Genomic DNA, 144,179 nt, shown 5'->3' on the forward strand with positions numbered 1-144,179 from the left:
GAACAGTATATCTTAATTTCCTGAAAAATTGAAGACCTCCCACTGCCAGAGTCCTAAATCAGACTGAAGGAGAAGTCACAGTATGTGTCTGTCTGCCAAATGAGTTAAATCTTTCCACTTTTGGGGTGATGTGCACTGGAGAGACTATAATATGAGATCATTTAGAATCTTAAGTTAACTTTTCTTAAAGGAATATATATTCATAGAATGGTCTGGATAGGATGGGACCTCAAAGATCACCTAGTTCCAAGCTCCTGCCATGGACAGGGATGACACCTACTAGACTGGGTTGCTCAAGGCCCCAGCCAACCTGGATTTGAACACTTCCAGTTTTGCAGCATTCACAGCTTCTCTGGTCAACCTGCTCCAGTGCCTCACCACCCTTGTGGGGAAGAATTTCTTCCTTATGTCTAATCTCAGTCTAGCTTCTTCCAGTCTGAAGCCATTACCCCTTGTCCTATCGCTACATGCCTTTGTAAAAAGTCCCCCTCCAACTGTCCTGTAGGCTCCCTTCAAATGCTGGAGGGCTGCTATAGGGTGTCCCTGGGGCCTTGTCTTCTTCAGGCTGACCAACCCAAACTATCTCTACCTGTCCTCATAGGACAGGTGTTCCAGCTCTCTGATCATACTTGTGGCCCTCCTCTGTCCCTGCTTTAACAGTTCTCTGTCTGTCTTCTGTTGGGAGCTCCAGAACTGGACACAGGGCTCCAGGTAGGGGTCTCATGAGAGTAGAGTAGAAAGGGATCCTCCCTTGATCAGTAGCTGCACTGCCTTTGATGCAGCCCAGGATTTAGGGTTTTTTTGGGCTGCAAATGCATGCTGCCCACTCATACTGAGCTTCTCATCAACCAGCATTCTCAAGTCCTCTTAAGGTCTGCTCTCTCTCCATTCTCTGTGCAACTCGTATATATGTTTGGGAGTGCCCTGACTCGGGTGCAGGAGCTTGCAGTTGACTCTGTTGAACTTCATGAGGGACGTGTCAAGGTCCCTCTGGATGGCACCCCTTCCTTCCAGCATGTCTTCCATGTGACCCAGCTTAGTGTTGTCAGCAAATTTGCTGAGAGTGCCTTGATCCCACTGTCTGTGTCACAGACAAAGATGTTAAACAGCACTGGTCCCAGTAGTGACCTCTGAAAACCACCACTCGTCCCTTGTCTCAGACATCGAGCCACTGAACATCACTCTTTTATATTGCCTATACCATGCTCAAGATATTAAGCAATATTACTTTCAGTGGAATAAATGAGAATCTAATAGTTGAATTATTGAAAAACGAACCATTTCCCTTTAATGTTAGAGTTTTGGACAGTGCTTACTTGTGATGTTCCCTGAGAGTTTTGCAGTTGGAGCTCTGCTGAGTTCTGGGGAAGGAAGTGAGGATCTATCTGCTTGTGTGTCTTAGTGCTGAAGAGCTTTGTAACTCAAAATTAATTTTATCACCTTCATTGTTTCAGCCAGGTAAAGTGTTGAATTATCTAAATGGCTTAAGATCATGAGAGTTTTGGGATTAAGGAGTACTAGGTAAATTAGGTAAACTTTTTTTTTTTTTCTCCCTTCTGCTTCCACAGCAGCTGAGTCTTGGCTGCTCTGAATAGTTTTGTAGATCAGAGTTATTAATGACTTTTATTGTAGTTTCAAAGAAGGTAGCATTGCCAGAGTTCCTGGAAACTTGCCTGATATACCATTTACAGAATACTCTTAAAGTATCCCTACCTCTTAGATAGAATTAGTAAGTGGTCAGTCTTTGTCAAATGATTTTGACTGTATATGTAATTTGGTCTTTTTAAGATGGAGCTGAAATAAAGTCTCGCCCTTCACTTTCCTCTGCCTAGTGAATGTTGTCCTCTTTTCTTGCTGGTATGAGCTGAATCTTCCAAAACTTCTCTTCATGGATTAGCTTTCAGCCAGACTGGCTCTCGAGAAACTGAGACTAAGGTCGTGGCTGCAAAAATAGTGACTGGAAGCAGAACAATGCTACTTACAGTGGTGTACCCAGCACATTTGTGAAAGTTGTTGGCAAGCTGTGCCTGATAGAAATTGTCTTCCAGTTTTAGCTCTTTAGTTATGGATCTACTGGAAACATACCAGTTTACCTTAATTTTGCGTAGGTACTTTTTATTTTTTCATTTCATTATGCATTGTTTCTTTGTGGTTGGACTTGATGATCTTAAAAGTTTTTTTCCAACTGAAATGATTCTATGATTAAATTTTTAGGAAAAATACAAAAGCAGAACATAAAGCAAACTTGTCAGAGTGTTTCAAGTTTTTTCCACTGTGCCTCTATGTGGCTGCAAGAAGTCTCTGTCTTTGCTGCTTGAAAAAATTAAATTGCTAGTTTCACTCTAGTAAAGGAGAATCAGATCATTTAACTCTGAACTTGAGTTATGAAAGGATTTGTTTTAAGGCTGCTTTGCATATAATCTCTCTCCTCCTGAAGTCATCCTATGGGGGCAGTTTCACACTGTGCTTCAGCAGAGATAACTTTAGGCTGCTGCCAAAAAAGTCCAGAGCTTTACAATGCCTTTTTTTTTACCCCCACAGACTTGCTGTGGCTCTAGTGGTTGTAAGTCTGTGCTGTGAAGAAGAGGAGAAGACTAAGAGAGGATCTTATCAATGCTTATCAATATCTAAAGGGCAGGCCAAACTCTGCAGTAGCCAGTGACAGGACGGGGCAACAGGCACAAACTGAAACACAGGAGGTTCCACCTGAACATGATTTTTTTTGTTTTCCTTTTGGAGGTGACAGAGCACTGCGATAGGCTGCCCTGAGAGGTTCTGGAGTCTCCTTCTGGAGATACTCGAAACTTGCCTGATCCTGTGCAACCTACTCTAGGTTACCCTGCTTTAGCAGAGAGGTGGGACTAGATGATCTGCAGAGGTCCTCTCCAACCCACACCATTCTGTGATTCTGTGTGAGCTGGCAAGTTGGCTAGTATGGAGCAAACTCCAGTGCTAGGTTTGTGATCATGCTGGCAAGGTGAATGGCCTTGAACTGCACAGTCACTAGCTCCTCTGCAAGAGAGTAGATGTGACTGTATTTCAGGAGATGGATAAGAGAGAGCATTTCTCCTTTTCATTTTAGCCTGTGGTTTCTCTGCGTTAGGTCCAGGTAGAAATTTCTTATTTTTTTCTGAGTGTCTGTATTAATTGCACTCCCTAGGTGTTCATGATCTAGCAAACTGATTGTTTCACAACTTTCTTGTTCTGGATCTTTAAAATCCTCCCCCAGCCAAGAGTCCTTTTTAAACTTCCTCTAACTTACATTACTTTAAAATTTGTTTTAATAATACCTTTAAAGAGAAAATAGTTACCCATAGACACAACACATAAAAATGTGCCTTTATCCTTCTGTATCATGATTTCCTGCACTTGGGCTGGACTTTAATGTTTCTATCACTTAATGCTTTTATGGAGTTGATCTTATTTAGTGTTGTCATAAGTCAGTAAAATGCAAGATTAACTAGAATAAGCCTGCCTAAAACTTAAGGTAAATTATGCTGCTGTTAGCACCATCTGGATGTTTCTTTCAGGAACGTGATTAGCTACTAGAGCAAATTGCCAAGGGAAGTGCTAGATCTGTCATATCTTGATATGGTCAGTCACCTGGATGATCCCCCATTCAGTGCATTCTTTAATCTTCCCTTTTGGCAGATTTAGTAATCATGTGTCCATTGGATGATTTAGTTCAAGACACTGGCCAGAGCTGAGTCCAACTGGAAGAGAACCAGCTGGCTTATTTGGCAGCAAAGTAAACCGACACACCCTGCAGCAGCAAAACTGTTGAGACCAGCAGAAGGGAAGAGGCAGGAGGATGGGAATGAGTGGGGAAAGAGTATGCAGGGTAATTCCTTTATCCTCAGGTTGTTGGAATCACCATAAGAAACTCTATTCTCTGTAAATTATTTGGGCAACTGTTACTGAAAAGCAGGGCCTATGTGTTTGGTTCCTAAGTGGTCAAGTGAAGAATATATCTTTGTTCAGAATTTTTAGTGCAGGACTTTACAAATTTAGCTAGATTTGCAAGCTGCCTGGGAGTGTCAGTAGAGTTTCAGATGACTGAAGGGTGGGCCGTGGGCTGTTTGAAACCTTATTGTCCCAAACAACACTTCTTTTGGTGTTCAACTTAGTGTTGTTCCGAAGTCAGGTAAAAGGAGATACAGTTTTGAAATCAGGGCAGTGGAAGTGCTGAGGGAGTAAGTCTTTTGTAGACACAGGGACAAAAGCAAATACATTAATCCCATATTATCATGGGTATGTTAGATAAGGAGACGGCAGGTATTTCAGAGAAGTGCAGACAGCAAAATAGAGTTCTTTTATTAAACATAAATTATAAACTGTACTGGTTTGCTCTTGAAAATCGTCTAGAATGCTTTGTCTGCCTGACTCAAACTGAACGTGGTACTGAAACTATACCTTGTCCTTCAGAATAAGGAGATCTTGTCCATGAGGTGGAATATGATAGTTAAAACATTACATTAACATTTTCACATTATGAGTAGCCTAAGTGTAACAGGATCTGCTTTTGCTGCATACCAGTATCTGTGTAAGGATGTGGTGCAGGAAAGTGAGGAGATTGGAAACTGTCTTGGATGAAGCCCATTGAAGCTTGAGGAGAGGTTGATGGCATTTCTTATAGATAGATATATGTGCTATAGTGCTGTATGTGAATTAACAGTGTCATTACCAAATAAAAGCACAAATGAGAGTGCATAAAATTGCTACTTCTAATTTTCATGTGCTTATCTTACTAGATGCATATTTTGTGGGAAGAGGGCTTGCTGTTTCAGTCTTAATGCTGCATACTTACTGAGAGAGAATCCTAAAATACATATGGGTTGTAATGTCAGTGGCTTCTGATGTGTAGGTGGTATTAAAAACCTGCTCTGATAGATAACTAGTAACAGTAGTCCTCAGTCTTGATGAATAGCAGATGATATAAAGGTGTTTATGAATCAAGAGATGCATGGTCAGTAGAGTAAGAGCCTGCCATCTCTGTGCAGCAGGAAGATCATACTGATTTCTGATCAGGGCAGTAGCTGAATCTTGCCATATCCTGCTGTACCATGCTTTTGCCCTTCTGAGCAGCCATTGAAGTGGCAAGTCCTGACCCTTTTTTAAAAAACAAACAAACAACCTCCCCCCCTCCCCTCCAAACAAAACAAAAACCCAAGCAAACAACCTCCCCCCCAAAAAAGCCAACCCCAACCCCCCTGAGGTTATATTGCTTATTTTTATCCCACCCTGATCTTACTTTTTCTTTGTGTGTGTGTATAGTCAGGTCACCAGGATTGTACCTGGTAGTTGTAAAATGTGGGGACAGTCAAAAGGATTTCCTTTGTGTTTCTGAAATACAGACTGATTCAAGTGACTACGATGAGATTTGTGAAGGTAAAGATTAGCTTTCTAAGAACTTGTGTTTGGGTGCTTTGTGTCCTAACCACAGGGGCTGGCATCCCTTGCTCCAGACAGCTTTTCATAACCCCCTGTAGTGTCTCTGCTCCCTCCTGAAATTCTTCAAATACCGATCGTTCTGTGTTGCTATCAATTAACTCTGCAAGACACAGCACACGCTGTAACTGCTTCCAAGATGCATATTTGGTGATCAGCCAATCTTCAGGTTAAAAGAGAAAGAGTGATGGAGCAGTCCTGAAGTCTCTTCTTCAGGGATAACTGTGATTTCAGTGCTGAGTCTGGGGTAAAAAACAACTAACAAAACCCAAACCAAAACAAGCCAAAACTCCAAACCGACAAAACTCCCCACGAACAAAATAAATGAAATCAAACAAAACAGCCAGCTCATGTTTTTGAGATGCTACTCTTCTGGCATGTTTCAGCCAAATGAGGGTACAGGAGAAGTTTTGGAAGCAAAGCAGGACAGGCTGACAGGGATGCTCATGTGAGCCTGGTTTCTTCACATGCTCAAAATTCTCTACAGGCACCTAAATAAACACCAACAGTGAATGAGGAGGGGATGGTTGATGTCCTGCGGCAGTACTGGGGCAGTGGTCCATCAGGAACCTGTGGTTATGAAAAGACAAATGCATAACCTTGCATCTAGGACAGAAATAACTCACTGGCTGCCAGGTGGCACAAGCAGGATAGTAGCTAGCAGGTCACAGGGAATGGTTGCTCCCCACTACCTGGCATTCACAAGGCTGTCTCTATAATGTTGTGTGCAGTTTTGTTCCTATTTTCTCTCAAATGCAAGGAGGATACCAACAAACCAGAATGGAGTGTGGCTGGGAGGCTAGTGCATGCAGTAGGCAAGAAGTTGGTCTAGCCTGGAGAAGAAAGTGCCATGCTCTTCTTGGAAGCACAGTGCAAATACATAAATCAGCATGTGCAAGTTAGAGCAATGGCAATTCCTGTTGAATGTAATGGGGGAAAATTACTGAGACTTGAGTACCAAAAAAGGTGCCTGAGGTTTGTGTGTTTTTGTTTGTTTGTTTGTTTGTTTTTTGGTTGGTTTGGTCTGTTTGTTTGTTTGGTTGTTTTTTATCCCCATCCTTTGAAGACTTTTAAAATGTAGTTGGACAATGACTTGAGTGACCTGATTGACTTTGAAGTTAGCCTTCTGGTGACCAGTTTGGCCTAATAGATCTCCACAGGTCTTTTCAAACCTTGTTTTTCTATGATTGGAAGTATTGCAAACCACGCAGGTTTAAATGATGGTTTTAATACAATATGCTTTAAATCCTTCTAAATTCAACACTATTCGGGGAGGGAATGTTGATCTGCTAGAGGGTAGAAGGGCTCTACAGTGACACCTGGGAAGGCTGGATCAATGGGCTGAGGCTGATCGTATGAAGGTTCAACAAGGTCAAGTGCCAGGTCCTGCTCTCGGGTCACAGCAAACCCATGCAATACTACAGGCTTGCGGAAGAGTGCATAATAGAGAAAGGATGCCTATCTAAAGGGTCTGCACTATAAAGTAAATTAGCTTCATTAATGTCATAAATACTATGGAGCATCTTGACAGCCTGAGGGCAGGTAAGAATGCTTGTCTCTGTTTTAATGCTAAGCACATTTTGTGTTATTTTGTGAGATCCTGATCTGGGATCATTCAGACTATTGCATCAAGCCTGTTTTTAAAGATGAAGGGAACATTTTGTACATACTGTGAAAGATGCTTTTAAATTTCCATAAATTTATTTCAAAGCCATATTCTTGCCATGTTTGCATTCTGAATTAATTGCCATTCTGAATTAAGCGTATGCCAAATTGTAGGCTGCCGATCAAAGCATTTTTGCTTCTTTTTTTTTGTAGAGCGTGAAGGAAGCTTTCTTTTGGTTTAAACCCAAAAGGCTTTCAGACATTATAGTCTGAATTTGTAATCTGGATCTATGATCATGTCATCCTTTTTGGCTAGAAGACTCCTGAAAAAAAGTCTGCAGGAGGAGTTGAAGCTTTTGTAGTAACATGGGATCCTGATATTGAAGGAAAGAAACTTTCATAAAATTCAAATACAGATTTTACTTTGTTTTGTTAGGGAGGAAAGGGGATGACTGTAGAAAGAACTGTAGCTCAGATAAGCTAGAAAGTCTTCAGATTAAAATTGATTTTTGTGAGCTAGTTATCTGGTGCAAGTTTTAAGAAAAAAAGCTATAAATACAATGTTGACCCTTTGGTACTTTTACTGCCTATTTGTTTTGTAAATCTGAATGAGGTATGATCCTTTTGTTCTTCAGAGCTTTCTGACGTGATTTCATTTTAGCAGCTGTTGTAACTTTGTTACTTTGTGACTCACCTTGAAGGGTTTACCAAATAGATGTTACAAAATTAGCTTAAGGAGAGGAACAGAGGAAGAGCCGTAAATCTATATATGGGACAGTATCTGAGTCATGAATTAAGAAAACAAGGCATGCTTTTCTAAAGTACATTCTGCTATGCCTTCTAAGCTTTCTGTTGTCTGAATGTTAAATTAATAGCAGTTTTTCACCTTTTGCTTGTGAAGACATTTGCTACCTTTCAGGGTGATGTCACCTCTCATTTCCAGGCTGTTTTCTTTTCAGTGAGCTTTACTCAGACTAAAGGAAATAGCAAGCAGCACAAACTATCACTTTTTGCTTCACATAAAACACTTAGACATTCTGTCCTTACAAGGTAGTACCAAATACCTGTAGTTAGTAGAAATTTTACTCTAATACTGGCTATTTCTTGCCTTCTCTTGCTGTAGAGTCTGGCAATTCCTGTTCATGGAAGTGAGGGAGTAAATCAAACCGACAATATTAACATTTATTAAGTTTGCAGAGAAGTTTAAGACAAACTTTTGATAATATCAGAGAAGACATGATCAGGTGCTTCTTCCAGAGCAGAATTAACGTACTTGCAGTGAGCAATGTATCCCTAAACCTCTTTTTTTTTTTCCCCAGCTGGCTCTTAGTGATGACTTATCTTCAGGATACAGTTGTAAAATTCTTATGTGGTAATTATTTACTTTAGGGAAATGAAAATTGTCAAACTTTTATGTTTCTAAACGTGTGTCAGTCAGAACTTTGTCTAGAAAATTACAGGAGCCTGGAGTAGGAAAATGAGGCATGCACTGCTTGCATCTTTAATACTTCAGGGCAGGCTGCTGGGCAGGATTTCTGCTATACTGCTTATTTTCCATTACAAAGTGTTTTGCTAATTGTTCTGCAGCCAGCTTGAGAAGTTGGTATTTGAGATGGTTGCTATGCAAATGCAGTGAGTTTCTCATTACTTGAAATAGTTTGGGAGGAAAAGTGTACACTTTTTTCAAGTTTTCAATTGTTCATTTTCCTAATTAGTTAAGCCATTCTTACTGGGCTGAGAAATTAGTCATCTTTTTATTACAAATGTGCAGTGAGTCATTTTTTGGAGAATGCACCATTGACTTGTACGATCTAAAAATGCCAGGCAGATCCAGGGCAGCTTCCAGACAGACCAGTTCTGTGCTGACAGAACCGAGGCTCCTGGCCTTAGACTGTCTCATGGGTAGACTGCTATTTTTGGTTTTATTTTCCTTTTATTTTTAGGCAAGCTCTTGATGTAGAAAAGTTGTGGCTCTAAGTGGAAAATGTTTGTGCTAGAATGGGGTGATGCAGCATGCAGCAGCTTGCAAAAGGACCAAGGGGAAACAGCAGATGCTGCAGGGTGGAAAGAAATTAAAAAAAAGTGTAAAGCTAAATTTTGCTCAAATCACCTTATCACTAACTTTGACAGTGATGGAGCTTGCTGAGGATTGTACTGCCTGAGAGATCATGATTGGGATGTCAGCAGCATAGCAGTGAGAAGGTACTTCTGAGAGAAATGTTCAGTGGCTGAAATCAGTTTCAGTTTTGCCAGCTTTTGCATAATTACCTGCCAGCTGTTGATATAAAATCAAAAGTGTGAGAAATTTTAATGAGGGATCTGACAGATCTTGTGGATCACAAGAAGTCTGTGAAAGTCACAGGATGTCTCTGAAAGAGAACATGCTAAAACCAGTTACTGATATGTTCTTTTACCTTTATGGTATATTTAACACCTACTCAATCTCATTGAAAGATTTTTTTTTTGTGTCTGAATCGCATAATGGTTTAGGTTGGAAAGGACCTTAAGGATTGTTCAGTCCAATGGCTCTGCCATAAGCAGGCACATCTTTCACTAGATAAGGTTGATCAAAGCCCTATCCGACCTGGCCTTAAACATGCCCGGGAAAGGGGCAACAACAACAAATGAGCAACCTGTTCCAGTGTCTCACCACTCTCATCATGTTAATTTTATACTTTTAGAATAAAATATGCATGGAATATATCAAAATCTTTCGATTCTAATGCTGTTTTCTTTTATTGTGAGATAATTGAAGGATCGTGATGGCTCAAGGTGCTTTGCTTAAAACAAGACCTTAAGGCAGTATTTCAATATTTGAGGTCAGCATTATCTTAGACTGCAGAGTATCTCTTCCAGTAGATGTTATTTCCTTTCCCCAGTTCCTGTTTTTACCCTCTGTAACTTGGGCCATGTGGTTAGACCCTTTCTCAGTGAAAACCAAGGCAAAAAAGTTGTTGAGTACCTCAGCCTTCTCCCTTCCCTGGGTGACCAGGTCCCCTTTTTCTTTCCTAAGAGATCCAACCTCTTCCCTAGTCTTTCTTTCATCACTGACATACATAAATAAGCTTTTCTTGCTTCCCCTGATGTCCCTGGGCAGCATTAATTCTATCTGGGCTTTAGCTTTCCTGACCTGGTCTCTGGCTACTTGGACAGCTTCTGTCCAGGGTAATTGTCCTTGCTTCCACCCTCTGGTGGCCTCTCTCTTGGGTCTGAGAGTGTCCAGGAGCACCTAGGAGTTTTTGGCTGCTGCTTTCTGGAACACATCATTCCTGGGCTTCGAGAACATAATCCTTGAATATTAACCACCTTTCTTGGGCCCTTCTACTCTCCAGGGTTTTATCCCATGGTATTTGCCCTAGCAGATCTCTGAAGAGGCCAAAGTTTGCTCTTGAAAGTCCAGGGTGTAGAGCTTGCTGCACACCCTCCTTGTTTCCCTAGGGATCCTGAACTCCACCAGTTTGTGGTCACATCTGCAACACAGAAGGGATGTGGCAGAGAAGTTTGCTTGGCTGGCATATAAGGGATCAAAGCTTCAGGAGCAGGAAGCAGTATAACTGGTTTGGTACAAAACTGTTTATCAGGACTAGAGCTGGCATGACTGGTATGGCTCACTTGGGAGTAGGCACAAGGAGAAATGGTTCTGCTATGTGTCACTGCCATTTCCAAGGTGTACAGGGGGCACCCAACCTCATTTTGAGTTACTGTGAAGCACCTGTGATGCTTAATGCTTTCAGTATTCCTCATGATGCAACTGTTTTTGCAAGTTCTCCATGTGGGGCATGAAGGTGACAGCTCTGCATGGCTCAGCTGAGTTAAATGCAGTTCTGTATAGTATGACTTAAAACTGTCTTACTGGGGGCTGTGGTGAACTGCACTGCAAAATATGTCTAGACTGCATGATCTCTGTTAGTCAATATACTCTTTCCTTGTTCAGTTTCTTAATGGCTTGGAACCACATCCTTACATCAAAACTAATAGGAATCCAGTGGCCTCATTTGCTTATGTATTATGTTAGGATGTGGTTTCATGGCAGATTTTGGCTATGTGCAAAGCAGCAAGTGGTGAGAGGTGAGATGAGTGTATCCACAAGGAGAACTGCTGGTGTTAGGGACCTGACTTCATATTGCATATTAGTATCATTGTAGTTCTAGTCTCATCCTATGGCCTTGATGCTTATTAAAGATTAGAATCATGGAATCAGTTCAGTTGGAAAAGTCCTTTTATGTCCAGGCCATTATCGAACTCCACCAGGTCTGGTGCTAAACCATGTCCTGTGGCACCACATCTCTGTGTCTTTTAAACAGCTCCAGGAATGAGGATTCAACCACCTGCCTGGGAAGCCTATTCAAGTGGTTAAGAACCCTTTCAAGTCAAGAAGTTTCTTCTGATTTCTAATCTAAACATTCTCTGGTACAACTAGAGGAGATTTCCTCTCATCCTGTTGCTTGTCACTAGGGAGAAGAGACCAACATCCACCTGACTCCAACCTCCTTCAGGTTGTTGAAGAGAGTGAGAAGGTCTCCCCTGAGCCTTCTTTTCTCCATACTAAACAATGCCAGGTCCCTCAGCCTCACAAAAGTTGCTTTCCAGACCCTTCACCAGTTTTGTTGCCCTTCTCTGCATTCACTCCAGCACCTTAGTATCTTTCTTGTAGTGAGGATCTTGTGCAACAGATGCATAAATATTTAAATACATGGCTGTGCTTCTCTGAGTAAAATTAATTAAAGCTTGCTTTCTTATTCTTCTTCATACAAACCCAGATGAATCTGAAAGAAGGTGCTTTTCATGTATCTGTGCAATTTAAGTTGTATGATAATGTCACTGTCAGTTGTACACTTTCTGGCCGTATTTCTGCAGTCAAACATGCAAAAAATACTGTATTGTGCAGCAATCAGTTTTGTGCAGATACAGTAGCAAATGTGAGGACGAGAGTTTAAATGCCATACATGCACAGTTTTGAACCTTTCTCCCTCCTTGGCCCCAAATATGCATTGAGTAATAAAAGCTTGCCCTGTGGGCAGTGATTCATCATTGGTAAATCTTGGGCTGGAACTTGGCAGGGTGAAAAAAACAAACCCCTGCCAACAATTTGTTCCACCATGTGCACACAACCTACCCACCAAAACATCACCAGTGTCATAATTCTAACTTTGCTTTGTTCTAGTAAGTGACTGTCCTGTGCTTTTCACCTCTCCTGAATGACCGAGAACATGACAGGTCACCAATGAGTGTTGCTGCAAGGCAAAAGTGCTTGTTCTTAGCTTTTGCTGTTAGCTCTTTTTGGACATGCACAGCTTTCAAGTTGCACTTCCATGTCCAAGTTGCATTCACTGTGTTGTGTTTTTTTTCTTTTCTTTTCTTTTTTTAAACTCTTTTTAGTGGACTATATTGTGGAATATGACTATGATGCAGTGCATGATGATGAGTTAACGATCCGAGTTGGGGAAGTCATCAGGAATGTGAAAAAACTTGAAGAAGAAGGATGGTTAGAAGGGGAGCTAAATGGCAAGAGGGGCATGTTCCCTGACAATTTTGTGAAGGTGAGTTGGTGAGTTTTCCCAATTGGCTTCATTTTACTGTGATTGTGCAGAAGACAAGTTATTATAGACATGGTTAGAATATGTATCAGTTGCATTTGTAACAGGATGATTTTTTTTTTTTTTGACTGGAAGCTCTTTTAGGTGATTACTTATTTTAGTACACTTTTGAAGGCCTTTTTTTGTTTAAATTCTGCTCTCTTATTCACATTAGTTTTTCTTTTGGTCTGTACCCTTGCACTATGTGTTTTGTCTCCTTCCTGCTGCTGCTACAATTCTCTAGTAACTACCTGATTTAGTGTGATGAACTGATTAAAAAAAAATAAAATCACAGAAAACCCTCAGACCTGCCTCTGCACTAGCTGTCAAATAATGAGTTGGGATCCAGAGGAGAACTATGATGGTGATCAGAAGTCTGGAGCATATCTCCAATGGAGACAGGCAGAATGAGTTGGGGTTGGTCAGCCTAGAGAAGCAAGGGCTTCAGGGATATCTTTGAGCAGCCTTCCAGTGTTTGAAGGGGGTCTTCAGGATAGCTCAGAATGTCAGGGGCTGGAAGGGACCTCGAGAAGTCATCTAGTCCAACCCCCCCGACAAAGCAGGATCACCTATACCAGGCCACACAGGAACTCATCCAGATGGATCTTGAATCTCCAGAGAGGAAGACTCAACAACCCCTCTAGGCAGCCCATTCCAGTGTTCTGTCACCCTCACAGTGAAATAATTCTTCCTCCTGTTTCCAGGAGAGGAATTTTGGACAAAGACATGTAGTGATAGGATGAGGGTTAATTGCTTCAAACTGGAAGAAACTCTTCCCATGAGGGTGGTGAGGCATTGGAACAGGTTGCCCAGAGAAGTTGTGGAGGCTGCAACCCTGGAAATGTTCATAGCTGGGTTTACTGGGGCCTTGAGCAACCTGGCCTAGTAGGAGATATCCCTGTCCATGACAGGGAGGTTGGACATAGATGATATTTAAGGTCCCTTCCAAAGCAAACCATTTTGTGGTTCTGTGAAAGTGGGGTCGCAGCTCAGCCATCCTCAGGCACTGGTTGCGGTCATGCTTTGGCTTGGATTTAACTGCTTTGTTTGAAGGAGGAATTCTGTCCTGTCCCGAGCTCCCCACTGCTGGCACTGCCTTTCTTGGCTGTGCAAAGGGACAGGGCAGGGAATGTCTCTGTCAGGTTGGCTTTTGGCTTAATCAGTTTCCTGACTTGACCCTCCATTTTTCAGCAGTGAGTATCTCACACCCTTCCCATTTCAGCAAAGTGCTCCACTCTGCTGTACCACTGTCACGTCATCTTCCTACATATGATCTCTGCTTTGGGATCTCAGTCTTGATCAACGCTGTGCAACTGACTAGTCATACTTATGTTCTATTGCAAGATACTCCTTCTCAAACCCTTCATTTAACCTTTTCATTTGTTCTGTGTTTGTGTCTTAATTTTAATTGAGGTTCTTGTTTTCACCTGTCCTGTTTTTTCTGTAGATTTTCTAAATGTAATGTTGAGGGTACACCTATTTATTAGTTGCTTATGGTGAAGAAGCCTGCAAAGCAGCTAGATGTGGTGTTCCACCTGTAACTTCTGAAATTCAGAGCTTGCTGAGCTGCAGATATTTTTTCATTTAAACTATGTAAGTCTTATAGATATGTTATGCTTTGCTTATTTATACTTTCTAACATTTTTAGTGGCTTTTCAAGGATTCCTTAGCATAACTCTTGCAGATACAGAGAGATATCTATTCCTGTCTCATTTGAAGTGAAATGAATTATTTGCAAAACAGAATTACCTAGAATTATAGAATGGTTTGTTGTTTTTTTCTGGACATCTTACTGAAAAAAAAATGGTGCATTTTTGGTTTACTGTGGAGGAACTCCCACCTTTTAAAACTGGTGGGAATAATCCCATTGTCCTCAGAAAGGGTCATTTACCAAGGAAAAGTTTGTATAAATGCCTTTCACTTGTCTAATATTTTAAAGTTGTTTCTAGTTTAGTTGAAATTCATTTTGGGTTTTTAGTCCTGTATAAAGAGTAATTTTATCTTAAGTGGTTTTGAGTACTGTGTTGATGATGCACTTAAATAGCACTCAAGTGCCATATAGGAAGAAAGCATCAGACATAACTCCTTGGTTCTTGTGCCATCAAGACTGTGTTTCTATTGAACTGCAAAGGGATGTGGCTTGTTTCCATGTTAAATACTAAACTTGCTGAGTGTTTTCTTGCTGTGGATTTTATAAAATTAATTTTATTTTATTTCCATCCTGAACAATCTTTATGCATCTCAGCTTCACTTACTTTTGACTAGACAGCTGTTCAGTATGTGCATGGCACAGCTGGAAATCCTAAATTACAGGGGACAGACAGTTTTCTAGAAGGTGTGGGAATTTGGAGGAGTGGAAAGGAAGTTGTGTAGGAGGAAATTATCTCTTTGGTTTCATGATAACTTGCCTTCTTGGTGTTGGTGTTGAGTGCAGTTGTGAGACCGATCTCTGGAACTTTTAAGATAGTATGCATCGCCTAAAAGGCAGTGGTGCAGTGATGAGACGATGGGAAAGTGTTAATTGTTGAGGAAGTGATTGTGGCCAATTTGATTATAGTTTCTTCTTGAAAGTTAATTTACATGTAGTGATAGTTTGAGAGACTATTTCTGGGAACGCTGTTGCAGAAAAGTGTGGGTTATTTCTCTCTCTTTTTTTTTTTCTTGCCTCCCCCCCTCAACTCTTCTCATTTACTGCTGCAACAGCAGATTGTTGATAGTGCAGGATCTACAAAAGCTTCTATGACTGGTGGACTGCTTCAAATACTAACTCTCAGCAACTAAAATGCTCCTGCTTGGTCTGGTGTAATGGTAACACCTGGAAGGCGTGGGTGAACTGCAGGAGGGAGGTGGAAACAACCTGAAGCAGGGTTGTACTTTGGCCTTGAGAACAAGGAAGGTCCCTTAAAAAATGGATTTAATCATTTGCTGCCTCGCCCAGTAGCATGACCAACAGGTCATGGTGACTTAGAATCATAGAATTGTTTCAGTTGGAAAAGATCTTTAAGATTATTGAGTCCAACCATTATCTAACTCTGCCAAGTCTGGTGCTAAACCATGTCCCTTAGTACCACATCTCTGTCTTTTAAAGACCTCCAGGGATGATGATTCAACCACTTCCCTGGGGAGCCTATTCCAGTGTTTGAGAATGCTTTCAATGAAGAAGCTTCTTCTAGTCTCCAATCTAATCCTCCCCTGTGCAACTTGAGGACAGGTCCAACCCCCTCTTTGCTACAACCTCCTTTCAGGTAGTTGTGGAGATCAAGGTGTCTCCTCAGCTTCCTTTTCTCCAGACTAAACAATGCCAGTTCTCTTACCTGCTCCTCACAAGAGCTGTTCTCCAGAGCCTTCAACAGCTTTGTTGTCCTTCTCTGGACCCAGTCCAGCACCTCAATGTCTTTATTGTAGCAAGGGCCCCAAAAATGAACACAGTACTCAATGTGTGGTCTCACCAGTGCTGAGTAAAGGGGAGACAATCACTTCCCCTGTTTTGCTTGTCACACATTGCTGACAGAGGCCAGGATGCTGTTGGCCTTCTTGGTGACCTTGGGCACACTGCTGGCTCATATTGAGCTGGGTGTCAGTCAACATTTCCAGATCTTTCTCTACTGGGCAGCTTTCCAGCCATTCTTCCCCAAGCCTGTAGTGTTCCTTGAGATTGTTGTGAACTAAGTGCAGAACCTGGCACTGTATCCTGTACAAATGGCCTTGGCCCATTGATTCAGCCTGTCCAGGTTCCTCTGTAGAGCTTTCCTACCCTCAAGGAAACACTCCTGCCCAATATAATGTCATCTGCAAATTTAAGGAGGTTGCATTCAATCCCCTTGTCCAGGTTATTGACAGAGATATTAAAAAGAAGTAGCCCCAGTGTTGAGCCCTGAGGTACACCACTTGTAAGCAGCTTCAGTATCCACTGAGCTTTTTATGGGAAGGGATGTCTTGGTGCTTTAAGCAGGAACCTGCTTACAGCTACTGCAAAGTGTTTGAGAAGTGTAGCAAATTGATTGGGAGGGGTAATGACAGGAAGGATGTTGAAGAGGGACAAATACTGTGAACTTCTCATGACCCTCATGAAAGGGAAAGGCTGGAGGCCTGAATTGTGCAGTGGGGAGGAAACAGCTGGGAGGACACCAGGCTGAAAGGACTGGGGGACCTCAGGTGCATGGGGTAGATCTCCTAGGCCAGAAGGGAGCAAATCTATGTGGATGGGACCGAGGGTTGCACCAGATTTGAGAAGTTTGGCTGCAAATTTTGGACTGTATTTAAATACTTATTCCTTCTTAAAAAGTTTTTATTCTCCTATTGAGTGCAATTTCATGCATTTGATGGAGATCTGGCCTGAATTCATTACGTGGGAGAAATGTGAGGGGTGTTTTGGTGATGTATAAGCTGGTTTGTTAAGAATGGAACTTAGGCCAGGATATAAACTCTTCATGCAGAATTTGGATGGTAAATTATAATCTGTTCTGCTCAGAGAAAGGATTAGCATTTGAAACTGTGCACATGTTATCTACTGGATTTACTCTGCCTCTTCTTGTCTAAAATGTTTAAAAACATAATAAATACACGACAGTGAAAACTGAAGATATATGCTTTCTTTTTTCAAAAGTTAGAGAAGATTTTAAAGATAAATGATTTATTTTAAAAGAAGCAGGAGAATTGAGTGGGGGGAGGGATCCTAACTCCAGGTAGTTTGGGTTTTGCTCATTTTATTGGTTTGTCTCTGTGTTGTTGTGTCGGTGTGAGCTGAAATTCCCCCCCCACCAACAATAACCAGGCTAGCTCAGTCTGGAAGCAAATGAAAAGCTGTATTTACAAGCAGAGTCTAAAATCTACAATGAAATGCAATGAATATGTACAAATATACAAAATTCACAACACTTACAAATATATACAATCAACAGAAAAGCACAACCAAGCTCCCTTTGCTTCCCCCCAAGGGGACCCTCCCAAAGGGGCCTCCCTCTCCCAGGAGCTTCCCCCCCAGACCCCCCTGGACAGGGAAGCAGAGTTTAGTTAGAGCAGAAAGTTGTTAACTTAGCTGCCAAGGTCAGTGTGTGTTATCTTCAGCCAGAAGAGAAGAAGAAACAGCAGCCAGACAGCCCAGCAACTGCCCCCACAGCCGAACGCAGAATGTGCAGAGTGCCCACTTTGTTTTGGGTAATAGTTCTTAAACATTTCTATCTATCCAATGGAAGTGTTTAGAACAATCGTTATTTTGCTTTCCTACACCCAATAGTGACTTATTTACATTCTTTCACTTTCTCTGTTCTGAACTTTGCAAGGAAAAATTAAAAAGACAGTTTCAAACCATCACAGTCCACCCCTTCTAAACAATTCCATTGGCTGCTACTATCATTTATCTAATCTAAAATAATATCTACAACAATAGGTGAATAAAGACCATAGTCCATTCCGGCTATCTCAGATGTAGATGATTCAAAAGAGTCAAATCACAGGAAAAACAGCAAACAGTTTGTTTCCTCGCAGATGGAGCGAAGAAAGGAACAGGGACTCTCAGGTGACTCAGGGCTCTCAGGGTTCGTGCACCGTAGATCTCATGAACTCTCCTCTTGGGCGCGATGCTGTATCTGTGCAACACTCTGAATTTAACCTCTCTCAGCCAAAGTTAGATTTCTTTGTGGAATACACTGAATTTCACCATTTTCTTGCATCACCCAATAGGTGTGACCAGGACCTTCAGCAGAAACCACCCCTCGGACAGGTTTGGCCTCTCCTGAAGGAGAAAATACCCAAACAGTTTTGCCTAACAGATTCTTTTCTCTGATAACAGGAACTCTATCACCTTCTTCCTTTCGCAACAAATCTGATTGGGCAGGTCCAGCTCGATTCACTGAACCTCTACTATTCACCAACCAGGTTGCTTGTGCTAAATGTTTCTCCCATTTTTTCAAAGATCCACCCCCCATGGCTTTGAGAGTGGTTTTCAGCAAACCGTTGTAGTGTTCGATCTTCCCTGCAGCTGGTGCATAGTAGGGAATGTGGAATATCCACTCGATGCCGTGCTCTTTGGCCCAGTTTTTTACAAGATTGTTCTTGAAATGAGTTCCGTTGTCTGACTCAATCCTCTCTGGAGTTCCGTGTCTCCACAGGATTTGTCTCTCCAGACCAAGAATGGTGTTACGTGCAGTTGCATGAGGAACTGGATAAGTTTCCAGCCATCCAGTGCTTGCCTCTACCATAGTCAGCACATACTGCTTACCAGATCGAGAACGAGGTAGAGTGATGTAGTCAATCTGCCAGGCTTCACCATACTTGTACTTGGACCATCGGTCACCGTACCACAAGGGCTTGATCCGCTTTGCCTGCTTAATAGCAGCACAAATGTCACAGTCATGGATGACTTGTGTGATAGCATCCATGGAAATGTCAATGGATCTGTCACGAGCCCATCGGTAGGTTGCATCTCTGCCTTGATGTCCTGACGAGTCATGGGCCCACCGAGCTAAGAACAGCTCACCTCGGTGTTTCCAGTCAAGATCAGGATCAGGATCAGAGTTTGTGTCCACCTGGGAAACTCTTGCAGCTAGATCTGCCTGATGGTTGTGTTGTTGTTCTTCAGTAGCTTTGCTCTTAGGAATGTGAGCATCGATGTGTCTCACTTTCACTGGGATTCTCTCAATGCGAGCAGCAATGTCTTGCCACAGATCTGCAGCCCAGATTGGCTTTCCTTTCCTCTGCCAGCCATTCTTCTTCCAGTCTTTCAGCCAACCCCACAAGGCATTGGCTACCATCCACGAGTCGGTGTAGAGATAAAGCTTTGGCCATCTCTCACGTTCAGCTATGTTAAGAGCTAGCTGGACAGCTTTTACCTCTGCAAATTGACTGGATTCTCCTTCTCCATCTCTCGCTTCTGCAACTCTGCGCGTTGGACTCCACACTGCAGATTTCCATCTCCGCTTGTTCCCAACCAGACGACAGGAACCGTCTGTGAACAAAGCATATCTCTTTTCATCATCAGACAGATCACTGTAAGGAGGAGCTTCCTCTGCACGAGTTACTCTCTCCTCTGGAGGTTTAGCACAGCTTGTGCCTTCTGGCCAGTTTGTGATCACCTCCACCAAACCAGCCCTTTCGAGATTTCCCATTCGAGCTCTCTGTGTTATCAGAGCCATCCACTTAGACCAGGTAGCATCTGTTGCATGATGTGGTGAAGAACCTTTGCCTTTGAACATCCAATTCAGAACTGGCAATCTAGGAGCTAGAAGAAGTTGTGACTCAGTTCCAATCACTTCAGAAGCAGCTTTCACTCCTTCATAAGCAGCTAAAATCTCTTTCTCTGTTGGAGTGTAGTTTGCCTCTGAGCCTCTGTAGCCACGACCCCAGAAACCAAGAGGACGTCCTCGTGTCTCCCCTGGAGCTCTTTGCCATAAGCACCAGGTTGGACCATTGTCACTCGCGGCCGTGTACAGAATGTTCTTAATGTCTGGACCAGTTCGGACAGGTCCCAGACCCATCGCTTGGACTACCTCTCGCTTGATCTGGTCAAAGGCTGCTTGTTGCTCAGGACCCCATTGGAAACTGTTTCTCTTTCGAGTCACATCATATAGAGGTTTCACAATCTGACTGTATCCAGGAATGTGCAGTCTCCAAAATCCCACTATGCCTAAGAAACGCAGAGTTTCTTTCTTGTTGATGGGATTTGCCATGGTGGAGACTCTGTTTATCACATCCATTGGGATGTGACGGCGACCGTCTTGCCACCGCACTCCCAGAAACTGGATTTCTCTGGCAGGTCCTTTCACCTTGTCTCGCTTGATAGCGAAACCGGCTTGCAAGAGAATGTCAAGGATTTTATTACCTTTCTCGAAGACTTCTTCAGCAGTCTCACCCCAGACGATGATGTCATCGATGAACTGAATGTGTTCTGGAGCTCCACCTTTCTCCAAAGCATCATGGATCACTGCATGGCAGATGGTTGAACTGTGAATCCACCCCTGGGGCAAACGATTGAATGTGTACTGAATGCCTCTCCAGGTGAAAGCAAACTGAGGCCTGCATTCCTCTGCTATGGGAATAGAGAAGAAAGCATTAGCAATGTCTATGGTAGCATACCATTTGGCCTGCTTGGATTCCAGCTCATATTGGAGTTCCATCATGTCTGGTACAGCTGCACTCATGGGTGGAGTTACTTCATTCAAGGCACGGAAATCAACTGTCAGACGCCACTCTCCATTCTGCTTTCGCACAGGCCAGACTGGACTGTTGAAAGGTGAATGAGTTTTGCTGATGACCTTCTGACTCTCCAACTGACGAATCAAGTTTTGAATGGGCACCAAAGAGTCACGGTTGGTTCTGTATTGTCTGTGATGCACAGTTTGAGAAGCAACCGGCAGCTTTACATCCTCTATCTCATGTTGTCCCACAACTGCAGATTCATCTGAAAGCTCAGGTCTAATGGACAACTTCAATTTTCCTCCATCAATTTCTACAGTTGCTATTCCAAAAGCCCATTTGTAACCCTTAGGGTCTTTAAAACGCCCTTCTCTCAGAAAGTCAATTCCCAAAATACAAGGTGCATTAGGACCTGTTACAATAGTATGTTTCTTCCACTGCTTCCCAGTTAAACTTATATCAACCTCTATCTTAAACAACTCTTGAGATCCACCAGTGACTCCCTGAATAGTTATAGATTCTCCCCCTTGATAATTTGATGGTATGATGGTGCACTGAGCTCCTGTGTCAACCAGGGCCCTGTACTTCTGAAATTTTGAAGTGCCAGGCCACTGGATGTACACATCCCAATAGATTCTGCTATCTCCATTATCCCTTACCTCCCCCTGGCGGAAGGCAGGGCACCCCTAATGGTGGGGATTACATCCACATGTACAGCTGGCACAATGTCCAGCACCAGAATTAGGATCACTGTTGGAGCTATCAGAGTTGTTCTGGGAAACTGAGGAAGCGACAGCTACCCTCCTGGTATTGCTACCTCGGGATCTGCCCCTCTGCAGCTCCCGTAACCTCTTGAAAAGATCAGAAGTTGGTTGACCATCCCATCTGTTCATGTTCTCACCAAACTGATCACGCAGAGTTATCCAGATACTGCCACGTGATTGCCTCTGCTGTCTGTTTTGGTTTGACCTATTCTGGAATGGCCTTCTTGGAGCACGTCTGTTCCTAACAGCTGAAACTTGTATCCATCTGGAGGAAGAGGAATCAGAATCATCCCCCTTCATCAAGTTGGATATGGAGGTTTTAAGTTCCTCCTTCAGCTCTTTCATGCAATTCTTCATTTCTCCAGACAAAGTTTCAATGGCTGAAACCAAAGAAGTATGTGCAAGACTATCCTCCAATTGCCTCATTTGGTCAGTGAAATGGCCAACAGTGGGAGGCACTCTACCATAATTTCTTGCCACAATCCTGCTTGCCAGAATAGTGGCATAATTAGGAGGAGCAAGCTTAATGAGCTTTTTGGCAAGGCCTGTTCCAACAGGAATTTCATCAGGATTCAGAGTCTTATGATCTCCATACATTACTTCTCTCACAGCAAACTCTCTCAGACGCTTGATTCCCTCAGCTATTGTGGTCCAAGGCTTAGGGTTCCATGGTAAATCATCTCTGCTGGGGTACCTCAGCGAGACTGCCAGTAGGAGGCGTGCCCACAGAGAAACTTTACCAATGCACTTGCCTAGGTGCCTGTCTATACCTGTATCCTTTGAGAGCATCCCCAACTGAGAGGCCGACTTGTCGCCTACCACCAATGCTGGGGCTCCCATATCAAAACACCTGGCTAGCCAAGACAGGACTGGCTCATTATCTCCTCTGATGTAATCCTTCCTCACATGTCTAATTTCCTGTCTGGGTGCATTAGCTGACTGTATGTCATCCTCATCATCATCATCATCATCATCCTGAGGTCGCTGTCCCCATAATCCTATTTTAATCCTCCGTTGAATTTCTTTGAGTTCAGAGGCACTACCAGCAGTTGCTAATCTACTAGGGTCTACATCCTGACCTACATCTCCATCATCCATGTGGGGTCTCAAGAGGTCTACCAGAGTTTTAAGGCTAACCCTCTCTTCCTCATCAGAAGGATCTTTCTTAACAGAGGGACCCTGAATAGAAGGACCCTCATCTCCATCTGCACCATCTCCTGCAGCATCTGCATCTCCTTTACGCTTTCTGGTTACAGTGGCCACCAAATTTACTGGCTTGGTTTTCACATTCACAGCAGAGTTGGAAGAGCAAGTAGCCTTATGTCTTTCTTGACACAGTGCTATCAGTAGCCATATGATTATTCCAAGAAGCAACAAAATTAAGGCAAGCACAAGATATCTAGGGTACCACTGGTTCCAAAGACCCTCTGTAGTTGTAAGAGGAGTAACAAACTCATATGTGTCTGCTAGCACATCCATAGTTGAGTTACCATAGCTTCTTAGCCCAGTAAGACCACAACAGAATTCACCAACATTCAGTAACTTGTTCTTAACCCAAAGAAACGACTTATATGCCACATATCTCACAATCTTGTCTATCATGCAAGAAATGGCCCATCTCTAAACAATCACTCTGATAATAGATGAAATAGAATGACTCAGAATCCAAAACAGCTTCATTTTGCTTCCTAATCTGAGCAGAAATAAATCACAAGCAATCGAGCCCCACGTTGGGCGCCAAAAATAAAAAGTGTGTCGGTGTGAGCTGAAATTCCCCCCCCACCAACAATAACCAGGCTAGCTCAGTCTGGAAGCAAATGAAAAGCTGTATTTACAAGCAGAGTCTAAAATCTACAATGAAATGCAATGAATATGTACAAATATACAAAATTCACAACACTTACAAATATATACAATCAACAGAAAAGCACAACCAAGCTCCCTTTGCTTCCCCCCAAGGGGACCCTCCCAAAGGGGCCTCCCTCTCCCAGGAGCTTCCCCCCCAGACCCCCCTGGACAGGGAAGCAGAGTTTAGTTAGAGCAGAAAGTTGTTAACTTAGCTGCCAAGGTCAGTGTGTGTTATCTTCAGCCAGAAGAGAAGAAGAAGAAAACAGCAGCCAGACAGCCCAGCAACTGCCCCCACTGCCGAACGCAGAATGTGCAGAGTGCCTACTTTGTTTTGGGTAATAGTTCTTAAACATTTCTATCTATCCAATGGAAGTGTTTAGAACAATCGTTATTTTGCTTTCTTACACCCAATAGTGACTTATTTACATTCTTTCACTTTCTCTGTTCTGAACTTTGCAAGGAAAAATTAAAAAGATAGTTTCAAACCATCACAGTTGTCTTGTCCGAGGGCAGGAAAAGAGCTTGTTGCTGTGGTGGCAGCAGCAAACTGTCCTTGGCTGCCAGGAAGTGTGGCTGCTTCTTGCCTAATGGAAGGACAAGCAAGATGTCAACAAGAGGATTATGGCTGCATGCCACCTGGATGTGGTGCATGCCCCAGTGTCCTTGTTTGAGTTAAAGCAAAGCTGGTTCCATTCATTGATTGTACTTTTCAGCTCAGTCTCTTTTAAGTAACTGCACTTTCTGAAGTTAGCAGCGTGTTTTTGCAGACTGTCTGCTTCCAGCAGTGATAACGCTCAGTGGCTTTGGTTAGTACCAAGGACTGGTGTGCAGACCAAGGTCACTGCTAAATCATGTGTACTCTGTTGGGGATGGAGAGTAAAAGGCCATACCTGCAGAGAGGTACAGACAGTTCAGGTGACCCTAAACTGACCAGTGAAGTATTCCATTCCATATACTTCATAGCTGGTATAAAGCTGAGGGACTGTGAGGGTCAAATTCTTCATGTTTTTTTATTTTTTTCCAATGGCTGGCATACAAGGAGGACTCTCTTCATTCTGCTTTTGATCAATGAGTTCCTGAATCCAGCTCCTGAATATGATGACCATCTGCTCCTGAGTCCAGTCTGGGGCTCCTGCCATAGCATTAGGGGATTTGGTGACTAATTGCCCTCAGGGGCTTGGGTTCGGTATTGGTTTTGTATATATTTGTATCTAGTTGACTTTACTGTTCTAATTTTCATTGTTTTAGTTTCCAAGTTCGCAAGTCTCTGTCCCTTACTCCCTTTCTCATACCTTGGGGAAGGGAAAAGGGCTGGTAGAGAGTGTCTGTTACTCGTTTGGTGACCAACCAAGCCCTTGACATCCAGGTTTGAACTGCATCATCACTGGTGATCATCACAAAGCTGATCAGCCCCCTTCTGCTCTCTCCTAATACATAGGATTTACTGACATCTTACACCACTCCTCATACTTTGACTTTTGTATGCTTTGCCACATGCATCTTTTCTGTTTGAGGTATGACCAAGTGCTGTCAACTTCATTTTGAGCTGTTAAAAGTCATGCAGGAAATAACGTTTTGATTATGACTTTTTTCCTCAAGTCTTCTAAATATTGCAAAATAGTTTTACCTAGTGATAGTGGGCTTATTTTTCATGTGGGTCTTTGCTGTCAGAAGTGCAGCTGACCTTGTGGTTTCAAATAGGGATAATTTGTTGTATAGACAAGCAGGCAAGCTAAGCACTATGCGATTGAAATGCTCATGTAAAAGGGAATGTACAGAAGCTTCCTTGGATACTGATGTAGTGCTGATGCTTGATCCCTTATATCCACTGGCAAGTTTTTGGTTTGGATTTTTTGGCTTCTACCCAAGCATTTTCCCCATTGACAGTGAGATACTGAAGAAGGATTGGAACTTGGTGGTGCCAGGTTCCTAGTGCTAGCTGGGATCTTGGCTTTCTGTGGGCTCTTCACTTGAATTAACCATCAGTTTGAGACAGTCTGTCCCAAAAGGTGTAGTTCTCAGTGCTGGGTTCCAGTCTCCAGTGCTGAGGTAGGGTAGTAAGGTAGTTGGGAGGGAAGTAAGGGGGTGGGATGTCCAAAGCAGTCCTGAAACCCAAGCTCAGAGGTGGTGGAACATCTTGAGATGAACATCTTGTATAGTTAAAAACATCTAGGTTAGAAAAACACAACAACAGCATGTGCAAGCAATTACATTGCCCACTTGTGAAACTCATTTCCTTGAATTCACTTTTCAGTACTAGGCCTTTTAAAAGATATTCTGCCTGTATTGCAGTGTTGGATTTTGGTGTGCATGAACTTCCAGGTCATTGACAAAACCTGCTTTGAAATTTTTATTCAAACTGGATATGCATATCCTTTTAATAGAGTAGAAATATTTGAATTAGAGTTCTTGTTCCTGACATTGTGATTGCCATTTTTCTCCCTCTTCCTGTATGGGCAATTTAAAATAAACAACTTCATAAATTCCTGAAGGGAATTAGTATTGGAAGCCTATCAGACTTTCATTGTTTTCTTTGAGAGTGGCTTTTCCTTCCTAAAATTCCTTGCAGTGCAGAAGGTGCGTGCAGACATTCATCTCCAGTATGGGTTAGAGCAGTGCAGTAATGTTGTTAGATAGAACATGTGAGAGGGTTTTATAAGGTATGTGGAAGGCTTTACGGTTTTCAGTTTTGCTGTGGTGTGGTTTGTGGTGGTTTTTTTTTTATTGTTTTTGTTTGTTCAGGGTTTTTTGGTTTTGTTTGGTTTTTTCCTGGCTGTTTATTTTGGTAGTGGTGGTTTGTTAATTTTGTTTGAGTAGCTCTGTTCACTTTCTCACAAATACTGTGTTGATAAGCTGGAAGTGATGATTTGGTGATCGTCCTTCTGCTCACTTCTGAAGGTTTTGTCTGTGCATAGCTAAGAAGATTTTTGAAAAATTAAGTTCCTTGTTTTATATAATTTATTGCTATCTTTCATAACTTGCCATAGTCATAGTAATGATGGGGATCATTACATAGGGATGATGATTCAACCACCTCCCCAGGGGAGCCTATTCCAGTATTTCATAGCCCTTCCAGTGAAGGTGTTACTTCTAATATCCAACCTAAATCTTCCCTCGTGGAACTTGAGGCCACCTCCTCTTGCCCTATCACTTGTTATTGGGGAGGAGACCAACCTCCACCTGGCTCCAACCTCCTTCCAGGTAGCTGTAGAGAGCAGGAAGGTCTCCCCTAAGCCTCCTTTTCTCCAGACTAAACAACCACAGTTCCCCAGCTGCTCTTTACAAGAGCTATTCTCCAGACCCTTCACCAGCTTTGTTGCCCTTCTCCGGATCTGCTCCAGCACCCCAATGTCTGCCTCATAATGGAGGCCCCAAAACTGAATACTGGTATTACAGGTGTGATGTCACCGATGCTGACTACAGGGGCACAGTTCCTTCCCTGTCACACTCTTCCTTGTGCAGACCAGGATGCTGTTGACCTTCTTGGCCACCTGAGCACACTGCTGGCTCCCATTCAGCCAGCTGTCGATCAAGTTGAATGAGGGAGGAGCAGCAGATAGATTAATTAGTAGCTTTCATCAGTTAAGGTAGAAAAAATTGTCAGTAGGCTTGAGGGCCATTCTGGTGAACAAGCTGGACATTTCTGCAAGCATTTTTGGGCTATGCAGCACTTCAGCCACCTGCTCAGCGGAGGACGCGTCCGCGATCATGCTGGCTCAGGGAAAAGTTTTAGCCTGTGCAGGTGTGTGCAGCTGCTCCTGCTTAGCTGAGCACCCAGCCTGCATCCTTCTCAGGTTAACACATGAACTTTGCTCACTGTGACATTTTTCTTCCTCCCCCTAAATAAAAAAACCCAGCAGCACTGGGTGTGTTCGAGCAAATATGTCCTTGGAAGTGGTAAGTTTGCTTTGTTTTCCATATGTTCTTAACATCAAGTGCTGTATAAGGGCTTTGTGATCCAGAGCAATAAATGCAAACAGCAGCAGGAGTTTAAAAGTTGTGATTGCAGTATAATTTTTAAGATTTTCTGTAATGTACAATGTAAAATCTTGACCTCGTTTGTGCAATAAAATCACTTGGTTTTGGTTTAGCTTGTCTACTATTATGTAGTGTGTAGAGGCTCTTCGGAACTTCAGACAGGTATGGTGCTTGCCTGAGAAACTTACTCTGAAAAGAATGATTTGTTTTCAGAGGTTATGTTCTTGTTCAGCTTCCTTGGTCTATGTATTTTTCTTTGTAAACAAAACCCAAGCTCCTTTCCTTCCTGTAAAAGCTCCCTCCCCAGCCAAAACTTCAGAGTATTAGCACTTCTGACCTGCCCTGTTAAAACTGTTTTTGCTGCCTCCTTGCCATGTTCTCGGTGATAGGATATTGTTAAGCACCAAGAGTGCTGTCAAGGAGCGAGAGAAGTTTTGGCTGAAGACTCTGTCAAGCGAAGTGCCTCCCGTAATTCCTTTTCAAAATCAGAAAATTGACCTCGCCCAGAACTTTAAAACGGGAATCATGAATTCAGGAGGGTTAGGGGCAAGGCACTGTCACACTCTTCTAGGTAATTCTTAATTCTAATGTTGGCATGATTAGGTAGTGTATTAATTAAAAACATAACTGAGGCTTTAAACAATGTATATAGGGTAAGCCGTATGCATCTAGGTTGAAGTAATTAGGGTGCCTTTATAGAATGGAATAAAACATGTATCTATTTACAGAATTACTATTTTTTTTCTCTGTTAGGTGTTCTGTCCAAATTATTTTCCTCTAAGTAAGGCTTAGAGAAAATGAGATAGGATCGATAGATTAGTGCATATCAGGCAAGCGATATATACAGCTTTCTCTCTTGCTTTTTTGTTGTTTTGAGGAACAGGCTGCCCAGAGAGGTTGTAGAGTTCCTTCACTGGAGACAATCAAAACCCACCTGGATGTGTTCCTGTATGACCTGTTCTAGGTGGTCCTGCTCTGGCAGGGGCATTGGACTTTCAAGGTCCCTTCCAACCCCTACTATGAGCTCTTGTTTTTCAGAAACCAAGATAAAATGCAAGATTGAAAGCCATATTAAGGCACTTTGGTTTCAGTGATGAGTATTTGAGAGAAACACTGGATGTAAAGTGGCTCTTGTCTCCTGGCAAGGAGGGAAGCTGAGCATTCAGGAGGGTGCTTTAAGACCTGTTGCCAATTTGATGGTGCCATCCATTGTTCCTGCTGATCTTTCTTCTGACTTTGGGAGAAAATAGTGTCATTGGATAGTGTGTTACTGGGCTGGGTTTGCCTAAAGGGGTCCTGCTAATGCCATCCTATGTGTCTGGGATTTGTGAGAATGGTGATAATGATTTCTGTGCTTTTTAGGTGAACTATTTTGGCCTGAATAAACAAGGGAATGGGTGTCTTTCAACTGAAATGTTAAGATAAATGGCTTGGGTGAGCCTTACTTATGATGGGTAAACCACTGTTTCTAAAATAATACTAAATAAAATGAACCAACTGAAAACACTGGCAGATAGAGCCAAGGGCACATAGACGTAGAGTCAAATAATTTTTCACTAGGATTTGAAGTTCATCATGAATTATTCTTTTTCCTGTGACTTATGCAGTCAAGATACTGGATTGACTGCATGGATTTATACCTATCAGGCCCCAGTTCTGTGTTCCCTCTGTAAACTGACTGTTAGTGGCACGAAGAGGAGAGAAGAAAGGTCCTGAGGCTGATTTCCATTTACAGATGGTCTGAGACTTTGCATCATAATGCTACTGCTACTTATTCAGCAATACCAGAACAGTCCCTGGTGGGCACCTGCATGCCAGGTTGTCTTTTGTTGTTGCCACTAAGTCCATACTAGGATTTTATTGCCTTAGCTGTTGGTTGGGGATCTGGGAATTGTTTCATATTCCATGGCAGCATAAGTATGTTGATTAGAAAGACATGGCTTTACTCACGGTTTTACTCATTTATTGCCTTGTTTAGTAGCTCAACACCACCAGGTGGTAGTGGCTTAGGATCATAGATTCATAGAATAATTTGGATGGGAAAAGCCCTTTAAGATCATGGAGTCCAGCCATTATCTAACTCTACTAAACCTGATGTTAAATCGTGTTCTTTAGCACTACATCTATGAGTCTTTTAATCACCTCTAGGGATGAGGACTCAATCACCTCCCTGGGGGAACCTATTCCAGTGTTTGATAGCCCTTTCAATGAAAAAGTTTCTAATATCCAACCTAAACTTCCCCCAGTGCAACCTGAGGCCATTTCCTCTTGTTCTGTCATTCTTAGGGAGAAGAGACCAACATCCACCTCACTACAGGAAGCTGTAGAGAACAGGAAGTCTCCCCTGAGTCTCCTTTTCTCCAGACTGAACAACCCCAGTTCCCTCAGTCACTCCACATAAAACCCATTCTCCAGACCCTTCACCAGTTTTGTTGCCCTCCTCTAGATCTGTTCCAGCACTCCAATGTCTGTCATGTAGTGAGAGTCCCAAAACTAAATACAGTACTCCAGGTGTGGTATCTCCAGTGCTGAGGTGAACGATGACTTCCACAGTCCTGCTTGTCACACTCTTCCTTATGCAGGCCAGGATGCTCTTGAATTTGGTGAAATGATGTGGCCCTTTTTGTGTTCTACATGAGCATTTAAGTACTTTAAAATATTAAGAAAACTCCCACTTCTCAGGAAGGCTTCAGTTTGTGTCTGAAAGTTATTGTTTGACTGTAAGAGTAACATCTGTAGCATGACAAAATCATCTGTGTCTGAATGTGTACATGGAATGAAGACAACAGTGGTGCTTTTTTTTAATATTTAGTATTTTAAAACTTATTTTTGTATTCTGTATTTTAAAATGCTTTGTTGCCAAGAGCATGGGAGAAATGGATAGAGCTAATTTTAACTCAGTGACACTACTGGTATGGAAGGGAACTTGAGGCACTGTTCTGAAAGACAGCAGGATAAAAGATGGAGAAATTCTTCACCATGAGAGTGGTGGGAGACTGAAACAAATTTCCCAGAGAAGTTGTGAAGGCTTCAACCCTGGAAGTGTTCAAAGCTAGGCTAGATGGGACCTCAAGCAACCTGTTCTAGTAGGAGGTGTCTCTGCTCATGGCAGGAGGTTTGGCACAAGATGATCTTTAAGGTCCCTTCCAGCCCAAATCATTCTATGATTCTGCAATTAATGGCTTCTGTGAATCTTGTCTAAATTTTCTAATTATTCTCTCTGACTTCAGTTATCAAAGTTTCTTGATTTTACATATGCCTCTTCGTTTCCTAAAAGGTGAATCAGCTTGTAATACTACTTGTGATTGGATATTCTTGGCTACTAATCGTGCTGCTCAGGTTGGCTGTATAGGTTTGCTGCACAAGCTAGTTAGTCCTCAAAGGGCAGCAGGTATATATGAGTAGTTGCTCCTTTAACCAGATGAAACAATCTGCTCTTTTGCCCTTTCTTATTTAGTTTTCACACTTGATTTGTGCATAATTTCCTCATTTCCTCTTTGTGCACTGGTGAAATGTAACCCTTATTTAGCTGGATGCTTGCAAACAGGGTGTGGAATTCAGATGGTGTTTGCAACCATCACTAAGTAAACTCCACAAAGCATCACCAGCAGAATTGCCTGAACATGCACCAAAAACTTACTCGTAAGTTTAGGCTTCTGCTGTATACAGAAATCTGAAATCCAGCCATGAATGTGTACTCTGGAATTACCTAGCAGTACCAAAAAGGTCAGTTACCCAGGTGCTGCACTGTGTAATGTTTGTTGTATCCTGGGAGGCTCTGGGCATGCATTCCAGTGTTGTGTTTTTAGTACTCTGCCATTTGTCTAATATATCAATGTATGTGTCCACCCAACACAGTTAATATTAAACCCATTCTTTTTTTTTTTCCCCCATGAGGTTGAATGAAGTAATCTACTTGTGAACTTGAAACTTGTGTGAGGCTAGTTTTTCTGGCCTGTAATTATTACAATGTTTCCACTACTTGTGAATTTTGTTTTTTTTTTTGATAGGGTATGGCTTTGGAGGGGAGAAATTCGCTCTCTTATACTGCAGAGTTTTCAATATTAAGTTTATTTTTTAATGTATATTTTCCTTCATTGAACACTGGGTTCTGTCTAATATCATGACCTGATCTCATGGAGTTGGATGTGGTGAATATTCTTCCATGCTTACCAAGCTTTTCACTTCCTAAAAATACTATGTGTGTGAGTTTATTAGCTTTGGGCTTGGTGTAATAAAGCTTTCAAACTAATAGAAACTGATGATGATGAGCAGTTGCCCTGTTGCCTAGCTGTATACAAAACAAGAGCATGTTTTCAATCAAAATTATTAGTTAATGAGCAAATCTTTGATGAAACTTTAATCTTTAAAGCTCTTTTAATCTCTACTAAGATTCTGAGGTTTTTCTGTCCTAGGCAAGAGTAGTGATGTGGCAGTGTTTAACTTGCTTTGAGTTTTGTGCAGAGGTCGTCACAAGTGAAGTGCTGGAGGTTTCACAGGGAATGGAAAGAGATGGGTGCCCTAGGAGAGGCATGTGGATTCAGGGAAGAAGAGCATGACAATGCATGCAGGAAGTAGGAAGCTGGGATGATGTCGAGAAGGAACAAGGGCTATCCTGAGTTAAATATTAAAGCAGACCTGTAGTGGTTAATAGATGACACATTTGTCTGGACCAGCAATTGAGACACTTAACTGGGAGAAAGTTCCTTGTAGAGGAAGCTTGGAAAACACCATGTGCTGCGGGAACTGGATCTGCGTCTTATCCACTGCTACATGTGATTCTTGGTTTCTTTGATCTAAGGCATTATTTTGCGGCTGCTGGTTGACAGGACATTAGCTGTAGGTCTATAAAACAAATACAAGAAATAAAATTTAAATTTTCATATGTATAAGCAAATAGAATGGAAAAGAAATGCAATTAGCATTTTAAGATGTGTTCAGACTGTGCTGTTCTGCATCTGAGCTTTTATCCTTGTTGAAATCAGGTGGAAAGAGTCATCTTAACATCCACATAAGCTTCTTAATGCCTGCTATGACACTATGTGTTTTTAGTTTTCTTATATTTTGGAAATACTAACAAGTCCGCACATCAGAATCTGCTTTGACACTTGCATGGCACAAGCTTTATAGGTATCCAGCTCTCCACAATAAAAAATATTTTTGTATATATGTTTATGATTTACATCAAAATCTGAAATCCCAAGCCTGCTTCTATGTTTCTGTCTTAGCGGTGAATTTGCCTTATTTAGGAAAGTCCAGTTGTTTGCCTGATCTTCACTTTAAAACACACATTTATTCAGTGGCTCAAGCTTTGGTCTCTAAGTCTGAAGTGACTCAGTAATTTTTCTGTGCTTCCCAGCAATCTTGCTTATTCCATATGCCATGTATTGTGAAAAAGAAGAGAAACCTTGCTGAATTGATGATGCCTTTCTTCCTACCAGGGAGACAGTGGTCTAATTTAGCATTAGATTAACAGATTACTTGAATTTTTACGTATTTGATAAACTTCATGCTGAGTGATGTGGGATGTGTGTGATTTAATAGACAAAAATGCTGTGGTTCTGTTTGCAGACTACAGAAGTGTGACCCTGGCTTTTATTCTTGTAGGGAAAAAGACAGAAATTGTGATTTGAGCCTGTGGCAGACACAAATATTAGTAATTCAGATATACAAAATTATTTCTCTAGCCATTTATGAAACTCTGCTGTGCACATAGAGTCCACAGATGCCTTCTGGTATTGCAGGATGTTGGAGAAGTTTACCTACTGGGATTCTGTATCCTTGATTTCTGTACTCTAGTATTTAAAGCATGTGAAAACTTTAGATGTAAATGGATAACTCCACATGAAACTTTCAGAAAAAGGCAGGATTAGCCATAGAGGGATTTTTTTTTCCTCTTTTTACAAAGGCATATAATTATAGGACAATGGCTTCAGACTGGAAGAAGCTAGATTGAGATTAGATTAGGTCAGATTCTTTCCTACAAGGGTGATGAGGCACTGGAACAGGTTACACAGAGAAGTTGTGGAGGCTGCAACCCTGGAAATGTTCAAAGTCAAGTTGGGTGGGGCTCTGAGCAAGCTGGTCTGGTAGGAAGTGCCAGGGGGATTTGAACTAGATCATCTTTAACGTGCTTTCCAACCAAAGCCATTCTGTGATCTTCAGTTTTAGAGACTGGAGCTGTTAAAGCTGCCTTGTGCCAGTTTGTCTGTTACTATAAGCTGGACTATAACTATGGGAAGTAATGGGTGCTCTGTGAAGATTTTTGTGTTTTAGCAGACGTGGTGTCTTATTACACTTAAACAGATTATGGCTAATAATCTTATCTGTATGCAGCTGTATGGGGTTTTGTATGTATTATAGAGTGACACACATATGCATGTGTTATTTTTCAGTGATGTGAGGGGAAGAGTTAAACCTGTATAAACAGAGCTGTTGACTGTAGGTTTATCACAAGCTTCCAATTCTTCCCTCTCCCTTTAAATATGTGACAGGCTCAATACTTACTGACTAGTAAAATACGAATCATAAACTTGATTTGCCAGTCCATGGGTTCTTTATTGCTGTTCTGATAGGGAAGGAAAGAGACTAGAAAAGGAGAATAAAAGAAAAGAGATAATTGCATGTGGAGGCTCAGACATTTACCTTTTGCGTATTCTTCATCTCAGCTTCTTAAGAGATTGAGATCATTTTCTGCAGCTAGAGATCTTGCTTTAAAGTGTACTTGGCCAGTAACGGAAATGCACATTGCTTTTGTACAGGCTGATGTTTTACAATTCACTGTGAAAAGAACATAAACAGCCTAAATATGATTGTTCTTGGAATAATGACATGTAGAAGGAGATGGGCAGCTCAAGTTTTAATATTTGTGCTTGGAGAATCTAGTTAAGGATTTAGGTTTGCTGGATAATGAACTTCTACCTCATAATTCAGGAACGAACTGCATATTTATAACCCTCCATTCCTCATGTCATTTCAGACGATCTGACCTGCTTTCTCTGTCTCCAGTGCCCCACTAATTTTAGAGCTCATTGCTTCTGGCGAGGGAAGTGGGGAGGGTCCTGCTGTCCCTGGTGGAGCAATGCATGGGCAAGCTTGCTTAAAAAGTAGGTCAGGACCGCCTGCTTATTTATTTTAATAGGCATCATGAGGCTATAGAAGGATTTAGATGTGCTGGGGTTTTATCTGTGTATAAAGAAGAATAATTCTTCTTTCACATGTTGCTGTGCATCCCTGGGGAGTCCATTACAGTGTTTGATAACCCTTTCAGTGAAGAAGCTTTCTCTAACGCTAGACCTCCCCTCGTGCGACCTGAGGTTATTTCCTCTTGCCCTGTCACTTGTTACTAGGGAGAAGAGACCAACTAACACCCACCTTGTTCCAACATCCTCTCAGGTAGTTGTAGGGAGTTTGGACTGTTTGACTCCAGGTGCATAATATGTTTCAAAGCATCAGTAGATTTCCAGACTAGCTGAGTTTTCCAGCTGCACAGCTGCAGTAAGTAACCAGGGTTCTAATGTATGAAAGCATCAAGTAGGTCTTGATGAATATATTTCTCATATTTTTGGCTTTGCATCAATGCATGATGTTGTATTAAAGCTCATGTTTGAGTTCACACAACATTATTATGTATGTGCATTGCTGTTGTTTCCAAATATCATTAAATATTTTATTGCTGCTACAGCTGCATTAACTAGTGAAGTTGCTTATGAGTAGCTATTGATGATGGATGCAAGAATTGTTCTGAAGTGGATCACAAAAAGCTGCAAAATACGTGTGTCTGTTTTCCTCAAAACACAATGCTGCAGTGCTGAGAAAGCTGATGTGCTTTGAGGGCCTTGCTGGGCACACAGGCACATGAGATTCAGTGGATATTTCACAGCTGGGTTTTCCCCAAGTTACTGAAGGCATGAAGTTGCTGTGCGATTAAAGGAAAAGTTCTGTTGTAGTGTGGAAGTTCTGTTATAGTGTGGAAGTTTTTAATGAATAAGAAGCAAAAGGCTTATCACTACAGAGGAGGAGAGTTGGTGATGGGATGCCCCAGGAACTGGATGTGGTACTGGCTTTGTTCGGCAGTCATGTGGAGAGGGCATTTAATTCACAGCACACACTTCCATTTTGGGAGTGCTGTTAAACTTGCAGGTAGATCAATGCCACACTGATGGCAATGAGCTGAGCAAGCAAAGAGGATGGTGGATGAGCTTGGAGGCAGGTAAACACCATGTAATGTGTGCAAGAAAAATCCATGTCATGCCTATGTGGAACTGCCAGTTGCGAGTTAAGCATCAGCTTATGAATATCTGGTCTGTTGCTTTCAGTTCTCCAAACTCCTCAGCTCTGAATGCAGTGAGTGCACTGGAAGGGTGCCAAGTGTCATCAGATCTCTTGAGACCAAGATGGAGACAGGTGTCCAAATAGATGGTTAAAGGGGTGGAGCCACTATATTTTGAGAATAGTGGCTGAGATTCTTCAGTTGAGAGGATAAAATCAAGCGGTGAAATGATCAAGTTTTACATAGCTGTGGAGACAGTGGTAAACTAAATGCAGTGATGGGAAGTCCACACTAGGACTAGTAAAGAGCTTCTTCACCTAGCAGAAAGCAAGTATCTGGTATCTGCCCTAAGGAAGCAGTGGAGGAAGATGGCATCATGGGTGCAGAAACGGTTTAGACAGCTTAATCTGTACACATGATAGGGAGAGGGGACGGGATCTGTTTCCTTAGTGAAACCCTGATGGGTGCTCAGGGAATCTGAGAGGATCTGGAGTGTAAGATAGCTCTTTAAAGAGCATCTGGGCTTGTGGCTGCTAGGAGCTGTGTTTTGCACTTGATAGGTCATTGATCTGACCTAATGGATTTCTTCACGTGCAAAGTGATGATTTCCTTCTTTCAGAGTATCTGTTCTCTCATCAAGTCTCATTTAATGAGTTGCTGCAGTAGAGTAACTGCTTCATAGATGGCCTTTTCTGTCAAGAACAATGCTTTCTTGTTTATGGGCTGCTTAGTCTTGATTGGTACATTCAATTCCAATGCTAACAGCTTCATTTAAAAAGATAGAAAGGTGGGAGACAATTATAAAAAAAAAAATCTCTGTTACTTTCTTCCTACACCTTTCCTCTCACTTTCTCACACTGTTTCTTGTATCTCACTTTTTTTTTCACTTGTCTTTCAACAGTATGATTGCATCATGTCTGTAATTAACCTTTGAGCATTCTGAGGCAGACATGATCATTTAATACAGTTTTATATATGAAAATATATTTAGTGCTGAAGTAACATTTCTGTTTTAAAGACTGTCTTCAAATATGAGCTGTAATTTATGAGTTGTAATATAGGACTTCTGTGATCATAGATCTTTTTCTCAGGGCTGGAGTAGATGGCTAAGATACTGCCTCTGTTTTGGAATTTTCTCAGCACATCATCTTACCTGTTTGCTAGCATGATTATGTGGAAGGGTCAAGTTTATTAAGACCTTTAGTATGTTTAGTTGCAGAATGCTATGATTTTTGAGTATAATACATACCTAAACGGTAAGTACCTGAAGTCTGTTAGTCTGTAGAGCACCTGTCTAAAAATACTGCCCTCTTGGGTAATTGGAACAACCTCTAAGTCTTAAAAAAAATCTCTTGTTTCAGGAAGTTAAGAAGGATGTAGAGCCCAAGGATGATGCTGTACCGATCAGAAGGGAGAAATCTGGCAATGTAGCCAGCCTTGTGCAGCGTATGAGCAGCTGTGGGCTTCCAGCAGGAGGATTTCAACCTCATCCCCCATCCAAAAACTTCAAGAAGAGTATGTAGTCTTTCCAAGTCCTTCAGTTGTGTAAGATGCTGATGTGGGATTTTTTAATAAACATGTATTATTTAATGTAAGATTTAGTTTTAATGTTGTCTGGAAAACTAGATGTGGAAGGAAACACTTTGGTTCAAAGCCAAGTTCTGTTCCTGATGTGTGGGCAGAAAGCTTATATGTAACTCTTGACAGTGGTAATAGGAGTGAATGTTCCTGGGAACAGGATTTGGACCTGTTCCAGATTCTAGAAGGTTGCTCTATAACTTCATAAAATCTTTTTGGTTGGAAAAGACCTTCAAGGTCATTGAGACCAACCATTATTTGACTCTACCAAGTCTGATGCTAAGCCATGTCCCTTGACACCGCATCTCTGTGTCTCTTAAACTCTGAGGGATGGTGAATCAGCCACCTCCCTGGGAAGCCTGTTCCAGTGTTTAATAACCCTTTCAGTCAAGGAATTTCTTCTAATATCCAACAGAAAACAGCCTCCCTTGATGCAACCTGAGGCCATTTTCTCTTGTCCTATCACTTGTTACTAGAGAAAAGTGACCAGTTGGTTGTTGATCAACACCCCCAGGTCTTTGTCTACTGGTTAGTTTTCCAGCCACTCTTCCCTAAGCCTGCAGTGTTCTCTGGGGTAGTTGTGACCCTAGCACAGGACCTGGCACTTGACCTTGTTGAATATCATGAAAATGGCCTTAGGCCATTGATCCAGCCTGTTCAGGTCCTTCTGCAGTCTTCCTACCCTCGAGCATATCAACCCTCCCTCCCAGCATAGTGTTATCTGCAAGCTTATTGAGGGTGCATGTGAGGACTTGTGTGACCTCTGATTGTATTGATAGGTACTGGAATGAGAATTGCAGGCTTGTTCATGATAATCAGAAATCTTCCTGTGATCCTTTCTTTTAACATAATTTTTACTAGAAATTCAGGGCTTTATGACAAGGAAATGCTATGTAGTTCAGGTTCCTCTTGTTTGGTAGATATTTTGCTTGTGTAAAATAAGATCAAGTTGGTAATCTCTAAGTAGTGGTCTTCTTGTGATTGCAACTGCAGCCATTAGGATGATCAGGAGCGCAGACTTCATGCCTTTGTATCTGTTTTAATGACAGTATTTCATTAAAGTGAAAGAAACCTAAAGCAGAAAGCACAGTGTTCCCTGCATCCAGAAAATTGACTTGTGATTTGTGTTTGGACACCTCAGTCCTTACATGAGACTAAAATACTGTGACTTCCTCTCTCTTAAGGGCTTGCAGGTGTTTACAATTTGTTTGCTTTTTTTTTTAAAAGAAAGAATTCAGAATTTACCATTTTTGGCATGTTTGTGCTTTGAGTTTCTTCCCATAAAAGGAGAAGAGCCAATAGTTGTCTTCTAAAACACCAAAATGGGACCACCAGATCTACAAATTTGTTGAGATCTCAGAGATGACTAAGGTTGTTACCTTCAAAATTACTTTCTAGTGAATCTAATCTGTATGTGCATATTGACAACAGCACATACGTGCCTGCTAGATGTTTTCAGCAGCAGCCTTTTGAAAACCTAGTCTGAGAAATGAGTGTTTGTCCTAAATTAGTGCAACCAGGCTCTGGAAGGACATCAGCATGATCTGTATGAGTCCTTCCAACTCAAGATATTCTAGGATTCTGTGATTCTGTGAAGACTATCTGATACCAGTGCAAGTGTCAACTACTCATTCTGGTTTCCCTACTTCTGGAACAGTCCCATATCCAGCATGTCTCATTCACATACTGGTGACTGTGTGGCCATGGCCAGAGTAGTAGGTACAGCTTGGTTTGAAACTCTGCAGTTCCCTGGCTAGTCTTAGTGTCCTAGAAGAAATTGATGTTCAAGCACTTTACTTTAAGCACACAATTGTTTAACTGTGCTTCCATTTTACTTGTATGCTCTTTCCTGGAAGGCTGTTCAAACAGCTCCTGCAGAGCCTGTTTGCTTTGTGCCTGGGCAATCTCTTACTCCCTTCGAAAGGTTTCCACTGTTTAGTTGTCTGTCCATTTCTGTTTGCTAATCTGGTAAAATGAAGTTTACAATGTTAAAAATAATGTTAAGCCTCTTCAATAGCAAGTTTTCAGTGTGTGATGGGTTAGGTTTCTTCTGCCTGGAAAGTGTCTTGTGTTCTCATATGCAGCTCTTGCTGAATTAGGGTATTTTATACCATGTGGGCAGTAAACTGCAGACAGTAGATGGCTGTCTTTTGTTCAGGTAAAGTAAAATACAGGTGTGCTAAGTTATGGCAACAAAGGGTTACATTGGTTTACCCTGTACAAACAAAACCTGAGGCAAAACAGCAGTATTGCCAAAGGCCTGCCAGCCCAGCAGTCCTTTGGCACCACGTGAAGCTGGAACTTTTCTCCTGAGCAGAAGCCATTTCTAGGTTAAACTAGGGGACTTTCAAAACTGGACAGCAGTACTTCCTAGACTTGTTATCCTTGAAAACAGACCTCAGGTGAGAAAGAGTTCTGGATGTGAAATGCATCTGTGGGGTTTCCCTGTCGTCCTCCCCATGTAGATAGAATTGCAATATGAAAAAAAATGCCGAGATAAATTTAGACCAAATGACCATGACTTTTTAATTTGCCTTTTTTTTGTTATCAGTTAACCTTGAACAAAGGAGGAGCCCTGAAAGTGCTGCAGAAGGTAGTAAAGGCCAGTGAACCGTTTATTGCAATTACTGTTAACAATCCCTCTTGGCTGATGTAGGAGTTTCAGTGAAGTTAGAAGTAGGGTGTATTATGTGGGCAATTACACGTTATTAGAAAGAGCCCATAGAGAGCTCCATGCTTTTGCTTTATTTGTTTCCTGCCTCTTTTAAGCTCTCCACAGCACTGACCATATACCAGCATGTTCACAATTCTTGATTTGGAGAGCCCTCTCTCAGAAGTTTTAGACGCTGAATGCTACTCAGATGCCTGGCACATTTTCTACTGAGGACTCTGGGAGTGGCAGTCTTCTGAATGTCTAACTTTGGACTTTCAATTCTGCTGCAACAAGACAAGGATCAATCTTGGATCTGTGTTTTGAAACGTTTTCACCCAGCTGGTTTTAATTGCTGAAGCTTGAGTGTTGCAGGAGTGCAAAGTACAAGAGAAAGTGTGGAAATTACACACCTCCTCCAAACTTAAGCTTTACCATTTCAAGCTTTTCATTTATATTTTCACTTAAACTGTGGCAGAGTGGTTTTGAGGAGGATAGGCAGCACGTGTGAGTCATAGCACAGAACGACAGTTGCTTTCAACAGCATACTGGTTGCTCTGCCGTGGAAAAGGTCTGAAGGCACAGCTGCTTGTTTGAAAGAGAAATGCCCAAACTCTATGTGTTCAACAGCGACATCACTCCAGGATATATGCTGCATAATTGGGCAACTGTAGGTTCACACTGCTCTGGCTGGAGGGGTTGCTGGCAGCCACTTCAACACTCTGCCCTTGAAGGATGTCATTTTGTCTTTTTAATGCCTGCAAAGCTCTTATGATACATGGCAAACATCTGAAGACTGTGCTTTGTTTTAATTTTGCTTTTGTCAAACACTGCTAATTGAAGTGTTGATTGAATTTCTTCCCCCCTGACACTGACACTGAGAAAAATGGACTATTTTTGCCTTCACAGATAAAAATTACTTTGGATTTTGAAATAAGAGCTGAGCAAAATTAGCATTACCTCAGACCAGTAGTTATCAAGGTCTTTATTAGAGAGAGGGCAAAAAGGCTATTGGCACTTCAGTGTTTTGCAGAGCAAAATGTGTTATGTCACAAAATCATAGAATGTTTTAGGTTGGAAGTAACCTCTAAAGGTCATCTAATCCAACTCCACCAAGTGAGCAGGGACACCTTTACCTCAGAGCCCTATTCAACCTGACCTGGAATGTTTTTTTTGGGATGAGGCATCTACTATCTGTCTGGGCAGCCTATGCCAGTGTTTGACCACCATTTTTGTAAAAATATTCTTCCTTCTATCTCCTTTCAGAATTGCTTAAAGACTGGAGGCTCAAACTTGCACATTTTCTTCTAAGCAGGTGCTAACTCTGCAGCTGGCAGCAGTTGTCATTCATTCAGACTTGAGGCAGGAAATAGCTTGAAAAGTCATTGTACTGGGGGTATACCTGACTTGGTTGTGTCAACACGCTTTTTATAGCATGTTGGTAATTGGGCAGTGTAGTGTTTATTTGTAATCAACAGTCTGTAAAGCTTGATGTTTTTCAAGCTCCATCTGAGATAAGACTTGCTACTAAAGTGACACAAGGGAAATAGAAAACCAAGAGCTACGTAGATTTTTGGGAAGGCTTATTGGTCTTGTGGTCAGATTTCATCTTCAGAAGCTGAGTGTAGGAAAAACTAGTTTTTCTTTCTTACTTTTGCTGTTTCCCTTGACTCAGGGTCCAAGAAGAGACAGTGCAAAGTGCTCTTTGAATACATCCCACAGAACGAGGATGAACTGGAACTCAAACTGGGGCATGTGATTGACATCAATGAAGAGGTAAGCTGTTTTGCAGAGCTGATCGTCTCTTTATGTAGCCAAGAGTAAAATTGTTCTTTTGGTCGATTATTTGAATTATAAGGATGCAGAAAAAACAGCATAGGAATTGGTGTACTTAAAGCTGAAGCTGCACTCCTGGATTTACTTATTTGTTGCCGCATCTGGTAGCTCAAAACCACCAGGTGCTGGTGGCTTTGAATCATAGACTCATAGAATCATTTGAGTTGGAAAAGACCTTTAAGATCATTCAATTCTACCATTATCTAATAGACCTGGTGCTAAATCATGTTCCTCAACACAGGGGGACAAAAATTTCCCTAGTCCTGCTTGTCACACTATTCCTGATACAAGTCAGGATGCTGGTGACCTTTTTGGCCACCTGGGCACACTGCTGGCTCATGTTCAGATATTTCAGATAGAAGATACTATCCATTGGATGTGCAGTATGGTAATTTGTACTTAGCTTTGTTGAACTTCACGAGCTTGGCATTGGGCTGGTTTTCAAGCTCATCAAGGTCCCTCTGGATGGCTTTACTTCCCTTCAAATTCTAGCAGTTATCTGTGAATCATTCAGTATTTAGCCCTGATTATTTTCATGAATTGAGTAGTTCCAGCTTGCACTGCTGGATGTGAAATCAAAGGTGGAGGCATATGGGTTCAGAAATTAAATGGCTAATACTGAAGACAGCCAGGCTAAAACAATCAGAAGAAGATTTTAGGGAAGAAAGTCCTTGTGCTATGTGGTGGCTGAATCTTCAGGGGTTTTTGTTTACATGACTTGTGAGGTTTGCATGCAAAATAGAGTCACAAAGTCCACATCATAACTGTCTTGTTAATATAAACCTTTGTTTCTCTTTTATATTTTACCTTCCTTCTGTCAGATGCAGCACTAAATAGCAGATCTATTTTTGGAGCTTTACATTTACAGTATTTGCATGCTGTGTTTTCAAGCATGATTGAAATTCATATGACTCTGTTAGTAGAGTTTTAATTTTTAAAACTCAGATTGGCACAACTACTTGTTTCAGGCTTTTCCCCCCCTGTCCCACTCCCCCTGCCTTTGTTTAGAAACCCGAGTTTTAATCATCTTACAGAAATAAACTGATGGAATTGGCACTCAAAGAAAGCCCTGATGTGAGTGCCAGAGCTGTATCTCTCTCTTATGGAAATTGTAGCACGTGGTAAGGTTTCCAAATGGAAGAGAAGAGTTGTGAAATTGCCATCTGTGGTGTTCATGCCCAGAAATGCACAGATCTCCACCAAATCATGCAGAATGTATTAAACCTAAACTATTAAAACTAAACCTATTTAATACTGATAAAACAGATACTTTTTCCTGATGGTTTAGTTTGTGTATAGTCAGGTTTTTTAAAGACAGCAGGGTGAGGAGGCTGAAGCAAGTATGCTCTATTTTGCTTTATTCCGGACTGTCTGTGAACTGGCATCACTTTGCCTTCCAAATGTGTAAAGTGTTTTGCTGACCTTAGTTCTTGGCAGAAGATTAGATGCTCAAGCTGCCTCATGTACCATAAACACTAAAAGTCTCTTTCTCATGGCTCTTGGGTGTAGTATGGGTGGGTCAAGGCATTTGAATTTCAGTTTCCTGTAATGCATTACATGAAGTACAAAGCTCCAAAGCTTGGTCAGCATTTGTCAGTAGTCTCCTCTTAAAATTCGTTTCAGAGGACCAGACTCTGAATTTGAACCATCCACAGTGAAGCTCTATTTGAGCACCAAGATGTCTTTAAAAAGAACAACGCTCTTTTCATTGCCTGCCTGTCTTTTTAGCTGCCAGGTTTTGCATGCGTTCTGCTTGCCTGGAGGTAGGCTGGGCGTTTAAAATCTGTGTTGTGTGTTCAAGGTAGTGACCTACAAAACAAAGCTAAAAAAAGATAATGTAAACAACTGCTGGTTTTTCTCTGTTGCTTTTTTTCTTCATTATTTAAAAGTAAATTTTCAGCCCCGAAACAGAGCAACTGAAATGAGATTTTGTAAATGTTATCTTATTTATAGTTTCAAACAGTGCTCATTAGGCAAATACATTTGATTTATTTAATGCATTTTGAATATTCTTCATAAATTTGAGCAGCACGGTTCTTACTCTGTCTTCTCGTGTTGTTTTACATTGTTGCTTATGCATGCTTGGCTTTTGTTATGCTTTGTACTGTGGAATATTCCTGGAAATTTCATGAAATTTTGGAGTACTGCAGTATAAAGGACACACAAGGAATCCAAGTACATAACTGAGCATTAGCATTATATTGTTCCCTAATCCCTGAACAGGTTTATTTCCAGAGTTGTCTTGCAAGTAGCAAAGTCAACAAAATTTGGCATCCAGCAGACTTATTTCTCTAGGACTGCTGTGTGCCACCACAAAATCCATTTGCTATCTTTGTTGTCTGGGCCACCTCTGATGGTATAGCATCTGTACCTTCTGACACATCTAGAACTGGGTGTGTGTCAGTTCATCCAGCATATAAGGAGTGGACAGCTTAGTTTTCCATTACTCTGTGATGTCTTTAAGGATTTTTCTCTGCCCTACCCTACATTATCTGTAGAAATCATAGTTTTGAAACTCATGTCTTCTGATGGAAACTGAAGCTGCTCAATGGATATGAGACCAGAGAGAACAGAATGATGGAATCCTAGAATGTTTTAGGTTGGAAGGGACCTTTAAAGTTCATCTACTCCCCTGCAGTGAGCATAAATTCATAGAATCTTGGATTGGAAAAGACCTTTAAGATCACTGAGTCCAACCAAATTTGGTGCTAAACTGTGGTCCTTAGCACCACATCTACAAGTCTTCTAATCATCTCCAGGGATGGGGTTTCAACCACCTCCATGGGGAGCCTACTGAGGCTGAGAAAATTTTCAGTGAAGAAAGTTCTAATACTCAGTCTAAACCTCCCCTGATGCAACTTGAGGCCATTTCCTCATCCTCTCTCTTGTTACTAAGGAGAATAGTCCAACCTCCACCTTATCCCAACCTGCTTCCAGGTAGCTGTTGAGAGTGAGAAGGTCTCCCCTCAGCGTCTTTTACTCCAGACTAAACAACTCCTGTTCTCTCAGAGCTATAGGGCTAAGGGAAGCTGGACAAAGTAGAGGAAAAGTCAGATGGACAGCAAGAATACATAAAAAAATTCCTTAGAAAGCTTGGCTAACAGTTGCATATTTATTTCATAAACACTTCAATATTTTCTTCTGATAGATATGCAATGCCTGTTATTCTGTCTTACTTGGAGAAAGTGGATGAATATTTTGCTGTTCTTCTGGATTAACTGTCATGAAGTTAGTGTCATGTCAGGATTGTTGCTGTAAAGGAATGACAATAAATTATTTTCTTGCTCTTCTTTCTGCTTGCTATTTCCACATGTTTGGTAGATTTCTTTAAAGAGAAATTATGGTCATTTGAACTTTTGTAGACTTGTTTGTAGAGTTTTATAAGTGAATTATAGGTGGAATTGATAGAAATTTGGTTTATTGCTAATATGCAAAACATTTCTATGCAGGTAGAAGATGGCTGGTGGAGTGGAACACTAAATGGCAAGACAGGGTTGTTCCCTTCAAACTTTGTGAAAGAATTGGAATTGACAGATGATGGAGAAACACAGGATGCTCTGGATGACACAGGTGGCATTCTCTTTGTTGTAATCACTTAACAAAGTCATTTTACACCTTGGGTATAATTGATAATATTATACTTCTAGAAGGGCACTGGGAACAAGAGAGGGATCTTGGGTGTAACATGTAGTATTATGCTTCTAGCACCACAAAAGTTGCAATGAATTTTATCTTCTTAGAATTGTAAGTAATTTCATTATAGAAAATATTGATGCTGAGTATGAAGACACCTTGCTTGCTATTGTATAGCCTTCAATTGATCACTAGAAATTTTACCATATTCATAGCTGAACTTTTTTTAGTATTGGCTAAAAAATATTATTCCATTTAATAGTTTTTTTTTTTCTTCAATCTTACTGTCAGAGACATGAGTTCTCTAACAGGAAACTTAAGTGTTTAACATGTCAGTTGAAAATTACAACTTGAGTTGATCAGAACAACATAGAGAAACTCAACTTGAATCCTAGAAAGGGGGGACGTGGTTGTTTGCTATGTTTTAGTTTAACAATTAAAGGGGCAGGATTTAGCACCAGACTTGATAGAATTAGATATTGGTTGGACTTGATGATTTTAAAGGTCTTTTCCAACCAAACTGATTCTGTGATCTTAACAGTAATGAAAGTGTTAAGTGCTTAGACAGCTGTCTGTAAGGAAAGAAAAGTCTGTTTAGATTTTATTTGGGTTTCTTGATAATTATGGGAATAATTGCAGTAGCACAGACTTGTCTTGGGCAGTCCCAGATAGCTGTCACCATGAAGGTCAAGTACCCTAAATTTAGTGGGGTCTGGTGAGATGAATTTACAAATGGGTATGTGTTGGTCTTAATTCCTGAATACTGAGGAATAATTCCTGAGGTCAGTGGGATTGAACAGCACCTTGGAGTAATGGTAGTTGCTGACAGAAAATACGAAGTTAGGATTTTCAGCCTCTCACACCCCCAGGGGTTGTCTTTTAATGTTCAGTACTTCCACAGTCATCATATCAAGTATCTGCTAGTTCTTTCCTCACCCCTGGGGAAAACGTAAATGCCCCATTCACTAAGCTATGGTCTATCAAACATGCAGCCTGGGCTTTCCTAATCCAAGAAAATTTGCAGCCTTTTAGATATCTGAGAGGGATATAATGGAAGGTACCTTACAGATCATCTAGTTCCACTCCCCTGCTTAAGGGCAGGTTCACCTTCTACTAGACCAGGTTGCTCAAAGCCCCATTCACTTCGAACATTTCCAGGGTTGCAGCCTCCACAACTTCTCTGGACAGCTTGTTCCAGTGCCTCACCACTCTCACGGGGAATAATTTCTTCTTAAGGTCTAATCTAAATCTAACTTCTTTGAAGCCATTGCCCTTTGTTGGGTAATGAACTAAGACTTTAAACTATATCAGATTAAAACAATATTTAAATACATTTGCAAGAAACTATTTTCAGATATTTTTGATAATGCCTTTAGAGCAACAGGAAAATTACACTTTGGTGCCTCTTAGAGGCACCACTCCCTACTGCAACACACTTGTGTTTTATTTTTGTTTTCTTCCCCCCCCCCCGTGGCTGTTGGAACATGGAAGGACTCATTATGAACCTTTATTGATTATCACTTGTACAGCTGTAGCTGTGCAGATGACAAGCTTTTAAATGTTGGACTGAAAACAGATCTTCAGACAATGCACAAGCAGAGCTTCTGAAAACTAATGGAAAGCATTAACATTAACAGGCAAGAGATACTATGAGATACTATGATCTAATGAGTTAGTTGCCAGTGTATTCAGTGCAATACTGGTGTCATTTCAGATGGTTCTGTGTTAAATATAGAAGAACAAATGTGTGGTATTATAGCTACAGTACTCTTCCTAGAAAAGCTGTTTAGCTAGAGCAGTGCACACAGCTGTGTTGCTTTACTTTTTTCCCCAGAGGAACAAATAAATAATTTCAGATATTAAACAAACTTTGTTCTTTCTTTTCTTTTTTTTTTTTCTTTAATTTCCAGAGTCTGTTTTCAGTAATCCTACCTCACCTGTGGCATCTCCAGGAAATGGGAGTGAACCTGGATCTGGACCAGCACAGCCAAAGAAAATCAGAGGTATTGGGTTTGGAGATATCTTTAAAGAAGGCTCAGTGAAACTTAAGACAAGATTACCCAGTAATGAATTCGAAGATAAAAAGCAAGATAAGGTTTGTAGCAATTCATGTTGTTATTTTGGGGTTTTCTGTAAAAATAATTTAAAAGACATGGAATCTTACAGATACTGAATGCACTGTCAGTATTGTTCTGTAGTCACACCATAATCATCTCATAGCACTGTGCCTCCAAAGCAAAATTATACCCCTCCCTCTTCAACTTTTCATAGTAAATAACATTGATTCCAAAAGGCTTATTCAACTGTCTTGGTGTTGAAAACATTAGAGAGGGAAAAATAAGTTGATATAAAAATTGTTTCAAAGCCATGTGGTGCTTGTAACTTCTCAAACGCATCTACAGTACAAGGTCTTGCAGCTCTCTTTTGTAACAAATTTTGTATCTAGTCTAGGACAAGGCTATCACATCTTATAGAAGTTAAACTTAGCCATTAAGGACTATTTTGAGTTTCTTTAGTATTTGGTTTGGAATGTTTTTTTTTAAGTTTGGTGCGTACTGAGATTGTTGTTTTAGCTGCTAACCATTATTACCAATGTCCATCAGTGAATGCTACCAAGCTTTTGGCGTTGGTGGTGTCTTAGATTAGTGAGTTGCACAAACTACTGTTTGTGTAAACCTGAAAAATACTTTTCTACAATTTTGCATCTTCTTTCATTTTCTTTTCCCCTTTTTTTGTGAATGAGTGGGAAAAGGAGCACTTTTATTGTCTGAAGTTAAAGCTTAGGAGGGAGCAGATAATGTGATGAAATCGGAGTTGCTTAATGTTTGGAGTTTATTTTGATCTGAACCTGAGATTGCTTTTACCCTATGGAAGCACCACAGTGATGCTCAGTCCTTTGCCTTGAACTTAAGCATCAAGAACTTACATACAGGTTTTCAGGTTTTGATAAATAAAAGGCAGTTAAGATAATCCAGCATTTCAGTGATCAGTTAAAGCTTTGTCCTTTTTTGGTTTGTTTTTTATTTTTTGTGAATTATGCCCATTAATGCTGTTTTGCTGATAGATTTGCTTTCCTCTGCTGCCATGGAAATAATTGCATTGGTGTAGGGAAAAAAAGTGAGGTTACTCCCTGGAACAGATACTTGCTTGGATGTGCTTTCCCTCAGGAGCAGTGCTAAGAGTAATGCTCAACTGCCTATAGATGTGGTGTGTATCTTCTTTCTTTCTGGACCAGTCAAATCATCAGATGATTCAGAAAATGGAAGTTAGAAATGTGATGCCTTCTGTTTAAGGCTCTGGGAGTGTTATCTCCTAAGGAAGATACTGTTCAGTTTGGAGAAGCAAAGGCTCCAAGGAGATCTTAGGATGTCCTTTCAATATATAGATTGAGAGAGACTTTACTGAGGCTGGTGGTGACAGGACAAGGAGCGATAGTTTCAAACTGAATGTGGATAGATTTAGACTGGACATAAGGAAGAAATTGTTTGTTTTGAGGGAGATGAGACAGTAGAACAGGTTACCCAGAAAAGTTGTGGTTGCCCCATTGTTGGAAATGTTTAGGGTGAGGTTACCCAGGGCTTTGAGCAATTTGATTGTAGTGAAAGATGTCCCGAGATCCTTGAAGGTCCTTCCTAACCTAAACCATTCTATGAAGGCATGTGGACTTTCCTCATTCTTTCCAGGCACTGGCCCTTGAAGTAAGACTTTATGGGATCACTACATTTCCATGTGAATGCTATTAGACTAGGGTTTCAGGACCCTAGTTTTCAATTTCTTGTCATGAAATTGATAGATTGTTCAAACTTGAGAGTAAAAACAGCTTATCTAATTCCAATTAATATGATGTGTATAAACACTGAAATATGTTGGTGCTCTGTTTCATTGGTTGGCTTGTCTGGAAAGCTGTTGTAGGCCATGTCTCAACAAGAGGGGAGTAAGAAAACAGTTTTGCATAGCTTAAAGACAATGACATGAACAGTTAAGTTTAGCACTTCATTTTCTGTGTATTTGTTACAAATGTCATCCCAAAGGTGCATGGAATTGGAGAACTACACTCAGAGCCCTAGGGAGATAAGTCTCCTGAAGATTTTGTGAAAGTGGATGGCTTATTTGAGTTTGTTCTCAGCTCACTTTGAAGTTAAATGGAGGGATGATCTCAGTCTTTATGTAAGCAAAGGGCCATCGTTAGGAAATGGGAGTAGAGAAGGCTTTTTTGTCCTTTGAGGAATTCTGAGACTGTTCATCATAGGAAGTCTGAGCTGATGTACCTGAAATGCCCAAGACTACGTATGTGCCCCTTTTTAGGAGAGCTTCAGGTGTTGCCAGCATCCCGCCCAGGCTCGGGCTATTTATACCCTGCCTGCTTAAACTTCCTCTCATACTTCTAATGGCCTCTTGCTTTGGAAAGGGGAAATGTAGAGAACTGTTTCTATGTTGGCCTTGTTGAATCCCATAGGTGGTTTATTTTAGTATGTACTTCTTATAGCATTCTGGGGCAAGTTAAATTGCATATGTACTCCACAGACATCCCGAGTGACTGTGGCTTCCTCTGTGTTATGTCAGAAGTACAAACACCAGCCCACAGACATCATCTGGTTTTAAGGAGAGTAGAACTAGGTTCTTTGACAGTAGAATATGAAAATGAGCAGACTAACTAAAGGTAGTGGAATTTTTCACATCAGTAACACCATTAGGGCTGTACAGGTAAGTGCTGACTATAAGATCATATTCTATGTTTGTAGCTCATAATTCTGTGAAGAAGTGGATGCAGCTGAAGCTGTCTGAATCCTCCTGGCAGATCAGTAACTCATCTGGGGGGAAAAAAAAGGAATATAAAAAAATAGTACTGAAACAATGATTTTGGTTAGATATTAATTCTGAAACTTGTTCTGGCTGCAGTGCCTCTGTGGTTTTCAGGTTCAGGAGAAATCCCTAGTGACGTTTGTTCTATATATGTGTGTATGAATGGCTGAGAGTGAAAGGAATCTGGGATGGGTTTTCATGTGCTCTTACATTTGTTTGAGTAGTTAAAAATTGATTGGCTCTTCAGCTGGGGTGGTGTATGGCTACTGAACCTTCCGGCTGCGTTCCAGTACAAAGTAAGCATGGTCAGCGAGTTATTTTCAGAAGTGCTGTGCTGGAGAAGGCAATTTTCAGGATACTGGAAGAGTAACATTTGAAACTGTCAAAATGTGATTGTGGAAGTATATCTGGCAATGTCCTGAGATTGGCTTCCAATGTATAAGCTGTACTCTGACTTTAATTAGCAGATAAAATTCTAATTGCAGTGGCTGTAATGAAATAGCTATAGTAAGTTACATATTTAATGGGGAAGCTCATCAGATCTCTTGGAGATGGTAATTTGCATCATCTCAGCTATTGAAAACCTAAGTGTGTTCTGTAGCCTAATTAAAAATAAAACTTATAAAGAATTTTTGTTAACAAAGTTCTCTTTTGTTCATACAGCCATTACCTAATCATCCCCCAGGAACAAAGCTAATTCATTTTCCCAGTACAACAAAACCTGAAAACTCATCAGAAGTAGCAAAATCTGAAACTGAAAGTAAATCAAAAGGTAAGGCTGATAGAAATTTACATCTATTACTTTGTAGAGCTCTCTGGAGAAGTACTTGACTGTCAGATTGGTGTTAAAATCTTAAACTTTTGAATATTCTGGGATTTCATGTAATATTTGAGGAGTTGTGCAAATGGAAGTTTCATTGAGGCAGTCCCTTTGCATTCATTTGCTGTGTTGTCATAGATTCCTAGATTCATAGAATGGTTTGGGTTGAAATGGATCTTAGAGGTTCCAGCCCAGGCCCCTGCGTTGGGCAGAGACACCCTCCATTAGATCAGATTGCTCAAGGCCTCATCTAGCCTGGCTTTGAACACCTTCAGGGAGGGGCAATCCACAACCTCCCTGGGCAACTTGTTCCAGTGTCTCTGCATCCTTACTGTGAAGAATTTTTTTCTAATACATGTTCAAATTGTCTTATTTTCTGCCTACCCTTTAGTGTTCAGATGGGACACTAGAAATCACAGAAGCATAGAATGGTTTGGGTCAGAAAGCACCTTAAAGATCATCTAATTCAAGCCATCCTGCCATGGGCAGGGACACCTCCTACTAAACCAGGTTGCTCAGAGCCCCAGCCACCCTGGCCTTGAACAGGGTTGCAGCCTCCACAACTTCTCTGGGGAAACTATTCTAGTGCCTTACCACCCTCATGGGGAAGAATTTCTTCCTAATGTCTAACCTCAATCTAACTTCTTGTAGTTTGAAGATATTACCCCTCATCCTATCACTACATGCCTTTGTAAAAAGTCCCTCTCCAGCTATCCTGTAGGTGCCTTTCAAATACTAGAAGGTTGCTCTAAGGTTTCCCCAGAGCCTTTGCTTCTCTAGGAAGAACAAATCCAACTCTCTAAGTCTGTCTTCATAGCATAGGTGTCTCAGCCCTCTGATCTTTGTCATCCTCCTCTGGACCCACTCTTAGCAGTTCTATGTATTTGTTGTGTTGGGGGCTGCAGAGCTTGACACAGTACTCCAGATGGGGTCTCATGAGTGGAGTAGAGGGATTGAAACCTCTTTGTTGATCTGCTGGGCATGCTGCTTTTGATGCAACCCAGGATTTGGTTGGTTTTCTGGGCTTCAGGCACACATTTCCAGATCATCTAGAGCTTCTTGTCAACCAGCACTCCCAGGTCCTTCTCCTCAGGACTGCTCCCTACCCATTCTCTGCCCAGCCTGGATTTGTGTTTGGGATTGCCCCGAGCCAGGTGCAGGACCTTGCACTTGGCTCTGTTGAACTTCATGAGGTTGGTATTGGCTCACCTCTCAAGCCTGTCCAGGTCCCTTTAGATGGCACCCTGCCCTTCCAGCACGTCAGCCACACCACACAGCTCAGTCTTGTCAGCAAGCTTGCTGAGGATGCCTTGATCCCACTGTCCTTGTTGCCAACAAAGATATTGAACAGTACCAGTCCCAGTACTGACCCCTGAGAACCACTCAAATCTATTGCTATGGAACAGTCTCCTAACTCAATTTCTGTCTCTAATTATGGAAGTTACTCTTTAGGCTCAGGATTTACTGTGGAGTTGCTAGCATGCTGTTTGAACTCTTTGTGAAGATTCTCGCATCAGAAAGGTGGTGCCTGTGTTCTGTTGTAGTTTGTTCCCTAAATAATCGAGTTCCATTGCAGTCTTCTTTGTAATAACTTCTTTTTTATTTTTATTTTTATTAGCTCTTAAGAATTTATGACTTCATTTGACTGTCAAATTGCATGGTTTTATCTAGAGGGATATTTTTAAGCCAACTCAAGACATTTTGTAGGAGTGCTAGCCCTCGTATAGAGAATAGTATAAAGAATTAACTTCAATTATCTGATGTGAAGACAGCTCATTTTGCTCAGTTCCAGAGCAGAGAGGGTTTTTTGACTTCTGTATTGTAATTTCAAGTCTATTTTTGTTTTCTGTGGAAATACCTTGTTTTGGTGTAAGGAGGTTGTTTTATATGGAATGCATAATTTGCAGAAATAAGAAAGCTGCCTCAAACAGTTGACTTTTTGCCTGTTTTCAGGGGTTGTGTAACCTAGCACAGCAGCACCCTTGAAGTGGCACATTGTTAGGCAGAGCCCTAGTTTAGCTTTATCTACAGCAGTCTATAGAGCATTCCTGCCATTTGAGCCATGTTTGGGCTTTGTTGAATTGGCTAGCTCTAAATAGCATTTCCATGTTTGTGTGAAAAGTCACAATATGGTTCAGCACCGGACTTGGTGAAGTTAGATAATGGTTGGACTCAATGATCTGAAAGGTCTTTTCCAATGGAAGTGATTCTACAATTCTGTGTTAATAATCAGCTGATTACTATCAAGAGGTATCTGCTGTAATGGATTTACATTGCAAAGCATACATGAAAAGTTTGTGTGCAACACATATCATGGAGATCGGGGCTTACTTGCAACTTTGAAATCATTACTGATCTTCAAAATTGGGATAGTCTTAGGTTTTTGCTTTTAAACCATTCCAGTGCTGTTACTAGAAGAACCAGCAAGACAGTGTGCAGCCGTAACCATAGTGGAATGTGACATTTTGCATAAAGTTTAACCCAAGTCTGCCTAAAAAAAAATCTTTGTCTACTGCAACTTTGCAGCCACTCTTCCTGAAGCCTGTAGCATTGTGACCCAAGTGCAGGACCCAGCACTCGCTCTTGTTGAATCTCGTACGGTTAGCCTCAGGCCATTGATCCAGCATATCCAGATCACTCTGTAGAGCCTTCATATCTTGAAGGAAATCAGTGCTCCCTCCCAGCTTAGTGTCATCTGCTGACTTGCTGAGGGTGCACTCAATAGAGCCTGTCCAGATCACTGAGCCGTCCCAAATACTGAGCCCTGGGGAACACCACTTGTGACTGGGTACACAATAGTAGGTTATACCTATAGATACCATTTAAGAACACCTTATAATATAACCTTTGGAGGAAAACTTGATTTGCTTCCTTAGTGTTTTCATTTTAATATAGACCATATTATGGTTTATGTATATTATCCTTGGTTTTGAGAGAGCAAAATGAAAATAAACTGTTTCATCTGTTTGCAAATAAACAGATCTCTAAAATATTTAGGCTACTGTAGCTTATTTTGGTGGTGCACTGCTATTTCTGAGAAGCTTGTTTTGGAGTCTTGTATGAGTATGTAAAAATATTTTGTTTAAAAAAAAAAATCACAATTTGACCTCTTTCCCTTCGCACTTCATTAGAATACAACATCTGAGATTCCTGCTTCTCTTATTGTTAGTCCTGAGTCTTTGGGAAAGATTTAAACTACCTTTTATTAAAAATATTTACTGAAGTTCAGATTTACTAGTTTGTAAATATCATTCTAGACTTAAGTGCTGGAAAGGTAAACTGGAATCTGTCTTCATGTTAACTACTACAAGAATGTCAGGCTGACAAAGTAAAATGCTGAGGTGGCAAATTGTGGCTGAGTTAATCAAGAATGTCACCCTGAAACAAGTTCATGTAATTAATTAATTAGGATTGCAAATTTGGAATAGATCAATTTTGAGAAAATACTCTCAAAATTTACTCTCAATAAAAAGCTCAAAGACATTTTTCTCTGAAGTAGCTCAAAATTGAATATATAATGCTATGGGGAGGGTTAGCTGGACTGTTGCAATTTTAACTTAGTAGTTTTCTTCTGAAATCAGAGCACCTGAATTAAGTTAGTGTTGTGGAAAAAAACGTTGTGGAGCTTAATCTGATGTCACAAAGATGTATCTCCATTGTCTGTAAATAAGGGTAATCAAACACTGGAATAGGCTCCCTAGGGAGGTGGTTGAGTCATCATCGCTGGAGGTGTTTAAAAGCTGCAGACATGGAGCTTAAGGGACATGGTTTAGCAGCAGACTTGGACAACTTAATGGTTGGACTTGGTGATCTTAAGGGTCTTCTCCAGCTGAAATGATTCTATATGTAGTCTTACTTTTTTTTCTTATGCAGATGTTCACAGACATTCATATAAAGCAGTCTCAGATGTCTGGACTAGAAGGAAAGCGTGAATATAGTGTTAATTTCTGAACTCTCAGACAGCATAAGTGCACTGGTATTGTCTTCTACTACCCTTAGAGTGCAAATGTGGTTAATTGTGCTTCTTTGTTTCAGCCAAGGAATACTGCAGGACAATATTTTCCTATGAAGGCTCAAACGATGAACTCAGCTTTAAAGAAGGCGAGATCATTCAAATAATTAGTAAGGTACAGTGGCTCTGTTTTAACTGTTCATATAGCCTTTGTGATTTTGTATGGGTAGATAATGAGTAAAACAGGAAAGGAGGAAAGTCTGTTGAGATGGATATTCCTGTAGACTGATGTCTCATGTGAAAGTCAACTCTTTGCTTCTGTACTTGGTAGAGATACAGTTGTATTTAAAGGTTGTTCCAGAATGGCAAGTTAGATTACTCAAAGGCCAGGGAGATCCATGTAGACCCGGTACCAGATAACCTTTTGGAGAGGAAATTGGAAAACCTTTGTAAATGGCCATTTTACCTTCACAACTTGTACTTTTCCTCCGGTGATTCATCATGCTGACCCAGAAGTGGTGGTTGGAAAGTATTATTGTGTCAAAAGGCAAAAAAAATTAAGATCTGTATGTATTGATTTTGATCTAGGTACTATGGGGAAAAAAAAACAAACAATGGAGCAAATGTTTTTAGTGGGACAATGAAGTCCAGGTGTTAGGGATACTTGATATTTCAGAATAACCATACAGAAATTAACACTCTGGCTATTTAGATAAACATAATTATTTGGCTGAATACTTGTGTTGAGTCTTAAGCCCACCTTTTTGAAAGGTCATGTTGTTGCAGAGATGGTTTTAAACAGGAGATGAACGTACCCATACTTAGGTTCCCTGTGGTACTCTGCAGTCTTTTTTTAGATTGTGCTGCTATATTAAGGAAGAACAGCTTGCCTACAAAATGTGGAAAGTTTCTGTTTTCAGCTTTCACACAGGTACAGAAGAAAAGCATCACTTTGGGTTTGATGTTTGTTTTTTTTTTTTTTTTCCTTTAGCAGTATTTTAAGTTTATGGAAAAGTTGGTCACTTTTCTTAATGAGAAAATTGTATTATCTGTATTAATGACTGTAGTTACAGTGCAAATGAGTAGTTACAGAAGGCACTTCTAAAAATATGACACTCCTTGCCCCATCTTCGCTGAATCTTTTGCCTCTCTGTCCTTTTTAAACCAATTTATTCAAAGCATAGACTGGTCCAAACTGGAGAGAAGAGTTATCCAGAGCTCTACCTCCAAAACATTCTGGAGTCTGAGTGTATTATGTAATTTTCACATGCCTGCTTCAGGCCAGGCTTTAGATCTTGCTTTTAGCAGGTAAGTTTTGTGTAAAGCCTGCCCCCCTTGGCCATTTCCTATCTGTTTCTTCTGAATAGGATCGTTTTCCATGGAGTTGTCTGTGACTTGCTCGTATAGCTCAGCACTGGCTGAATGGAGTTTAGCAATAGATGCCTTATTCCATTCATGACTGCACACTGTTCATAAATTGAACTCTGTAGTATTTAATTTCAAGAATGACAGAAGGAAAAAAAACCCCACAAACAAAAAAAACCCTTGAGCAAACTCTTACTTTCAGCACTAATCACCTACTGAGATGTTTTGCCTGCTGATTTCTTCTTTAGTTTAGTGTGGGGTGGGATTTTTTTTTTAAAAAAAGTATTTTCTATTTTGTTTTCCCCCCTCTTCTTTACTTCTTCAGTTGTTAGCTGAACTGAGTACTGAATTTTCCTTGTTGTTGAACTTTGGGATGAACTACTTGGTGCTACTAACAGTGGCACCTATCAGTGGTAATCCACTGGGACTTATGTGCAGGAGTGACATCTGCAGTATTTTGTTTGTTGTTTATGCTGCTAAAATATTCAAATAATGTCATGGTTTTTGTTATGGACAAACTAAGGCCTTGATCCAGTAAGACCATGTAATAGATTTCTTTGCCACTGGATTAATTCTACATTATTTTTTTCTTATGTCTTAATGTGGTTATTTTTTAACTCAGTTGGGTATAGCCTCTTGCTTGTCATTCCTTTCAGACCAGTGTACTTAGTCACATCAGAATCACTTTATTTGAAAGAATTGTGTTAATTAAATGGCACTTGAAGTATTCACTGAATAAGTTGTTGGTCAAGGAAGCTGAGAATATTGTGCATTGAATCATAACTGGGTTTATGTATTTTAATTTCTTTTGCAGATCTTATCTTTATACCCTTATCTCATATGATGTACTATAATTTCATCCTCCTTTTTAGAAGACAACCAAAAATTGAACAAACCTGATTTATCTCTGGCTCATTCCTGGTGCTAAGGTGGTCAAAAAGTACCTCTTATAAACGCATGCTTCTGACAAACAATTATTTTATATGGTGGATAAAAACAAAAAAAAAATTGTTGCTGTATCTGTTCAGGAGATGTAGCAAAGACTGATTGAAATATCCTGTTGTTTATTTTAGGACACTGGAGAGCCAGGCTGGTGGAAAGGAGAACTCAATGGTAAAGAAGGAGTCTTCCCAGATAATTTTGCTGTTCAAATACAAGAGTCTGATAAAGACTTCCCTGTAAGTTCTTAAGTGTATCGTGTAGTATCACAAAAGTCTTGATGGAAGTGTGAAAAATAAAAGGTTTCTCAGCATGTTATGCTGCTTAAAATAATACTGCAATTGTGACAGTGTTTAACTCCATCTCAAATTAGCTATATCAAAGAAGAAAGATTTAAATGTTAATATATGTGTTTTAATTTCTTACTCGGGGCCACACCTTTGAGTACTGTGTTCAGTTTTGGGGCTGTCACTAAAAGAAAGACCTTCACCGAAAGGGTTATTAAAGACTGGAATACGCTTCCCAGAGAGGTGATTGAATCGCCATTGCTGGAAGTGCTCAAAAGGACATGGTTTAGCACTAGACTTGGTAGAGCTAGATAATGGTTGGACTAAATGATCTTAAAGATATTTTCCAAATTAAACAATTTTGTGATTCTGTGATTCCATTATTAAACTGAAGCATGCTTTTGGGGATTAATTGCAACTAATGAGGGTGATTAGGTTGTACAGAAAAAGATGTAGATGGAATTTGTATGTAACTGCTGAATTAAATCCTTACTATTTGAAATGAGATGAGCAGTTTGTCCCTTCCATCTGCATTCCTTTAAGTAACTCTTATTGCAGAATACTGAATGACCCTTGTGGGCCTGACTGAGATTTTTCTGTGTTGAAACTTGACAGTAGGTTGCAGTGTGTGAAGGGTAATCTTTGGGTGGGTTGTAGAATTTTTTTTTTTACCACATTGAGTGCCTACATGTAGAAATTAATGTTTTCCTATAGTACTCCTTGGTCTTGTAATTTTGGTTCTTATTTTATATTTTTTTTAATTGAGATTAGTGCAATGTTTTGGTTCCAACAAGTTTGTGCAGCAAAGGTGGTTGTGTTATTTCACAAATGTTTGTCATGCTCAGATGGGATGGATTCAGCTTCACATAAGGACATTATACATCAAAGCCTATATCTATCTCAGCAGAACAGAGTTTATATAGTGCTGTTTGGTCTGGAATTGGAGACTTTCACAGAAGATTGCTAGATACAACCTGACAAATAGTTATCATTTTAGCATTTAACCTCTGTTACCTAAGATAGGCAGGAAGTCTGGTTACTGCAAGTTAGCATTTTCTTTTCAACTTGATTCTCAGCTTTGCAAGGATAGATAAATGCTGTAACATGGCTTGATTTGAGGGGTGAGGGGGTAATACCCCTCCTGTGCAATACAAAATCACTCCAGAGAGAGAGAGAATTTATTCTTTTACCACAAACTATGTTTCCTATAGACAGACTTTGCTTTGATCCTTTATTCTGCTTTGTGTAGTGTGCCTCAGTACTGGGATTCACCTTGCACTGAGCATCATTGACATTCAAGGCATTGGATTGCTAATTATTGTAATCAGCTATTTGATATCAACTTAATAAAAACAGAGATCAGAATCACGTAATGGCCATTGATGCTGAACTTCCAAGTGTAATTGTTTTTGATATAGGCAGCAGTGCTGCATGGCTGGATAATGGGCTTTTGGGCTGAAAGAAAGGAATTACAGTCTTATTACTTAAGATCACTAGCTTTTGTGTTCTCTGGAACTAGAGAAAGAAATATAATACGGGTTTTCATGCTTGCTTAATTACATTTCTCTTGTCTGAGTAAAATCTTTCTACATTAAGAAGAGCTAACTCAGTAGCAGTAGGGGCACATAAGTGAAATCCATCCATAGCAAGTGTTTCAAAGATACCCACTATAAAGCATTTTTGGAGGGGCTATATCAGACTAAGTTCATACAGTTTCAGCAGTGTTTGCGTAAAGAATGAGTGTTTTTGTAGGCTTTTGTGATAGTTCTATCAGTGAGCCTTATTCTTAGTACAACCACAAAGACTCCTCTTGTACAGTATTTCCATGAATCATATTCGTGGTGGTCTGAGATGTCTGTCCTGAGAGGGGCCAGTAGTCCTTCAACAGGAGGGAGGTTCAAATTGAGTTTTACTAGTTTAAGGAAAGTTGCGAGTAACTGCATTTATAACCAGAGTTCTTTTCAATGTACCATCTGTGGCACTGTAATACTTAATAAATTTTTAATGGCTGGGGTAGTTTGTCTGCGATTCCCACTTACCACTTACGCAGTGAGCTATAAGGAAGCACAAAGCAGTGTTTTTCATGTAACTGCAGTGTTTGTTACAGAGGCTGCTATTTTTTTTCTCATGCTGTTGTCATTTAGAAATCAATTAATTAAAATAGTTTTTCTGACACTTGCTTTAGAACCTTTTGAACCTTTTTTTTTCATTGAAAGTGACTATTTTTGATTCAAAAATTTACCCGATTACTCTTCCAAACTTTCATTGTGCTCACTGAGATTGAGGTTTACTTATTGAAATAAGAGTGAGTGTAATCAGAGCAATTCTTAGGAAATTCTTATATTTTAATTCTTTGATCCTTGACTGTCTATGCATATTGCTGAAGCACTGATCTGATTTAAAGAAACCTGCATTTTGTTCCTGTTTGTACAACTTTTTGTCTGGAAGAGATCAGAGGAATTACTGCAGTTCTCTGTGTTTTCTCTCTGTAAAGTGATTGCCTCCTTTGTGAAGTACTTTGAAATCAGTTAGTAAATAAGCTAGACATTACAGTGTACAAAACAAAACAGAAATAAGTCTGTGATAGAGAATATCTGTCTATTTATTTGCCTTTTTTTTTTTAATTTCATTTTGCAGAAGCCAAAGAAACCTCCACCTCCACTTAAAGGTCCAGGTACGTAGTACATGTATGGTGGTACATGTCTGAAGAAATACTAAATTTCAGAGGCAGTGCATAACTTCAAAAGAAGTAGCCCTGCATTTTCTAGTAATGCAGGCACCCTTTATCACAGTTTGAGGTTGCTTTTTACATTTTAAGTATTTTATTGCTGCTATGTATTTTTTGCAATTATGACAGAGCCTACTTTGGAAACACTTCAGTATGGAGTTACACTCCCTGCAAAGGAGAAAATACGAACACAGATTGATGCATGTCATATTTTTACTTACTAACTAAGATCATTACAGTTCATTACAGTTAAATGTCTATGCCTTGTTTTTTGCGTTCAGCTCCAAAGCCTGAGTTGCCAGCTGGAGAGAGGAAGCTTCCTTCTTTGAGGCCTGAAGAAAAAGGTGGGACCCATTTTCTTCATACTGTATTTCAGACTATGCTCTTCTAAATGAGTCACAATTTTTGGCTTGGCTATTCTGAGCCTTAGGTAGTTGTTTGCAAAACATCATACTGCTACCATCTACTGCTCTTGCTACCGTCTACTGAATCTGTTCTGTCTGATGTTGTGGAAGTGTCTTTAAAGTGATTAGAGGAACTACACTTATGTGAAACGTGCATTTCTTTGTTGCTGTGTTACATTCTGAAGAATGTGATTTGCACTGCACAATCCCAGTTGCTTTTTAATTCCTTTATAGTCCTGTGATAGTGACTGCAGTTGCGAATAGTAATAGTAAGTGATTAGAAATTAAAACACTTGCTTCTGCTTCTGAATGTTCTGGCCAAAATCAGTTGCTGATAGAAAATGTTTTTTGAAAGAAATACACAAAACAGTTGCAGCATTCCTGAGACAAGTTGCAGTTACAATGCTCAGAAACTGAGATTTCTTGCACTGTTAATTCATGTTTGGAGATGTTTTACCACTTTATTCTTAAAGGACACTTTTTTTTTTTTTTAAGGTAAAGCTACTGTTAACACCCAGACACATTTCTAAAAGATTTCTTTTCCTGTTTGAAAAACTTGCCAAGTCAAACTGTTTTGATTGTGTTAAAAAGTCAGAAGCTTAAACAAACATGCTGGTTGGGTCTTAAAGAAGAAACTCTGACATTACTGCAGCTTAACTGATTGCAAAACTGTGCTCTGTGTTCTCTGAATAGTGAACTGTGGCTGACCAACAGTGTTTTGACAAGTAAGCCTGCCCAATGGGCTCCTTGGCTTCCTGGGGAAGTGTTTTTAAGTCACATTTTAAAACATGCATTCTCAGGCATTTCATATGAAAAATACTTGTTAAAATCAGCCATGTTACCTCTACATGTGAGCAAACAAATTATTTTTATCTGTTGAAACGGTATCTTCAGGTGTGAATTGAGATCCAACTGTATGATAGTGGAAACTTACATCACTTGGCTGTTTAGAGTTTTAAGTTTATTTAAACTGAAGTAAGTTTTAATTTGAGACTGGGTTCTTTTTGTACTGTGGTGTTAACCTTTGCATAGATGATTATGGATTCCTCCATAGATGGAGGAATATAGAAAGAAAGGTATTGAGTGACACCATCCAAAATGTTTAGGAACATAAAAGCTTATCAAAAATTAAAGTTAGAGAACTGTCCTTTACTGTGGTATAGGAGGAAAGGTTTGTCTTGTATTCAATTGAAAGTCAGATCTTAAAAGTTACTCGTTCAGATAGCAGTAGTGTTTTAATTGTTTAAAAATCACCACACTGATACTAGTGACTAAATTCATTAAGTATGAATTTGTACTGTAATTAATTTTCAGAAAATTACTAATTGAGCATCTCTAATCAGAAGCTATCAAACCGTGTAATTTTTGTCTATTGAAGACTAATAAATCTCTTTAATTGCAATAAAAATGATCAAAAAGTAATTCTCTATTTATATCAAAAAACATAGTGGCATCATGTAGTAAAAAGTCTTCAGATTAGTATTTTTATTTCCATTACTACATTGCTTATTCATAGCCAGCTCTTACTCTCTTTGTTGTGGAGCAAAATTCAAATGAGGCATGCCATTTTGTCCTGAAGAATTGCCCAATTGCTGTGCTCATGGTGAACCTTAACCTTTGATATTAATTTTCCCACTTATCTGTGTACAATTTTTGTATTCACATTTTGAGTGGGAGTAATTGAAGGGAGAAGTGACAGATGGTAATTCAGGAATATGGTTTGATGACAGCATTATTTCTGCCCTATTTATAAGCTCATTTGTTCTTAAAAACAAAAGGTGTAATTCTCAACTTGTGTTCAGCATAGCTAAATTAAAGCTAACCGAATACTAGCTGCTATTAGGCATATAAAATTGAAGTCTTGCATAGAGGATCAGTAGGCAGAAATGGTTTGTACTGTAAACAGGCTGGTTTACTCAGGGCTGTCAGCACCATCATGTGGCAAAGTCCTTCCACTACTTCAATATTTTATTTTTATTTTTAACTCAATGCTGAGATTGGAAGGAGATGCCAACCATTCTAAGTTTTTTGTTCGTATTTCCTCCTAATGTTCAAGTATGCTGAAGCAGAAAAACAATTGTGCCCTGGATAAATACCTCTGATCTGTTTACATTCAAGTAGTCATGTGAAAGAAAATTGTTGTTTTCCCATTTTGTTCTTGGAGGACTGACACTCAGTGCCTGCAGGACTCATCCAAGGAAGTCAGTCATAGACCTGATAGTTCAACTGGGATGGGGTTCTGGAGCGTGTTCAGAGAAGGGTCTGGAGCACATGGCCTACAAGGAACATCTGAAGGATCTAGGGTTGTTCACTCTGGAGAAGAGGAGGCTGAGGGGAGACCTCATTGCTCTCTACAACTTCTGAAGGGATGTTGGAGTGAGGAGGAGGCAGCCTCTTCTCCTTGATGTCAAGCGACAGGACTAGAAGAAATGGTTTCAAGCTGTGCCAGGGGAGGTCTAGGCTGGATGCTAGGAAATATTTCTTCACAGAGAGGGTTATCAAACATTGGAATGGTCTGCCTAGGGCAGTGGTGGGGTAACTGTTCCTGGAGGTGTTTTAAGCAGTGTGTGGACCTGGTGTTTAGGGACATGGTTTAGTGTTGACCCTTTGGTGCTGGGTCAAAGGTCGGACTGGGTAATCTTAGATGTCTATTCCAACTGGGTATTTTCTGTGATTCTGTGGGGCTGAAGCCTATTCTTAACCACACCCCAAAATCCATAGCATCTGTACATTTTACTTTAAGCCAATACTTAGTTAAATGCAAGTACGAGGGGACGATGGGGAGAATCAAAGCTGAAGGTTAATGTCTGCACTAGCCCATATCTGGAGCTAAGTTAGAGCAGTTGCTCTATCACCCAGTGACCCCTCCCCAGCAGAAAAGGGGCATCAGGAAAAGGAAGAGGAGACCCAGCGGCTGAAATGAAAGTGGATTCAATGAAACAGCCAAACTAATACCACTGCCAGTATAAAGTATAGAAACAAGAGGATCTCCTATTCTCAGCAAACTTCCCCGTTTATGCTGGGCATGACATTTACGTTAGGGATATACCTGTGAGCCAACTTGGACCAGCTGCCTTGGCTGACTCCAAACTGCTCACAGCAGTGGCTGGCCTGTGATTCTGTGCCAGCAAAACCAGGGCAGGAAGTCTCTCCATCCCAGTTTACTGATTTACTACTGCCTTGTAACAGCAGTAACCATGAAGGACTGTAACTCCTTACTGTAACCTTACAATGTTTTCAATCTTTAGTACTTTATGCATGCCACTGAAGTGTAGCATAGTTTTACAAGGAAAAGTACGAAGGATGCCCTGGAAAAATATGTAGGGTGCGACTAGCGAACATCGGTTGAAGACTATTCAACTAACATTTATGAAGCAGCTTTGAGTTTTCAAACATCCCATATGTTTAATGCCAGCTCCTCTGGATGGTATTCAGTTAGGTCATGCAGTCATTGAACAGTAAATTGGAACTTTGATTATCTGTACTCAATTAGTATCTTGAATTTGTAGGAAGATAGACTTAATCTAAAGCAATTTCAGTTGTTCAGATAAGTACTCACTTTTTTCCTCCTTTCTTCCATACCTAAATTATGCTGCTTGTGTGGATGGGAGAAGTCTACAACAAAATAAAAAAAACCCTAACCCTACCTTTTTTAAGAGGAGATTAAGGTGAATTCATAGAAAAGATAAAGCAGTAGCAGTGATTCTTAGCTGACATTTGCAGTGTAGTAATGTGAGTCCATAATTTCTTACTGCTGTTTCATGTCGTTACACATTTTGCTTATGTTAACGTAATTTTTTTTAAGTTCAGGTAAGTAGTTTGTGTCTTTTGATATCAAGACACTTGTGTATCTGTTCATTACTTTGATCTTCGAAGAAAGTATTTGGCAGCAGTTGTTTTTAATTGATTGCCATTGTTCGAATTCTAGCCAGCATGGGTTTTTAAAATGTTATGGTGACTTCTTTTGTCAGATGAAAGAGGAGCTTCGGATCAGAAGCCTTTGAAGCCACAGGCTCCTCAGGTACCACCTAAGAAGCCTATTCCTCCAAGCAAGACTAATTGCTCACTGAGAGCAGGGCTTCTGCACCCAAAGCGTCCAGATAAACCTGTTTTGCCATCATCTGTATCCAAGTCAGTATAACTTAAATCATATACACCAAGTATATTTTAATTGCTTTGTTGTTCACTCTTTCTTCTTGGATGAGGTGGGAGGAAGCATGTTTTAAAGGTCAAAGGGATGCAAGGATAGATTTTGCCCTACACCTACCAGTGTCTTGGTTCTCTTAGAGTAAATATTGCAGCATAAATAACCATGGGGCAGATGAAGTTACAAATCTGTGTGCTGCTTTGCTTTAAGCCTACCTCATAATGAAGAAGTTGTAGCTACAGTATCAGTATGGTGTAAAAGAATTTGTGGACTTGGCACTTGAGAATTATTATTGTTGGAATGAAAATGAGGAATTGAGCTGCACCAACATGCAGCATTTCAGCACTTCATATAGAATAAAACAGGTGGAAAGGACAAGTTGAGCACAGTAACTGTGATAAAGGTACTTGACATTGCTCATGTGCTGTTCTAGGGAAGAAAAGACTTCTTCAGAAGGCATGGGTGAGACTATACCTTGAGTACTATCCTCAGGTTTGGACCCCTTACTACAAGACAGGCATATTAAGGTGCTGGAGCATGTCCAAAGAAAAGGCAATGAAAGCTGGTAAAGGGTCTGGAGAACAGATCTTATGCAGAGCAGATGAGGAAACTGGGGTTGTTTAGCCTGGAGAAAAGGAAGCTGAAGGAAGACCTTATTGCTCTCTTCAGTTACCTGAAAGGAGGTTGTATCAGGATAGGTAAAGGTCTCTTTTCCAAGTAGCAAGTGTTAGAAACGCCTCAAGTTGTGCCAGGGAAGGCTTAGGCTGGGCATCAGAAGCAATTTCTTCACTGAAAAGGTCTGCAAGCATTGGAAAAGGCTGCCCAGGGAAGAGGTTGAGTCACCATCCCTGCAGGTATTTAAAAGACATGTAGACACGGTGCTTGTGGACATAGTTCAGTGGTGGACTTGTCAGTGCTGGGTTAATGGTTGGACATGTTATTTTCTAACCAAAATGATTCTGTGATACTGTTTTTATGCTGTGGCATAAGTGATGGCAAGTATTGTAAAGGAAAATGTCATCTATTCTTCATTTTATGTGGGTGTGTTGTTTTGGTGGAGCTTTTTTTTTTTCCTTTGTCCCTGAATGGTATGACCAGACATGCAAATACTGCATGATAGAATAAAAGCCATATACACAAGGTACTGTATTCTGTACCCAGGGAGAAATAACTTGTTCTTGGCAGCTTTTTGCTTTACAGGAAGATTTTGATGTCAAGGATTCCCAAATAATGTTTCTGAATATTTCAAGTGATATTACTGAAGGTGCTTTTCAGCTTTCTCATCTGCTATGACATAGAAGTGTAGTATTTTACATTTAAGGGCCAAAACATAAAAAATAATCCAAAACCTTTACTGCAGGACCCAAGGGGATTGTACATGTTTGACAGCTCTGCCAGAGATGGAACAGGCAGCTTTCATAAGACTAGGATTGTTCTATGAAAGAGTTGATTTATCATTTTAGAAAATGATAAAATTTACTGAACTTTTTCAGTTTACCTCCAAGTCTTGGTGTAACTCAGTTGTAAGCTATGTCTTCTCTTGACTAGGTGTGTCTTGTCAATTTTCTTCCTTACTACAGATCTAATGGAGAAGTTGTTTCTCTTCGACCGAAATCTGAAGTTGAGCCAGTAGCAAAACCAAAGTTAGACTCGGAACCATTACCACTGAGACCAAAATCGGTAGAGGTAGATTCACTTGTGGTAAAAGAATCAGGTAAGCAAACAACAAAATGTTTTTTTGGCTCTTTCTGTTTGGATTACAGTATTTTACAAGCTTAGAATAAGCTTTTTAAGTAATTTACTCAAACTGCCACAGGCTTCAATAATGTCCGTTCAGCAGGAAGTACAGACATTTAGAACTGCTGTAGGTAGCTGATGGTAAGAGTCAGCAAATGATGAGCAGATGAGCAGATGTCAGTTGTCTGTTTGGAGGTAGTTGGTGAGCTCTCTGATAAATGACAGGAAGGGAGAAACGTTAGAGTTTGTTCCTCTAATCTGAAGGCATGGGGGTTTTTGCTGCCACTTTTACCTTGCACTTTTATAGAATTATTTTCCTTAGTGACTGGTTCTGTTCTGCTTTTGCATTTCAGGTGGCTTTTGCTTTTATAGCTAACTTGCCTATTTTCAGTAATGCAAATACATTCAGTGTTCTGTGATTAAAACTGCAGCTCTTCTAGATGATGACTTTATCATACCTTAAATTTGGGCCAGCATGGAGCATTATTCATTTTATTTTTATGCTTATGGCTATGCTTAATGTGCTTCGAAACCACATTTGCATCTCTTCAAATCTAAATTTGTCCAGTAAATCCTTGATACTGCTTAAAGCACTCACTGATGATCAGGCTGTCTATTATATAGTCACAAGTTGTTCTTTACTGACAGTGGAACTGATTTCAGTCCTCTGTGTGTGTCTAAGCCAGAGATCACCTGATGTGGACTTTTTTTTTTTCTTAAGCTCTAAATTATTTTTGTATGATTAACCACTACAGAAAAAGCTTTAGTCAGTTTTACCTGCAGTTTGGCTTCCATACCTCAAATGCAACCTTTAATTTCAGAAAAGGTTTTAGTAATAAAACATTTTAAAATAGTATGACTTGATTTATTTTGCTGTATTTCTTTTTTTTTAGGCAGTTATGATATTCAAGTTGTAGAATAGTTGGTCCTAAAGTGTAATAAGTTTTTATAGGGGAGAAAAAGAATGCATTAAAAAACTGAAGCAGTTTACGACTAGAAAAGAGTACTCCTGATTTTTCCATTAAGTATTTAAAATTGTGCTGCTAAGCTTAAATGGTTTTGATGAGAAAAGTCTGGTTCATGTATGGTTTTAAAACAGAAGGTATATTTTTCTGAGCCACAGAAAGCTGAACTTAAGTAGGTATTAAGTATCTTAGCAATACTACAAATAGTATTAGTGTTACCCTGAAGTATTTAGAAATTCTTTCTTTTATTCCTATTCCCCAGTGCAATCTATGCATGTACTGTGATATGCCTGGTCTTAAAAGGTTTTGTGCTGGCAGTTAAAACTATTGCCTCTATTTAAAGGTTTGAGTGAGAAAGGAACACTTACAGGCCAAAGTAAGCTAAGAGATGAAAGACGAATGCACAACCTCACTTTAAAAATGTAAACCTTATCCTACTACTCAGATGTTTATCTCTAGGATTGTTCTACATGTGTTACTGTATAACGCAGTATCCTTTATCCCCAAGAAACAGCTCCTTATGAAAACAGATGGAATACCTTTTTTTTTTAAGTGCAGTAGTCTGGACATCTTTAATAACTGGAGTGGCAACATACAGTAGATGTGATATTAGGTATTCATCTGTATAAAAATCTAATTTTATACAGATTCAGGAAAAATAGTAATTCTGATTTGATAACATAAGATTTTTGTAGGTGCATGGAGAAAATTATTTGAGTACCTAGGTAGAGCAGGGGACAGAGGTGCACAGCAAGCGTGTGAGGTCTATTCAGTGTCCTTGTTTGGTCAGAGCAAGCAATGGAGGGCTCAGGCAGTCCATGTGAGGAGACAGCACTGACAGTGTCAATGAGCTGCTGTTTAAGAAAAGTTTCAAAGGTCTGTTGTTATGTGAAACTACCTTGGTTTAAAGTGATCTGTATAAGTCATTTATACTTTTACTATCCTTGATTAGTCTTGTAGAGACTAGCCCAAACTCCTGCCCTGACAACATAATCAATCATATGCCTCATGTCTTTGTATGCACTCTGCTGCTAAAGACAAAATGCTCTGTGCTGCAGCTAAGGCTCTACAAAGGTCCAAAGATATTGAGCCCTTATTAAACAATGCTAAATTTTATCTCTTACAAGAACTAGAATAGATATTAAAACATGGAGGAAATTATATGGCTGGGGCTGGCAACTGCATCACCAGCGTCTCTTTTTTCTTTTATTTTTTTCACTCTTTAAATTGAGGTCCTGAAGTGAATGCATTTTTAGAAAACCAACATTTTAAAATATGAGTTTCACCTTTGCAACATAGTTTGACCATGAAGTGTGGTGTAAGTTGAGCCACTTTCAATTTAGCCTAAGGAGAAGCTGTAAATACTTTGTATTTGTAAGATAGATGCCAAAATTAGGCCTTCAGACATCAGATAAGGATAAATGTTCTAAAACATTCAGAAATAACTGATCATGTTTGAAATACCACCACTTGAAGATTTAAAATCACATAAATGTTGCTCTGTTCAGTTACAATTAAAGTGCTGTAAAAAACTAAAGCTGTAATGCCAGCATGCTGAACATGTAAAGCAATTTCTTCTACAAATGTTTCTTTTTCCTGCTTTGTAAAATAATTTTTTTTTTGTTCAGTATCTTTTTCTAGACATTCCTCTCCTTGACTTTTCTTTCCAGATTTTGTTTCCTATCCTGTTTGCCATGTTTCCCTTCTTACGTGTCAGGAAATTACCCTACCCTTCTCCATTTTGGTAAGATAACAATCTATAAGGAAATCCAAATGCTTTTTGCCATACTCATCATAGCTTCTTCTTAATGTCATAAGCATAATTTTCAGTTGCAGTTATTGATAATAAATTTTGTGGGTTTCAGTTTAAAATGCCTTTTTTTGTTTGTTTTGTTTGTTTGAATGCCTGTTTTCCTTAGCTGTTCAAGAAGTTGCTTTAAGTATACTTTTAAGTATATTATAAGGAACTTGTAGGGACTAAAAAATAAACCAACAAAAAAAACTTTACAGTTCAGCTACCGATAAGCGAAGCCTGATGTTTATAGTGAAATGTGTTCAGAACTTACAGCACTTCTGGTGTATGGAAGTTGAAGGGCTTTGTCTTTCCATGCACACAAAGTAAGCAATTGTGAGACCTTTAGGCACTGAATCTACCAGTGTTGGCTGTTTAGTATCATGAGTCTTGTGAAATAGTTTATGTTTGAAAGGTGCACATTAGATGCACGCTTAATTGTAGCAAATACTATACTATTGCTCAACTGCAAAATTAAATTATCCCCTAATTTTTTGGGGTGCAGTCTCAGCGAGAAGAGTAATAGGAAAAAGGACTGCAATGTTTTCTTTCTCTGCAGTGTAACATGAGGTCTTGCTGTCTAAAATACTGGACATGTTTCACTTCTGTCATGGGCTTTTTAACCTCAGCCATGTGAGGTACTGGAGCCATAATTTCTTGAAGCACTGTTTGCGCTTTGCTTCTTTTTTTGTGAAGGCTTTTAAAGACAAACTTCTGAGAATACACTTGAAGTGTTTGTAAATCTTAACAAAACCACCTATCACTTAGTTGTATCTGTGAAAGCTCCCGAAAGTTGTGTTGTGGATACGTGTTAAGCTTGCAGAAGAGACATTTTTAATAGTCTGTCCTATGTAACCGTGTAAGCTTATGTCGTCTTTGTAGCAAGAAAGGTGCTCTTGCTCAGCCTTAAAATATTTTTTTTTACTTAATTATCCCCACACGTATGGTATGGTATTGCTCTTTCGGCACTCTGATGGGATTTTGCTTAACAATTACTCAGTGGGTGTCTGGAAGAAAGGGAATACATCAATCACTGTATTGATTGAAATGGTTGTAAACTGTGAACTTTCAATGGGGTCCCTCAGTTTCAGCAGTAACTCTGTTGATTTCGGTAGGGCCAAGGTTTCTCCTAAAATAACTAAGAATGCTGTTTAAAAAGAAAAACAATTAAAACCTCTAACCCCACAATAAAACAAACAAATGCACCACCACTGAAACCACAAACCCTAATCCCCACAAGCATGTGTTTTAATTTCTTCTTGATGTCAAAGGAACAAAATAAAAAGATTAAAAGAAGAAAATGAAAGTACTGTTAGAATTCCTTCCAACTGCAATGTGCTAGTAATATTTTAATGCTGAGCAATTGTCTCAGGTGTAGCAATTTCTTTTGGCAGCTCTTACAAATAGGAAAAAACCTTGGCTTTAGTGTCATCCCACCATCCATATTTAAATCATATATAATTTGAGACTCTAGCAGTCTTCTCCTTCAAGCCTTGTCAGATATTCTTTTCTTTTTCCCCACAAGTACATGTTATTCTTCATATGTCCTTAATATGCCCGTTCATGGAGACAGAACTGGCGTTATGATCCTAAAAACAACTCCATTTACGGTTCTTTGAATTTGTTTCCAAATGATTAGTCACTTCTGCAGAATAACAAAAGGAGGATGGTTTAAAGGCAAAAATTACTGAGATGGGGTAGAAAGCACATTTCTTTTTACCCCCTGCTTTCTTTTTACCTTTTTAATATGACCTAACTAATGTAAATCCTGATTTTGACATTGTTTAGTGCTCTGGCATTCCTACCAGTTGAGTAAAGAACTTGAAGTTATACCCCTTGGTTAATATTACTTGACTTCTAAGAAGTTAAATATTTTATTGGCACAGACTAAAACAGGAATACCTTCCTAGTTTATTTCTCCCTCATCCTCTTTTCCATCAGCCACCTGCCATTCATCACTCCTCTGTTTCTTCCTCCTTCGTTTTTCTTCCCCGCTTTGTTTAATTGCAAATATGATTACATGTTAACAAAAGACTATGTTTGCATTCTCTTTAATAAAATTGAAAAGCAGCAAAACTGATTTGTAACAGATAGTGTTATAAATGCTTGCATTTCAACCAGGCAACAGGTGATGAAGCTGGTATGTTCAGGGGTGTCTGAAAGATACGATTATACTGAGGACTTTAAGGATAGTAATGCAGTAGTAAACACTTACAAGCAGACAAAACATTCAGTGGAAGTCTTTGTTCCTACAGGATTCTTTCACAATGTGTTAGTAAAACTTGGATTATGAGATGATTTTAAGTCATCCAAACAATGAAATATGACTGGTCTGGCTCAGTGCTCTTAGGGCTTTTTTTCTTGTCTGACTTCTTTCTATAGCATGAAAATGAATGAGAAAATAGGTAAAAAAGTATCATTGCTTTTGTTTGATAAATTATTATGTCATGTAAAACTCAGAGGTGACCAAAAAACCCAACCCAACCCCAAAACTGTGGATGTTACTTTCCATGCGCATAGTAAATGCTGTGTGGCATTTTTAGTGAAATGTTTAGAATCTCTAGAATAAGTCTTACAAATTTGTGTTGTAAAATGATATATAACATACATAATCTTATGTTGATGCTTACATAAACCATCTCTTTACATACCTATTGGCAGGTAAGTAGTAGTAGTTTTGTGGAGAAACAGTCAAGAGGTCCAGTCCTCTGCTAGGTGAAGTACTTAGGTTATTAGATATGTTCTGTTCTTCCTAAGAATAGGCACTTTCTTAAGATTGTCTCTTTCCATAGGATGCAAAGAATTTCTACTAATCTAAGAGAGTTTACTTAGAGCTCTGAGTATAAAGAGACTAATGAGCAAAGAGATCTGCATGATCCAGTCAAGTATGAGAATGGTGGTTTAAATGATTTATGACTTAATGAAGAAGTGAATTTTCTTTAGACAAAGTATTGCACATGAAAACCCTGCCCTGCAGTTTAGTGTCTTCTTAACTTACTTTCACCAAACTATGCACTTTATCATGCCACTTTTATTTTTGCCTTAGTCACTAAACTTGGATTTTCAAGCTTTTCATGCCAGTTTAGTGAGAACAAAATAGTCTCTCTTCAATAGCTGAATATGGCATCTCTCTAAAAAAAAGGCATAAATATGTATTTTTGTGCAGATACTTATTAGGTATTTTTATGCTTCCATGTTACTGCAGCACTTTTTCTGTGGAAAACTTGACCTTAAATGCTAGTTGAGTTAACTTTTAAACTATTTTCGATAGGTAAAATTCGTTTTTCCACATACATCAAAGTTGTTTCACATGGCTCATGTTGTATATGCTGAAAAATCTTTGAAAAATAAGATACTGATAAAATTTTATTTTACTTTTTTCTTAAAGATAAAAAAGCAATTGGGAAAGAAGAACACAAGAAAACCTTGTGGTCTTGATGGTGATCTGTGTTTTCATCTTTCTCTAGATTTGTTAAGCTTCGATGATGTAATAGCTACCTCAGATAATCTCTCACATCCTACTGCAAACCGACCCAAGATGCCTGGTAGGAGGCCGCCTTCACGTTTCATTAGCAGTTGTAGTAGTCCTGTGAGTATTCTGGGTGTGTTTTTCTAGTAGTGAACAAAGAACTAACTTCCTAGGAAACAGGATTGGGCTACGAAACAGTCTTATAAACCGTTTGCCTGAGAGTGAAACGGAGAATGCCACAGAGGTTTAATTCCTATAGGCTTTGTCTACAGGAATATCCATTCCCACAGGAGAACCGTATGTAAGAGAAACAACCTGGCTGCTTTGCAACTGAAGAGGTCTTTCTGTTCTGTGGGTAATGCTGCAGGAAGTACTGGAGCTATCACTGATGTTGTGAATGCACACAACTCTCAAACTGTCTTAGGGCCTTACAAGCCTAACAGTGTGAAGTCTTTGGTCACAACCAATTTAATGTTGCTGTAATGGAAGACTTGTCATCTCAAGTGCTAAGATATGAGATTGTCCAACCATGGAAAGCAGGTGATGCAGAGTCCTTGAAATAAATTTATATCTTCAGGTGTTGTAGAGTTCAGTCATACCAGTTACCATCTATAGTCACTGCCTGTTAATGTTTTTATTTTACAGAAACATGCATAAGCTCTCAAAAGCATCAAGGACTTTTTAAGTACTGCAGAGATCCTTGAAAATCCCGCCAAAGATTCCTATATTTGGTTTAAATTCAGCTGAGTGAGTGTTCTGGGTGGAGAAAGTTCTGACAGGCAGGGAAAGAAAACTATGCAGTCTAAGAATTTAAAATTTGGCTTAGTTTTGTTTGTTTTCTGTGTTTTTTGGGGTTGGTTTTGTTTGGTTTGGTTGCTTTTTATTTTTACTATTTAATCTTTAGAAATGTGACATTTCTTTCTTATGTACTTTTTAAATGTTTCTTTTTCAAATTATGAAAATATTTTTGGGGTTTTTTTTTATGACTGGTTTACCAGGTGAGTCAAAATGTGAGTCCAGAAAAAAATCTGAAGGTGCAGAAAGAAGAAGAAAGTGCCAAACCAAAGCCAGTTGAAACAAAAAAGGTATGATATCAAGGAACTAGAGCAGTACCAGCAACTAGGTGTTCTGTTCATCTTGCTTGTATTTCCAGTTTAGGTTGATGGAACCATCTAAATGCACAATTGTATTTAAATACAAGTGAGCCATCTCATTTAGTATTAAGTCCATAATCAAAATTTTAGTATTAGTATCTCTTACACTACAGTAGCTCATCTGAACTGGATAATTTTTTTCACCTTTTAAGTAGGAAATTCAGGAAATTGGTGCACATGTAGCTTCCGTACCAGTGCACTTGTATGCTGTAATTAGTTCATAAAGATTTTATTCTTAGCTTTCTACTGATTTTTTTTTTCCCAGCCATCTGCATTCAGCCCACCAGTCCCATCTTCATCTCAGAGACCAAGTTCTGCAATACTAAACTTTCTTGCTGGAGACATCCAACTTAAAGGAGAAACAGATGAAAAAAATTCTGTGGAAGAGCTCAGGACTCAGATTAATGATTTGATGAGCTTAGTAGATGCACTGAAGAAAGAACATGGGTAAATAATCATTTCCTTCTCAATCTACAAAGGGGTGGATATGCATCTTGCAAATGCCCTTAATGCCAGGGTGTTCTCTTTTTTTAATAAAAATTGATTGATTTTCAAAACTTCTCTTTGGAAGTTGATTCAGCTAGGTGTCCTAAGGTACATGCAAATTTGATGTCAGAGTAATTTTGAAATTTGTACACTTTTTTTTTCCTTCCTACTTTGCACTCCAGCTTTTCAGAGAATACTTCTTTAACAGTTAGTACTTTCACCAGAAGGAAAAGTAGAAAATTTTTGCGGCATTTAACCTAAGTACCTGTGCTGGTTACACCACTCACAAGTAATTGCAGTATTAATATGACTTGTAGTAGGGAAAGATACTATGGACATTTCAAATTAGTGATCATGATGGTGGCCCCATCATCTGTGTGCTTGTGGGTAGGGTTGTGTTTTGAGAATGATGTAGAAGAGAAATACAACTGCTGTTTGAGTAAACGTAGTAAAGACTGATCCGCAAGAACTTTACCTTTTCTGGGTTTTGTTTCACAGCACAAACATTCATTTTGGTACCATTTAAATGATGACTAGGGTAAACCAAACTGGCTTTTAGAGTGACCTCTTGAGAGGTTGTAAAGCATCAGGGGCAGTGTGTCTCCAAAGCGAACTAGTCAGTACTGAGGATTAATGACCTGGTTCTTCAACAGCTTGGTGATAATCCATAGCACTGTCTTGACTTAACACAGTTATGAAATAAAACATGGTTTTGGAACTTTCTATTCTCAAGAATATCTGTTCTATGCGTAGAAGTTGCCAGTTTATTTTAGCTTAAATTCAATTCCTCAAGTGAAAAAAACAGTAGAAATTTTTAAGTAGCCTACTTAAAAGTTGTGATTGTGAGTTAGGATAAATGTTGAGAGATGGTGGAAGATAGTGGCCCACCGGATTTTGAGCACCAGTTCACTAGTGGGCAGGTACTTATGTAAATTTTATTTCTAAGATCTAGCTTCAGGCAGTTGTTATAGGAATTACTCTTATAAAATTTAAGGCCTGTTCTTCCTGTTTTCAGTAATAGGCTTTTTTTTTTTTTGTCTCTTCTAACTCTTATTTCTGATAACTAACACTAGGAGAGAACTGGAAAAAATAAAGAAGGATCTGCAAGAAGAGAAACTGTTGCGAAGTAAACTGGAGGTAATGTTGGCAGTTGGAGGGGTGTAAAGTTTACAAGTATGTAGGCAGTGTTCTGGAATTTGATGCCATAGGAAGGTTCTTCATGAGACCCCGCCTAGAGTTCTGTGTCCAGCTCTGGAGCCCCCAACACAAGAACGGTGTCGAACTGTTAGAGCAGGTACAAAGGAGGGCCATGATGATGATCAGTGAACTGGAGTATCTGTCTTACAAAGACAGGCAGAGAGAGTTGGGATTGCTTAGTCTGGAGAAGAGAAGATTCTGGGGACAACTCAGGCTTCCCCTCAAATACCAGAGGGCTGCTATATATCTATCAGGATCCAGGTTGATAGGATAAACATAAAGGCAACGACAGTGCATTATTTACACAATATTCACCCCTATAAATTAATGATAAATGAGATTTTGACTGTCCTCTGGTGCCCATTGATAATACGTGGGGAAGTCTACTGAGATCATATTTATTATTCTGGAGAAAGATTTTTTACAAAGGCAGGTAGTGATTTGAGGAGGGGTAATGCCTTCAGACTGGAAGAAGCTAGATTGAGATTAGATGTTAGGAAGAAATTCTTCCCCGTAAAGGGTTGTGAGGCACTGGAACAGATTGACCAGAGAAGCTGTGGAGGCTGCAATCCTGGAAGTGTTCAAAGCTGAGGTTGGATGGGACCTTGAGCAACCTGGTCTAGCAGAAGATGTCTGTGGTGGGGGGTTAGAACTCAATGATCTTTAAGGTCCCTTCCAACCCAAACCATTTTGTGGTTCAATGAAATACAAATTAGTTGTGGCATGGTATTTTGCATGAGGGATGTTTCAGGAAGTTTTACTCCAAGGTAATGACATAGTGTTACATGGGGACATGTGAAGTGATCCATTACTGTGTTATTCAGAGTGATTTTATTCAGTAAGAGGTACTGCAGCTGCAGGCACATTTAAGTTTCTTGCTTGTTTAGCAATGTGTTAGTATAAAATCAGCTGTAAATATTGAACTGTCAAAAGTTTCTGTGTTACAATTTTATTTACTTAGGTGTTTTGGAAATACAAAGTTTATAATTGTGGAAGAAGCTCTGAAGACTTCGTATAATTGCTACTTTAATACTGACTTTCTTCTCAAAATGTCCATTTTTCCAGCTTGAAATAGAAAAATTGAAGAAAGCAATGATGTCTCCGTGAGACAGCTATGGAATCAATGTTTTTAACTTGCCAGGAATTTCAAAGTGAAACACAAGGAGAACTGACTCTTCTTACTTCATAATGGTGGATGCTGGTGTTCTACAGTTGTAAAGAAAAAAATACAGAAAAAAATAAAAGGAATCTAGTCTTTTATTCAGAGAAATATGAAGACAAAAAGAATAATGGTGTAATATTTTTTTTTGCCAATATAAAAGAGGCCTTATTTCTTACTGTGCTGGAACTGCAAACCTTATTGTTGGGTTTGCTTGAAAATACTACTGAATCTGTATAGAAAGAGGGAATTCTTCATAGATTTTTATTGAATACCTGTAGCTTAATTTTTAAAGAGATCTATACTATAAATAGGGTGATTTATCTTTACAGCTACTCTGTAAAATAGTCTGTTGGGAGGGATGGAATAACTGTATCGTAATTGTAGTCACTACTCTTTCCCTACATGCAAAAGGGAATATATGATATTTGTATAATTTTGGCAGTCCTATCCAGGGTTATGCTGTTGTGCCTGTGTGCAGTGAGAATATTAATATGCTGTTTATAAGTTGAGTAATGAGATAGGAATTTGTAAATGTAATGAAGCAGGTGAAACTCCTATGCATTGTAGTAAGAACGAATGATTGAATTTGAGTAGTTTAGCAGAACCTTTTGTCACTTGCACTATTGGATTGAAAAGGGATTTAGTACTGAATCATGATGTTAGGACAAAAATAACTTTTAAAACCACAAAATGCAAGAAATACAGAAACAAAAATAGAATCCAGTCTTAACCTGTTGTGCCTAAACTATTACAGCATACAGCATGAAAAAATCAACCTGAAGCCACAACATCTGTACTTCTGTGTATCTAAACTGAAGGCATCAGTCTTTCTAGTGGTTTAAATATGCATCAGTTTTTATTAGAGTCAGGTTTTGCTTATGCAGTGTTTCCAAATAAATCCCTTTGGAATTTTGATACTCTCAAAACGTCTCAATATTTATATATTTATGGGATATACTTTCTCAACTGTACTGTGTACCTCTAAATTTAATAACATCTTTGTATTTTTGTTGAGTGATTGGAACAGTTGGTTTGACAGCGTTGTACTGGTATCCAGAAGGGCATCTTTCGCCTGTTATGGAAAACAGCTGAAATCCTGTGGATTGCCGTTACCTGTAACCCCTGAGCTCAATTCAATGCACCAGAACAATATACAAATAATATGCAAAGTGATGGGAGACAATTATATTTATTGCTGTGTTCATTTGATTAAAGAATTAAAAAAACATGCAGCTTCGGAAAGCCAGTCTGCATTACTGCTATTAGGAATCACCTTACCTCCCTTTGGTCTGCCAGAATTTAAATGGCAAAAGCATGCCCCATGGTTCAGCAGCTTCACCAGTAACAGAAAAAATTAATCTCCTATTCATGGAAATAGACATAAAGACAATAATTCTTTAGTATGTCACTTGAGGAAGTGACACGGAAGTGTTACTCCTTGAGAGCTGATGAACCATAAAATAGAAATATCAAAAAGTCAATTGGAGGACGTTAAGTCAGTTGCTGATTTAAATTGCTTATGAAGTTTGGTTAATATACATCTAAATTGCATGTATTGAGTAGTATTTGATAATCACATTGTTCATAAGCTGATTCAGTATTAGTGCTTTTAACTTCTAATTGCCTACATGCATCACAAATGAGGATTTGAGCCAGATCTTTATATTGAGGAATAATGTGCAGCAGTAATGCTTCTCAGCAGACACTAAACTCTTACTCATACCTCTAAGTCAGGTGATGAAAAGCAAGAATGGAGCCTGGTGGAGCAGCCAATTTTGTTATACAAGCTCCCCACTGTGATTAGAGCATGAAACACATCTTGGAATGGATTGCTTTACAGAAATTTTGTCTGCATGTAAGCTTGTAGCAGACAAAGAGAATGAGACAATCAGTTAAAACCACAAATGAAAGATGTTAGCTGTTTCATGGCCTTTTGTTTGCTATAGCAATAAATGACCCAAGTGCGATGACTGGATTTTAAAAGAAACCTCCTTTAAAAGTCGCTGCTATGAGGATTTTTAACTATAAGGAAGTTGCCCTGATGTGTGTCTTTATTGTCTTCAGCTAGTGTTAAGTACTTGAGTGGAGGGGGTAATGGTTTTGAAGACATTCCACAGTACAAGTTCCTAAAAGCAGGATGCTTCACTGACTTGTTTACCAGTGCTGTAAAATGATGCATGCTATCCAAACTCAGTGAATAAAAGAAGTTTTAAAACTTACTGAAATGTCTGCTCAGTTCTGTTCAGGAATGTTTCATATGCCATTAAATTCTGTGCAGGGTTTCAAGGGATGGGAATAAAGCATGCAATTATTTATACAGACCCTTTATAGAAGCATAGAATCATTTCAGTTGGAAAAGACCTTTGATATTAAGTCCAACCATTATGTAACTCTATCAAACACCTCCACAGGGACGGGGATTTGACCACATCCCTGCAGAGCTTATTTCCAGCATCTGAGAACCCTTTCACTGAAGTTTATTCTGATCCCCAGTCTAGACCTTCCCTGGTGCAACTCGGCCCTATTCCCTCTTGTCCTATCACTTGTTACTAGAGAGAAGAGACAGACTCCCAGGCTCTGTTCAGATAGCTGCAGGGAGCAAGGTGGTCTCCCCTCAGCCTCCTTTTCTCCAGACTAAACAACCCCAGTTCACCCAGTTGCTCCTCACAAGAGCTGTTCTCCAGACCCTTCACCAGCTTTGCTGCCCTTCTGTGGACCCACTCCAGCCCCTCAGTGTCCGTCTTGTAGTGAGAATCCCAAAAATGAACACAGTACTCAAGGTTTAATCTCACCAATGCTGAGTATAGGGGGACAATCACTTCCCTGGTCCTGCTGGCCACACTTCCTGATACAGGTCAGGATGCTGGGAAATTAGCTTCTGTTCCTAGAAAAATTCTGCCTGTACTTTATCAAGAATCTGACTGTAGATATGGCCTTGATTCACTGCAGTAAAATTAGTTAGAATCTAGATTTGCATTTATCTTTCAGAATTTGACTTTTCAATGCTAGTCATGCTCCAGTGGTCAGCTCCTTAAACTTTTACTTTGAAAATCACCAAAGGTTAATTAGTTGGCTAGGAGAAGGACTGCTTCATAATCTCAGCAATCTTTTAATAATTGCTTTTGGACAAAATCACTCTAGCATGCCCTTCTTCAGCTTGATGACAGTTTTATTCTGGTGTAATTTTGGAGGTTTATCTAGCATAAAAATAGTGAAGTGGGATGTATGTTTATCCCTTGACTATGAAAAGAAGTATTTTTCTGAAAATATTTATGCCTTCCAGCTGAGCCTTCCAAAGGTTGCTGATCTGAAACTATGACTTGCAGTCAAGCAGTATGATTGACCTTAGCCAAGAAGCCATTTGTGCAGAAAGTCAAGTAAAACAGAACTTGAAATAAATAAAAAGGCTTTAAAAGAAAAAAAGAGAAAAAAAAGATGTGGCAATGTATGGCACCTAAAAGAATGTTGCCTAAAACTGGATATCATTCTAGATATTATTAATTATTTCTATTCTTAACATAGAACTTCACAGCTTTATGGTGATCCTGTGTGCATAATTTATTTGTTGTTATTGTGTACAGTTTTCCTGCTGCCTTGCAAATTAACATTAAAAAAAAAAAAGGCCTCACTTTTAGGGAAATGACTTCCTACTTTTAATTTTCAAAAGATGAAGTTTACTGATCTTCAGTTGGACCATTGCTTAGCCTAGAGGGAACATGCCCTTCTCACCCTCACAGCAGTGGTAGAGGGAGCCCTGAAGAAAGTGGGACTGACTGCGGATGGCACCAGTATGAGCATGGAGAATCCCAGGACACCCACACACATTTGTGATTAAAAGCAGCTTGGCAAAACTGCTGGAAAGCAGCATGGCAGAAAAAGTCCCTGGGTCCTGGTGGATACCAAACTGACCAGAAGCCACCATGGTGCCATTGCCCAAAGTCAGCAAATGGTGCTCTGGGCTGCACTGGGCAAAGCCTTGCCAGCTGCTGGAGGGAGATGACCCTTCCCTTTCCTCTGGGCTGGCAGCAGGTGCTAAGCAGTGGCAAGAGGGCAGCTGGGGAAGCCACCGAAGAGGAGGAGGCCTTACTGTCATCTGGTCTTGTGCCTCCTGCATCATCACCTTCAGTCTTGGTGCCATGTCTCAACAGACCTGTGGACAGTGCATCTGTCCTGCCCCCTGGCAGTGTTCACCTGGCACTTCTCCTCCACGAGTCTTTGCTCTTCTCTCCTTGGCAGCTCTCAGGACCTGCAGCAGGAGGGGCTTGCCCTTTGGGTGGCTGGGCACCTCAGCTACTGCAGAGAAGCCTGGGTTGTCAGGCTCTGGCACCAGTGGGGCTGTCTTTGGCCAGCCCCTGGCAGCTCTCTGCAGCCAGGATGGCACATTGCCACAGCCCATCCAGGTAAGCCAGCCTGGCCAGGGGGTCCCCATCCCACTGGCTCCTCCACAAAGGTGGTGTTCCCAGCAGGGAGACCTTGTGTGGGGCTTAGGGTCAGTGTCAGCCTCCCCCAGTCTCCAGCCCCCTCTCTGTCCCACCACATGGAGAGATGGGGCTCCTGCCCCTGAGGAACAGTCACCTGCTGCAATGACTGTCTATGGCCAGTTCTCCTCCTCTGTTCCCTGCAGGACCTGCTGGCTCTGCTGAACAAGCATGGGCCATTCACGGAGGGGATCTTCTGACTGGCAGCCAGTGAGAGTGCATCCTGCTAGCTCCAGGAGGCCCTGGACAGTGGCATGGAGACCCACCTTGAAAGCCAGTCTGCACAATTGCCGGCTACCATCTTGAAAGTGGACCCTGCTGACCTGGAGACCAGCAGTTCCCAGCTCCATCAGTCCTGATGGGTACCTGCTCAGGAGCCAGTGCACTGGGGATGCTGCCAGTGCTCCTGGTGGGAGTGCTCAAAGCCTCACACCAAGCCCTTGGCATTGTTCCTCAGAGCTCTGTGAAGAGTGGATGAGTGGCTTGTAGAAGACCAGCAGGGAGGAGAAGATGGAAGCACTGAAAGAGTAGCTGTGGTGAGCAGCCTGCCTGCTCCACAGGCACTGGCAGAGGCCAGGAGTTGCCTACAAAGCAACAGCCTCCTTGACAAAGCCATCTCTTCTGCTGCCCTGGGGTGCTGTTTTGAGGGGAAGAGACACAGAAAAACATTTCTCTCCTTGGAGCTCTACTTCTGGCAAGCACTGGGGGTTGCACCATGAAGTGACTCTTGCTGGAAGGACACGGAGGGAGGGAGTGAGGTGGCTGTATCTCAGCAAAGGCAGTCCCTCTGCACACCCAAGCCTGTTGGGAACAGAGACCTTATGTAAAGACAGGCTCTGATTATCCTCTGATCTCCTCTACCTATCCATTATCCCTGTCCTCAGTTGTTAAGTGACAAGAAGGTCCAGATTTGTGTCTGGGTCTTGACCATGATGTGGCCTTTGTCTTGCAGCATAAAGTGGTGATGCTTTGCTTTAAAGCACAACACATACCAAGGGACAGAAGGGAAGGAGGAGATGAAAAAGGCAGGTTAAATGGTATCCAGAAATCCCTGTAAAATGCCAGTGGCAGATGCAAAGATCAAATTTGTGTGTGCTCCCCTATCTCATATTTGATGCATCCAAAATGTCCTTCTTCAGACTCCTACCTTTGCAAGTCTACATTGCATGAGAAAGGGGATGTGATAGCCCTGGAAACTTTTTCCTACTCCTAGTGGGCTTGCAGGAAGTACCTCTTGATGCAGGGAGGCCTGCAGAAAGAGTGTGAGACTGACTGCATGTGGCAACCTTACAGGCAGGAAGCATCTGTTAACTCTTTCCAAAGGAGATGTTAAAACCAGGTTTTCACAACTGCCTTTCCTTTGGCATCCTCTGAGATATTCTTGAACTGTTTGCTTTCTCAGAGCACTATCAAAGCAGCTGATCATATATATATCTTGGGTAATTGGATTTTGCAATAGCTGAAAAAACACACCAGACAAACCACACCCTTTTGGGTGCCTAGGCACATACCTCCCAGCCTGAAGAATGCAAAGGGCCTCAACCAGCTTGTAGAGCATGAGACTGATGCTGCTGCACTCAGGGTTTGGAATACCCTCCTTGCTTGATAGAAGTCTTGGTTCAAAAATCTTTCTAGGCCCCTGGGAGTATAGATTCACTCTTCCTTCTGGAAGAAACATGTGTGTGTCTGAGTGTTGAAGTATGCCAGCCTTTGTGTCCTTCAGAGGACTATTGCTATGCTTTCATAGTCAAAGTACTAAGAGCATCAAGGGGTCTTGCCATCCTACCAAAATGTCAGGGACTCTGTGGAAGCACCAGTCTAGCTGACTAGGGGAAGCCTTTTAAAGCAGGCTCTTCTTACTGGATGCTAAGGTGCCACCTTTTAATTCATCTCTACCCAGTGCTATATCCAATGCAAATCCCCTAACCTTTCCAGGTGGGTTGTGTTGCCTGTGTTTCAGTTGTGCTGGGCTTAATTCCTACTTGATAGTAATGTGAGATGCAAGGAAGATCTGCTATATCAAAACAGAGAAGTGAAAAATACCTACCTTTAGATTATAACTGGAGACTTACCTTGTGGCTGAGGACTGGCTGAAGTTGTGACTAAATGACATTAGCTCAGGAAACCCTATGAACTCATGACAAACACTTTGCAGGACTGCAGAAAAAAATTAGTAACCAAAGCTCTTCCAAAGCAGCTCTGTGAGTAGAAAGAATTGCTCCTCTGGTATGATAAACTATATTTTGAAAGTTACTATCTATTGGAAACTAGGCTATTGGAGATGAACCAATGCTAAGAGAGGTAACAGGGAACACAGCACAAGGTTCCGCAGACAACTTGCACCCCTCACAATGAGTATACCCCTAAAGGAAAGAATATTACTTGGCCTTTGAACTTTCAGTTGCACAGGGTATTGTCAGTTGTGTTGTCTTTCATTTATGAATGGTAATGCATTAACTTGACCAGATTTTGATCATGATATTTTCCCCACCTCGGTCTTTAAAGTCTAGAAGATCTGTTAAATACAGAAGGGCAGATGTGGCCTCCTCCACCAGGGGGAAGGATATGAACCATGAAGTCATGATTCATCTGTGAGGACTCCTGGCAAAGGTGGCAATCTGGCAGTTTTGTGGGCGTGTTTATAACTTGTTTTGTCATTTTGCAGTGCAAGACCTTTACTGTCATCTGCAAGTTCCTCAATGTTAATCCAGTTGGACAAGAAAAGGAGGAGGCAGATGCCCAAGGTTATTTCTTCATGGGAAAACTCTAAATAAATCAGAGCACCCCAGCAACACTGAGTGAGATTGTAAGAATGAGACTGGGACATCATGGCAGCAGATGAATGGTTAGAAGCTCACCTGTGATACCTGGAGACTCTTTGGCTGTTAATTATGTGTTAATTTTGCTTACAGTGGAACCCAGACTTCTAAAACCAGTAAGTACAATCACAAAACAATATTTTTCCAGAACTGCATGAAAATTATCAGTGGTCTGTGAAATTGTTTGTATTCTTAATACACTTAATTGCTTAGGTTGTATTTACTTTCTACATATTACTTCAGCTTTGTATTCTCCTTAAGTATATGGAAATAATTGTATATCTTAATCATCTTCTGATCTTTTGCTTATAATCTGTAATTGGTCTCTAACCACAGTGTTATCACTTTTAAGAAAATCTGAAGTTTTCTTATAGGTGAAGTTACTGTAAAGATCACTCTCCTTTCAGAACTTGCTTTATACAAATTCACATTTTTCAAGTGTGATCCCTTTAAAAATACAACTAATGCCATTCCGTATCATTAAAAGCTTTAATTTTTATCCTCAGATGACCATATTGAAGACTTTAAAGTCCCCTGCTGCAGCCTTTCTAACTTACTAGGTAGCAAGTGATCACATTATGGTGGCTTATTGAGTTTTAAGGTAGCCATGTAGCTATTCAAGGCCTAAAAATAATAGACTGGGTTCTGTAACAGTGGATTTATTATTGTAAATGTTAAATACACACAGTGAGAGTTTACAATATTTGGGAAAATGTATTTCTCTGGGTAACTATAGCAAGCCTAGGGTAAATTTTTATTTTGTAGAATATAGTATCATAGAATCATTTCATTTGGAAAGGACCTTTAAGATCATTGAGTCCAACCATCATCCAGCTCTTGCAATTATGGTGCTAAACCATGTCCCTGAGCACCACATCTATGCATCACAGTTGCTTGTAGTTTCTGTGCAAGATACTTTCCCCCATTCACTTTTCTACGGGGTGTTTGTTTTTGTTTTTCTGGAATAAGGGAGAGCTATGACACCAGGTGCTGGAGGCCCCTTTGTCCAGAGACCTTGGGTCCACCTTGATGGGGAAGTACTTCCCACTGTTGTGGCTGCTTGGCCTGGGGCCTCTGGTAGCTGTTGCCATGCAGAGCCAGGCTGCCTTGCTATGTATGCCTCCTGCCTCCTGCCAGAAATTAAAAGCAAAATGCTTGGGGTAGTGGAAAGGAGGGGTAGTTTTAAAGGGTTGTACAAAACACTTTAATTGTAAACCAACAGAAGTCACAGAGCAAGGGCCTTGAATTTAAGGCTGCAATATATTATCAAACATCCAGCTTATTTTTAAAATACATGATCAATTTCCTTTGCTTTTAACTCTTTTAAGAGCCTCTACCCTCTTTTGTAGCCACTGTCTAGCTACTCACTCCTCACTCTTTGTCTCCTGTTGAGAGCTTTACCCCCTGCCCCCCAAGAGTGCTGTGATGATGTGAAATGAACTGGAGAAGAAGGATTAGTAGCTGGAGATTATCTCCTGAGTTTGGTAGGTCTGGAAGTGTCCTCTTACTAGTAAGTCCCTTTCATGAGAGAGAGTTTTTGCAACTCAGCTGCTTGTGTGCCTGTGTCCTGATGGAACAGAAACACATGGAAGAGAGGAGTAACATTTTTACAGCTTCTTAAAAAACAGAGACATTAATGTCAGTGGATAGTTTAAGATTAGATATACAACATCCTCTGTCTAAAGTACCATAGCTGGATGTTTTGGAGGGACAAGAAGAGCTGTATATATTTTCACTTATCCTTATGTCAGTATATTCATGTTTTTTCTCTAAAGTGAGAGCGACTTGCTGCTCTATTACTTGTTTTGCTCTAAGTTTCTATCACTGCACAGTGGTTACCTTGGCATGCTCTCTCAGTGGTGAGACTGGATGGTTTCCACGATGAGTCAAGCGATGCAGCTGAGCGAGATCAATGTTTTGCCAGTATCTCAGTGAGCACTAGATACCTGGAGCTGTCCCAGATTTCTACCTCACCTAAAGGTAACAGCCCTAGGTGGAGTGATTAAATCCAAAATGAATATGAATTAATTAATGATGAAACATGATGAGCTCAAGGATTCCCACATGCAAAATGGAATTAGGAATACGAGCACACAATAAGCATTTAAAGACTGAAGAAATCAGAAAAGAATTAGGTACAGCTCTTTGCCTCAAACCTATAGATGTTTCCCAGCCACCTCCCATTCTTCAGAAACATTGATCTGAGTCTTTTGGTTCACTTCTCCTTGTAGATTTTATTTCCTTAGAAGTGTTAATGGTTGATTGTTTTAAGCACACAAAATGCTTTTAGTAATGACCAGTCAAATTCAAGAGGTTACCACGAGGTTGTCCTTCAGAGCTAGCTTAGGAATTCAGTACACCCATCTTGCTCGTCCCCTTATGATCTTTTAGTAATTCATTAATAAACCTGTGGATCTCAAAACACAGTGAAGTGAACAAGTGTCCCAGGTGAAAAGGGGCAGCCCTTTGATGCTGTCAGAAGGTGAGAGTTTGGAATTTTCTATGTAGGAAAACACATCTCTGGTTCACCAGTGCCGGACCCTTTTAATTTCAGCTTGCTCTGTCCTGATTGGTAAGTATTGAGGGAAAAGTGAGTGGCTCCCATCAAGGCATGGTGATTTGATGAGCTTTTTCATAAGTGCATCTCCTGAAATCCATCCGTTGTCCTGTTTTGCCACTTTACATTTGCTTAGTGCTTTAGTGGTTTAGCTCACCAATTTTATTAATTTCATATTTTTTTTTAGGTCATAGCTTAATCTCTTTATACATCCAGGGGTAGATGATCAGTGTCTCAGTTCTTTTGAATCCGTAGCAGACGTTGCCTTTGCCTTGAACTTGTATATTGTCTGATAATCAGATTTAATACAACACAGTGTTTTTCCTTTATTCCCTTTACTGGACTATTTTCCTCCAGCAAATATGCCTGTAACAAGTTGCATCCCAGGATATTAAGCTTTTACCAGGGATCTTGGGAAACTTCATGGAGTGAGCAGAGGCCTAAATTCTTCTGCAAAGCAAATAAAACTTTACTTCAATCTGGTCCTTGTTTCCTACCTCACATGGCAGGTGTAAACAGGAGCTGCCCCAGGAGGGTAGCAGAGCAGCATTGAACTCAGTGGAGATGAGGCCATCTTCAACCACTTCAAAAAGGACCCACAGGATGAACTGCTTTAATAAGCTCTCCACTCATAGGTGATACTAAATTATTAATGCAGTGTTGGACAGAATTTTTTAAATTTTATTTTTCTTTAAAGCAAAGGTTCATAAGTTATTCTTAGTAAAAAATGTAATAAGTTATAAATGTCTTAAAATCACTTTGCAAGTAAGGACAGTCTTTGGGATGGGTTTAGCTGCTTTCTTACTAGCAACCAGATTGTTAAAAAATGAAAAATGTTTAAAGTTCTTTAAAATATCTTTCTTCCAGGAGGAAAGCAGAAAATGTGAGACAATGAATGTGAGGGTAGCCCACTGCCTGCTCTTGTGGGCTGTGCACTTCTTCCCAGCTGCGCCACGCAACCCTCTCAGGGTAAGTTTCACTAGACAAAGCCCCATCCCACAGGACTGTGAACACTTGCAATGATAAGGCATGCACAACCTGTTCCACTGCCTCTCCACACTCATTAAAAAAAAAAAAATTACTCCTCATCTGATCTAAATCTACCCTCTTTAAGCTTAAAGCTATTGCCCCTTGTCCTGTCAGCCCAGAAATACTTTGGATTGTTTAGTACACTCGATTCAATTATTCCTTATTTTTCAGGTTCTCAGTAAGGAGTCAAAGACTGATAATCAACAAGGTATAGTGAAAATCTATGTGTCTTTTTTAGTTCTTTGTGACACGTTACCAGTTATCAATACTTCACCCCTGCTACTCACTTCATGGGCCACGGTAGAACACCTTGTAATAATATCTGCTTGATTTGCTTTGCAGATTCCTGTACAAATCTCACTCTCTGCAAAGACAATGGAGCTATTTGTGTTCAACCCTGCTCTCCCTCCTTCCATGGGGAGACAAGCTTTGTCTGTGAAGACAGAAAGTGGCAAATGTTCACAGATTCTTGTGCAAGCCTGGATGTTCAGTCCCTTTTCCAGGTGAGGTAACTTACGCATCTACTTTGGCCTATTTATTGCAAAGACAGCCCCTCCCTCCATACACTTTCAATCTTGAGCAAAGGGCAGAAGATGGAATCCTAAAGCACAAATTACTTTGAGGACAGGCTTTGACTTCATCTTAAATCAATTAATGGGAAATACATTTGGGAAACTCCACAGTGAAAATGGAATGTTTAGAAATGAAGTTACCTTGTTCACTTGGCTCACATGGATTTAAGCCCTCACATGGATTTAAACCAAGACAATGCTATACTAGGCTGAACCTGAGAAAAGAGAAACACCAATATCTGTAATAATCAGATAATTCATGGTAAATTCCCTCCAACTACAAAATAAAGAACTTTTATTCAAGTCACTTCAAGAATAAGGCACTGAATTTAGTTCTCACTCCTTCCTTGATGTGTGTTTTGAAAGCAGGACAGCTTTCTCAACTGAGCTTTGGCCCTGAGTTTCAGGCCATCTGCCACATTCATTGCATGCCCCAGTGCTGTACCTCTTGCTGGGGTTTAGCTACAGCTTTATTTTTGTTTCATTCATTAATTTTCTCAAATTTATGTTCCTTCCTCAGAGGATTTCTGAACATGACCTCCTTCCCAGTTCTGAAGGACATATTGGTATTGCTGGAGGACACCTTCCTTTTGTAGGGAAAGGAAAGCCAGTGCATGGGAAGCCCGGAGATGGAGCAAAATATTTCGGTGCTGATGACCATGGGAATAGTAACTGCCAAGCTGACTTTTCTTGCATCATCCCAGATATCCTGTCTTCACCAGCCATTCCAGGAAATATTGCTGATATAGTAGAACTGCTAAAGAAGATTTCTCTGCTGTTATCAGAGAATGTCAACAGAGGAAAAATGCAGGTACTTACTTTTGTGGGCTTCAAGAGTTGTTTCTGAGCTTGATAGAATATCCATACAGTAGTTTGTCCTTATAGCCACTATCCAAAGAAATGGTTTCTACAAGTTACATGGACGTCACCTGTAAAGGGTTTCAAGAGAGGACCATGTTCTCTTGTCAGATAAACTGTTTGACCTGTTCATCTATGGTTAAACCACTCTGTGGAATTCACTTTCTTTAAAAGGAAGATTTTTCAGGAACTACTGTTATAGAGCTGGGAGAGCAGTACAAGAAAGGTATGAAACTGTAGGGAAGGTAGTCTTGGAGATCCTGATGTGCAGCTGTCATGTGTTGCACAATGGAAATGGAAGTCTTCTCCTGATGAACTCAGAAGTCAGAGACCTGGGGAAAGAAATGAAGGAAGGGTGATGTAAGTAAACCTGCATAATGGGTTAGTATCTGGAATAGAACTTAGATGCCCTGATTTTTGCTTTACACTTGCTTGTCTAAGCACCTTTTGAGCTAAGATATGAAAAGGATAGTGAAATTCTGGTACTGACCATAATAATGAGATTGAGTTGGATGGATTGAGTTGGATTTGAGTTGGATGGATCATGGGAATCTGTTAATCTCAGAGATGAATATTCCCTTTATAGAAATCAATCTTGAATTAAATGAACTTTTCTGGAGGATCTGCTGGTGAAATAGTAGTTGGTTTCTTTTAACAAAAAGAATAATTATTTTTTCTTGTGTGTTTCAGAGTTACAGCAGAATAGCAAACCACATTCTGAACAGCTCCACCATTTCCAACTGGGCTTTTGTAAAGGACAAGAATGCCAGTTCAGTATTACTGGACTCAGTGAATTTATTTGCTGGGAAACTTCTCCTAGGGAACGGATCGGAAAGTGTACAGGAGCACTTCATCTCTACAAAAGGCTACAGCATACATAAAAACACTTCAGGAAAGAGCTTTGATTTTAATATGGAGTTCAATGACACAGGCAATATCACTGGACATGTGGTCATTCCAGAAGAAGAGCTTCTGAAGTTACCCAAGACTTCCAAAGCCATCAGCATTGCGTTTCCAACGCTTGGAGCTATCATGGAAAGGAACCGTTTGGACGCAGTTTTTGTGAATGGCATGGTGTTATCGGTGTCGCTGCCAGAAGAGCTGCGACACGTTCTGCTCACCTTTGAAAAGGTGAATAAACTGGAGAATGTCAAGGCTCAGTGTGTGGGCTGGCATTCTACTGAAAGGCAATGGGATAACAGGGCATGCCAAATGAAGTCTGACAACATCAGCAGTGTTGTTTGCATCTGCAGGCATCACCGTCGGACATTCAAATCCTTCTCCATCCTGATGTCGCCCAGCACACCACGCAATGCAGTGCTGGATTACATTACCTGTGTAGGCCTAGGTCTGTCCATTTTTAGCTTGGTTGTCTGCCTTGCAGTCGAGGCTGTTGTCTGGCACCACGTTACGAAAACCGAAATCACCTACATGCGCCATTTTTGTTTGGTCAACATTGCTACATCACTTCTCATCGCTGATCTTTTGTTCATCTTAGCAGCAATTTTTGTGCACAGTACAGCTCTGAACTACCAGTTGTGTGTAGCAGCCACTTTTTTCCTTCACTTTTTTTATCTTGCCTTGTTTTTTTGGATGTTTACCCTGGGGCTCTTGATTCTCTATGGATTATTATTAATTTTTTTGAAGATAACGAGATCTGTATTCATAGTTGCAGCATTCTTCATTGGATATGGATGTCCCTTGGTTATATCCATCCTCACAGTTGCTATTACTGAGCCAAAAAATGGATATTTAAGGATTGGAGCCTGCTGGCTCAATTGGCATGAGACAAAAGCTCTTTTGGCCTTTGTTATACCTGCTCTGAGCATCATTCTTGTGAATATGGTAGTGGTGGTGGTGGTTGTGGTGAAGACTGGGAGATCCTCAGTTGGAGAAGGCTGCAAGTCACAAGATTTGAGCAACATGATCCGAATTAGCAAAAATGTTGCCCTTCTGACACCTCTTCTAGGCCTCACCTGGGGTTTTGGATTAGCAACAATAGTTGACAGTCACTCTCTGGCGTTCCATATTACATTTGCTCTATTGAACGCCTTCCAGGTAAGCCTTTTTGTGACAGGGAATAGCATCCCAGACTTTGCTGAACTTGGGAAAAGGTTGCAGACCTAAGAGGAGCTAGTAACCTGGGCTGTGCATGAAAAACAGGATTTAACTTTTCCTTTCAACTCAGCTATTTTACACAGCATGTAGCCATTCTGCATTGACATAGCAGTTTGTGGAACAAAATAGTGTAAAGCGTGATGAAGATTTGAGATGATGACTTCATGTTAAACATAAACCACAATGGTTAATATCCAGTAATTTCAAAGATTACATCATCTTTTTCACTTAACAAATACACAGAAAATTCTCATTTGTCACTGAAGATGGCTTTTAACTCATCAATATAATCTTCCAATATTACCTGACATATTGTCCCATATTCAGTCTGTCTTAGCACTTCTTGGCTAATCCTACTACTGAGTGGGTTGAGAAAGTCCTGGTATGTAACTCATCAGTCCATTTCATAATGAGAATGAGCATGAGTTATACATCCATTCTTCACATTCCCAGAGAGCCTGTGTGACCTGGGTGGATAATCTTATTTTGTGCATTGCTGTTATGTGATTCATAGGTGATGAGATCTACCCTTAAGGAAATGACATCTAGAAGTAATTAAGAAACATGATGTGGTTATGCTGGTTTTATTAACTGGTTTTGCTTTTCTTAGGGATTATTCATCCTCTTGTTTGGGACACTTCTGGACAGAAAGGTACTTGGGTCATTTCAGCACTTATTCTGGACTGTATGAACATTTTGTACACTCTGAGAAAGTCCCTTTATTTATTTATTTATTTATTTATTTATTTATTTATTTATTTATTTATTTATTAAATCTGCAGACAAGAGAAGCCTTAAGGATGAGCTGCCTTTCATCAAAACGGAAGTGTAGTCTAGCAAAGGTAAAGAAGTATTTTTTTCACCTTAATGGCTTGATTTACCAACTTACACAACTTCTTGTTTGTAGATGGAAGAATGGAACTGTCCTCTAAATCTTACTTAATTTAACATTTTTCTAAGGCAGGTGCTTGCTGAAGGAAATACGAGTATCTCCAAAGTACGTTGAAGATATTAAGCATCTAAATATTAGAAATAACCATCCATAGATTTTAATGATTGCTACATAACCTATTGCTGTTGTTGCAAAATTAATCATTCTACTTTAACCTGTTCACCTGTTGATATCAAAGCCTTTTAGATAGAGAATGCTAGTGACTTTTTTCCTATCTGTAAAATAGATCTGCTTTAAGGTTACTGACTAAGGAACAGAATTACAAATCTAAAATTCCAATTGTAATAACCTGTTTGCTGCATTCACAAAAATATGGATGTGTATGTCAGCAGAGCTGCTCAAGAATGTCAGAGGATTGTTCTGCTTCCAGTTTAACATCAGCACAAGATGAAAACCACTCAGAGTCCAGCCGTTACATTTAGATTACATGTGGTGCTAATCAGTGCTGTGTACTCCTAAGAGCTACCTCGTTTGTCAGTGTGTGTGTGTTTGTTTGTTTTTAGTAGCAGAGCAATTCACTAAAAGGAAATCTTAGAATTGTTTCATTTGCAAGGGACTTTTAAGGGTCATCCAGTCCAACCCTCTTGCCATAGACAGGGATATCTTCCACTAGACGTGGTTGCTCAAAGCCTCATCCAACCTGGTCTTGAACACTTCCAGGGAAGGGACATCCATAACCTCTCTGGGCAACCTGTTCCAGTGCCTTACCACCCTCACAGTAAAGAATTTCTTTTTACCTAATCTATATCTACTCTCTTTCAGTTTAAAACCATTTTCTTTGTCGTATCACTACATACTCTTGTGAAAAGTCCCTCTCCAACTTTCCTGTAGGTTTTCTTTACTAGAAGGCTGCCAGGTCTCTCTAGAGCCTTTTCTTCTCCAGGCTGAACAACCCCAACTCTCTCAGTCTGCCCTTAGAGCAAAGGTGTTCCAGCCTTCTGATCATTTTCATATTCCTGTCCTGGACCTGATCTGACAAGTCCTTGTCTTTTTCACACTGAGGGCCGCAGAGCTGGACACAGCACTGTAGGTGGATTCTCATGAGAGTGGAGTTGAGGAGCAGAATCACCTTTGTTGACCTATAGGCCACAGTTCTTTTGATGCAGCCCAGAAATGTTTAACATTGAAGGAAACAACTGTGTTTCAGCAGCTTCCTAGGAAAATGTTGGCAGAAGTGACATGGTGATGTCACTGAGTTAGTGTTTCCTACCTGTTAAAAATTTTTATCTGCTTTTACTAGATTTCTTTTGGTGCCAAGACTGGAATGGTTTCACACTGTCAGTTCAGTTTGGACCACGGAAAAATAAAATTATTTCCTTGCTTTTCTCCAGTTTATTCATCAATCCTGATTTCAGTATTGAAAGCTGCGGAGTATCTTGCATCATTAGAGGGGTAAAGGAAACTAAACACCTTTTGCTATCAGCACTGTCTAGTGTGCTTTTGGTCATTTGGTGCAAAAGAGGCTGCATATTTGTGCAACTTCTGACTCTTCCCTGTGCCTCTTCAACTTAGTCTTCAGCTGCATCAAGCACTGCTGTTATGTGCTAGGTTTAAATGCAATGCTAAAGGTCCTCTTGTTAAAATAAACAATCAGCAAACAACCCCCACCCCCCAAAAGAAATAACAAGACAAACCCCAATAACAAACAAGAATGCCAACCCACAAGCATGTACTAGAATTAGCTGTTTCCTACATAACAGAGGAAAAAGGGAAAGTAACTGCTTGAGACTGTTCCAAATTTAATAAAGAGAGATTACAATTCCTGCTTTGACAGATCCTGGATCAAAATAACAGTGAAAATGTTTCACATCTTTTATCAGGCTTTAAGTCACGACTGAAAATTAAAATTCTCTGAAGTCAGCACCAGTTTAATATTCTGGAAACAACTGGTGGAAATTTCTCTAACCCCAACTCAGCCACATTCGCTAAAAGCATTAAGTGACCTCACTGATTAAACCATGACTGCATGTGCCTAAGAACTTGGGCTGATGTTGTCACTTACCTGGGTGGAACAGACCACATGTAGGTGTTTACCGTTGCATAACAGAGAAGGGGAACGTGTTAGTCATCCACTTTTGTAAACTTGGGTGTAAATACGGAGTTTGATTCATGAGAGCAGGAAAAGTTTGTCACACCTGAAATGATTGTTAAAAAAAAAAAAAAAAAATCTTGCTTCAGAGAGCATCAGAAAGGGAATGGTGAATATATAAAATGTTTAGAAGTGTTATTCAGATTCTTCTTTCAGCTCTCCTCATTTGCCCAGACCCATAAGATCATTCTAGGTCAGGTTTTCAGATGATCATCTCATGGCCTGTTTCACAGTACTTGAGGCACCTTCTGCTTGAAATGAAACCTCCAACTCCATGGATGATATATGTAATCCAATCTTTTCTCCTAGTCCTAGCAGTGGACAGTTGTCTTCAGTGGATCTGGTCAGCGAGAGGAAAGGAGCAGTTCTTACACAGAAATCCTGGTTTGAGATGAACCGAAGTGGCTGACCAGCTTGGAGCAAGGACAGCACTGTCTTGGAGCACAGCCACAGGAAGCATCATGAAAACCAGAAGAGAAAAGGCACTGAACCTGCTGTCAGGAGTAGGAAGAGATCAGTGTTGCTGCAGCCCTTGGAGGAAACAAACTGATATATAAAGATTGCTTCTTACCTTTGTGAAAACTGCTGTGAGGAAAGTTTGTCCTCATTTTCCATTTCAGTGCTTCAATTTCTTTCTTTTCATGTGAGTGCAATAAGGAGCTATACAGCATGAGAGCTGTTCTAAAATTATTTAATTTTTAATGTGATGTATACACGTTGAGTACTATCTAGCTGGGTTTAGCTGTCTTTGACCAGAAGTGATTCTATTAGGTGGCACTATATTCGTAAGTTCCATTTGTCCTCCCAGACCGATGGTTAAGTGTAGCTCTATTTCTGCATTACAGATGTTCTCTCCATCTCGATCTGTTCTCTCCTCCTGACTACTTGTGAGTCAGAGGAATTGTACAAAGCCTGTTTTTCAGTCCGCCAGGACAGAACTTTCATTCTTTTTCCAGCCCTGCGAGATGATGACAGAGATAAACAAGAAAGAGCACTCTGCAGATAATTATTTTATGCCTTTATATGTGGGAAAGCAAAATGGCTTCAGAACTGAATCAAGCAAATGCAGATATCCTGTGTCCTGTGCAATGTGCTAACATAGGAAACGATTCATCTATGTGAGATGGTGTACCTGGTTTCATTAGAAAATGAAACCTTCCTTGGTTTGAAAAACCCTTTCTAGTGAAAGCTTTGATAGAAATATGGTTGTCTCGTCAGGACAAATTAATGTTTTCAAATGGAAGTAAAGTTAAACTGTCATTGTTTTTAATAAATGGTCCTTAGCCTCCTTTACCAAAGGAAAAAAAAATCAAATAAATGCCCTTTCATATTATCTGGTATTAATACAGTCAGAAACCATCCACCTGTGGCTTCATGTGCATCTGCATTATAGAAGATTCAATTGAAATAATATTGGTTTATGATATTAACACCCCTTTACTGAAGAGTGAGGAAAATATCCTGGCAAATGAACTAAGGGATGTGGGGCATGTGATACATACATGTCTTGGGTGAGAGAAGCTGGGGCTCTGAAGGGGGTGATCTAGAGGGCAGAGCTCTGCCCCGGGCCATGGGACACTCTTTCTTAGAATCATAGAATCATAGAATCAGTCAGGGTTGGAAGGGACCACAAGGATCATTTAGTTCCAACCCCCCTGCCATGGGCAGGGCACCTCACACTAGAGGTGTCTTTTCTCCTGTCTTCTTTCCTCATAGTTTGTATTCTAGTTGCAAGAGACTATCCATGTCCCTCTCATACAGCACATTTGCACTTTGGAGACCTCTGACCAAACAGAAGTAAATTTCAGTTATGCAGTTCTGTTACACAAATTTTGAAAGACCATTACTCTAAAGTCTGCTTCTTAATGTCAGGCTGCATCTTCTGTACTTTAATTTCTTCCTCTTTGTCAAGTGGTTTGAGATTTCCTTTCCTTTCCTTTCCTTTCCTTTCCTTTCCTTTCCTTTCCTTTCCTTTCCTTTCCTTTCCTTTCCTTTCCTTTCCTTTCCTTTCCTTTCCTTTCCTTTCCTTTCCTTTCCTTTCCTTTCCTTTCCTTTCCTTTCCTTTCCTTTCCTTTCCTTTCCTTTCCTTTCCTTCCTTTCCTTTCCTTTCCTTTCCTTTCCTTTCCTTTCCTTTCCTTTCCTTTCCTTTCCTTCCCTTTCCTTTCCTTCCCTTTCCCTTTCCCTTTCCCTTCCCTTTCCCTTTCCCTTTCCCTTTCCCTTTCCCTTTCCCTTTCCCTTTCCCTTTCCCTTTCCCTTTCCCTTTCCCTTTCCCTTTCCCTTTCCCTTTCCCTTTCCCTTTCCCTTTCCCTTTCCCTTTCCCTTTCCCTTTCCCTTTCCCTTTCCCTTTCCCTTTCCCTTTCCTTTCCTTTCCTTTCCTGATTTATATGAATCAAACACTGTATTTTAAAGGATAGTTAAAAGACTGACACAGGACTTGTAGTGTCAGGTGGTGATGATGATCAGTGTTCAACCATGAACCCTTAGAGGGACTTCTGTCATCTCTGAAGGAAGGGGATCATGTTTTGCAGTTTACAGAGTAGCAACGACAACCTGAATGTGCTGCAATATGTTTAAAAATCCTTTCATTTCCCATCACTCTTCAGAACTACATTTAATTCAGCTGGTATTTTTTTGTTCATTTGTTTTGCTGTTAACAATGGAATTCAGTTAATGGAAAGGTGGGAATTTTTTATAGAACCCAAAAATTTAAGAAAACTTGGCTCAACCTAGCACCTTACCCTTCTCTCACCTGTGTGCACATGCATATGAACCATTTCAACCCTGCATTTCTAGACAGTCTTGGATGAGGCTTCCCATAGCATACACACCTCCCTGAAAATCCAGCAGAAGCCCTGCCCAGGCAACAGCATTGCAAAAGGAATCTGCTTAATCTGCAATTTACTGAGGAAAGTATTTAAGCTGTTTATCAAAGGGTGTTTGAAGTATAGTGCTTATTTTCAGAAGCTGGCATGCAGCAGCATGTTTCACCCTGTGTTTTATGATCCTTTACCTATTTAAAAATAACTGGGGGCTTACAGAGAACCAGTTAATGGTACAGGATAAGGATGAGCAATGAAGTTTTATTTTCCATACCCAAAATTAAACTGACTGAAAATATTCAATGAATAAATGTTTTTGAGGGGTGAAAGCTGTAGCTGTCACCTATGGGTTGTACGGTATTTCTTTAAATGCTGTAAGCTGATGGCCCAGTTCTAATCATAGCTGAGGGAAGGGAGAGGAAAACTACTAGAGCTGAAATTCTGCCACTTTCCAAATTATCAGTGTTGCAACAGCTTAATAATGTCAGTGATGAATGGGTCAGATAGACCCCTTGTTGTACAGGAGTTTGTTTTGGAGCTGTTCCACTTTGCCTGCCAAAATCATCAGTCTTGAAAACCCCAAGTGCTTTTCATGAGGTGTAACAATTACTGGGACAACATTTTTGTTTTGTTTTGTTTTGTTTTTTTCATAGACTTAGAATCACAGAATCATAGAATGGTTTGGGTTGTAAGAGCAGAAGGCTGCATTGGATACATGCCTAAGCATAGAAAGATGTCAGAGCTCCTTAGTCAGGAAGATAAAATTAAATTTTCTTGTGTCAGGGTTGACATCAAAACAAGGTCTTGTGCAGAATGTTAATTTACTTCAAACACCTCAAGTTTTATGTTGCCTTTCCAGATCCAGATAACTTTTCTCTCCAGCACAGGTATCTCCTTGATGGCTGATGAATCAGGAGAAGATGCCAAACCAGCAGAGCCTTGGCAGGTTGTTAACAAGACTGCTGGACTGCCCTGTTAAACTTGCTTGTGATAGATGTTTGTCTGCGCAACAAGGCTTGGCACTGCTGGTTCCAAGCATGCTCCTAGCCTGTTGCCTGTGGCTCCAAGAGCTGGTGGAAGCTTGACCTGTGGTCCCTTGCAGAAATCTTGTGTGACCTTGACCTGGGTCTGGCTCACTCATTTGCCTCCCTGATACACCGTGATACACTGTGGTCAGACTACTTGGCTTTAGGGGTTAACAGTACACATTGCTTGACAGGCAGTTTGTAAATCTCATTTCAGGTTGGGAAAAGTACAGTTTTGGATGTGCAGCACTTTTTCACTTCTGGCCCCACAGAGAAGATGCATCTAAAATCTGGTGGGAGTACTCTTGGGAAAAGCCCCTGTAGAGCACTGCTCTTTCTCTGGCTCCAGTTTCAAAGTGTTTGTTTAGGCTAAGAGCACTATGTGAATATATATTTTAGCAATGTGTCAAAATTATAAACCAAACAGTATACTTCCTCCATGGCCCCAGCTCAGATGTACCACTTGTGTCCTGTAGGAATAGTGATGATCATGACTTAATTTATGATTTCTAGCATATTAGAATCGTAGAATCATTTTGGTTGTAAAAGACCTTTCTGATCATAGAGTACAACTGATTACCCAGCACTGCCAAGTCTTCCACTAAGCCATGTACCTCAGCACCACATCTACACATCTTTTAAATACCTCCAGGGATGGTGACTCTACCACTTCCCTGGGTAGAGTATTGCTGCTGTTTATTCTGCACTATAGATATTTTTGTTTTCATTATCCCAAGGGGATATAAGCAATATGAAATGTCATTGGAGTTGTACATATTTTTAACTTTTCTGTTATCTTTTGATGTTATCAAATCTTTACAGATTTTGCTCTGAGCTGTAGTTAGAACTAACCACATCTCTAACTCTAGTTAGAGGTGTTGTTCTTGAACAGCTTCCATCTAGGCATAACAGAAATGTTTTAAATGTTTTAAATTTGTAAACTTGTTTGCATACTGTCTACATTTCAGGTTGGATTTGTCTGGACACTGTGTTCCTTTAGATCCCTCTGGTTCCTGTTGTATTTGAAACCCAGCCCAAGTTCAGAGACACCTGAGGCTTAGTTCAAGATTTGGGGAAAGGTGTGTGCCTCTTCTAATTTTACAGCAACAGTTCATCCACCACGAGTTACTGCTGCCATGTGCTAAGGTCATTCTGTTTCACAACTGATAAAACTCATCATGGGACAGCTTATTTACTAACCGCAGCCAGTAAATGGAGTTGCACTTTCATTTGCTCAGCAGAGCTAAACTTGAAAAGCCCAGTGCTCCCTTGCTTGCTTAAGCATCAGTATTTAATCACAGCTCTTTAACCCACATGAAAGATGCAAGTGTACCCTTTGTGTATTTTTTTCCTCAGATTGAGACCAGTAATAAATCATCTGTTTCGGCTCTTTGAAGATTAAGTGTTGAACAATGGGTTGATTAGAAAGATCATTCTGACCCTTGGGGAGTGCAAGTCTAGTGTTGCAATTTACTTCTCATTCATGCTGCAGTGTTTCTGGTTAGGGAGCTGTCAGACTATTACAGTTACTGAGCTATTGAAACATAGAGCTATATTTAGCTTGAATTTGTCCAGGTTCAAATACCCCTCCTTAAGAAAGACAAATTAGTAGGGAGACATAGTATTTTGAGAAGTTTCCATATCAGGCTTTTGGTAAACACTTACTACTAGGATCTGTATAGTGATGTGAAAGCAGTTCTCTGGCCTGTGAAACAGTCCTTCTGGCCTTAACACTCAGTAACTGTTCTGGGCCTCTATTTCCATTGCAGCATTGTTATCAGGAGTGAAACATGAATTTCTAGTAATATAGGTGAACATCTCCATGCAGAGCTCTCTGCTTTGGCTGGCTCTTTGAAGGCAGTTGTAAAGAAAAGGAAGGCGAGGCAATTGCATCAGTATACTTGCATTGGTGCCAACCTTTTTAATAAACCCTGCCATTTAATAGCACCATCTTTGGGCCCCACCCCTGCTTTTAGAGTGTTTTTCTTCCAGAAATACTCTGTTGATGTCAGTAGTCAATCCTGACTTGTGGTACAAGAGAGCAGAACTGGACTTAGAGTATCACTTGCCTGTTAGCTTCATGTCAGATCCATCACACTGCTGTGCATGTCTCTGAGTGATTACTATTTCTACAGCAAAGGATTCATTTTTTCTGGGTAATGATACTAGCTCATGCAATCTTTGTTTCTGTCCTGGTATAGCTGAAAATCTCCCATATTGCTGGGATGGTTGGCTTGTGAGCTCTGCTGCAGCCTGGATTTTTTGCTTAGCTTCTGCACCATTATAAAATGTTATCTTAATCTCTGCTTGCTGCAGAGAGCCCAAGATATTAATGTAGCCAGATGGAGAGGTACAGCAAAAATCCTCTTGTTACCTACCTCAGTTATAGGTGTTGCTGGGCATAGTAGAAATAGGGCAATAGAACAGATGATTTTGACCTTTTGTGTCAATAAGCTTTAAAGATACTAGAGTATAATGTGTGTCAGGATCTCCTAGAAGGTCTATTAAAGACAAGACTTGAAGGCTGACTTTGAAGTATGCGGATTAATAGTAAAATTCCCACTGACTTTAAAGTAAACTGCCAAGCCATAAATGCCTTGAACATGTCTGCTTTTGGGAAAAGGTTCACTGATATATTTTTTAAAAGCCTTTATTTTTAGGCCAGTAGAAACTTAAAAATAATCAAAGCTTTCTTGTTTCAGATGTGATCACCTTTCAGCTTTCATTTGGGCAAGATAGACAGATTAACTTATCTTTTTCCTTTCAGAACTGGAGTTGTAGTATTGAATTTGTATTGATTTCCATTTTTCCTAGCAGACAGAAGAATTAATTTAGTACACAAATCCATTCTTCAGGTTACAATCTGTGTTAAACTAACAGAAATCCATTTTTCCTAGCAGACAGAAGAATTAATTTAGTACACAAATCCATTCTTCAGGTTACAATCTGTGTTAAACTAACAGAAATTTGGGGTTTCTTCCTGTAAAGAATGTTTGTGAAAACTCACAACAAAAATGGGAAATTGAGATACAATGTTTGGTTACTGAGACTTAAGCTGTAAACACAGGAATGAAGCTCATAACAGCTAGTGGTTTACATCTGAAACAGACACGAGAAAACTCAGTTACAGTTTTGGCAAAGAAAAAAGCTATAAATCTAGGGTTTTTTACTAGCTCATGGGAGGAATTGTGCTTTGGTAGGCAGCCCATTAAAACCCCATTTGGGAGCTGCCATGATAGCCAGGCTGTAGCTGGATGCAGGGTTTGGGCTATGAGGCTGCTTTTGTGCAGCTTCCCATTGGGTTGCACAGCTCCACACTGTGTCGCGTGGCTCCTCTTGCACTGATCAGCTCTAACTTGCCCCAGACCCATTTCACAGTGAGTCCACAGAGATTTTGATGGTGCAAAGGACTGGGAGCACGCTATGAGGCAGAGGAGGAAATTCCATTAGCTAGTACTAACTTAAACTTTTGCATGAGTCTCCCAAGGCTTGCTTTTGCATGCTTTGTCCCAAGGCATTTGAAATGCCTGAGTTTGATGTGTGGTGATGGGGAGAGCAGATACCTGCAACTTAAAACAAAGGATGATTCAGAAGATGATAAGATGCCCAAAGATTGTTCTTTTGGGTAATCTGGAGCTCTGCAGTTCTTTAGCAGCTGTTGAGGGCAGTCTTTGTGTAGGACATTTTACTATGGAGGGCTGATGAGGAATAAGCATACAAAATGAGATTCTCCTGATGAATACATGACTCCTTTGTAAGTAAAGGAATGTGTCTGTTTCTGTTGGTCACAGTCCTAAATTACTTGAGCTATGGAGCTTTATAGTAGCTGACATGTGTTCCTGATCACCTGAGCCACTACAAGATTATTTTAAGCATGCTTTATGTAACTTAGAAGCAGAGGGGAGAAAGGAGAGAGGACGTGTGAGAAATGTTTTTGCTTCCAGCTTTCCTATGAATGCTAGTTTGCAAAGGTGAAAAAATGTGAAGGAAATGTGTGTGAGTCAAATAAGCATAACTTTCAGCTGAACTATGCATGAAATATAGTTGTTCTAATGACTGACTAGTCATCGCTCCCCAGAGACTAGCTGAAGTGCTGTCAGTCAGTCCTAATTTCTCCCAGTGTGTAAATTCTCTTGGAGAACCTGAAGAAGTGAGTGGGACTTAAGCCTGAAACTTTTTCTACAATCAGTATAGATAATTGTATCCAAGAATAGCTGTAAGGCTGGCATTTCCTGGGGAGGAGATGTGTGAGGAGTCTGAGTGCATAATTTAACACCGAGTGTATTAGACATGGGCAACAGCTCTGGAGCAGAAATGGTCACAGGTATTGCTGCTGAAAACTCAGTGTCTGCTTTTGAAGAGAAAAAAGCAGTTTGCCATGAAGAAGATCCAGTATTGGTTTTTACAAGCCAGTCCTGCTGTGTAGCTCCCTGGTCAGGATGAAGTCATTCAAAAAGCAGGCAGAATGTTTTACTGATTGTGTCTTGGTCACATCAGTCTGAGTGTAATCAGGACTGGGAACATCCACGGCTCCTACCAAGCCCATTTAGAATCTTTACACTTTAATTTATCCAATTGTTCCTGCAGCAAGGTGTTAATACTTCCAAATGTAGAGCTGCCTAAATATTTTTTACAAGGTCTTATGTATGACTGTATTTTTTAACTCTGTTCACTCACATGCCATTGATACTAGTGACAGTTGGCAATAACTTGATTTTCATAAAAGTTGACTAGTCTGATCATTTATGTGGGTAATTACTTATGCCATTAGGACTATAACTTTGGAATTTTTTTCTGGTAGCTTGTTTCTCTGACCTTAACTTCTGCCTTGGTAAAGTGGGATAACACAAATCTGCCTTAAGAACCACATATGAGTATTGAGAAGACAACCTATTCTTCTGTGCTATGACTGCACAAAGCTCAGCATGCTGGAGCCCTAGACCATGGCTCATGATCCTACATGATGCTACAGTATAGAATAATAATAGTAGCACTTCTAGGGACACCAAAGGCTTCACCTTCAGTATTTTTCATTGTTCATGCTTATGAAATGACATTCTGAAAGCTGTTAGTGGAAAGCAAGAACACTGTTTGCAAATATGTACCTGCTATACAAAAGTTGTTTCCCTGTGCAGTTTTAAGTAGTTCAAAGCTGTGATTTACTACCATAATACTCCACTATAGGCAAACAAGGTGATTAACAATTACTTACAAATATTCTTAATTTTGCTGATAGAGGGAGGAAAGGGGGCTACAGTGTTTGGAGTCATGTGCTTTTATGAAATAAACTCTGTTAAAAATTGCATTATTTTCAACTGATAAACTCTGTGCTTGAACTCTAGCTAGCTTGATAGGATTTGACATACACAAATCATTGTTCCCAGGAAATAAAAACAAGTTGTGTGGCCCAGGGACAGATCTAATGACAACATAAATAAAAACAAATAGTATGAAACAAATTCTTGAACTATATCTTCAGGGTAAACACTTGATTTCCACAATGCTTTATTACTAATTTCATGGCAAAGTTATTTTCCTGGTGCAGTAAAGGGAAACCATGCATGCAAGAAATATAGAAAACAAATGTAATGGACTTCGCTCGCTTCTCTTACTTGTACGACAGTGCAGGTGTCCTAATAAGTAAAAAAACCCCAAAATTTTCAAGGAGCAGCTGGGAAAATTATTGAAAATTTTCTTTACCTTTGTGTAAAGAAATCTGAAATGGAACTTATCATCTTGGCATTCATTCAACCTTGTTTCTGTAGAAGTTAAGAATGAAGAAAGCTTCCTTGCAACAAGATTTGGAAAATAGCATTTGAGGTAAGTCCCATCTGAATCTCAGCTTTCCTCAGGTCTTTTTCCTAAGCTGTTCAGTGAACCTAAATATTTTCTTGCAGAATTGTTAGTGGTGTGGGGGGTTTTGGGTGGGATTTTTTGTTTGCTTGCTTGTTTGTGTTTTTTTTTTTTTTGGGGGGGGGGGCTTATTTTGGGTTTTTTTGGGGAGTTGTGTGGCTTTTCTGTTGAAAGGTAAGTGAAAGGCACAAATTCTACCAGTTTTGAGGCAGCTTTTGCCCATGAAGAATCCTGGGCCAGGTCAGTCTGTTTACATGATGGGCATTCACCTCTAAGCCAATGTGTTAGGGCACCTTGATGGGTAACTTTACTAAGATACTGTAAAAATTTCTTTGTGAATGAAAGATATTTCTTTGGCCTATCACCAGACTTAAAGCTCTGTGTATGTAGGTGCATATATCAAAATACATTATATAGGCTTTCTATGGGCAGGAAAAAAAATAAATCTGTCCTTGCAATATCAACAGAATCTGTTTTGTTTGTTAACTCTGATAGGATTAAGATTTACCAATTTGTGGCCAGCAGCAAAGACCTGATATCTGTTAAAGCATGCATGGCTGGGGTACAGAGTAATGTAATTGTTTTGCCTGTACTTATCTAAGAGACAGATGAGAGAAAACAGGAATTAATTTCCTTGTTCTATTTTTTTATCATCAAAGTACAGACAGTAGCTTCTTGAAGAGACTGAGGTGAAGGCAAAAATCGTTCTCTGAAGTTTGACAGTGGAACTTAAAAAATGGAAACCATGTGGAAGAAGGAAAATGCAGAAACAGTACGGGGACAAAAACAATAGCCCACATAATTTTGCTTACAAAAGAATTTAATACCTCTGGTTAAAAACTTGAATGTTTTAGGGGTTTGCTGTTTTATTAATAACAAAATAAAAACAGTTTTCTGGTGGAATAGAAGGCTTCTCAACCTCCTCTAAAATGGTTCAAGAAAAAAAATTGAAAGTAACTTTGTTAGGAAACAAGCTAGTGGAAAGAGTTCTTGTGCATCCTTTGACAGCATTGAATTTGAGATGAAAATCTGACTTTCAATCCTTGTTCAATATTTCCTGTGTCTGTAGTGTGAACCCAGTAATGATGTTTCTTCCCATTTTGCTTGATGATTTTGCTACTGCAGGAACTTTGTGATACACACTCAGCTGGGCTGTGGTTCTAGTTTTTCTCAGTTCTCAGCTTGTTTTGGCATGTGTGCTCCATACTGCACCAGCAACCGTCTCTGAAACAGCTTTTCCTGCTGGATTGTGAGCAAAGCACCTTTGCAAATGGATGATCCAGTTTTCCATTGCATTGAGAGCACCTTGCTAACACTATGTAATGCCAAAGATGAGCCAAGGGCAGAGTCTGCATCCCTGTGGTAAGGGAACAGGGCCTAATTAAAAGTTTGGACCATGTTCATGACCTTGATACAAGTGTATTTTAAAAGTCAAAGTCATCTTGCTCAGCACATTCACACTTTTTTTTTATTCTGACTAGACAGCCACTGAAGGTGTGAATATAATGGAATCTGTCATTTTAATGTCATAGATTTTCCCTCTCTTTCATCAGTGTTAGCACAGACCCATGGGGAATTGGCAGTGTGAGCTCTGAGCTCTTCATCCTGTGAAGCACTTGGTTATCAACCATAATCATCTGTACAAAGGAATTTGAAAACCCATTAAAAAAAAAAAAAGCAAAAATACATGTTTGAAGGGATCATACACACAAACAGCCAAACTTGCCCTCTTCATTGACCAGATCCTAAACCAAAATGACAGGTTTTTCATCCTTTGGATCTTGGCATGGACATGTTCTCTGAAGCTTCTAACAGCTCTGAAGAGGTATTAGAAATCAAGCTTTGGTGTGGTTGTTGTCCAGTAAGAATCGTGAATCTTCTTCCTGTATCCTGATGATTACAATTAAAAAACAAAAAACCAACCAACCAACCAGAGCAATGAGTCTGGATAAAACTGAAACTTAATTCTGAATTTCCTGTCACCAGCCTTTTGTGAAAAAAGTTGGGGCTTCTTTCAATTCATGAACATTTTTATAAACAGATTATGAAAACAGTGTGTCTGTTCATTCATTTTCAGATTTACTTGCCACCAGAACCCAGCTTGCATGCCTGAGTTCTGCTGAGCTCCTCACTGATGCCATTTGGGCTGCTCTTGATAAATGCCCAGAGAGGATTTTCTGTATTTAGCAGTACACTTTTACCACAGGCTGCAGATGTAACATGAATAACAAATCCCAGCTTCAGTTCTGCCTCCTGCTACGGGCAACTGTGAGGAGATGTTTCAGGAGGCCAGCTATTCCTCTTGTGCTCCAATTTTCCCCTTGACATCTGCATTTATTCCATACCCTTCTTACCTGGAGTAACTGATGCCAATTGGGTATCTGTCTCACTGAAGATTCAAGTCACATTTTGGCAAAATATATCTAATCTAAAAAAAAAAAAAATACCAACACACACTTTCTAATTAATCCACAACCTTCCTCCCCTCACACTTGACACAGTCTTCTCTTTTTCTTAGTGTAAAGGTATGATTTGTCTGATTTGACTCTGGCAGTACATATGTTCTCAGAAAATCACCTTGTCAATTATTTTCCTAGATTTTACATGCTATTTGGGATTTTCTGGAATCCTTTTTGGTTGGAGCTCTCTGTTGTGGTATAAGATGTAAGCATGTATTAAGGAAAAAACATTTAAAGAATAATGGGAACATCATTTTGCCTCAGCAAGGGAATGCCCAGTTTCACATTTGTGAAATGACTGCCTTAGTGAAAAATTTTGTGCAGTTGGTATTGCACAGCCTTGTCACTTTTAGTGAGATATATTGGAAATGGTTTTGTTTTCATTAGAAATAGGAGGTGATGTGACTTTTCCCCTCTTATTATCTGAATTCTCTTCAAGGGGAAAATGCCAGCGTGACTCTATTAAATTAACAGTCTTGAGGCGATATTTCTGAGTGTGAACTTTTCTTAGGAAAGTCACCCATATGTACTAATCATCTTGAACTTTAGCATAAATTTGGCATGTACCAATTTTGCAGGCAAATTGTTAGTTGAAAATAAACCTTGATATGTTTAGCAAACCTGTGAAAAGCGAGACACAGGAACAGACAAGTAGCTCTTTCTTTACTATTCTCTATGACAACTTGTGAACATTAAATCTTGGAAGCTTAGAAATAATACAGCTTTAATTCAGAACTCTAAAAATGAGAAGGAGGCACCCTGTAAATAAATGGATGGTATCATAGATATAGAAGATTGTTACTTAAATAATTTAAAAATTAATTTGGGATGTAAGGAGAAAATATTTCTGTTCAATGTTTGCAAACTTTTAATCAAATATCACAATTGTGTGAGAACAAGAAAGGAAAACTTACCTACATCTTTCTGCTACAGAGAGTTTTTTAAGTAGTTTCTTTAGGTTTGCAATCCAAGTAAGAAACAAACCTTAGAGTGGCATAGTAAGTGACTCAGAAACAAATAATATTGCACGTTTCAAGCATGTGTATTTGCCATCCCATAGATTTTGGCCAGAAGTCTTTTCCAAGCTTAAACTGCCCCTCACTCTAGTGGTGCTTAGAGGGCTGTAATGTGGTAACAGAACAAAATCAAATGATTATAAGATATCTTGTTCATTGTGCATGTGAAGGCAGATGGAGTTGTTTCCAGTGCCATGCTACAGGCGACAGCTTTCACTGTTGGCATGTGACTGCCAGGCAGTGAGTAAAGCAGTCTGGTTTAATGGATGAACTGTACTTGTGACAGTGCAAGAGTAAATCTATTTTAATTTCGTGGCATAGATGCACTAGAGACCTATGAAAGCACAGATCAGAATAGCTCAGAGAAGTTCCTATAAATAGTGATTGTTGCACAAGTGCCTGCATCCTAGATAATGAGTTTTTGATACAGGACTTGCACTTGTGTGAAAAGAACAAAATATTTCCATATTTTGAATAATTTGAGTTCTATGCAAATTTGTCCAAATGCCCCTTCTCTAATAGTACCTTATTTTTCACTTTAATGATTTTAGGAGAAGCCTTCTGTATAGGATACCTTTCATCCATGCTGAGTGAGGACTGAACTTCAGCCTGGAGGTATCCATGTGTCACACTTGCCTGTGAAGCTTATAGACCACCCTGAACTGGATGTTTTATGTTGAAGGGCAATAGACTCCATTTCCTTGCTATTTTTGTGTGCTATGGTGTGTGCTAGGATGCAGAGGCAGTGCTATATGTCCCTCCCTATGACTTGTGTTTGATTGCTCTTGCACAAGACCAGGCACCATAGTGCCTCAGGGTGTTTTGTTAGCTACTGAAAGATGGCAGCTCAGGCTGAGAACCAAAGGAACATGCAGAGGAAATTATAATTTTCTTTATAATACAATGACCATTTCTTCTGTTTTCCAAAATGTGGCAGCTAAGTTCCCCAGGAATTAAAAAGCATTAATGCTCCCACTGCAGTCAAGATATGGAAGATTAGCTCTCCCAGAGGACATGTGAATATCCCTCTCCCTGCCCTTGCAGGAGCATGGCATGAACATGTGTTCATTCCGTTATGTTTTGCGTAGGACGTGTGCACTGCTCAGCTTTCTCCTTGGCCACACTGTTTCGCATCCTTCCTCCAAATCAGAGGCATGAATTCATATTTGCCAGCAACATGGAGAGTGGAAGTGAGTGCATTCTCAGCAGGTTTGGGGATGACACCATGCTGTGTGGTCACGTTGACATGCTGGAGGGAAGGGATGCCTTCCAAAGGGACTTGGACAGGCTTGAAAGGTGGGCCCAGGCCAACCTCATGAAGCTCCCGAATGCTTCACTCACACCTGTATTTGTGCCTCTGTTTCCAGAGATGCTTTCCTCTATGCTTCACTTTTCCTCTAAGTATGCAGGAAAAGATATTTTGCTGAAATAGAGGTGGAAATTTTTTTTTTCTCTTCTATGCCTTCCAGAAAACACTATATTGAAATATTGTGGTTTACAACTACAAAGAAGTTATTTGTTAAAGCTTTTTCTACTTGAATAGTCTTTATTTCCAGGTTTCAATTCATGCTATGTGGTCCAGTCCTCTGATCAGGAGCTCCTGGTTCCCCAGCAGAGATCATAATACTCATGTGTCATCACTGAGAGAGAGAGACTGTGAACAGCAAGGGATTTTAAGTAAATAAATAGACCTCTTCTGAACATGTGGGATAGTTATGGTAAAGGCTTAGCAATCATCCTGGGTTTGCATGTTTTCTATTCTTTTATTCCATTGGGAAGAAACTGTTTCTAGAGGATAACACCTCAGGATACACATTTTTACTGGAACTTTGCTCAGTTGCTGTGTGGGACATTAGGATTCAAGGTGAAGACTGTGAAAATAATCCACTGAGTGCAGAGCGCTCTCTTCATTATGCAGAAGTTTTCTCCATCCCTCTGCTACCACAATTTATACTCTACTGAGTATATCACAAAAGAGGGGTTTAGAAAAATGAAAATTTGGTCTGTTCTCATTGCCTTTTAAAAAACTAAACCAGACTTGGCCACATACCATGGCAATGATTTCTGGTTACATCTTCACCTCTCTATGTTGCAGTCACTCTGTGCTCTACCTCTTCTTTGGTCTATGTCTCTTAGTGAATGTGATCTGAGTATCTTAAATAGTTGCAATGCCTCATTTGATTTTATTCATTTTGTAGTTTTTGTGCTATTAATTTTATTATCTCTCAATCTACTTTGGAGTCAGAACTTCAATCATCTTGTTAAAAATGTGTGTATTATTACACAATCATTTAAAAGCACATTGAACTTTCCTGTGCTAAATATATACTTAGTATCTTAGATAGCAGATTAGAAAGTAGATTCTCTGCTTCCATGAATGCTAAAGCAATTAAATACCCACTATGAAACATAGTTTGATTTATAGAAAAGTCTTTTTGGATTCAATGATTAGCTCGCAGTTTGAAAACAGCAGCATTATCTTTGCAGTACCTGGTATAACATAAACAAAAATTAGTCATTAAAAGGCAATCCTTTTGTTTGTGCAGGAAAGATACAGCTGATACAATGGCTATTTCAAGGATTAAGCAATTTTTTTGTTGTTGTTGTTATCAGGACATATCTTCTACAGGGACATATATACATTTCTTTCCTGTTAAGTTAATGATTTAAAAGTCCACTTTGTGCTCATTTAGAACACTCAGATTGGGTTTTTTTGGACTGCAAAATTTCCTGCTGCTGCTTCCCTTAGTAATAACTGGAGGAGGAACTTTTATTAGACATGCGTTGATAGCATGACGACTTGTCAAAGCGTGAGACTTTACTTGTGAGAACTGATGCTGTTTCCTGCCATCAATGTCTTGTGTCATATTGCTTTGGGGTGACACAAAAATGACACTCAGGATTATATGAGGATATTAATTGCTCTATTATAAAAAGGAAATAAAAATCTCTTACAAGCTCTAATATTTAAAAGGACATTTCTACTAATACTATATGGTCTTCATTATGCAAGCTTTCCTCTTCCAAAGGTCATGTGCATACTGTTTTTGCAATTCTGTGACAGTCTCACAATTTCTTTGTAGCTAGATCTTATTTGTAGCTGGATGTGATGAATAGTCATTTTTTTCAGTAGCCTCTCAATGTAAATAAAAATCATTATCTTCTACAGTGCTGTGCTACAATACATTGTGCTCAGTCATCTAGCATTAAGCATCATAAACCCCATAGGCAGAGAAATTAAAATGTTGATGTTTTCTCATAAACCCATGGATTTCTGCAATTGCAGTTCTTTACACCCACATCCAACGGTTACAGAAGCAAAAATCATCCTTAGTCCAAAGGCAAATATGCTACTTTTCACTGATTTAAACTATCAGCAAATAAACCAGGTTTGTACCTATCTTCAATGATCATGCTTAATCAGAAGATTAAAACAGCATGTGTCTGGTACATTGTCATGAGGAACATTAGCAAGATCACAGAAAGCCCTTTGCGCCTGATGCTAGTCAGTATTTCAATGCTAAGAAGCTTCTTTGGCTTCCAAAACAGTCTGTCCATATCCAAGCTACCCTTTGAGAATGGTTTCTGGCCCATGTGTTGACAGGATGCTGGTTTGACTTGGCCAAAAATGTAGTCAAACATTCAGCTTAAGTGTAGGTGATTGAGATTCAATTTCCAGCAGTAACATGGCTGATGAAAAGAGTCCCCCCAAAGTCTGAAATAAGTGAAAATGTAGTGAGGTAGATAAGTACCAAGTACAAGGTGTGTCCTCAGGAAGCAGCAGCAGGAGCTGCTGTTAGGTTGTTTCCTGAGCTCAACTTATCTTGGCATGAAAGACTCCCATCATGGGCTCAACACCAACCCTCATTCCACTGCTGTCAAAAAGCTGAATGATCTCCTAAATCATACTACAGAAGTCTTTCAAAAACACAGGGACCATGATTCTCCTGGGTATGTGCTGTATATATGAAACCTCATCTAGGAAGTTGTATCTCACACTGAATAAAGATGGATAAACGAACACAGGTCATGAGTGACTCACTGTGATCTAAGATATGGAGAATCACTCTTCATAAAGAAACTGAAGGCACTTCATTTATTTGAATGGAAATTATATTGATTTTTGTAATACACTCGGGAAATAAATTCTGGAACAGGGAAAGAGTTATCAGAGTTACAGGAGAGTTTCAACGTGAGAACTAATAGGTTTACATTCAGGCTGGACATACGAGAAAGATTTCTAATCATCACTGAGTAAAAGTCAGGAAGAGGCCAGGAGAGGGAGAGGAAGAGAGGGAGAGAGGGAAAGGGAAAGGAAGAGGGAGAGAAGGAGAGGGGAAGGAGTATAATGAGCTTACTCACTGGTTGCCTGCAGTGCTGGGTGATAACATTTCATTGCTCAAATCATTCTTCCTAATGCTGTGTTCCCACTTCATTTGGCTATTAATATAGCTCTGTAAATCACATATTAACTGCCTTGAAAAGAAACTCTTAATATGGAGTCTCTATATATTTATATGATATATATATTTGCAAAGAGATTTATTTCTTGTTTCTGCTGGGACTGGCAAGAATGCAGTGAGGCAAATTGCTTTTGAGAAGTGCCACTGTGTCCACAGGCAGAGCCTAATGAACAGACACTTGAATTCTAGGTGAATAAGTGTGGGTCAGACAAATTTTTTCAAGGACAAATCAATCACCCTTTACCCCCCTACCCTCTATCAGCAAGAAAGCAGTTTATCACACAGTGCTTTGTAGGCAGTGATTATAGTTCAGTCAATAGCAACTTTAAAAAACACTTTTAATAATCCATTCACACAGTTGAAATGACTTAAAGAAAGAACAAGCAAGCATTTGGGATTAAGGGAACTATAATCTTGCATTAGCAGAGGAAAACAACTAATTTACATTCTTGAGCTCTTCTAGAATGGTAGCACTGGTTTTGTGCTAAATGAAAAAAACAGAATAGCAGAAAAAGGATCTGAGAAGTCTTTGCTGGTATTTTCTGCTAGGTGCTTTTGCAGTGGTTGATACACAGGTGCAGAAATGTCACTGCCTGTTTTATTCTTGTTGCTAATGATGGTAGTCATCTAGCAAAGCAGATGATGTTATTTTATCCTTTTTGTCTCATTCTCTGGCATGCTTAGACATGACAGATACTGTTAGGAGTTTGGGGCAACACGCTTGTCTATAGAACTGACTTCCATTTTATGCACTGTTTGACACCACTTTTGTATCTGCAGAACCACTGAGAAAGTCCTGGCACCCTGGAGAGAGTCACCATGACAGAGATGTCGTTGAAGTGGGATCACCTCAGCAAGCCACTGCTGCTGTTGCGTGTCACACATTTTGCAGAGGTGAAAAACAGTAAGAGAAAAAGTGAATTTATTTTTGACAAAGGTGTTTCCAGCCTGCTGTCCATGCTGGACCACATACACAAGGAGATAGCTAATGTCTATCCTTATTCATAAACACACAGTGCTTTGGATTTACATTTTACAACCTCTAAGAAAGTCACAAAGTTTGCCAACATACAAGAGAACCAGAGAAGTAGATACTTTAGCCTCATGAAATGAAGGTGTGTGCTTATCTTCCAAAAGTGTGTTACATAGGTTTTAGAAATTGAAGAGAGTGAAAAACTAGTTATGTCCAGCTCTAATTTTGTTACCTCTTACATGCAATTGTTTGCAAGTGTTATTGGTTTGTCCTATGCCCTTCAGTAACTGTTCAGTACAATTTTCTGTCTACCTGCCTGATCCTCAAGGTACATCCCAGGTGTTTTCTCCCAGTTGGGAAGGTTTTCCTATCCTCTATTATTTTTTTCATTTTCTTTTAATATCTTGCCTTAAGTGATGCAAAATTGATGAATATTTGAATCATACAAATCATAGAATTGTTTCAGCTGGAGAAAAACCCTCTAAGATCATCTAGTCCAACCATCAACCTAACATCACCATAGTCATAAAGCCATGTCCCAAAGTTCCATGTCTATGTATGTTTGGAACACCTCCGGGGAGAGTGATTCCACCATCTCCCTGGGCAACCTATTCCAATTCCTGGCCACCCTTTTGTAAAGAAATTTTTTCTAATAGCTAATCTAAACATCCTCTGGTGCAACTTCAGGCACCTCTCATTCTTTTCTTTCTATCGCTTGATACTAAGGAGAGGAGAACAACAACCACCTCACTACAACCTCTTTCAGGTAGTTGTAGAGAGCAATGAGGTCTCCCCTCAACCTTCTCTTCTCCAGAATACACAATCCCAGTTGCCTCAGCCACTTTGCATAAGACTTGTTCTCTGGATCCTTCAGCAGCTTCAGATAGAATGGCCTTAGGCTACGACTGGGTAGGTTTAGACTGCACATTAGGAAATTTTTTTTCATGGAAAGAGTGGTCAGGCATTGGAATGGGCTGCCCAGGGAGGTGGTTGAGCCACCACCCCTGGATGTGTTTAAAGGTCGTTTGGATGTGGTGCCTGGGGATATGGTTTTTGGGTGAACCTTGTAGAGTAGGGTTATTGGTTGGACTTGGTGGTGATCCTGAGGGTCTTTTCCAACCTGAATATTTCTGTGATTCTGTGATTCATTGCCCTTCTCAAATACTAGTGTATTGATACAATATAAACAGTGGTTCAGGTTTTCAATATATGTTTAAAATACAAAGTGTGATTTGTTAATTGGTATTTGAAATCTGTGAAAACACCAGGAAAGGTTTAATGTTAGACCTGCATCTGTCACAACACGTTCAATCGGACCTTTCCTTTGTACTATTTTCCACAAAAAAAAAACCCAAACAACTTTGTTTAAGCAACAAGTCTTCTGCTGTGATATTGTTTTTGTAAGTACAACTTTAATTCTTTATTAATCTATGAGAAGTAAGTTGATGACAAAAGCTCAGCAAGCTAATATTTCACATCTCCAAGCACTAATTCAGTTGGTTTATTACCTTCTGGGTTACATGAGAAACTTACTTTCCTTGTAGCCACTTCTGGTTGCACTGTACATAATGCTGTTTGGGGGTGGGGAGTTTTGGTAGCACAAAAGAATCTGCTGTATGTACAGACTTTCTTGCTAGCACACTTGCTCTTAACACAGCTGGTACAATCCATGTTGGCAGGACATGATGAACCAAAATCCAGAGACCAGGCATGGCACACGAGTCTCCAAAACACCTCATGTCTGCTTGCTTTTCTTTCTCTGGACGTAAACAGAGTATAGTAAATAGACTCCAGGATGACACTTGTGGGACTGGGGAGATGAGGAGACTGTGATCCAAACATTAAAATGTGTGACACGCACAGGGAAACAACAGTGCCTGGGAAAGCAGTGAGAAGAGAGGGAAAAAAGGCAAGTGATAAACAGGGTTGATAGGAGGACTGAGGGAAGAAATTGCACAGGAAAGTGAAGAGGAGGCTGTCCCTGCTCTGAAGCAAACCATTTTACTTCAAGAATTTTCTCTCTTGCTTTTACTGGTTTGAATACTCCTTTTTGAGTACCTTCTACTGCTGTTTCTGCCCATTCTTTATTTCCTTTTTCTCTCTTTTGCATTCACTCTCTCATCCTTTTACAGAGATTCTGCTTTATAGGACAGAGTTCCTGTGCTTTCTTGTTCACTGTGCCCAAAGAGCATCCAGAGAAAAGAAAGACTTAAAATATAATGTGTATATATAGCTGCCGTTGGACAACTCATCTAGGAGCCTCAGCTGGGTCATCCTTGTATTCAACTGGCTGATCTGACTGTTACAGTTCCTTGATCACTCCTCCATGTTGGAGTTTGTGTAAGCTACACAATAAATATCCTTTCACTGTGGTGAATAAACCAGTGGCTCCAGTGAAGACTTATCCTGGGAATCAAGTGCATAGTAGATAGTCTTCTTTCTTGGTCATTGTACAAGCCTTGCTTTTATGTGTCCTCTTGTGTCAGCTGCAGGTACTTTTTTTTCTTTTTCTTTTATGGCAGCAATGCTAAGTTTGACAAATACTTACTCTTGCTGTGTTCTCCCATTTGTGTCACACAACTGCTTGTAGAGATAAACCAGCTGAAGTGGATAAAAAAATATTCTTACTGTCTCTTTCGCTTATTTCTCCCAGGAACATGGAGCTGAGGAAAGCCTGGACTCATGAGTGAAGACACAACAGCTTTACCTCAAGGATATGTGGCTCCACCAATGACTTCAACTTCTTGTCAATCCTATTTACTCAAATGGATGTGGACATACACATAGGCCAACATACACCAGCTAGCAGATTGCCAATGTGTTCAAAAACTAAACATACAAGAGCTGAAATGAGAATCACAAAGTTAAAGAATTATTATCTCTAAACAATGGTCTTGGAGAGGTAGTAGTTGCACAAGGAGAGATTTATTTCTCCCAGTTACAATTAGGAGAAATGTGTAGGTGGAATCTCATTGAAACCACTTGCTAAACCACTGGCATAAGTTAGTCAACAAATAAATTGGGTAGTTCATAGATGAAATAATGGCAAGGACAATCCCAAGTATGGATCTCCAGCTAAAGATGCATAGGAAAGTGATTTATCAGCTAATGTTAGGTCAGATGAGTCTTACCCACATGCATAATTATATTCACAGTTCAGAGAATTAAGTCTGCTCACCCATACATGATGGGCTGTTACACTTTATTTGGCTGTCTCTTTGCTCTGTACCACTTGTGTTGCTCCTCCTCTGGAGATGGGGAACCACTGACTGAAACCAGAAGATCCCAAGGTGTTGTGTTTTGCTGAGACAAGACTTTTTTGAGGTGAGACATACCCAGATGGCCCGAGTGAACTGTTAGTAAGTGGCCTACTTTAAGCTTGTCTTTGGCAAGTTCTGCAGACCCAAAGGACAAGATTAGTGGCTTGATTGATCACAAAGTTTCTGAATGCCTTAGTAAGATAAAAATACTCCCACATGCATGAATGTTAAAGGAGACAGTGCTTATGTTTGCAGTAGAGGTTGGTATAAGTTGTTTTAGATGGATGTGTACCAGACAAATGAGAATTAATACTAATTTCAGATCTAGTTCTCTAGAAATCCTGGCATTTTTAGAGAGCAATTCACCTGATTACTCTCAGCTCTGAATTTTATAGCAAGGTGAAATGGCCTCTGGCAATAACAAGACACAAGCAATCTGTTTCTCTGCAGTAATTGGTATGAGCTTAATGTAGATGTATCCAATCCCATGGCATCTCAAAGGGGCTGAGAGATTTTGAGAAATGTCATTCTAGGGGCAAGGAAGAAAGGAATGGGGAGTCAAGAAATCAGGAGGGGCTTAAAACAAGAGAAAACATTGAAACAAGTTATCTGTAACAGGTAGAGGACAAAGCAGAAAGCAAGAGAAGAGAGGGACCTTGAGGAATTCTCTATGGCTAAATGTGGTGGAATATGCATCCCTGATGATCTAGTTGCTGACGGAGCAGTGGAGACAGCTGCTTCACACAAGCACCCCATGGGATGCTGTGGGATGTTGACCCTGACTGGATGCCAAGTGCCTACCAAAACTGCTCTATCACTTCCCCCTCATAAACTGCACAGAGGAGAGAAAATATATTGGAAGTCTCATAGGTCAAGATAAGGGAGAGAATGTTCAGCAATTACTATCACAGGAAAACTAGACTCATCTTGGGGTTAACTATGTTATTACAAAGGTGCTACTGTTGTTGTTGATGGGCTTGGCCTTGGCCAGTGCTGGGTCATTCTTGGAGCTGACTGGCATTGGTTCTATTGGACAGAGGTGAAGCTTCTGGCAGCTTCTCACAGAAGCCACTCCTTTAGCCCCTTGCTAGCGAAGCCTTGCTGTGTAAACCCAATACACACACACAGGGTTTTATTTTCACTTAGAAAAGATTCTATTTCTCTTGAGGATTACATGCTGAGAAGAATGAGGGTTTTTTTCTTGAAAGGGAAGAAGACAAGGGAAATATTTTACCTTTCTACCTGAGCCAAGTTATCTGTCCAAAAGGAATAGTACTGCAGGCAGCTACTTACATTGTGCAGAGGGAGAGAGCTGTGTTTTGATGAACAAAACTTTTCATGCTTCCAGTTGCCTTGGAACTTGTCAGGAACTTGCAGGTGACTAATTAATAAAACATCAGCAGGAAAGGGCATGTGCAGGATTGCTCCATTTGACAAAGTCTGTCCCAGCACTAATACTGAAAATATCACCTAAAATGGTGCTGGTAGATTTAGCAGGGAATGATTCAGTCAATGTACTTTGGCAGCGAGAATGTGAAGTCCGAGGGGAGTATGGCACCCACCATCACGGAGATCTGTGCCTTAAGCTTTGCTGTAACATTGTATCAATTTGTTCTGTCACATATCAAGACAGTTTCACACAACTTTGTCCTCTGATGAGTCCTGGCATCTATTTCTTAATGAGCGAGTGGAAGTGTCATCGGGATAATTTGGGTGGACACATCCTGATGGACAAGGCTTTCCACATCCTGATGGACACTCGGATTTCCCTCTTACAAGCCGTAGTGCGTTGCCAGTCTGAAACTGCATAACCAGAGCAAAGAATCACTTAACTTTTATCTCAGTTGATGAGTGTGACATTAAGTCACAATGTTTCCTTAGAACCCATGTGAATGAACACATTGAACCTTTAAGACAACGTACAGCTGGCTCATGACTATAATTACTGTGGACCAATGTTCTACCTGCTGCACCAAGAGTACTGCACAGCAGTGCAAATGATGCAGTTAATGTGGGGCTCCATTGTGCTTCATGTTGTTTATTGAAATAGTGTGTAAGTGCCGTGGTGTACTGACTTTCTGATGTGCTGGATTTGTTTTCTGTTTGGCTTGGGTGTTAAATCAATAATCTGATAAAAGGTTGCTTTAGAAATAGAAAAATAGATCACTGAATGAATAGAATCCCCCTCCCCTCTCCCCCCCCCACCCCCCACCCCCCACCCCCCCCCATATATTTGCTTTATTCTGTACCTTTTTTTTGTTATAAAAAGACCTCAATCAAATGTTTTGGATTTTTCCAAGCATGGTCAGTATTGTCGTTCATTTCTCTGTTTATGATGGCCTTGACATGAAAAATACATATCACTAGCAGCCTCTAGCAGCCTCTGGGTTCTCTTCAGCCATGGGAACATTTATGATATGACTAAATATTACTAAATATGAACCAGTACAAGGTATAAAGCTACTGAACAAGGACTGTTGTTAAAAAATAACCATCTGACCACTTTATTTAGCTGTTAAAACTTCAGTTGCCCAACTACTTCACTACTAGGGCAAGCAAAGCAAGTCAAGGAGGAGTTCTTGAGACCAGTGATCTGTAACCAAAAATGATGTCACATCATCAACACTACCTGCAATAAACTGAAGGATAAACTCAATTTTCTTCTAGTGCTGCCTTTTATGAGTGTTTTTTGCCATGATTTCTGCAACCTGAGAAAGCAAAATCTTTCCTGGACATGTGACATACCCCAGAGGGACTTCAGTTTATACTTTACATCTACTGGTGTTTAACTGCATAGAAAATATCAAAGTCTTCCTTAAAAAATGATGTTGTAGGTCAGACATATCAATGTGAGCCCTGAAATTCCAGTTCTTTGGTTACTGCTTCGCATGGAAAGGAATCATGCTCCTGTTGTCTCCTGGTTAGTTTAGTGTCAAATGCTCTTGGTGGTGATGTATATTACACTTATTTTTCCCTTTTCCTCCTTTTCATTCATTCTTCATCTCCCTTTCCAAGTCCTGACCCCTTCATGTCATACCATTCTTTTTAACTGTCACCAAGTGCTGCTGTTTACCACTGTTCTCCATGTTGAAGCAAACAGTGGAGATGAGGAGAGGAGGAACATCATATAGCATATGGTTTTGGGACTTCTTATTTACAGAGGAGCCACTTATCTTTATCTCTTCTTCAGAGAAGGGTAGGAATAGAGAGGACTTTGCAGAGTAGCAGTGCAGGAATGTTTTTTTTGGTATGTCAAGAGGTTTCCTGACACTGACAACTGTTTTGGCACACACTGACAAGTGGAAGACTGAAAATCTTACCTGGAGTGAATTTTCTGTTGGAAAAGCTGTGTGCTTTTCATCTTTCTTTGCCCTGATTTTTCACCCTGTAAATAAAACATGGCATTAACGATGAGCATTTTGTACAAAGCAGCTTCAAGTCAATTGAGCATAAAGCACAGTGTTCCTGTTAATTCAGTAGTGACATGTCCTGAAGTCACTTGCCATGAGAGATATTTGGTGCTGCAGCCTGGATTTTAGGTCAGCTAGAAAGTTGCTTTAAGGAGTTTCACAATTCTTCCATTTATATGCTGTGCTTATGGGATGAAGGATCTGTACGTGTGCTAAGGAAGGCTCCAGTCTACGTGAAAAAACTGGGGCCAGTCAGTAACCAAAAACTGGGCTATGACCAATCCTTTCATTATGAAAAGGAAAAAACCTGCTGGTTTTCTTTTTTTATGTAACCATCAGCATGATATCCAGCCTCAATATAAGACTCGGCCCTGGCTCAGAAGAATCTCCATATTTCTGGAAACCATCTGTTTCCTCTTATCTTTTGCTACTAATGTAGGATAAGATCCTTATTTCTCTTTTACTTGTAGAATATAATCCTTTCACCTCTTAGTAAGCATAGAGCGACATCCATGAAATTCATTATGATCTTTTTTCAAATGAAGCAAAAAAGTGTCATAGTCTGTATTGATCAATGGTCTTAAAATGTCATGTTGTGAAGTTGTTATTTATTAAATCTTTCAGTGACTTCTGTGTCTTTTTAATGCCTAGCCCCTGGCAGAAAGGTGACAGTGTCACTCTCCAGTTACAAAGCAACAACAAATGTTTCCTGCAGCATTCTTTCAATACTCAGAATGGGATTAATTTTGCTGTGTTACCCAGGAAAGTGGTTTTTGACCAGACAGTTGATGAAAGCAAACTGATTGTATGGGGTAGAGTTATAACGACTCTAAAACCTGCCTGAATTAAAAACAGGAACTGATTCCTGTAATTCATTTCTGTAAACTTTTGCAGGCTTTACCCTTTATTTTACTGCAGTAGGAAGAGAAAGTCAGGTGTTCATCTAACGTAAAAATTTACTGAGTTCAGAGTAGTCATGATGATTTTCAGATATATCTTCTTACTATCCAGCACAATTTTGTTTGTGACTGGAGGTGCTGGTGAAGATGAGTGAGATACAATACTAAAACATGTTTTTATTTAATTCTCTGAAAGTACCTGTTAGGACTGCACGTTTTTTCCTTCTCTTATCAGAAAGTAAGAATCACTTGATGAGAAAGAACATGTAAACCTTCAAGTTTAAAAGCATTCTCTGTTTTGTGGTGTGAGTGATAAATAGGATTACAGCTGTGCTGGCAGGAGGGATCCAGCAGCATGTGACATGTGGTTTGACAGAATTTGGCTGAGTCTGGCTTATGCCCCTTCCTCCACCAGTGGTATGCTCCCAGAGACTCTCTTCAAGGCATCACTGTTCCTTTGGAAAGATGATCGGCATGGACATGGGGGCAGGATGCTCTGGAGAGTGATTTTCATGGGGTAAAGTGGATGGTCGATTGCAGCACCTTTGGGAAGAGGAAGAGAGGGAGGAATAGGACAGCATGCAGAGGCTGGGAGTCTGAGTCAGGAAGCAGAGGAAGGAGAGAGATCACCTTTTACTGAGAAACAGTGTGATTTTCCCTTCTCTCTCTTGAATTCTAAAACTTGAAACATCAAGAGCACTGTGGATTTATGCTTTTACAGATTGCTTCACTCTGAACATCGAATTAAAAGCAGCTGTGGACCTTTAGGAGGGATACTCTATACAGAGTTCATGAATAAGGTACGTCCTCTTTCTCCTCCTCTTCTTGTAAGGTGTATACATGAAAAAAAATGCAGGTGCAAAATTACATTCTTACTTTCACATCTAGGTGCTTGTATTATGTATTTTCAATTCAATTTTAAATCAGGTACATCTTCATATTAGCTTCACTAATACTTAATTTCATTTAGAATCTCCCTGATTGCCATTCTACATTTCTCCTCACTCCTGTGGAAGAAAGTGTTTCACCACAGGAATAAAGGTTTTAGGGTGCAGCCTTCATTTTATGAAAGTTTAGATAATTAGTGGCAGCCCAGTATCCTTTATTTCTCTCTTTCCTCCGTCCATGTTGATGGCATTAGGGTATCCAGGCATGTGAAATATAACCAGAGATAATCTCTGGATGTAATATGCCTGGGCAGTGTCATGCTATTTTGATAAATATTGTCCTTTTTGAACTAGTCTTTCCTTTTGTCTTTTTAGAAGGGTCTAAAGATCTGTCATTACCTTTATTACACAATTAATTTGGAAGAGAACTGATAATTTGTATCCTTGGAAAGATTAGAAGCCTAGAATATTGATTGATTTGATACTGACTACTATTATAAAAGTTCCCCAAAGCCTCTCCTATGACAAAACAGAAAGTATTTTAGAAACTGTTCATGTCCCTTCCTCACAGTGTTCACAGAGAGGACAATTGCCTGTGGGGGTGTAAAACTGTATCAGCACAGTGTCCTGATGGCACTTTACACCACAGAAAAATCAGGTCTCTGTATTTAGCATAAATCTTATCTATGTTCAATTGCAGATTAACACTGTAGAAGCTGCCTAAGAGCCAGGCATCAGCAAATCCAACCGTTTTCCTGCAGCTGGAGAGTGTTTCTTTGCAGAGCTGCATGCAGGCATCATCTTGGTGTGCCTGGCTGCACTGAAGTTTGCAGTGTTCACCTTCTGTGTCAGTAATAAAGAGGCAGCAAAAGGACAAGTTTATTATCAGTCTCAGCCTGTAATAGAAGCAGAGAGATCCAGCAAAGAGAGTAAGGGGAAAGGAGTCAGAATTTCCAAGCTACATTCCCTGTCTCCGACTCAGTAGATGACCACATGTAAACCACTAAGCCAGTCTAATTAAGTTTATGAGCCAGAAAATAATTATGCATATATTTACTCCAGGCCTTACTGTTTTACATGAGAAAGGAAGAGATGAGATTTCATATGCTGGTCTGCCAGGAAGCCACTTGTTTCTCCTTGGGACAGGATCAGGCTTTTTGTATCTCCAGGACACTGTTTAAGGGATAAACTGACAGCAATGTCAAAGCAGAGGAATAGGATTTCCTCTGCACTAGGAAACCTCCACCTAGAAGAGTTCCAGAAGCCAAAACCAAAATTGCAGATGCTGTATCTTGTGAGTTGGCATTGGTTTTTGTTTTGTTTTGTGTTGTTTTTTTTTTAGCTGATCTTGGTTTTGTAGCTTTTCCTTGTTGCTTGTTCTCCTGTGGTGCTACTATTGGCTGGGCTTGATGATCTTGGAGGTCTTTTCCAAATGTAATGAGTTCATGATTCTACCAGGGACTATTTTCTTGGTTAAAATTGTGCTTGCTGGTTCACTTAGCTGTTTTTACGCTCTCTGAACGGTAACTATGTTTCCTTTTTTTCTAGACAGTCTGCTGGTTATGTAGCTCCTGTGATTTGATGGCACATGCCTTTTTCACAAATCAACCTCAGGAAAGCAGGATTGTGAAACCTACTTTATTGCTGCTGTGCTGTAGATGCCATAGAAATATTCAATAAAACCTTTGCAACCTCTTCAGATACTCTTCAACAAAAATATCTGTTTGATTTCCTTTTGGTTTGATTTGATTCAGGTCTACAGAGGCATCCAAATGCGCTCTGCAAGGTCAGGAGAAAGGTAGAGGCCAGACATTTGGCATGAGTAAGCTGATATTACTTCTCTGAAGCAGGTTCACACAGCTGAAGATACTTGCTACCAGAACTCTCAGAAAAAATATTTCAAGAAAATATATTTTTGTGTGGTCCAGGAAAGAGCAGGAGTGTGAAATTCCTAAGCAGGGTGAACTCAGACATGGACACAAGGGAATTCTAGTGTTCTAGAGCCCTCTCTCAGGATAGAGTAAGAATATAGATATTTTCCTCCTAGTATGCTGACTCTTGGAGTTGAGGAACTTTGCAATGAGGGCTTCAATCTGGAGATGAATTTTTTTAACTTAAGCAGGTCCACTAGTATAATGTGTCCTTCTACATGGGAAACATGTGAATCACTTTGGGTGCTGCCTTCTTGTGTCCCTCAGCAAAGGCGCTGGAGATGTCCTCTGCTGTGGGCACTGGCTCAGGTGCAAGGTGCTGCACAGCATGTTGTTGCACTGCTGGTGTGCAACAGCAGTTAGGTTGATTACACGAACTAAAACCCAAGCAAAAAGAAGTCTATACTGTTGTTTATCAAACAATTAGATGACTCTGTTTTATTTTCTGTTCCCAACTTGAGTTTCTTTCAGTGCTTCTTAAATGCTCTCTATTCTCTACATAAAATAATGCACAATCCTGTGCACAATCCTGCTCACAAACCATTTTACAGTAACAAGTCTTTCATCAAGGCTGAATTCATCAGATTATTCAATCTACGTTAATTAGACTCCTAAAATACTGAAATTAATTAGTAATTGGTTTATGTGTTTAATATTACTCAGTAATTAATATTATGCCTCCCCAAAAGGATCTCCCCTAGTATATGAGGATTTAGGAAGAAATTTAGTGTCTCTGATCTAACAAAGTGAGTTAAGAAGTGAGGGGGGTTTGGTTGGTTGGTTTTGGTTTGTTTTAAATTAAACTCAGGAAAAAATTACCTAGGATGAGTGTGAAATTTCTGTTACACCTGTAACAACACAGCTATGAAATCAGACAAGCACTTGCTCACTTGTCCTCTCCAGCCTGTTTTGCAGTGTTAAAGGCTGTAAGGATTATATGCCACAATTTCCTTTCTCGGTATCTGCCTTATGCAGGATGTAAAGCCCCAGTCACAACTCATTTACTCTACTGGGAATACCACCTGATCTTCCAGAACTGTCATTGAGCATCATGGTTCTGGCCTCTTGGAAACCACATGCAGAGGGTTTTATTATCAGCCAGAGTGAACAGTTAAGAGATTTATCTTCCTAATCAGAGGGGACTGTTGTGAAAGCTGCTTCTTCATCCATCTTGCTCAAATATACTGCTGTTTTCAGACGGAAATTTTCCACATTTTGCATGCCCCAGCACCTTCAGATTCTGCTCCTGAACACCAACATGTATCTGGCTGCTGTTGAGGATATTAATAGGAAATGTACTGCAGGGAACATTATTTGTTGTTTTGTTGAGCTATAGGAAAACAAGCCCACAAATAGATTATACAATTCAGATGACTTCAGGCTTATGGGTGTTATTATACACCCATTGGATATTGGGGACTGTATAAACAAGTGTTTTGAAAACATAATGCTTGTGATTTTACACATCAACATAAGAAACTGCTGAGATCAATTTGAAATGTCAGTTTTGGTCTCCTTATTGCAATGAGATTTCCTTACTAAGTCTTGATCTCCTTATCACTTGTCATCCAAAGATGCTATACTGGGGAAAAAAATAAGCTTCAGATCTCTAAGTATGACATCACCTGAAAAATTAGCCTGTTGTTACTGGAGCTAATAACTTTATTCTTATTTCATAAAAGCATTGCATGCCTTTCTATCTCTTTAGACAGCTTGTGGTTTGTAATTATTTTCCAAACCAGAACACACTATTCTTGCTCATGTCACCACCCTGAGAACCATTACATCAGCACACATTTCTCCATTGGCTCACCTCTGCTGTAGATACAAATTCACTCTGTTTTCCTTCTCAGGAAAGAGGTTTAGCAGCTTACTAAAAACTGCCCATCAAGCAGAATGGATGAGACTCTGCAGGACCCTGGGGGTCCACTGGACTTCGTTGTGCCCTCAGGAGGGTAGAAGACTGTAAGAATCTCCTTCAGAAGATGGGAAAACAGGTGGACTAAGATGGAAAAGATGGGCATTGACAAAGTCATGGTGTGTGATGAAATATAAATGGACAGACTGCATTAGTGGACTGCAGCTGCTGAGGTAGTAGTGACCATGAAGTTCCTGACGTGATCTTAAGCTCACAAGCTAGAGTTTGTCAGGGGCATGAAAATTCTCACCCTGTGTCTGCAGTGTGCCAGTCACTGAGGAGTCTACAAAACCCTGAATCTAAATGTCAGTGCCTGATAAATGACAAGTAATGGTCAGGTCCATGCCAGTTGCTGTTACCTCCAGCAAAATGTCCTGCTTTTGGCAGCCCCAGGTGAAAATTCCCTGGATTTGTCCAAACTCTAGGAAAAACACCACATTGTCAGTACTCTGCAGGAAGAACTGAGATTTTTCTCCCTCATCCTTCAGTGCCCTTCCTATAGAAGGAAGGAACAAAGAAGGTTGCAGCTATTCTGCAGTCTTCTTTTCTGAAAGAGGTGGGGATGGCACATCCTTGTCTTCCTCAGGGTAAGAAAAGCCTGGTCAACCTGCAAAGCATGTGCTGAAACAACCCAACAGGAGATGAGGAGATAATGGAGAGCAAAAGTGATGTAGGACTGGCTAAATGGTATTGATTAAACCAAGCTAAAATCCTCAAATTGCTTTTATTTTGAGTCTCAGAAGTTTTGAGGCTTGATATTGCTTTTATTATGGTCTGAATCAGGAGTTTGCATCTCCTGAGGCTGGCTATAGTACAATAGTTCAATTTTAAAGAAAATATTATTTTAAAGGGGAATTGTTTGCATTAATTAAATATGAGTGTCTGCAGCACAGGAATAAGCAAAAGTCCATTTCTAATATGAAGCAGGAGATTGCTTTCTTGTCTTATGGTTTGAAATGTGTTTTCATGGTCACTGAGCTCCTTTCACCATGAAATGTGCTGGAAAGATGGTCTGTAGATGAGCTAGGTGATAGGCTGTGGTGTAGTGCTCTGTTCCCACACTTTGGTCATTAGAAACCTACTGCAAAGTGGAATGCTTTGGTCTTGTGAGGAAACAAGAAGCCAGTCCTTGACAGCTTGATCATTTTCCAGTGCTTGCCCAAGTGTGCCTACTACACTGCATGAATCACTCATGTTGCAAAACATCTTTTGAGAGCTTGGATTTTAATCTATGCTTATTATTCACAATCAAGGACTCAATTAAAAAGCAGGATTGTCATATTCACTTTTTTTTTTGTTATTTTCATATACTTCACTTTTTTTTTTGTCTTGAGCATTAGTGCTCAAAGAGTGTACAGCCTTAGTAAAATGGAGGCCCTAAAAAGCCACCGTTTTGATCTACAGATCCACTGCTGTAGATCTGCACTGCTTGCCAGTGTAAAAGTAGCTGCAGACAGTCATGCAATCATTTGTGAATTTACTACTGTCCCATTTTTTATCATTACTGCATTGTTTCAGTAGCAACTCTTACTGCATATATTTAGGACTGATGGAAATAGAGCACCTAACCAGGGCTTTAATTAAAAATGTAGGTTTCATCTCTCAGCTGAGTGTTTAGCCTGAGATGGGGACCACATACATCTGAGTGTAGTGTTCCTCTTACCCATGTCCTTCCAGTGTTGCCATGTGATGCTGCACTAGGTTGGTTGGGCAGATATTCTGTGATAGGTAGGCAGAAACTATTTCCTAGTGTTAACATTCCAAAAATTGGTGTTCCAAACTCTCTGATTCTGTCTTACAGGAGAACTAAGAGATGTTGCAATTTTACTGATTTCTGTCATTATTAGCAGAAAAGCATCAATCTGATATGATGAATCATAGCACGCACCTGAAATGTAGAAAATGTTAGTTTAAACTTTTAACTTAGTGAATTCAAAGTGACAATTCCTCTTCTACAGGTCTAAGGGAATCTAAGATTGACCAGCAGCCTGGTGATTATTTGGGTGAGGTGGGAGTCAGTCTCTTCTCCCAGTTAACAAGTGATGGGACAAGAAGAAATGACCTCAAGTTGCACTAGGGGAGGTTTAATATCCTCTAGTAGGTGATCAACCACTAGGAGGGAATGGATATCAGGAAAAAATTATTTGTCTAGAGGATTGTCAAGCCCTGGAACAGGATGCCCAAGGAAGTCAAGGAGTCACTCTCCTTGGACGGATTTACAAGATGTGCAGATGTGGTGTTGAGGAACATGGTTTGGTGATGGCCTGGAATTGTTAGGCTAAAGGTTGGACTTGATGAATTTAAAGGTCTCTTGCAACCAAAATCATTCTACGGTTCTGTAAAATACTTGGCTACGCATGTGTCATAGAAATGAGTTTTGACAGTCACCACTGAACTGGAGAAAAACCTATACTGAGAAGTAGGTATCTAAAGGCTGAAAGCAGTGTTTGCCAATGGGTGTGTTGGGTCTTGGTTACCAGCACAGCAACCATGATGTGTGTAGGACGACAAGGCAATGCCCACCAGAGACCTTCGCCTATGCTGTGCACAGCCCGTGCTTGTAAGGCAGGTTCTGTAAAATACACAGGGAAAATTTAGAGTAAAAATGACACGAATTATCATTCAGCACTGAGACACTGGCTTGCTTTTCTGTGGAGGCTCTGAGAAAGAGATGCCATCAGACAAATTAAAGATAAAGATAATTCTCTTTTTTTCCTCTTACAAAGATAAGAATACTCTCTGGCACTAATGGATCTTTTTAGCTTTTGTCTTTTTCTGACTCAGATAAAATTATTCACAGCTTTATTGTTTTTAACACATTAAAGGGCAGAAAATTATTTTCTTAATTAATAAAATTCATAATGTTATCACTTTAGCTGTGTTAATTCTTTTAAAATGAGTCCTACTAATTCTTTCTGAGGTGGCACTGGGTCCACAGACATCCTTTATTAGCTCTACCATCTGACCCTTGGTAAATTCATCTGCATCTACAAATAATTGCAACAATTATATGTGGTCCATGACTGTGAATATAATATTTCATGCCTTGTGCTCTCTTGTCAAGTACATTAAAGCATCACTGCCACAGTAACCTTCACAGGGGAATCTCTGCAGCATCTGATGGTAGTTCAGTTCTGCTAGTCCTGTGGCTCATACTGCATACTGCTCTTCTCACACTAAGTAATTTTCTCCTCTGTGCTACAACAGGCTTTTTTTCCCCCATATTTTTTATTAATAGTTGGTATTAATAATAATAATTAATAACACTTTCTCCACTTCATACCAGTTTGTCTGTTTTGTCTGTTCTACATAGAATCACAGAATCACTTTGGTTGGAAAAGACCTTCAAGATCATCGAGTCCAACCATTATCTAACTCTACCAAAGCTGGTGCCATGTCCCTTAGCACTTTGTCTATTCGTCTTCTAAACCCCTCCATGAATGGGGATTCAACCACCTCCCTGGGGAGCATGTTCCTGTCTTTCACAACCCTTTCAGTGAAGAAGTTTTTTCTAAATTTGAACCTCCCTTGGTGCAACTTAAAGTCATGCACAAACTGAATGCATCCATGTTCAGCATACTAACACTAAGTATAATGACTGGTTTCTTGCTAATTTAGATTAAAGACTTCAGATTTGCTGTTATCTGCCAATATGATTCCTATATGAACATAAGCCAGTAGTGGGCCCAAGTGGGCAAGGAGGCCAATGGCATCCTGGCTTGAATGTCCTAAACAAATCTTGACTGGGTAGTTTCCAACACTGCAGAAATGCTTTTGTGTTATGCTAGAGTTCCTCACTTTTCTTGGTTCTGGAGGAGTACCTTCAAAGCTGTCTGCCAGATTCTAGTTTCCCCCTATCAAGATTCACTGTATGGATCACAGCACACCTGTAAACAGAAATAAAACTCAACAAGCTTGTTTAGATGGGGATATTTAATATTCCTGCTGCTTCTTCATAACTGTAATAACTAATTACTGTGTATAACCATAACCATGTAAAGCTATTTACATCAGAATCCACCACCCAAATAACTCTAAGGAGAGTTTATTAATGTCACTTTTTACTGAACCACAAATTTTGTAGAGCTACCGTCTGTAGACACAGTGTCCCTCAGGATATGAAGAAATTGCTGGGATTGTCTTACTGATAATTCCTGGTTTCTTGGGATTGCAAGAAAAGTGCATACAAATAAAGACAAGTGAACTACGCATTAAACACAATGATCAACAAAGCTATTCAGACACAAAAATATTGCCCTGTTTGATTTTTCTGTATTCTCAGTCTTGGGTCTTACATTCAGTTGGAAATACGAAGCTCCTTAAGATATTCAGGGAAGGTATTTCAGAAGCCCTGGCTTTTATGCCCCAACACACTGGTAACTAGCTACTGCTCAGATGGATTACTGTGATGGGTGCCATTTGAATAATGGCTTTCTTGGGTAAAATAAGTCATGAAATAAAACATGGCAGGATGTTTTATGCAATTTTGAATTGGATCCTGAAATGTCCTGGGAGGTGGCAGAGCAGAAATGAAGACAGAAGGATGCATGTTATGTATGAAAAAAAAAAAAAAAATGAAAAATCTTTGCATCTTTGCATTTTTGGGTGACAGACATGATCTATTGCAAAATCTGTGCTTTTTGTTTTTTTCAGGCACTGAACCAGACATGAGTGGTATGGTATCAGACCACAACACTTCCTCTCAGGAAGAATATCTCCCAAACTATCTCCAGAAGGAAGACCCCTTTGCATCAAAGCTTTCTAGAGAAGCTGACATCATAGCTGGCTTTTATTTGACAGTAATTGGTAATTATTTTTCAATTTGTCTTTGAAATACAACTATGTCATTGCACTTACAGAGAAATTAAAACTCAGGAGGGAATCGAAAATATGTGTTAGAGATATGGTATTGACAGAACCAATAGTTAGTGTCAACAGACAATGCTGCTCCAGGTAGCCAGAAATGACTAGCGGGAGACCTTACAGCAAAAAATGAAGAAATGCTATTTTTTTTTTTCTACTAATATGTTCCTAGTTTGCACTTGAATCATTCCCAAACAGAAATTGATTTTACCCTTATGGTGTGAGGATTTCATTGTCTGTTCTCAAAGTTTCTCTCATGTCCCATCCTCAGATACTCTCATTGGAATTTTGCTCATGTCTTGGCTTCAGCTGTCCCCTATTACATTGAACAATATTTTCTGCCTAACTCTCCCCTCCTTGTTTGTTTGTTTGTTTGGGGGTGGAGGGGGGTGGGTGGGTGGGTGGGTGGAAGGAGTCTTTTATCATGTACAAAGTGACTTTCAGGTAGAATAAATGAAATTAATAATTGGTATTAATCAGTTCCAGATAGCTGGAACCGATTTCTATGCCAAGGATTCAAATACTAAAGAGATGGCATTAAACAGGAAAATGCTGGTCTCCATTGCTTCTAGGGATAAACCAGTTCTTCTTGGTAATTTACCTTTTTTGTTTTAAGGAGGTGGGCAGAGTTGTGTTCTTTTGATACTTTCTTCCACACTTACACTACTTGCTACAGTTTACACTTCCTTATGGTTCATGGCTTTAGTTCATGCAGTTTCTCACACCTCAGCAGCTATTTTCTTAGCAAAGCTGAACCAAGCTCACATAACTGTGCTACACCAAACTAGACCCTGGGTGTCAGTCACCTGGGCACCAGGTGAATTCAGCATATACAGCATATTCCTTGACGTTTATTTTGGTTTTGATTCGTTCTGTTGTTCTATCAGTTCTGCAAAAAATACAAAGATCTTTACATCTTATTTCAATGCTTGTCATTCACTACTTTACATCCCTTCTTTCCTGTTCTTTCTCACTGCCTTTTCCACAACTGATCTAAACAATCTAAGCTTTTCTACAGTGGAGCTCTCACAAAGGTTGAATAACATTTCTTGTCTGTCTTCTGCTTCTGTCTTGATCAAAAAAGAGATCAAGAAGAGCAGAGACAGCAGATGAAGCTGCATCTCTGTTCTTCTTACTATTCATGCACTGTTCTGTATGTGTACTAGCTTTTCACATAGATGTGTTTTTTTCTGCTATTATGCAAACTGATGTCTTCATTGAACTGTCCAAAACAGCCTCCCCTCCAGTCTGTTTTCACTTGGTTAAGCAAATTTAACTTTAATCACCAAAAAGATGTCTGAGTAGCTGAAATGAATCCTTTCAACATATACCTTATTGCCCTCTAATATTGTCTGTATTTAGTGTAGATTTATCCACTTCCTAAGAATACCCCTGCCAGGTGTGAAAGATCTTGAAAAAACATAGATAAAATCAAATTAAGACAAAGAACAGAAAGAATGAATTTCCACTGAAAAACCAAAAGCTAACCATGAAGGCACAAAATTATGTAAGCATTGCAAAGAGTCTGAAACTATAGTTTTAAAAGGGCTGATAATAATTTTGATATTGTATTTAGTAAGATTCCCACCTTCCCGATGCTGTGGACTGGACGTCAAACAGCCTCTGCTGGACATGTAGCGCCCAGAGGAGCACCAGGAAAGTTCAAGTCATAGTTGTGCTGTATACATGTGTAGCTCTAGACATCATATCCTATATTTTGCCCTGGTGTTTTTGTTTTGTATTTCATGTTACTTGGTTGGTTACTTTTACCCTTGTGGTGATTACATCTTCTAAGGTAGCTCTCATTAGAGCAAAGTCTGTTTTTCACATATGTATATAAGTGCCATATTTACATCTTCCCTGGACTTGCATCTATAACATGAGATATCACTGGTATCCTGCTCAGGTATTTTTATATCTACAGCCTGAAGAGGAGAAGGCTCTGGGGCAACCTTATTGTGGCCTTTCAGTGTGTAAGAAAGATGAGGCTAGTCTTTTTGGCAAGGTCTTTTGCAATATAGGGTGAACAGGCTGCCTGGGGGTTGTGGAGTCTCCTTCTTTGGAGATATTCAAGACCCGTCTGGATGCGTTCTAGTGTGATCTGATATAGGTTATCCTGCTCTGGCAGGGGCAGTTGGACTGGATGATCTTTCAAGATCCCTTTCAGCCCCTAACATTCTGTAATTCTGTGATGGTTTTAAACTAAAAGAGTAAAGATTTAGACTAGATGTAAGGAAGCAAGTTTTTACAATGAGCTTGGTGTAACACTGGCATAGAGAGATGATAGATGCCCCATCCGTGGGAACATTCCAGGTAAGGTACGATGGGACTCTTAACAATCTGACCCACTTAAAGATGTCCCTGCTCACATTGCAAGGGGTTTGGATTAGATGACCTAATGTCATTAGATGTCCCCTCTAACCTCAACCATTCTATCATAATTCCTTCTAGCAATCATTGCAATGATTTTGAGCAGTCATTGCGTAGCTGCTGGTCAGTCACGCCATCAGTCATTTCATCAACAATAACTGATTCCATATATTCTAGACCAGCAGAGTAGTTTTAGGCTGCATATAGTATAATAACTGATATTAATTTGCCAGAGACCAAGAGAAGTACAGAAACCCTCTATTTTGTAGGGGTTTCTGTGAAGAAGGACAGTGTTAGAGTTTTTGCCAGGAAAGCAGAATTACACCTGAGACCTCAGCTATGGGGAGAGGGAAGGAAACAAAACTAGTGGAAAGAGTAATGTCAGATCTTCTTCTGTGCTTGTAAAGCAGTCTTTAAACACACTTATCTCACAAAAACAACAGAAAAAGAAAAAAAAAGAAAAATAAAAAGGTTTTATTTGGGCTAATGCTCTCTTGTGAGTGGCACTAAAGTGCTGGTTTGGCTTAGTGCCTCAGGGTTGCCACCATTAGCTCATGTTGTCGTGGGTGGGTTGCAACATTTTATTAATCATACAATGATTTGGTCTAAAAATGACCTTTAAAGGTCCTGTGTGGACACCTTAATAGCAGAGAGAGGAACCAGCTGTGGAATGGTGGGAAGCCAGCAGTGGAGATAGTTATTGGGCATCTTTTCATGCTCGAGACATGTAAGATTAAAATCCGTTTCAAAAAGGGGAAGCAGCTGCACAATGAGTGAACAAGGCTAGGATTCCATCAGCCAGCTGGGCAGAGATTTTAGGGTCTGGGTGGTTGCACAACTGAAGTATTGCAGTTTCAAATATAAAAAAACTTTTTTTTTTTTTTTTTTTTTTTTTTTTTTTTTTTGGTCCTTGAAGAAAATCAGAGGTCATGACCAATCTGTGATAAATGCTCAGGGAAGGTATGATCATTTGTCCTAACTAGTTCATATCCATGTGTGTTTTTTTAACTGTCTGGAAAAAGTATCCAAGCAGTACACAGGTGGTTGTAAGAATCCACTTCTTTTCACTTTGTCACTTCCCCTGCTAGCTTTTTCATCACCAACTGGATTGATTTACTGTACATCTGGGTAAGGTGGCTAACTACTGAGCAGAGACCTGCTGGCTGTCAGCTCCCTTGAAAGCTGATGGCAAATAACTATTGATTTGCAAACGGTTGTTGCACGCTTTCTCAGCAGGTTATGAAGTAGCCTAATTGAAAACAAAATCCTGAACTACCTTCTTTCTTTCGTTTCTTTCTTTTCTCCTCCCCCCCCTTTGGTGGTGTAACACTGCTGTCAGATGGAAGAAAAGGAGTCTTATTTGTTCAGATTGCTGCTTTCATACACTCGCACCTTTCACTGCAGGTTGTGTACCTGAGCTTGGCTCTTCCCCTACAAGTGGCACTTTTTTAGTTATTGCATCCTTCACTTTTCATTTGTATATATGTAACAGTGTTATGGTGTCACGGACAGCTGTGCCCTGAACTGTTTGCTACTAGAAAAGTCTAAAGAGCCTTTTCCAATCCCAATCTCTATCCAGGCACACAGGCTACCAGCACCTACCAGAGCTGGGAGCCTGCACCAGTGAGGACTTCATCTAGTTATTAGAAAAATCTTCTGAATTGTAGGAAAAATGAAGCATTATGTGGCTTACCTAAGGAGATTATGAAGTTTCTACCAGCAAGGAGCTAAAAAGGAATTCAGATAAGCAATTGCCATATGCAGGTGTAGATAAGAGGCAAGTTAAATTATCACTGGACCCCTTGCAAATGTAGGTTTAGGAGGGCTGGGGCTCTCTGAAACATTGGTATTAATAATGAGCAGTTGCTTAAGAGACTTTTCTGATGAAAACTTCTCTCAAGTTGAAGAAGATCCAGGAAACTGTCTGATGCTTTTGAAAGGTGTTTCACACTGGATTCTGGCATTCTAGATAATCTAAATATCACTAGAGAGCAAACGGCATTAAGAGAGAAAAGGATTAAGACATACAAAACATGTTCTCAACATTGAGATTCATCCACTCAGCTGCAAAGAAGAAAATAATTCATATTAATACCTATATCTGATTCTAATTCAGATTAAATTTTTGGAGCCATAAAAATAGGGTGCTCTTCAATGTTCATTCACCAAGGATAAATAAAATTTGCTGAGAAAACCTAAAATTCAATGATAAGCCAGATTCTGTCCTGTTTATTTTTAAAAACAATGTAGAAAGCAATATTTTTAGTATCAAAATAAGAAGTGTTTCCAATTACGTGAGTGCTGTATTTATACTTAAATATTCAAAATCAAAGTATTTTTCTCTTGAGTTTGGTAAACTTCTGGTTCTCCAGTCACTCATATTTCTTGACAAATAATCTGGTTTTAGCCTCTGGAACTATTTTTGTCTCTGCCTTGTGGATATTCCCAAGCTCAGTTTCTTGATTTCCCAAGGACACAACATCCTTGAAGGGGTATTGTTCCATTGATGTGCCAGAGTAAGTAATTAATTATCAGTTTAATCCATGATAATTATTGAGATCTGGCCTCCCAGAAGACTCTGGAAAAAAAAACAACTCTATAGGCACAATATTTGGAGGTCATGGTGTTGCTGGGTGGCTAGGGGGCTCTTGGGGTATTTTTGAAACATAGGCCCATTTTTCCACCAAAGCTGAGTGTACAAAAGCATCACAGAGATTGATTTTGCTCCCTCATTGACAGAGAAAAGTTGGGTTACCTATAACTTTTTTATAGTAGTGTGGAGAGTTGACCTCAGCTGCTAGCCAAACACAAGGGCAGTCACTTGCTTACAGTCGCTGGAGTGGGACAGAGAGGAAATAGGAAGAACAAATGTAGTGGAGATAAAGATGGAGTGGAGTTAAAGACAGGGAAATCAGTTACTGTTGTGGGCAAACCAGACTCATGATGGGGGATTTAATGCAATGCTGTGTGTTGTCCTGTGTTTCCACCATAAAAACACTCAGTCTGGGCTCAAATTCTTTCAAACATGAGCTAGTGAAGAAAGACTTTATCTAAGGAGACTGGAAACTCTGCAGATTTTGGTACCAGTGTGACTAACATCATGGATAATTAATCACCTGCAGCATTGGGACCTGCAGGTCTTTGGGTGGTTACATGACAAAAAAAGACATCAGCCAACAGGAACAGGATCCCTCCTCACATGCTGAATTCTACCAGGAAGTTAAATGAGATATAGTTTATAAATTTTTTCTTATGACAGAAACAAATCTGTACTGTAAAATTTAAGATGTGATATTAATATCTTAATTTATATTATTTTAGAAATGTATCCCTCACCCTCTGATTATAGTATTTAATAAAATCAGGATTGGTTTGAGACTGGGGTCCTTGTGATTACAAATAGCTGAATTTCATTCTTGTGGATGTATAAATGTTTGTGAAAAAAATGGGGCTGATCAGATCAGAGGAATGATGACATTTCTATTATGGGCATTCAGTCAATTGTTGTGCAGGCTCAGGGGTTGAAGGCAATGCTCTGCTGCAGAAGAGTAAAGTACCATTTGTTGTGGGAGGGAGATGTCTGCAGCAGATGTCGCTATGAGCTCCATAATGAGGATGAGATGATTATGTTTCTGAGGAAAATTTCTAGCCCTGGGACCTCAGGTTCAGGCTGAAAATGTCAGAGAATTTCACAAGGAAGATGGGGTATTGCTGGTTTTGAGGAGAAGTCTAATTTGATTGATTTATCTTTTTTTTCCCATTATTATAGGGATTCTTTCAACTCTGGGAAATGGGTATGTTATTTTTATGTCCTCAAAGAGAAAAAAGAAGTTGAGACCTGCTGAGATAATGACTGTTAATTTAGCTGTGTGTGATCTGGGCATTTCAGGTAATTTCACATCTTATTTTTATGCATTTTTACTACCCCACCACTCTTCCTGGCAGCAGCAAGAGACAGTCCTCTGGAAGTTGTGGGAGCCCAAAATGGCTTTTGATACTGATATTTCTGCACTATTATTTGCTTAAAATAACAGAGAATGTTAATAAACAACATTCCTGGACAGCCTGGTGGGAAGAAATGAAAACTACAGAGGAAAAAGTAGTGTTCAAGTTAATCAATTTTTCATCCTAGCACTGAGCAGGCCTTCAAAGACAGCTCTTGTGTGTATCCTGACACAATAACAGCAACATAGCTTGTAGCTATCAGCCTATCAAAGGTACTGATTTCCTCTCTAGTAACTGCCTCTCTTATCTCTGAGTTAGGAAAACAGGCATTTGTTTCAATCTGTAGAATAAGAGCAACATCAGCCCATTGGAAGGGTTTTCATTTCAGCCCCAGAGCCTCTATGCCCTGGCATTAGAGGAGAGAGCTTTGGAAACTTGTACATGAAGTTGCAGAGTCAATAACCTTTGGAGATCATTCTTCTGGCTCTTGAGTCTCAGTCACCTGTTCGTGGCTACATGCAAGTACAGAAGGAGGACTGGATGTCCTTTAGAAAAGGATATTTTGGAGGATAGATAATCCAGTGAGTATAAAGGCCTGATGTGATCCAGCTGACCATGAGATCTCTCCAGTGCAGTATTCATGACAATATGTTTCTGTGCTCCCAAAGTCATCTATCCCTTCGTGTTACATACACTGGGCCCCTCTCCTCAGTTCCAGTGCAACCTTTCCCTGCCCTTGTCTCTGACAAATGTTTTGATCTCATCCAAATGCCCAAATAGCATTGAACAACATAAAGTGGTGGTTCCCAGTTTCCAAAATCTGATGGTCTTTGTGCTTTCACTGTACACGGTCAAGAAGCTGCTCATCCCCTCAACTGCCAGTAATTTTGATGCCTTTTAGTGATTAGAAAACATTTTTTTTTCTGAAGGAGATAAGAATTCAGATTAAGACAAGTGTTACTGCAAATATCTCTGCTCTGCTACCATACACAGAAATTGCAGTGAATTTTTCAGCATATCTGGCATGAAGACATTATTTCTTTCTTGCTGCACGCACTTAGAATTGAAGAAAAAGATGACCACCAGACCTGGTTTTAACCTCTCCTGTGCCTATCCCCATCTCTTTGTTTCCTAAGAGTCTGGTTTATTCTACAAACCTCATATCTGACTCCAATGAGTTAAAAGTGTTTCGGGAGAATTTCTGTAACTGTGTATTTGGAATGGAACCATATAAGCTGTGTGCTCTAACCATGCAAACTACAACTTGCTTGGGAGCCCTCCTAGCATGAGGACTGCTAGTAAAAGTATGTCATTCACATATCACCTGGACACCTTGCTTTCTAAGGGGATCTCAATCTATCCCTGTGTTTAAGTTTTGTGAATAAAATAATTGCAATTGTTGCAGACAGGTGTTAATGGATATTAACAGGTGGTGTTAATGGATATTAACAGGTGTTATTGGATATTAACAGGTGTTAATGGAAGATGTTGACTTGAGAAATATGATGTGTTCTGTCTGCTGGACCAGTGAAGATGTTTTTTTTTCCCCCAAATCCTCATATTTCACGTACTAGGCACCTTGTTCAAAACAGGTTCTGGCATGGCTCTGCTTGCTGCAGATTTCCACAGGGTGGCACCAGCCACTTGTTAACAACTGCCTCAGGAATCATTTTGCACTGATACGGTGCCCCTCAGTCCTGTGCTGATGAAGAGACATTTGATTTTGTGCAAACAATTTGCTGGCCTTTAGAGCTGACAACAATTTACATGAGCAAACTGCTGACTCTTAGCACATATCCCAGATCTTGCCATTTTTCATGTTTTTCTTAAAAATTTGATCACCAGGCTTTTGATTGAAAAATTAAAGTATATTTATTGCCCTTGGTAAAAACAAGTAATATATTAACCTGAGCACAAACTTCAGGCTCAGCCAGAATTTTCCTTACAGGCTTAGGCTAGAGGAAAAGAATCCTAAGATATCTTATTTAAAAATAAGTCTCATTTTGAGGGGTTTTCAATCATGAATTTTTTGGCATAGAAGATGGAGCAAATGGCATTTTCTGAAAGATTTTGTTTTGGTAGACATGTTTTAATTTTCTGTTAAGGGTGAAAACAGAATGTTTAGTTTCACATCAGTTTGATACAAACCAAAATATTTTGGGGAACAATTCAAATATTTTTCTACAAATCCCTTTAAAAAAAGAAAAAGACTTACGTATTGACTTCCCTGAATAGGTTACCTTGTGGGAATTAGTGTTTGCAAGACCATTCTTGCCCTCTTTATAAACCAATTCACTGAGCTGCTATGACATTACAGACAGTGTCATTCAGCCTGGGAAACTAACTTAGGGCAGATGAGATGTTTTAAGTTCCTTAAGGTGTTCTGGCAACTCCTGAGCAGGAAAGAATACAGTGACAGGAAGGTGGAGTTCAATTTTTAATGTTGTTGAATGCTGCAGTTGAACTGTTCAGTCCTTGGAGCATTTCAGGTCAGTCATAAAAGTAGAAATGAAGGATTCTAAACACATGCTGATGTTCCAGCATCACACAGTTTTGAGTGTTCTGTTTCATTGAAGATTATTTTTAATCTGTCCAGTCTGAGGTTAAAAAAAAAAATAAATCAGGTAGTGGAGATTTCCAACTAGAGAATGACAGTTTCCAAACTTTCTAATTTTCATGATATTTACAAAGAATATGAATAATGTTAATCTGGTTTAAGATGAGAATGAAACAAAGTATGTCCTGCCTTCACTTTTTCCAAAATGCACCATCCAGCTTTACAAATGTAGAAGGACAGAGTCTCCAAAATAGTTAGATATTTCCCTTTTTTTTGCAGGATGCTTAAAACTTTTAAGTCTGTGATCAGGTCGTGTGCTTTTGACTCTCACCAAGGAAGTGTGTGGTCTGCACAGGAACTGAAACCACTTCTGCAGCTTAAGTGCATGCTGAGAACATAGTACCATCTTCCTTTCTAACCTAAAACTTCACCACACTATGCATCCTACTGTTGGGCCTTGAAAGGTTTGCAAAAGTCCTCTCTAAAGGCAGATTTCTTTAACCTAGAATCATAGAATGCTAAGAGTTCGATCAATTCTGACCTTGAATGTCTCCAGGGATGGGGCCTCCACCACCTTCCTGTGCAACCTGCTCCAGTGTTCTATCACCCTCACAGTAAAGAACACCTTCCTAATGCCCAATCTAAATCTACCTTCTCTAGTTTAAAAACATTGCCCCTTGTCCTATTGCTAAATGTCTTTTAATAGTCCCTCCCCATCTTTCTTGTAGGCCCTTGCTGTGAGATCTGCCTGCAGTCTTCTCCAGGCTTATCAACCTTAACTTCTGTTTGAAGACCCTCTATTGATTATAGGGGTGTTAGATCTGTACCTGTTTCAAACCCAGGCTCACCAATCACTCATGCTGTTTAGACTGGCAGTTGTTTGCACATGGATTTAACATATACTCTGAAGCTTTCATAATGGGAAGAGCTTGCACAGTACCAGAGTGTGAGTTTACTTCTGGCTCATGTAGTCTGCAATAAAGCACCTGTTTCCAGCCATTCTGCAGACTTGGCTCATCCTACCACAGCATAGATGCTATGGGATCTAGCCACAGCTGTCTTAGGCTCAGTCCTGTGGATGGAGGGCATGCAAGCCATCACATCTGTTGTGTTTGAAGCCCTCTCATCACATTGCAGACCATTTTTACTGGTATTAGCTTTGGGTAAAGGGAAGGGTGTACTTTTCTGGAAAAGACTGGTTTTATCAGTGATGGATTTCTTAGTCAACTGACATTTTTTTCTTCTTTTGAAGTTGTAGGAAAACCCTTTAGTATAATTTCCTTCTTTTCTCACCGCTGGGTGTTTGGATGGATGGGTTGCCGCTGGTATGGATGGGCTGGTTTCTTCTTTGGCTGTGGCAGCCTTATTACCATGACAGCTGTCAGCCTGGATAGATACCTAAAAATCTGCCACTTGTCTTATGGTAAGAAAGCAAACAGTATATATTAAATGACTATAGAATAGAGAATATTCAAGGTGACTTGACATATAAAAAACATCTTGCTTATGTGACTTGGGGGATGTACAACAGATTCCATTATGATGACATGTTATCAATTGTGTAATGTTAACTTACAAGAAATGTTTGCAGCTGGGCAAAGTAAGCAAGGTGATTTGTCCAATAGCTCAGTGTGCTAACAATTGAAAGCTGTGGTACTGCTTTCACAGATACTGGCACATCTATACTTTTTCCTTAAATATGAGTGCAGGGAAGGTCATCTTACCTGAGTTTGGAAGACATCATTCCCATTAAGCTGGATTTAATTTTTTTGTATAAAAGTTGTATCAAAGCATCAACCCAAATCGGATTGAAGTTTCTAAGGTGGAAGGAACTGTTGAAAAACCATAGTCTGAGTTTCTGCATAAACCATGGATTTTAACTTGCTAGTCCTATCTGAACCCAACATGTTGTTGGTGGAAAGCTTGTAAATGGAAGCATTTTCTAGATGAATTAGCATTGTGTAAGCCTTTGTATTGAATAATGAAAGGTTAAATTGAACACTTAGTCCTTTGTTTGGGTTGAATCTCTATCTCATCTGATCATGCACTATGAATACTCCTTTACAGACCACAAAGCAATTTTCAGAATTACTGGACATGATTTCCATGATTGTTGATGTTTGGATTGCCTTTGCACAGACTCTTCTAGGTTGTAAATCATCACAGCCTAAAGATCTAAAGTAAAGACAGGTGGAGACCTTCATTTGAGTGTGGTGTAATGAGGTATAATGTGAATGGGGTGGCTAACCCAGGAAGAGGTGACATGACACCATTCTATCATGTCTGGTCTTATGAGGAGCAGCTGAGGGGACTGGGGTTGTTTCTCTGGAGAAAAGGAGGCTCAAGGGAGATCTTTTCACTCTCTATAATGAGGTTGTAGCTATGTAGGGGTCAGTTTTGTCTCCCAAGTAGCAAGCAATAGGACAAGATGAAATGGCCTCGAGTTGTGCCAGAGGAAGTTTAGGTTGGACACTCGGAAAAATTTCTTCACCAAGAGTGTTGCTAAGCATTGGAACAGACTGCCTAGGGAAGTGGTGGTGTCAGTAGTCCTGGAGGTCTTTAAGATATGTAGGTGTAGTGTTTAGAGACATGGTTTAGCAGTGGACTTGGTAGATAGAATTATAGTTGGATTGGATGACTTTTAAGGTCTTTTACAACACAAGTGATTCTATAGTTTTGTCATCCTACAGAGCTGTGGTCAAACAGCCAAGCAAACTCCTACTGCATGTGTAGAATGAAATATTCAATTGTACAAGAGAAATACAGAGCTGATCTTGTAACTCTTGAATTATCTTCAAGGTACCTGGCTTAAGAGACATCATGCATTTATCTGTCTGGCAATAATCTGGGCTTATGCTACATTCTGGGCTACGGTGCCTTTTGCTGGTGTGGGAAGTTATGCTCCTGAGCCGTTTGGGACCTCCTGCACTCTGGACTGGTGGCTGGCACAGGCTTCAGTGGCTGGACAGGCTTTTGTTCTGAGCATTCTTTTCTTTTGCCTCCTGTTCCCAACTGCTGTGATTGTGTTTTCCTATGTCAAAATCATTATGAAGGTCAAATCATCCACCAAAGAAGTTGCTCACTATGACACCAGGATTCAGAACAGCCACATACTTGAAATGAAGCTGACCAAGGTATGTAACAAGATTTGCTCTGCTGGCTCATAAAAGCAGGCTTGGAGAACTTCACTCATGTACTCTTCTCTGCTAAGAGGTAGTACAGTGCTCTGAAGGTGGCTCTTCTAGCTTACTCCTCCATTACTGTGAAAATAGGAAAAGATGGAAGTTGAAACATAATTTCGTGATTAGAATTCTTGAGTCTCTGAGATCGTGATTCATTCTGAAACTCTGCCACAGCCTTCCTCTGTGACCTTACACAACTCATCCTCTATGGCCCTGTTCCCCATCACAAAGCTCCATTTGATTTCAGAAACAGTTGTAAAGAACTGTTTTAAGGTGTTTGAGATGTGCAGGAATTATAACAGAAAACCAGATGGAAAGCAGATTATTGTAGCAGGGAAATAAAGCTTTCAGACAGCTGGTGTTCCTCTGTTAATGAAGATATAAACCAAAATCACTCCTGTGATATTGGAATTGTTTTATGCAAACAATTTATCGTTTGAGTTCAGCCATGAGCTGCTGATAAAAATGAACTCAAGTGATAAAATTAATTTTCCATCTCAGACAATATCTTCCTTTCCTGATTGAATCTATTTTTTATTTGGCAGTGGTGACAGCCATGATCCTTGCTGATACTGGTTATTGTGCCAGGAGATCTCTCAAAATAAAAACCAGTACAGAATAAAACCAGATTCTTTAGTTGTGAGAAATTCACCAGCCTCTCTAAGCCATGTGAACAGGGAGACAAGAAGCATCCTTTGTTTGGGTGATTGAATTTTATTATACTTCTGTGGAGCTGATCTGAAAGTTATATAATATACAGCAATAAGTGGCATTATATTTAAACATGTTGGAGATCTCAGCTAGCTACTTGTATGGCCAGTGCTGCCAGTACAGCTGGTAAAACTGTGCTTGGCTTTAAAATGAGTCACTTCAGTCCAGGACTGTTTTGCAGTCATTCAGGACCTTCCTTTGAAGAACAAGGGAAAATTCTGATTCAAGGTTGCAGGTTTATTTTTGCCATATTGGAAGGATCTTGTAAAACTTTAATGTGAGTTGACACACTAGTAACTATATTTTCTGTCTCAAATCTGCAATGGAGAACATAATGTTGGGATATATATGAACAAGGAAAATAAGTCTCCAACATAACCCAATTAAAAGAATCGCACAATTCGTTTTCCCTGAAAATAGGATCGCCATTAAGATGTCGAAACAGAAGCTCCACAATAGAGTACGCAACATCCAGAAAACTTGTGCTTTCTGATGGCGTTTTGTTACAAGCCTGCCTTTTTTCAAATGAATGCACCTGTACCACTATCAGTTGGGATGCAGAATAGTAGTCTGTCAATGGCAGCAGTATAATGGCATATGTTCTTCAGTATGTACTGTTCCATGATGTCATTAGAGCTGTATCTGGCTATGACTGAGTGCAGACAGGCTGGTTCAGGCAAAGCATAGAAATTACAAATCTTTTTCCCCAAACAATTTTTGTTTAATATTTTTATTAAATATTCCTCTGGCTACGTTTCTTCCTGTTATAAATACTAGAACGCACTGCCCAGGGATGTGGCTGAGGCCCTGTTTCTGGAGACATTCAGGATGTGGCCCTGGCCTTGGCAGCCAAATCTAGTTGGAGGTGTCCTTGCTCATTGCAGGGAATTGGACAAGGTGACCTTTGAGGGTCCCTTCCAACCCAAGGCAATCTGTGAATCTGTGAATTTGCTAGGAATGCAACCTAAATGTTTGGTTGAAATTTGTGGTTTAAAGCATCTGCAGATTCTAATAGAGTAGAAAATCCATCCTGTGGGTTAGGAGAAAGAAAACCAGACACTGTACTAGCATTCCCATTATCAGTTAGAATCCCAATAATTTTAATTCTGGCTTACCCAGGTAAATACAATCAATCTGCTGGCATGGTTATACCCAGAGACTTGACAATTCATGCCTTATTGAATAACTTTATGCTCACATTTTCTATATTTGTCTTGAAAGGGGTTCAAATGGTTGAAATTTTTCTGGTAGAGGATAGGTCACATACCCCTCCTGGGTGCAGGCAGAAGGTAGACCTGGTTTATCAAAACTCTTTTCCTTATGTTACCAGTGGCCAGCTTTATGGCAGGTTAGTGGTCCCACCAGGCTTTGATACCTTCCCTGCGGGACATCATCACAACCTGCAAGAGAGGAAAAAGCCCTGCATTAGATCAGGTTG

The 144,179-nt window shown here is 40.0% G+C and overlaps 3 protein-coding genes across 3 annotated transcripts in view; all 3 read left to right on the forward strand.

The window, feature by feature from the left end:
• Nucleotides 1-4,247: 4,247 nt before the first annotated feature.
• On the forward strand, nt 4,248-77,598 carry CD2AP (CD2 associated protein). The gene is made up of 19 exons (XM_054383788.1): nt 4,248-4,275; nt 5,275-5,388; nt 12,433-12,593; nt 36,986-37,139; nt 41,528-41,628; nt 45,138-45,258; nt 47,232-47,416; nt 50,788-50,896; nt 54,980-55,071; nt 57,335-57,439; nt 60,125-60,161; nt 60,497-60,559; nt 64,591-64,750; nt 66,347-66,480; nt 72,728-72,849; nt 73,728-73,814; nt 74,149-74,330; nt 75,443-75,506; nt 76,632-77,598. The coding sequence occupies exons 1-19, from the start codon at nt 4,248-4,250 to the stop codon at nt 76,671-76,673; spliced, it is 2,061 nt and encodes a 686-aa protein (XP_054239763.1). The 3' UTR covers nt 76,674-77,598.
• Nucleotides 77,599-87,473: 9,875 nt separating this feature from the next.
• LOC128969102 (adhesion G-protein coupled receptor F2-like) lies at nt 87,474-94,609 on the forward strand. Its single transcript, XM_054383789.1, has 9 exons — nt 87,474-87,551; nt 87,783-87,819; nt 87,954-88,114; nt 88,704-88,994; nt 89,732-91,099; nt 91,770-91,811; nt 91,942-92,001; nt 93,352-93,503; nt 94,510-94,609. The coding sequence occupies exons 1-9, from the start codon at nt 87,474-87,476 to the stop codon at nt 94,607-94,609; spliced, it is 2,289 nt and encodes a 762-aa protein (XP_054239764.1).
• A 35,132-nt stretch (nt 94,610-129,741) lies between these two features.
• The window catches only part of LOC128969012 (opsin-5-like), a 16,911-nt gene continuing 2,473 nt past the window's right edge, over nt 129,742-144,179 (forward strand). Inside the window, exons 1-4 of the mRNA XM_054383683.1 lie at nt 129,742-129,919; nt 136,116-136,235; nt 140,101-140,271; nt 141,648-141,982. Of these exons, the coding sequence (XP_054239658.1) occupies nt 129,781-129,919; nt 136,116-136,235; nt 140,101-140,271; nt 141,648-141,982 (765 nt within the window). The 5' untranslated portion in view covers nt 129,742-129,780. The remainder of the gene's footprint in view (nt 129,920-136,115; nt 136,236-140,100; nt 140,272-141,647; nt 141,983-144,179) is intronic.

Source organism: Indicator indicator, chromosome 9 (assembly GCF_027791375.1).
Source record: "Indicator indicator isolate 239-I01 chromosome 9, UM_Iind_1.1, whole genome shotgun sequence".
Classification (NCBI taxonomy): Eukaryota; Metazoa; Chordata; class Aves; order Piciformes; family Indicatoridae; genus Indicator; species Indicator indicator.

Coding starts and splice junctions, on each gene's coding strand:
- CD2AP (XM_054383788.1), top strand. CDS start 4,248: ATGGGTATGTTAGATAAGGAGACGGCAG. Junction 47,417..50,787: donor AAGATAAAAAGCAAGATAAG/GTTTGTAGCAAT, acceptor TTGTTCATACAG/CCATTACCTAATCATCCCCC. Junction 66,481..72,727: donor ACTTGTGGTAAAAGAATCAG/GTAAGCAAACAA, acceptor ATCTTTCTCTAG/ATTTGTTAAGCTTCGATGAT.
- LOC128969102 (XM_054383789.1), top strand. CDS start 87,474: ATGAATGTGAGGGTAGCCCACTGCCTGCTCTTGTGGGCTGTGCACTTC. Junction 87,552..87,782: donor CGCCACGCAACCCTCTCAGG/GTAAGTTTCACT, acceptor CTTATTTTTCAG/GTTCTCAGTAAGGAGTCAAA. Junction 91,812..91,941: donor GGACACTTCTGGACAGAAAG/GTACTTGGGTCA, acceptor TTAAATCTGCAG/ACAAGAGAAGCCTTAAGGAT.